Source organism: Anthonomus grandis, chromosome 10, assembly GCF_022605725.1.
Source record: "Anthonomus grandis grandis chromosome 10, icAntGran1.3, whole genome shotgun sequence".
Lineage (NCBI taxonomy): Eukaryota > Metazoa > Arthropoda > Insecta > Coleoptera > Curculionidae > Anthonomus > Anthonomus grandis.
This window is the reverse complement of record NC_065555.1, coordinates 4,886,782-5,008,677: the sequence shown is the minus strand read 5'-3', so window position 1 is coordinate 5,008,677 and position 121,896 is coordinate 4,886,782. Positions and strand designations below refer to the sequence as shown.

At 34.0% G+C, this 121,896-nt stretch overlaps 6 protein-coding genes and 1 pseudogene across 9 annotated transcripts; 4 read left to right on the top strand and 3 right to left on the bottom strand.

Annotated features, from left to right (window-relative positions):
* The first annotated feature begins 1,129 nt into the window (after positions 1-1,129).
* On the top strand, positions 1,130-12,307 carry LOC126741726 (putative leucine-rich repeat-containing protein DDB_G0290503). The gene is made up of 8 exons (XM_050448271.1): positions 1,130-1,325; positions 1,606-1,648; positions 1,713-1,773; positions 1,830-2,002; positions 2,055-5,520; positions 6,441-6,569; positions 11,854-12,003; positions 12,056-12,307. The coding sequence occupies exons 1-8, from the start codon at positions 1,311-1,313 to the stop codon at positions 12,234-12,236; spliced, it is 4,218 nt and encodes a 1,405-aa protein (XP_050304228.1). The 5' UTR covers positions 1,130-1,310; the 3' UTR covers positions 12,237-12,307.
* A 255-nt stretch (positions 12,308-12,562) lies between these two features.
* Positions 12,563-21,196, top strand: LOC126741166 (proclotting enzyme-like). Of its 3 annotated transcripts, XM_050447512.1 has the most exons (7): positions 16,826-17,001; positions 17,056-17,244; positions 19,747-19,957; positions 20,015-20,226; positions 20,279-20,490; positions 20,763-20,973; positions 21,029-21,196. In XM_050447512.1, exons 1-7 carry the CDS (start codon positions 16,929-16,931, stop codon positions 21,112-21,114), a joined length of 1,194 nt encoding a protein of 397 aa, XP_050303469.1. In that variant the 5' UTR covers positions 16,826-16,928; the 3' UTR covers positions 21,115-21,196. The 3 variants fall into 3 exon arrangements, with proteins under 3 accessions (XP_050303470.1, XP_050303469.1, XP_050303468.1); XM_050447513.1 differs by lacking the exons at positions 16,826-17,001; positions 17,056-17,244 and adding an exon at positions 12,563-12,649; XM_050447511.1 differs by having other exon boundaries at positions 16,826-17,244.
* Positions 21,197-21,236: 40 nt separating this feature from the next.
* Positions 21,237-32,927, bottom strand: LOC126741333 (uncharacterized). 2 transcript variants are annotated; one of them, XM_050447735.1, is made up of 10 exons: positions 32,762-32,927; positions 32,517-32,681; positions 32,292-32,454; positions 32,116-32,237; positions 31,824-32,062; positions 31,580-31,770; positions 21,882-22,165; positions 21,670-21,829; positions 21,498-21,613; positions 21,237-21,439 (listed from the first exon to the last, which is right to left on the bottom strand). In XM_050447735.1, the coding sequence occupies exons 1-10, from the start codon at positions 32,832-32,834 to the stop codon at positions 21,381-21,383; spliced, it is 1,572 nt and encodes a 523-aa protein (XP_050303692.1). In that variant the 5' UTR covers positions 32,835-32,927; the 3' UTR covers positions 21,237-21,380. The 2 variants fall into 2 exon arrangements, with proteins under 2 accessions (XP_050303692.1, XP_050303693.1); XM_050447736.1 differs by having other exon boundaries at positions 32,769-32,908.
* Positions 27,301-31,096, bottom strand: LOC126741334 (uncharacterized; annotated as a pseudogene).
* A 3,157-nt stretch (positions 32,928-36,084) lies between the features above and the next one.
* Positions 36,085-63,786, top strand: LOC126741081 (uncharacterized). Its single transcript, XM_050447395.1, has 21 exons — positions 36,085-36,620; positions 36,676-36,820; positions 36,878-37,062; positions 37,115-37,314; positions 41,712-41,779; positions 48,329-48,661; positions 48,723-48,956; positions 49,009-49,133; positions 49,187-49,339; positions 49,433-49,582; positions 51,947-52,317; positions 52,375-52,708; positions 57,779-57,907; positions 57,962-58,016; positions 58,068-58,244; positions 58,302-58,587; positions 59,219-59,637; positions 59,698-59,902; positions 59,957-60,272; positions 60,331-60,467; positions 63,350-63,786. Exons 1-21 carry the CDS (start codon positions 36,259-36,261, stop codon positions 63,640-63,642), a joined length of 4,677 nt encoding a protein of 1,558 aa, XP_050303352.1. The 5' UTR covers positions 36,085-36,258; the 3' UTR covers positions 63,643-63,786.
* Positions 63,787-94,515: 30,729 nt separating this feature from the next.
* Positions 94,516-96,038, top strand: LOC126741481 (uncharacterized). The gene is made up of 2 exons (XM_050447898.1): positions 94,516-94,673; positions 94,767-96,038. Exons 1-2 carry the CDS (start codon positions 94,662-94,664, stop codon positions 95,766-95,768), a joined length of 1,014 nt encoding a protein of 337 aa, XP_050303855.1. The 5' UTR covers positions 94,516-94,661; the 3' UTR covers positions 95,769-96,038.
* A 16,582-nt stretch (positions 96,039-112,620) lies between these two features.
* On the bottom strand, positions 112,621-117,481 carry LOC126741263 (venom allergen 5-like). Its single transcript, XM_050447641.1, has 6 exons — positions 117,328-117,481; positions 117,153-117,271; positions 113,158-113,236; positions 112,945-113,099; positions 112,785-112,891; positions 112,621-112,736 (listed from the first exon to the last, which is right to left on the bottom strand). Exons 1-6 carry the CDS (start codon positions 117,404-117,406, stop codon positions 112,673-112,675), a joined length of 603 nt encoding a protein of 200 aa, XP_050303598.1. The 5' UTR covers positions 117,407-117,481; the 3' UTR covers positions 112,621-112,672.
* Positions 117,482-121,896: the final 4,415 nt, after the last annotated feature.

Sequence of the window (121,896 nt, the reverse complement as noted above, 5' to 3'; positions counted from 1 at the left end):
CGTGCATATAGCTGTTTTTTAATTTGATGGTTATCAAATTTCACTAGGATTGGTCCACTGTCATTTTTATTTAATCTGAGACTTTCTTTTATATCTCCATTTTTCAAGGGCACCTCCATATTTTGCAGAATTTTCTCCACAATTTGTTGTGTACAAGGTTCTTTTTGTTTTGGAACCTCAACAATAATGATGTTGTTGAGCTTTTCTTTCTGCTCCATTTCCTCAAATTTGGTTTCTAAAATTCTCACTCGTTGTTTCAATTGCGTGTTTTCATCCCTCAAAAACTTAATTTCAGCAAGAACTTCTTAAAGAGATCCTTTTTGGTTGTCAAAACAGTCTGACATATATTGGACAGATTTTTGTATTTCCTTCATTTCCCGTTCAATACCTTTTTTAAAGGGGTTCATAAATTCCAGAAGACACTCTTTCACGACACTTTTAAGACTATTTTCATCTGTTTTTAAGTTTTTTTGTAGGTTAGCCTCACTTTTTCAGGACCCATCACAACAATTAACTATTTCCTCTTGGTCTGCTACTTTGGCTTGAAACGCACAGCTTCTGTGGTAATTAGAGCCACAATTAATGCAATCCAAAGAGGCAGATACCTTTTTTTTGCAACATTTTTCGTTCCCGGAAAAATTCGGCATGTTTACGTTGTACATAACCTCACAATACCCAATTATAATATTGAGGGTATTTTTCACAAACCAGATTGGCAGTCCTTAGAAACAAATGCTGGCCTTTTGAGTTCCATTATCCTAATTTCGCATGAAGTTAATCCAAAGCAAACATTCTTACGGATTTCCCTTTTACAGCTGTCCCAGTTTGTAGAAATTTAAGGCAATTTTTAGGTTAGGAAATTGAAAAAAAAGGTAATATTGAGAACAACAAAATGGCCGCCACGACTTGGCAACGCCGCCGACTGTTTATCACGTGTCAAAAGTTTGCAAGAAAATTTAAACCAAAATCCATTTTAAACTATTAAGGTATTAATAAATTTATTAATGTTTTTTAGTATGCACATATATTTAATTTTACACTTAAAAAACACCAGAACGTCGACTCCTCTCTTCACCCTAGGGACCACCGTCTAACGTGGCAACGGTGGTCTTCTTGTCAACGTCAAATCTGTCACCTGTCAAACGTGAACATTCCAAACAAATTTAAACTAAAACCGTTTATTCAAAAAAAAAAAGTAATCGTGAATATTCTGTTCTATAAGTCCTAAACTGTTTTTGTCGTAATTTACTGTGTGTGGTCTTTAGTGTGATTTTATGTACCTTCATGCCCAACATCTCTGATCTTTTATAATGGAGAACAAGGAGGTAATTGCATTCCTTTGCTGGGACTGATAATACTTAACTCTTCTATTGTGTGCTTGTAAATTCCTGTGGGGCCCATGTCAATGGCCAACAACCAGTGAGCCCTATCAATGTTATAATTAATAATTTTTATATGGCATATGATCTTAGAAACAACAAGTAATAGGCCTCATTAAAATAGCAAATGTGGCATAAATGAATATTCTTAAGACCCATTGATACAACATTTTTTTATTATGTCTTACTGATAAGATAACAAGTAACATTAAAATTTATATTTTAGAATACTGGGAATATTCCAAGTGAACCAGTGAACAAACTGCTGGGTAAGCCATTAAGAGTACATTCCTTAGATTATTATAGTAAATATTAAGTAGTGTTATCTTTTAGGCTTTGTTTCAAAGGTGCGAAGATCCGTTTTAAAGGAGTTTGATCCACTTGCCACAGAAAGGTATGCTACAAACTTTTAATAAAATAAAAACACTACCTACATTTATTGTATTTCAGTCCTATAGCTACCCCGAAGAAACCAGTTATTTATGAAACCATTGAGGATGATGAAGATATCTTTGAAGACGCTGAGACTTCACTGCCTAGTAATGCATTTGGGCTGACTACTAGCGCTAAAAAAGCAATACCATCGAGAAAATCATATGGTCTTCTTATTCCCGAACTAAACGGTAAGTACTCTTTACACCATTATCGGATAACATGTAACAGATTTTTGTCCAGCACCACCTGTAATGCAAACCTTCAATGACACTGGAGATTTATCGTTCATGGAGTGTGTGGAAAACACTTCTCAAGCACAGGCCATTAATGCCTCAGACGATTCGGTTGAATTTAATTATAGTGTTAGAAAATCTGTCCTGGTACCACAAGTAACAGAACACTCCTCCATACATGGCACAGAACAATTAAATTCTGATATGCATGAATTCATGTTTGTTGATACTGAATCAGATAAAACTATTAACGGCACAATGGAGGAATATGACCCGTTGGGGATGTCTGTGACAGAAATTGCTCATTCTGATCCATTATGTGTAGACAAATTAAATCAAACTTCTCATGAAATTTTGTTAAAGGAATCCTCTGATCAAGCAGAGGCATGTGGTCAGGAAGAATTAGAAGCTAAGGAATTGAATAAAGAAAACATGCTTGATCAAGGAAATTTGATTGTGAGACCATTAGTTTTCTTAAATGAAGCTGTAGAAGTGCCTAAAGAGGAAGATACTATACTACCGAATCCACAAAATGAGCTGAATTGTTCTTATGAGCAAGCAGTAGAATCTGAATCACAAATTTGCTTGGAAGCTGGGGCAAAACTACTCAATAAAACCCTTGATCAAGTCCTAATGGATCCTTTAAATAAAACCTTGAAAGAGTTGAATAAATGTGAACTCCTTGAGCAAGCAGAGGAGCCTAAAGGTTCAGTTACAGAACCTCAAACTTCCTTGAATCAAACAATAGATACATTCAATAAAACTATGGAAGAGATTCCTCAAGGGTCATCCCTTGAAGTACAGAATCAACTGTTTGAGCAACCTGAAAGCAATAAAATCAATTGTGATGTTCGAGAGGCACAGAGTTTCTTAAATCAAACTTGTGAGTTAGACAAAGCCAATAATACTGAGACAAATAAGACATTGGAGCAAGTTAAGGGATTAGAAATGGTTTCTGAGCTGAGTTCTTTAAATAAAACTGAAGAACTCACAGTGAAAGTGAATGAAACATTTGAGCAACAAACAGAAAGTTGTGAAGGTGAAGAATCAATTTCAGAAGTTCAAACTTGCTTAAATCAAACTAGTGATAATAGAACATTTGATCAAGGTAATGATTCAAAAGTGGGTTTTGAGCAGATTTCTTTAAATAGAACTAAAGAAAATTCACAGGAACTGAACGAAACCTTGGAGCAACAAACAGAAAGTTGTGAAGGTGAAGAATCAATTTCAGAGGTTCAAACTTGCTTGAATCAAACAGTTGATATTGGCAAAGCCAATGATAGTGAGCCAAATACACTTGTTAAAATGTTTGATCAAGTTGAGGGGTTAGAAGTAGGTTCTAAGCAGATTTCTTTAAATAAAACCAAAGAAATCCCACTGATATTGAATGAGACCTTTGAACAACAAACAGATAGTTCAGAAGCCATTTGTGATGCTCAAGAATCAATTCCAGAGGCTCAACAGTGCTTGAATCAAACAATCGATGTGGAAAAACCCACTAATAATGATTCAGTTAATGAAACATTCGATCAGGTTGAAGGTTCAGAAGTGAGTTTGAAGCAGATATCTTTAAAAGAAACCAAAAAACTCCCACTGAAATTGAATGAAACCTTTGAACAACAAACAGAAACTTCGGAAGTCAGTTGTGAAGCAGAAGACTTAATTCCAGAGGTTCAACCTTGCTTGAATCAAACAATCGATATCGGCAAAGCCAGTAATAGTGAGACAAATACAGTTGATAAAACGTTTGATCAAGTTAAAGAATCGGAAGTGTGTGCTGAGAATATTTCTTTAAATAAAATCAAAGAAACCCCACTGAAACTAAACGAAACCTTTGAACAACAAACTGAAAGTCCTGCAACCAATTGTGACGCTAAAGAATCAATTCCATCAGAGGTTGAAGACGATAGTAATGGGACAAATCCAGTTAATAAAACATTTAATCAAGGTTCAGAAGTGGCTTCTGACCAGATTTCTTTCAATGAAAACCCGCAGAAATCGAACGAAACCTTTGAACAACAAACAGGAAGTTCAGAAAGCACTTCTGGTACTGAAGAATCAATTTCGGAACGTCGAAACGTTGCCGATCGAGTGGAGGAACCCGAATCGGTGGCCGAGGAACGTCTTGAAAATCTGAAAATAAAGGTGCGGAAAGCGTTGCCGAACATGCAAAACCAACTGAACCACATCTTCGAGCAAGATCGGTTGGCAAGTGAGCGCCGTAGGGAAATGGCACTATTAGAAAACCAAAGGGAGTTAGATCGCATAATGCAAACAATAAAACCGGAAAACATGATGGCCGAGTTGAAAATGTGCGGACAACAAGATAAGAACTTCGGGGGGGAGCCCATGGATGTCAGCTATGGAAGTATCTTAATTAATACTCAATTTGGTCGGCCCGAAACTGATGAGCCAATGGACGTTAGTTATGGCGAAACGGGACATAATGAGTCAAAACAGATGGAAACCGGTTGTGTAAATAAGACTATTGAAATAGGGCAAATAAGGGAAGATAATCATGAAGCCTGTACAATTGAGGAACCAAGACAACCAATTTCTGATAGACACTCAGTAAACTTTGCCTTAGATTCACCAGTAACCTCTTCCTTTGTAGCACATGAGGAACAAGATAAATATAAATTTAATAATCATGAAGAGAATATGACTGAAGAACCGAGACAGTCCGATAGACGCTCAGTAAGCTTTGCCCCAGATTTACCAGTAAGTTCTTCCTCTGTAAAACATGAAGAACAAAATAGATATAGTTTTAATACTCATGAAGTCAATATCACTGGTACACGTGAAGAACCAAGACAGTCCAATAGACGCTCCGTAAACTTTGCCTCAGATTTACCAACAATCCCTTCCTTCATAGCAAATGAGGAACAAGACCAACATAATCTGAATAATCATGAAGCCAATACCTCTGATATAACCGAAGAACCAAGACAATCAATGCCTGGTGACTTAGTGAGCTCTACCTTCATAGATGATGACGAACAAGCTGAACGAGCTGTACAAGTCTTAGCTCAAAGTATGAACAAAACGATCGATGCCGAGGAATCCGCCATCGTAGAAGAAATCTGTTCTACAGACGATTCCGGCGATCTGGATGCCACGTTCGATGCCAAAAAGGACGTCAAACCTGAAAATCCGGATGCCGCTAAAGAGGTACCTTCATTAAAGCCGTTAAAAGTCGAGTGCCGTCCTAATATACGGGCCCTAAGGAATAAAACGCAAGTGATCGAGTCGTCTGTCGTATTAAAAGCGGCTCAAATCGGCCCGAAAGATGATGACGCCCAAGCGAAAGTTCTGGAAGAGCTTAAGAGTGTCAAGGAGAAACTGATCGAGGAGAAGGCGAGGTTGCAACAGGAGCTGGACGAGTTAGAGAAGGATAATAGGAAGAAGGATCAGTACATTTTGGAGCACGCTTTGCGAGAAGAGGCTTGGAAGGACTCCTTTGAAAAGTATCGGTGAGTTTTTTTTTTTTTTTATGATAAACCGTTGTTGTTAAAAATGAATACAATGTTAACATTACACATTTTGGGTATGGCCATGGCTCTTTTTGTTCCTGTAAAAAAATATGAAACCTCCAAGTTTCCTGTATGGTTCTCGGCTGAATTAGGATCTCTGCTGAGGCAAAAGAAAATAACTCACAAGAGGTATAGGCCTAGTAATGGTGTGGCTGACTATAACAATTTTTTAAATCTTGAACAAGATGTAAAACCTTATCAAATATTTGTTACAATAGCTACACTATCGCTCATATGTAAAGCAACTTTTTATAAACAATAAAATAAACATATTTACTGCCAAAATATTTAGGAATCGAGACATAAATAAGATTTAGCATTTAACAAATACCATGATCGGAATGTTTTTGTTTAACTTGTGAGACCACAAGCTTTGATGATAATTTTGTTGGTTTTTAAGCAGTCCATATATAGATCAACTAAATTTTATTTGAAATTCTGTTTTCAGTCCCGTTTGTACTCTTCAGATAATCTGTGGTGAATGTAATAATATAAAGACTTAAAATGCCAAGGGGTGTGTTTTTTTGTCCAGGTGAAGATCTAGATAAATAATAAACCCTATATAAAATCTTCTTAATGACCTCCAGTGTTTTGTTTACTTTTCACCAAACCTCTGTAGAGGTGGGTACATATACTGACTATGCCTCTATTTCAGTGCAGTTTTTCCTGTAAACCGGTATATTTTTATAACAAAATTCCTCCTGAACTCTTAAACCTGAGGTAGTAATACGAGTTTTATTAATTGGACTTAGTTCAATAGAGTAATATAGGGCTCATATGATCTTTTACTTTTGAACATCTTTTTTTTTGTAAAAAGATTGAACAGATAAAGTAATTTATTATTTGTTAATGTATTTCAGGCGGGTACTGAAAGAGTATGAAAAACACTTGCAAAAGCAAGCCCAGGACTTGGAGAACCAGAAGAGGAGTTCCGAGGAACTTGTCAGGGATTTTGTCAACACCGAGATGGCGTTTTCGGCGGCTACACAGTAAGTTTAGGAAGTAATAATAATAACTCTATTCTATATCACAATAATAAAACATGGTTTATACATGGTCTTCCTTATTAACACTGCAATTTTCTTTTTAATCTCAATTACTAGTCAACGATCAATTTTTACCTCTTTACCAAAACTTTCTTCCATTCACACAGTTTATACTAAGGTTCAAGTGTATCAAAAGGTCCATTCAATTGTTACAATACCGACAAGATTTATGTTAAGAAAAACGCGGGATTTACTTTATTCTATTTGAATCTTAAAAGAAGAAAAACGTGACTGATAACATTGCATTTTTTTAACGTTTACGAGTATATTGCGAGAGCCGTAACATTTTAAATAGGTTAAAAGAAATGAGTACACTAAATGCAAAACTCGACATTTGCAATAGAAGCAATTTTTCAGGAAGCGCAAAAATCTGTAAAAAAAATATTTTTAGTGTTATGTAGTTGGGAAAATGTTTGGTAGATGAGTCTATCTAAATTCTTTCGATTTGCGTTTACTTTTTAAATCATTACTTATTTATAAATAAGAAAAAAGGAAATAATGCTTGAAAATACACAGGTTTGCATTTATTTTTTGCAAATACCAAGTTTTGCATTGAAAGTAAAGAATAATAATACCAAAAACTATGTTTTGTGAAAAAGTTTATTGAAGAAAACAACACAAATTGTAAATAATTTTTAAGAATAAAATGTATTTCTCTAAATTCCTATTTTTTAGAAAAATGCAAATAAGTACCAAAAGTCCTTAAACAGGTTAGATCCTAAGTCCTTCATAATCTTCAATGACCACATTATTATCATTTTTATTTTCTTCATTTTGTTGGTCTTCTTTAGCTCCTCTCTGTTGGTAATTATGAACTGCGTTCTGAAGATCCTTGTAAAATTCCAATTCTGGATTGCTAGCCCAGTCCAATCCAAAATGATTCTTTAGTAAAATAAAAATAGAGGACTTTAAAGTCCTCTCCTCTTTAAAGTCTCCTTTTAAGCAATGCACTCCAGTAGGAATTTGTTCAGGCTTTAAACGAGAAAGGGTTTTTCCTCTCTTTACAACTGACTTAAACACACCCAAATCAGATTTATAGAGCACTTCTCTTAATAGGGTGCTATTACCTTCTCGTGTAAAAACGAAGCGTTTACTTTCATTAAATTTAAAGTACCATTGGGCAGGCTTTTTTATTACTTGGTACACTGCGTTTTTCCAATCAAGAATTGTCCAGTCTTGACTTAGCCTAAGAACCCTTGAATGATTTTGAATAATCTGCTCATATTCGTGGCGATTGATTATCACACTTTTTTTTTTATTTCGCGTTCGATCAACCCAAAAACCCTATCTGGGGGAATGAATGAATGGCCAACTATTGGAAATGTAAACTCGATGATTTCAATGGTTTTTGGTGCCTCATAACAGAGCCAGTATGGTAGCATCCCCATGACGGTGCTATTTTTATTTTGTCCTCCACGTCCATCGGCAAAAAGTAAAATTTTGTTTGTAGTTTCTCTAAAATCAAAATTTTTCAGCGTAGTATGTATAGCTGAGGCAATAGCGTTGGAATTTTTACAATATTCAGTTTCTAGCCAGACAAAGGATAACACTGTATTTTGAGAAAGTTTTGTTGTAGAGCTGCCACAAACCACAGTAAAATTATAAAAGTTTATTTGTTGAGAAAAGTATGCACTTTGATCTGGCAATTTAGGTAAAGCCAAATTTTTTTGGAAATCAAAAGAAAAAAGCTGTACATCTTCTCTGTCTAATTTTAAACACTTATAAAATGCTTTGCTTTTCAACTTATGGACACGTTATTCGCAAATTATCTGAGTTTTGTCATTAGTGTTCACTTTCAACTTCTCTTCAAACTGAATACAAGTGGAACACAAATCAGTCATGGGGGTACCAGAGCTTAGATTATAATTTTTTTTAACATATCTTCTAAAAAAACACAATTTTATGGCCAAATTAGGATTTTGTTCACAAAACATTTTGTATAATTTTCGAAAATTTAATTCACAGGGCAAAAACACACGAGTAGTTCGATTTCTTTGATAAAGACTTATTTTGCATTCCAAATTTTCAATGAATTGCTTAATTAAATCCTTAAGATGGTCATTTTTGTTTTTAACCCTATCACCACCACGTCGCTCTTTTGGCAACTCATTAGAAAGCAAATAATTTCTTACATTTTTTTCCAACCTGTCTCCACTAAAACGGGTTATTCCGAGAAAAGCTTTTTTACAAACTAATTTTTCCTTAGTTATTGTTGAAACAAAATATTTTATGGAAAGTCCATGATGATTTCTTAATGATTTTCTGGGTTTTGAACCCTCACAAAATTGTAGCACAAAAATGTCTTGTTTTACCTTGTCAACATTTGAATATAACGCCATGTGGCATTATATTCAAATGTTGACACAAAAACACTGGTTTTTTATTGTGAGCACATTTCGGGTATTGAGGTCAATTATGAGGCTTATGTCTGAAATTTAAAAAAAAAACTATAATAATTTGTAAAATTTAATTTTTCCTGGATACTTGTTGTTATGCAGGTTTAAACAATATTATTATAAACATTGCATTTACCTTTCAATTTGCATCTTCCTTCTTTTCCAGTTCTCCTTATTTATTTCGCGTTTTCTCCCTTTTCCTTTTTCACATGGTTGTACTGTATCCATTCCTACAGTAGTAGACACTTTTTTCGAAACTAATATTAACAAATTAAAATTTTAACGGCTTAAAACTGCGAGACGATGTTTATACTATCAAGTACAAATAAAAATAATGAAATTATAACACGTGGTATGCGGCCGTTACAAGTGTTTCTAGCGCTCTTATTCGTTGATTGAAAATACACAGTTTTGCATTTATCCTCTATAAGTAAACGCCTTTTTTATACGTAAATAGGCACTTTTGCAGCTAATATTGTAGTATATCTTTTAGATATCAGTGTAGTCTGTCAAAATGTAACATAAAATCACTTTCGCGTTTTTTGTCAAATACCGAGTTTTGCATTTAGTATTACTCAAATAAATTAGTTCCACTGGGAATTACCCATAAATTATGGTATATGTATATGCATTTATTATATTAGTTTAATTGTCAATTTATTAGTGTACTATAATAGTTTGATTATCAAGGAAAGAGAAATTTAGTACTTTATATTTTATCTTTTTGTACCTTTCAAGTTGTCTTTTTATTATTTACCAGTCGTATCTTAAAGAAGTAATCTGATAACAGTAACAGTAATTATTTATGATATCCATTCATATTGGATAAATGATTAATTATTATTGATAGGCATAGGGTTATTAATCGCTTATTTTTATTAGAACCTGCTATCGTAGCGTTTTGCCTACATAGATACACACCTACTATTTTATCTTTTTATAAAAGTATGTAGGGATCTGTTTAATTTCTTGATAATCTTGTGATATCGCGTTAATTTTATTTTTAATTAGTTTTTGTGTGGTATCGTTCCTAAGCAACACACGATAGTTAAATAAACGTTTATTTTTGGTTTGCAGCGTATATTGTATATTGTATACTATTAAAAGATGTTTTAATGGAATGAAATGGAATTACGATCAATAGAACGTTGAATATTTAGTTATAGAAAACCAGTATAAAAGCTTTAGTTTAATCGCTAAATAATTTTTGATGTGAAGTTTATAATAAAGGTATCTATTTAGGCTTAAATTGTGGCACATTATACCGGGTGTGCAGGAACTCTACCAAAAAAACTTATTTTTTTAATAAAAAAAATACACAACTGCATTTTCCTAAAATAAATTCAATTTTTTAAATCCCGTAAATTAAATGTGTATTCTTGACTATTTTTTTCATGTTTTACTTGAAAATCTTAAGGTTATGTGAAAAAAGTATAGATATAAAAACTATAGATTTTTGAATCATCTATAATTTTCTTAAAAAGCATTTTTCTCTCAGGCAATTATTTAGTGCAAAAAAAAGTTTTTCATTAACCCTACCTTTAGCCCCCCACCCACCCCACATAACTTACCAATAAGAAGTGGTTTGCAAAAATCATTGTTTTCCAAAATAATACGCATGAATAACAGCTGGATTCGTCGTTAATATACAATCTAATAACACAGTTTGTTTATTTCAGTTTGATATAATTATATATATGTATATTAATAAACATTTAATACAAAAACAGTTCTATAAGATTGGATATTATGGACGAAAAACAGTGATTTTTCACCAAAAATTCTTAATGGTCAAATGTTTGGGGTGGGTGGGGGGTTAAGGGTTGTGTTAATGAAAAACAATGCTTTTGCAGAAAATGTATATGCAATATTTAATTTAATAGCACTGTTTATTTAAATTTGATATATAAATATTCAGTATAAAAACTTAATTACTTAAAATTTCTATATATTTTAGGGGTTCCAGCTTACACACAACCGTCAAAAAACCTAGAAAAATCTAATACCTCTGAACTTGAAAATAATAAAATCTATAATAGTGCCGGTATTGGACGTTAATCCCATTAAAACATTCATAACTTGTTGTAATCCTATGCAATCAAAGGTGTCCAACAATTTTTTAGTAGTATTATCAATGGAACCTAACAAATAGGTATAATTTTATTTTCAAAGTTGGGAACCACATTAAATAATGTGTAAAATGAGCTATATATAATTGACCTAACGTTAGGGTCACAGATAATTTACGGTTTGAAAGAATTAAAGAACAAACATAAAATACTAAAGTTAATTAACAAATGTATAAAAAACTATTTAATAAAACGATTTATAAGCCAATATAATTTACAGAAAATTAAGTCTTTTTATTTCGAGTCGGCCTACTCTGAATTTACTGCATATTACTTGTTCTTCTACCAGTTGGAGTGTTTAATTCTGTTAATTTATTTTTAAGTGATAAAGGCTAAACACTCCTCTTCAGACTCTAAGTCTGCATTTTGAAAATAAATTTGAATCTATATTTAACGCTAAAAATGTTAAGTGGCCTCACATGAATCTATTCAGTATTTAAACTCGGGGCATCTATAAGATCTATACCAATAATTTGAACTCGAGTAGATAGAAATTTAGTTAAAGAGTACTATATTATTTGTATATCCAAGTTGTTCTAAAAAGTTGTCTTATTCTTTTTTGGATCAATAGAACCAGCAACAACAATTGTGCAACATAAAATCTTTGGTTAAAACATTGACTTAATATGAGCGAATTAATCGTTAGGGAATCTTCCCATAGACAATTAAGATTTTTAACTTATAGCCCCTAATATTTTACAGGAAATATGAAAAAGCCAAGACTATCGTAGGAGCTTATCAAAAAAACGAGGAAGTAATGAAGCAGAACCTGAAGAACGCCGAATTGGCTCTAGTTAAGTTGCAAATGAAGTGCGAGGCTCTGAAGAAGGAGAACAAGAAGATAACGGAAGAGTGAGTTGCTGATTAATCATTTATTTGCTGTTTTATTAATTTGACGTTTCAGGATGGAAAAGTCCTTGGAAAAAGAGAAACGGGACCTAAAAACCACGTTGACAAAACTGCAGAACGAGTACAAGAAACTGGAAATCGAGGCGCAATCTCTGGAAACCGCGTTAAGTGCCAAAACGAAAGAATGCGACGCTTTATCCGCCCTATGCGATGCAATAACTGCTGGTCAGACTTAGATTTAGAGATTCCGTTAAGTTATATATGTTTTTTTGTTTTTATTATAGAGACTGTGATTATTTTCCTTGCAGTATGAGTATTATATCTTATAATTCGATAAAGTTTCGTGTATAAAAGTAATTTCTTAGTCTATAAAATAATAAGTTTAATTTAAAGTTTTTAAATGTAGATGAAAAGAATAAATTATTTGTAAAAAAAAACGTGGTTTAAATAAGCTAAGATATTTGCTATGCAAGGCGAAATATTTCTGAAAACGCATTATACAAGTATGCTTTAGTTATTTGCTTATCTTGGTTAATATATTCACAAATAATTCGTATTCATTTGCTTGTCTAACTACTCCAGCCTATTAATATGTTACTACTGAGTTTTGTCGTCGTTTTTACTGTAAATTTTGCAGAAACACTCCTAGGTAAGCTCAACTAGCACATTTTTTTACTTAGAAGGATGTTTTGATCCTCAGGAATCTCCCTATTTTGGTGTAAAAGAATTATGGGAATATTTTAAGTGGTTCCTAAGTTATGATGCAATAAAGTTTCAAATACTGAAATTTAGCGACTTTTGAACGTTGGCTTACAAAATCGTCTCTAACTCTGAAAGTGTCTTAGACATAAAAATTCTTGTTATATGAAAATATTGCCAAATAAATTACCTTTCGAAAGTCTTAACTAGGGATGTGAGCAAATTTTGCTGAGACGGTCATATTGAAAATGACGGTGACGTCATTTATTTTTATGACACCATCGTCATTAATTTTTTGTCAATTAAAATCTTACTGTGGCAAAAATAAATGACGGTCATAAAAAATAAACGACCGTCATTAAAAAAAATAACAGTCACAAAAAATAAATTACTGTCACAAAAATATCAGCTGATTTTCAATGTTTACTGCTTAAGACAAGCTGCAACCTGCTTATTACATTGGCTTGGCTGGCTTGCTTGCTTCTTCTCGCGATCGGCGCGTCAATTCAGTTGTTCGGCGGCATTAGTACCTTTACAATAAGAGCTATTTTATATTTTCATAGTTTTTTCTTGTGCCTATTTATTTTTTGTTGTGTTTTGTTTTTTAAACATCAAGAAAATGGGTAGAACTAAAAGTATTGTATATAAATACTTTAATACTCTAAATAAGCCAGGACAGAAATTGAAATGTTACGAGTGTAAATTTTGTAAAAAACAGGTTGCACACCATGCAACTAGAATGGGCTTACATCTTGTTACATGTGAAATGTGCCCTGACAATGTTAAAGTAATGTTAAAAAGTGAACTAAAGCTGAATGAGTCAGAAAAATCAAACAAGAGGAAACTGGATGTGTCGGTGACTGAATCAGCAGAACAGCAAGCAATAGTTCATCGGCATCCAAAGTCCAGAGAATGGGTAGTCGTAGTCAATGTAGCTCAATTAGTACCCTAAGCACTCTAAGCAGTTTTATTGACAACATTAAACCCGACGATCAAGATGAAATTTAGTTGATGCTAGCAAAGGCAATTTATGCTACAGGTCTGCCCTTAAATATAACAGAAAATATATATTGGATAGACCTTTTTAAAAAAATCAGACCGTCCTTGACGTTGCCTTCACGTTTTGTTTTATCAAATTCGCTTTTAAATGCTGTATTTAATCAAGTTGAAATCGAAGTGACAGATAATTTAACAAATGCTAAAGTGAGAATGAGAGCATAATTAATTTTGTTATAACCACACCCCAACCTGTTTTTTACAAATCATTGTCTACTGAAGAAAGTAGACATACAGGTGAGTACGTGGCAGATGAAATAGAAATGGTATACAATGAGGTGGGAATTAACAAAATAAACGGCTTTTGCTCAAACAATGCCTCTAATATGAAGAAATCTTGGGATTTGCTACAAAGCAGATATCCAGACAAACCAATTTCATTTTACGGTTACGCAGCGCATACACTTAATTTATTGGTTACTGATATAATGAAATTAAAGACCACAGAAACTCTTCTGAATGCCTGTAAGTCCATAATAAAGGCAATAAAAAATAAAGCGGTTTTAACTTCTGCATTTCAAAGGAAAAGCAAAAAGGTGAATCCTGCCCCCTTAAACTTCCGGTAGCAACAAGATGGGCTTCCATAGTTACAAGTTTTGAGAGCCTACAAAAAAACAAAAGCACTCTTCAAGCAATGGTAATCACAGGAGGAATAAACATGATATTCTTGATGATATATTCTGGACGAAAATCGAACATTTTTTAACTTTATTACAACCAATAAAGAAATGGATTTTGCGTTTGGAGTCAGACAAGTGCAACATTAGTGAAGTAGCTGTTGCATTTTATGAAATTGCTATTGTTTTTGAAAACCAATTGTCTACCTCGCCCTTGTTGAAGCTGGAAAAGTACCAGAAAGTCTACTTGAAAGGCAACAGATGTGCCTTAGAGAAATACACTTTGCTGCAAACATTTTGGATCCTCGATATAAAGGTAATTTTTTTTGATACTTGAAACAAAACTCAATACCTAAAAAAATGAATAAACTTAACGTAACTTAACTTTAATATATAGTTAAGTATATTTTTATACTTATAATTAAATTATAAGTTAATATTTTTTTTTGTTTTTTAGGAAAGCAACTATCACAAAAGGAAATTGTAGGTGGGTTAACTTACATCCATTCTGTTGCCAGATTATGTTGATGATGGCAAAGTACTTGAAAATTTAGCCGCCTATAGGAGCAGCGAAGGTTTTTGGGGATTAAAATTTGTGCAGGATTGTGAAAAAAATGTTAACATTTTACTTTTGATATACTCGAAAGGTATTTGTACTGAAATGCCACTTCGACATGTGGCAGAAGCTGTACTTGGCATGCCAGCTACTTCAGCAGCTACTGAGAGAACTTTCAGTTCTTATGGATTTATACATTATAAAACTAAGAATCGTCTAACAACAAAAAGAGCTGGTATGCTAAATTATATACATCACCATCTAAAATTATTTCCTCATAAAAGCGTTAAACCGAGCAAAGATATAAGTTTCGGATTAGGATTAGTTGACAAGGAGAGACATGTCAGACATGTGTATTCTAGGATAGAACAAAATCGTTTAGGTAATAACATTATTATTTTTATTTTAAGAAATATAGAAAAAACAGTATTATTCTAGAAACTATTCCCGATGCCGATGAGGAACCGTCTGGACCGTCAAAATCACCATTACCCTCTACCTCCACCTCTAAAACCTTACTTGATAACGGAAATGAACATGTAAGCTGTACCAGTGACCAAGAAGGTAGTACCACTGACGAAAGCATTAGTCTTATTGAAGAGTTGGAAGGTATACTTTCCAAATCTCAAAATGAACTTGATATTAGCTTCAGTGATATCTATAATTATGAGACTGAAGAAGAAGAAAATTACGAATTTTAGTTAAATCCAGTTTTATTACTTTTAGTACCTACCTTTATAAGCATTTAGTTTGAATTTACATATTTATGTTATTTTTTAATAATACAACTTTGTTTTATTTATAAATATTTTTTATTATGAGAATTTAATGTTTTGTTTTACTTTGTATTATATTTTTTTGTTTGAAATGTGTGTTTTTATTGTTATAATAAGTATCTAGTCTGATATTGAAAATCAGAAAATATAAATAACCATAAATGACAAAAATGACCAATAAATTACCGTCATTTTACATCCCTAGTCTTAACCCAAAACGACGTTTTTACCCTCAAATCCATCCTCAGGAACCCCTTTACCTTAGTGTGAAAAAATCATAAAAATATACTGAATGGCTACGAAATTATGCCCAAAAATATCTTGCAATTAATAAAACTCTTAATGCCTTAAAAAAAACCAGTTTTAATGACTGTTGGACCTTGTTTGACAAAATCACCTTTAACTCAAGAAGTTATTGAGCTATAAAAGTTGTTCTCATATGAAATTAATGGGAAATAAATTTCCTTTCTTTTGCTAATGACCTTTTAAGAATATTTTAATTAAGTCGTAAATAAACGGCGCCAAAAAAGTGGGTAGAAAAGAAGCCCCCAACAAAAGTGCTTTAACTAGTCAAATGCTTGATCCAGAACGACGTTTTTATCGGCGCTGTGTCGGAATTATTTGATGACTATACCTAACTGTATGCTTGTACCGTTTCGAGAAAGGTGTGGATTTCGGATGTATATTCCGAACAGACCTGCCAAATATGGAATTAAAGTGCAGGTTTTGGCTGACGCTAAAACTCATTATCTCGTAGATGCAGAGATTTATGCCGGTTCCGAAATAAAATTTGATGGTGCAAAAAAGCCTACATTATTAAATCCAACAAGAGTGGTTCTTAGGCTTGTGGAGTGTGTTAAAGGCACCAACAGGAACATCACCGGGGACAACTGGTACAGTTCAGTGGAACTCGTCGACGAACTCAAGAAAAACAGTTTGACCTACGTGGGAACCTTACGAACCTGAATTTTTACTGAACCGAAAACGTGCAATTCATTCATCAACGTTTGGATTTACTTCTTCAACCACTTTAGTGAGAGCTATGTGCCAAAAAAAAGTAAAAGCGTTATATTACTTTCTAGCATGAATCATGACAATTCTGTCAACGAAACAACCAAAAAGCCGGAGACAATTCATTTTTATAATGAAACAAAATCTGGAGTTGACGCATTAGATGCGAAATGTGCGCTTTATTCAGTATCCAGAAGAACTAACCGTTGGCCAATGGCAATTTATTTTGCTATATCGAACATTACAGGTGTAAATTCTCGAGTATTGTACCAATTTGCATCAAAAGGTAAAGAAATAAAACGATACTCATTTATCAAAACTCTTGGGAAGCAATTAACAGATGAACATTTGCGACTCAAACTGGCCAACAAGAAGGTGCACTCAAATGTACGAATCCTCAATCCACCTTTGGGGGTTGCGAATCCAGTTTCTGAGCAGCCTCAAGTACCTCCTGAAAAAAGTAAAAGAAAAAGGTGTGCCATATGCCCCACCAACAAGGATAGGAAAACTGCTATCCAGTGTGACATATGTAAGTTGCCCATTTGCAATCAATGCTGCAAGAAATTGTGCCCTAAGTGTTCTGAAAAATAATTTTAGGTTTTTTTCGGTTGATGTACTGTAATATACCCAAGTAATTTTAAATTTTTGAATAAAAGTTTTTTTTATTCAAAACTGATGGGTCCTTAGGACCCATCAGTAGTACATATGTAATAAAAATGTGTCGGTAGTAGTTCAGGGTTAAGTCGTAAATAAACGGTGCCAAAAAAGTGGGCAAAAAAGAAGCCCCCAACAAAAGTGCTTTAACTAGCCAAATCCTTGATCCAGAACGACGTTTTTACCCTTAAATCCGTCCTCAGGAATGCCGTTATTTTGGTGTAAAAAAATCATAAAAATATCTTAAGTGGCTACGAAGCTATGACCAATAAGGTCTTGATATGCATATGATTTAAAAAGTTTTAATTTGATGACTTTTAGACGTTGCTTGACTAAATTGCTTATAACTCAAAAAATTATTGCGGTACAAGAATCTTTCTCATTTAGATTTATTGAGGAATAAATTAATTTTTTTTTTGCTAGAACCCTTTTAAGAAAATTTTATTTTAGTAGTAAACAAACGGCGCCAACAGTAGGCAGAAAAGAAGTTCCAACCAAAACTGTCTGGAACCTTAACTTAAAACGACGTTTTTACTCTTAAATCCATCCTCAAGAATCCCCTATATCTTGGAGTAAAAGAAACATTAAAATATCTTGTGTGGCTGCGAAATTATGCCTAAAAGTATGTTGCAACTTTCAGGAATACCTGATCTAATCTCTCATAAGTTCTACCCAAATTTTCTCTACAATTTTCTTTATCAACCCCATAATATTTTTACATCAAATTGATGCTTATTTATTTCCCTTTTCAATGATATAATCATCGTTGGCATATTTCCAAATTTTTTGAAAATATTGTAAAATTACTTCCAGGAATACCTCATCTAAACTCCCCGAAGTTCTACCCTAATTTTCTTTATAATTTGCTCTATCAACCCTATAATATTTATACATCAAATTAATGCTTATTTAATTTCCTGTTTAACGATATAAACATAGTTGGCATATTTTTAAAATTTCCTGCAAAATTTTTAAATTACTTCTAGGCACTCCTGATCTAAGCTTCCTTAAGTTCTACCCTAATTTTCTTTATAATTTGCCCTATCAACCCCATAATATTTTTACATCAAATTGATGCTTATTTAATTCCCTTTTCAACGATATAAACATCGTTGGCATATTTCCATATTTTTTGGAAATATTGTAAAATTACTTCCAGGAACACCTCATCTAAACTTCCCGAAGTTCTACCCTAATTTTCTTTATAATTTGCCCTATCAACCCCATAATATTTTTACATCAAATTGATGCTTATTTAATTCCCTTTTCAACGATATAAACACAGTTGGCATAATTCCAAAATTTTTGGAAATATTGTAAAATTACTTCCAGGAACACCTCATCTAAACTTCCCGAAGTTCTACCCTAATTTTCTCCACAATTTTTCCTATCAACCCTATAATATTTATACATCAAATTAATGCTTATTTAATTCCCTTTTCAACGATATAAACATCGTTGGCATATTTCCAAAATTTTTGGCAATTTTGTAAAATTACTCCCAAGAACACTTGATCTAAACATCCCTAAGTTCTGTCCAAATTTTCTTTATAATTTGCCCTATCAACCCCATCATATTTTTATATCAAATTAATGCTTATTTAATTCCCTTTTAAACGATATAACCATCGTTGGCATATTTCCAAAATTTCCGGAAATACTTTAAAATTACTCCCAGGAACACCTGATCTAACTTCCCTAAGTTCTACCCTAATTTTCTCCACAATTTTCCTTACCAACCCCATAATATTTATACATCAAATTAATGCTTATTTAATTCCCTTTTTAACGACATTAAAAACATCCTCAAAAACCTCTTCGAATTGGTGCAAACCCAAGTTTTTTTATTATAAAACTTCCCCAATTACTTACACCAAATATTTTAGGCGATCTCGATAAAGCAATGTATCGAACAAAGACAGACTTATATACGAAACAATATGGAGCGAAATCAGCGAGTGGAACAAGAAAAGATGACATCGGTGCCAACTAGTTAAAAAGAGACAACCGATCCGCGAAATCCGACCGAGGGCTCTTGTGAAAAAAACGCTAAGAACGCTCGACGCATTTCATTTGCATGGGACATATGGCGGACCGCAGTGAAATATTTAATCAATTTGTTCAGTTTTCATAAGAGTTTCTTGCATGTTTTGCTTAGTAAAAAGGACTTCGGTATATCCATCTCTTTTTAGTACACATTTCTGCCCATAAGTCTGTCTTTTTTCGATGCATTACTTTATGGGGAATATCTTTAGTATAGTCCGGGGGCATATTTATTTAAAGCATTTTCCATTTTAGTCCAGTCATTTTGAAGTGACTTCTGAAATACATTTCTTAGTAAGTGTACAATATGCTCAATTTAAATTGTCGTTTTTAGTTGACCATCAGCAATGCGGTAGACCCCTAGAGTCAAATTTAATAACGAAAAGTGACCGTATAGTATCGGGATACGACGTCGGGTACTACAAGTACCCGTGGTACGCAGCCCTGATTCAAACTAAGCAGGTTTCTTGCGGGGGAGCCCTGATCGGCCCGAAACTGGTTGTAACAGCTGCGCATTGCTATAAAGAGTATTTGGAAAAAGCCAAGTAAGTTCAGTCACTCAATAGCAATTGTGTCCCTCATGATTATTATTATTTTTATAGTAAATCCCTTATTAAACTGGAACATATTTACACGGTGAGATTGGGAATGTATAACATCTGTGCAACTGCTGAGAAAACCGCGAAAGAATTCGCAGTGGAAAAAGTGCAAATTCACGAGCTGTACCCCACCAAGATGCCATATTATGATATATGCTTGCTTACCTTGTCTAATGGTACGGAAGGGTTTGAACCGTTATGCTTACCTAATAAGGGTAAGTAAGCCATTTTGGCTGATATCATGTTGTAACAGCAATTTTTTGAAAGTTATCAACGTTCGGCCCAAAGATGGTACTGTCCCAGGCATGGGTACTTTGAAGTATCAAGGAGCGATGCCCTGTACTTTACACGAAGCCAGATTGCTCATATATCCCGATGGTACTTGTGTGGATATGATTAATAGTACTGGCAATAATGGGAGTGACGTCAAAAATGCTTTTTGTGCGGGGTATTTGTCCGGTGGAATTGATACTTGTCAGGTATTTCTCAAGTCAGTGTTGGAGTTTTGTGAATATTACAGGAATATTCGGAATTTGGGTCAGGAATATCCTTGACATGTTCAATAAGGTTATGTTCGGTCATAGATGGACAATTTGTGGATTTTTTTTAATAAAAAAAATTATCCTCCTAAAAAACATTTTTTTACTCAAAATTTTCGTTTGTTTTGAAAATCCTGAAATGGGTGTCTAATTAATTTAAACAAAGGATTTTTCAGTAAAAAAAATCATCTTTCTTAAAATCCTCTATTTAGGGAGACAGTGGCGGCCCTCTCCAAATACTGGACAACACCGGCAGATACGTTCTTTTCGGAATAGTCTCTTTTGGATTCCACTGTGCCCTACCAAAGTATTTGGGCATGTACACGGACGTTTCCCAGTACATTGACTGGATAAGGGAGAAATCTGGAGGGCTCGATCTCCCATTTATAACCCCTAATGGTTCCGACGAAGAGTATAGCGATGGTAATGCAGGAGGAATATCTTCTATATATGTAATTTAATTAAAAAATAATTTTAGGGCATAAAAAGAAACATCATCAACATGGCCACCGTCAACCTGTGAGAATAATCATTTTGAGAAATAAGAAGCGTACAAGGGGCTAAAGAAGAATTAAAATAAGGAATTTCTTTATGTGATTATAATTCTTAAAACGTCAATATTGCAATAAATTATGCTTGTGTTATGCTTAACTGTTTCATTGATCGCTATCAAAAAAAACACAAAATGGCCATAAAACAGGTTTTTATTGTCTCCTCACACAAACGAACAAAATAAAAGTGAACAATTTTAAATTTATCGCCCGATAATTGCCAAGTACACGCTTTGGAGTGTCCTCAATAAATTTAAGTACAAACAGGAAAGCTCATATCTACTCCGTCAAGGGCTCTCTCTTCATTTCTGGGAGTATTCCAATTAGGACTAACATTACTAAAAAAAAAAACGCCACTAACGAACACAGTGTTGCCATCTTATAACTCCTACTTACACAGAAACGTAACCGACAATATGACGTAAAGGAGTTTGACGTCAACGTCAATCCAGTTAATAGCCAGGGCTGCCAACAGATAACCGGGAAACGTAGTGACACCATAAGAAGTCCCTCTGAAAATCCAATAATCATTTCGCCAAAAAACTTTAATTTCGTATAATTTTATCACCTGACGGCTGTCGGGTAGGATTCCAAGTTAACTATCGCGAGCATAGACCGAATGCCAGCAATGGCGGTTATTATGAAACTATTTGCCACTATAGCATACGACGTATTATCGACGAAGCGCAGAAACATGAAACAGATGCTCGGTATCAGGAAATTGCTCGCTAAAATTTAGAACTGTCGTTTTTACCATTTATGGCTAAAAGTAAGGGTTACCGAGTTGCTGCTTTCTACCAGTCCAGTCTACAAACAGCAATTCCAAACCTTGTCCAATGACAACTTCCGGAACATAAATACTTATGAAGTTCCTGTAATACGCTTTATGATATATGTTCCTTTGGCATATGCTAGTTGTTCTATTAAAGTTCCTATCGCCCAACATGGAATATGCTGGATAGATTAGGTCTAAAGTGTTGACGTTTCTAGAGGCGAAATGGAGGGTGGGGTCTAGTTCCTGATAGGTGGAGACTTTGGCAAACACGTTGCCAACTGGATAAGTCCTGGAAATGGTTCAGAAGCGTTGAAGGTCAGAATCATTTACCAAGTTTATACGGGCAATTAAACCGCTTTAGCGGATAAACCGGTTTAGAGATAATTCAGTTTGGCTATAGTGTTTACATGAGAGGATTAAGAAAGAGATTCCACTATAAGTTTTAACAGCTGCCCAAACAGCACAAAGACGTATATAGGACGTCCACTTTCCGCAGGATTTTACGTCATATGTAGGTACTTCTAGGATATTTTACGTCATGTATTGGACATAATATGACGTATCTAGGATGTTTACACGACTCTTTTTGTTGTGTGGTAAAAAGTATTTGGTACAAAAAATTATTCATTTGTAAAAACTGAACATATATTGATTGTAAAAAAATATTAAAGAAAACATGTATATGTTTAAAAAACAAACAAAAAATTAACGGTTAAGAAAGCACATAAAACAAATATCATTTGTTCCTCGCAACTATTGTGAAATACAGTTTTCAATTTGTTTTGTGCTTCTAATCCCTGCTTGTAGTGCTGAACCTTAAAATTATATTTTAAAATAAGTAGTAGTATTCTCTTACCATGAATTAGACTAGATCGTAGTAGATCCTTCTTATTACTGAGTAAACAGTAAACACGAACTTAATAAATATACCTGGACTGGCAATTCAATGAAAAGTAAATGACCACTACTAGGAGGCCGCCATTTTGCGTAATTGTGTCCTTTCGATGTTGGTCACTCTGGCAAATTTCAGTTGTGCCAATTGTAGGGAAATAAAACAATTAAAGTTTTTGAGAGGTTATGTTTACAAAAATACAAAATAGAAAAATACATTTATTTGAGAATTTAAGATAGTTGCGTTAGATCTGTGGTTTTTCTTGTACTTCTTTAAGAATCTCTTTAAAATTTATGAAAGAAAGTAACCCTCGCCTAATATGAGACAAAGTTTCAATTAACTTGGGATGGTAAATGTACAGTGTTTCCACATTTAATCGCAAAAGTCGGCCCGAGGCAGCCCGAACATCCGTTCGATTTGGTTTTCTGTTTTTATTAACTCTTCGACCTGATCAGTAATTTTTCTCTTGGCGCAGGTTTTGGATTTCAGGCTTTCCTTTCTCAATTTTTCTTCAGCCAGTGCTTCCAATTTATTCTTGTTGGGCGTACTGAACAGAATTGTAGCCTTTTTACCTTGAGGCCTCCTTTTCTTTTCGGAAACGGAATCAGGTGTCACCGATTGAGTTTTGCTGGAAACTTGTGTTGATGTAGAAGGCTTTTCTGGTGTCAAAAAAGGAAGTGGATCGTAGTATTATTGCTTGGTTTTTAGAATTCTTTTGCGTGTCGCTTGTGCTCGGAAGAAAATAAGACAAAGGCACATCATCCGAGTCTGCTACAGAATCCAAGTCATTTTTCTCTTTCTCTGCTTCTTTATCTGTGACTTTGGAAAGAAGAAAGAAAATCATCTTCTGTAAACAGGTTCCTGTTTATTGGATGTATTCCACACACTTCAAAACCAGTAACACCTCTGTCCATAGTCGAACAACGTTCGTATACCTTGCCAAGTAGCTTAGAAATTTGAAAGTGATTAATTTGCCTTCCTGGATTGTTCGTTAACCATTGGTCACATTCATCTGCAATGTCGGTCTAATGGCTGAATTCTGTGACTACTGTGTGGTGGTATCGTTAACAAATGTATGTAATTTTTTTTGCAGTAGTTCACGGCTTCTAAACTTTCATGGGAGGAGTGATTATCCATAATCAGCAGCACAAGATGTTCTTTATCTGGCCTTACTTTAGATTTAAAATGCTTAAGCCACTGTATGAACAAAGTACTGTTTATGTATCCCGAATCGGAGCACATTGCAATGGATTCTCGTGGAGCACCATCCATAAGTCTTTTACGGGGAAAAACTATGGCGGAAGGCACAAAGCTTCCCGCAGCACTCATGCAACAAACAATAGTAACAGTTTCCCTTTGTTCAGCGGATGAAATCTTTCCCAGCATTCTTTATCCCTTAGCAGTTACAATCTTTGGTATTTTATTCGGAACAGTTGATATGCCGCTTTCATCCATATTAAATACAGCGCTAGGAGGAAACTTAAACTCGTTATAAACTTTTGTCAGATTTTCAAAAAAACACTTTTATTTGGCATTTATTGAACCCCATCATCCCTGCGAGACTCGTAGCTGTAGGAGCTCTTAACGAAAGGTTATATTTTTTAATAGAACTAAATGCCCAGTCTCTGCCTGCCATTTTTAATTTTGAGTCAAAAGAGTTTTTTATATTATTCAAAGTGGCCTATTTTTCTTAGAGCCTTGAATGTGAGACCGTAAAAACGATTATCCAAATGTTTGCAATGCTGTACAACTTGAAGCTCCATTTCTTCTGAAAAAACAGATCTAAACCTTTCTAGCTTCCGTTCCTGTAGTTCTCACAGAAGAACTATTATTAATCATTCTTCTGGCAATGTCCAACATATCCTCGGTACATATCTTACGATCGGTTTTCCTTTTATATGACCTAAAATAAAGTAGGTGAGGATAAATACCAAAAAAAATTTTGATTCTTATGGAGCATAAGTCCGCAGTGCGGATTTTTACCTCACACACGACTGCGGACTTTTGCCCCAAATGTAACCTACTTTTACGTACAGCGAGGATGGAGGGAGGCACTACTCTTTATGCTTTACAACCAAACATAACCTAAATATTGTAAATATTATAAATGCGGTTTTAAAGTAATCCGTTTTTAGTTACACCTTAAATAGTATGATGAAAAAATTACTTGAACAGCATGCCAATCTGTAACTTACCTCATAATTCGCACAATTATTCACTTAAACTAGAAATATTTTTCTCGTCGATACATGCATGTGTAAGGCTAAAACCACTTGTTGCGACATTATCAAATTGCAACGGATATATCAGTCAAATCATTTTCGGACTTTTGCCCCACTTTACGTTTAAATAAGGATGGAAAGAAAAATGTCCTATATTACGTAAGACAACAAAATCTTGTGTACAAGCATCCTAAAAACTAAAAAATTCCAAATTCACTTTAAATTTCAAACAAACATAACTTCTAAAACACTTTATCATAAAATTTACACACATTACCAAAATTAATCATAACAAAACAGATTGAAAAAAAAAGCATTTTTTTGATAAATTTCATTAAAAAATAAGTAAAGCTGTCAATAAAACAGAATTTAGAAGAAGTAAATTACATTATTTAACAGGAAACAAAACTAAAACACTAAAATGATGTCAGAGCACAGGTTAGGTATCATTAAAAAAATCGTCAAGGCTATAATATGCCCTGGATAATAAAAGTGATTTTAATTCCTTTTTGAATCTCTTAACTTCTAAAATTTGTCTGATACATAGAGGAACATGGTTGTAAATCTTTTTGCTAAGGTATATAAGTGAGTTCTTGGTGAGGGAGGATGTAGGGATTGGTAAGGGAAAATCGTTAACCTGGCGAGTCATATGACCAGTGTTAGAGGGAGGTTTAGGACATTTATGAATAAGAGTAGCTGTTTCTAAGATAAAAAGAGAAAAAAGAGTTAGGATTTTTTGAGATATAAAGAGAGGTTTACAAGAATCTCTTAACCCAGCGGAACATAGGTATCTAACTGCCTTTTTTTGAATCACAAAAATTATGTTTAATAATCCCTTGTTGCTTAAACCCCAAAAAGGCAAGCCATAACGAAGGTGGGACTCAATAAGAGAAAAGTACACTGAACGTGCAACTACCCCTCCCAGCTCATGCCCCGCCATTCTTACTGCAAAGCATCCAGAGGATAATTTTGATGCAAGATTTAGGATATGATCTTCGAAGCGAAGGCGACCATCAATGGTAATACCAAGGAACTTACAGCTTTCTTTGTTTTGCAAGGGGGAGTTTTCACTAAACATAAGGCCCTGAACGTCACACTTAAATCCCATAATAAAGGTTTTGCCCACATTAAATACAAGCCTGTTTGCAGCACACCACTCCGATAAAATCTTAAGATCCTTAAAAACCTTAAAAATCCTTAAAAATGGTGATACATTATCCACGTATTAAATAAGGAGGAAGCTATATCGCCTGTTGCAGACGATATACCCAAGCGTCATTTACGGTGCCAAAAACTAAGCAATCCGCTATACTCGCACGTCAAACGTCAACTTCATTACCGTTATTTAATATATTTTTTGTTGGCACCACTGAAAATGTTCAGAGTGACCACAATCAAAAGGACACAACCACTAGTGGTCACTTTTGAGTATCGTGGCCATATGCATTAGTATTCTAGGTATATTTATTAAGTTCGTGTCAGTAAAACTAATAACGTCTGTCTTGAACACTGTCACTTGTCTTAAAACTGTCAACTCTCTAATGTTGCCAATTACTTATTTGACAGTCAGTGGGAGCAACTGGGTTGCTTTTGCGACCGATCTTGATAATTGTGATATATTATTATGACAAATACTCTATAATTTTTAGATGTTTTGATAATCCTATACCTAATTACTGTTCGACCAGATTAACATATAAATTAACTAAATTTATAGGGTATGTTAGTCCTTTGGAAAGAGGGAATTTTGATTTGACAGTTGTTCTCTAATTTATACCGAATTCGATGACTTTTTCCACTTATTCTTGTATAACATAGGAGCTAAAACATTTTGTAAGTATTTATATCGCTTTCCCGGTGGAACATCGACCTAAGTGCAAATTATAAAGTTTTGAGAAAATGTTTTAATATTTATATTTTTTTAGATATCTATGTTAATTTTTTGTTAAATAATTTAGCAGAATTTTGTTGCAAATAATTTCGAGGTTAAGAATAATCTTAATAAATAATTCTGCATAATCCTTTTCACTTTTTTTGGAAAATCCTCATTTCTACCCCCCTCTTTTTAAAGTCTCCTTCCAATTACGTCATTGTTTCTCTAGAATCTATTTATGTAATAATACTTCTGACAAAATTTGATGAGAAGATCAAATTTAAGTCTGCAATTTTATGATCACAATTTCAAAAAATAGGTACAGACATAATGTTTTACTACTAAAGAAAACACAAAAAAGAAAGTAGAGTGGTTTATTAAACAACAAATTAAATATAAAAGTATTTTAGTACCTACTAAGAAAGGCAAAAAAAGTTTAAAACAAGGGAACAAAGAATTTATAGTTCTAAAACTTAAACTAAAAAAAATAACTTACTAAAAATATGAAAATAACGTATTAAAAAACGATTCATAATAATTGGGAATAATATTCGCCGTCAAAAGACTTTGCAAATCTATTCTTTTATTGTCAGCTATTGGCATTTTTGCGACGTAAGCTGGTTTTCTAATGATATTTTTAATATTGTTTGCCTCTAGAGAGCGCCTTGATCCGATATTTCTGCTTTTGGCTTGCTTCCAGTCCGTTTCCTTATAACTGGTTTTGTAGAAATATACATCACTATCTTTTACAAAGCGTATTATTTTTATCTCTGAAATTTTAATTTGTTCCCCGTTATCGTTTTTCTGGCAATTAAAACCTATGTCAGAATTCAATTTCTTGATATCAACAAAATCTTTAAAACCTAATTCTTTCACATTTAGAGGATTGCCTTTCTTTTTTGAAGCCCGGATTAGTGGAACAAGTTGGTGAGGAACATAAATAGGTCCGGCTTTCTTAGCTCTATTTACTGATTTCTCGATTATGCTATGAATAGTGTCTCCTTCGTTCTGAGTGTGGCCCCTTATAAGGTATTTGTGAGTGATGGAACTGATGGGAAGTGTTTGAACGGCATACAGATACATGCAAAAACATAGCTGAAATAAAATACGATATTAAAGTATTTATTAGTTATTATAAAAAAATACCGGTTCTTCTGCTGACCACAGCAGTTATCTGAGTAGAACACTATATCGGCACCAGGTCTCTTATTTGCAATTTCTTCAATAAACATAAGAACGCATGAGCCAATTTCAATAGCACCTCGTTGTCCAAGACCTTCGTGCCAGAAAAAGCATATCGTATTGTCATTACTTACGTCGGTTACCTATAAAAACCATTCTATTATTAAACAAAATCATATCAACAATTTTACTATTATTACCGTAAAATTATAGCAATTAAGCCTGGATTTATAGAAAAATACAGATGATTGTCCCATTGGAACAGGCAATACTGCTTGTAAGTCATAGACTGCAAAAATTGTGTTTGAACCTTCTTCCTTGGACTTTTTCTTATCCGCATCCTTTTCAACTCTACTTAATTTTTTTTCCTCTTGATGATTGATGTAAGCATTTTCTAGCCGCTTCTTATCTTCTCCAGAGGCATTCTGGTATCCCTCACATAAGTCGCACATATCTTTTTTTGGAAAAAAAATCCAATATTAAAATTTGTGTTAAATATTCGCGAATATAACTCGTAGTTTGCTGCTGGTCTTCCAGCTTCACTGCGCTCTTTGGTGTAATTTCTGTGCATTTCAGAAATAGTTAATTCTCCCGGAATAAATTCTCTTGTTGTATTTTGCCTCTGGTAGTGACTTTCTACTCGCGGAATTGAGTCAATATGTTTTTTAACAGACTCAATGATTTCTTCATCTGTTTTTCTGTGATTACCATGGCGGCCACGTTTATCTTCAGGGATGATACCAGAATTTGTAGCACGTGCCTGAACTACAGTTCGCAATGCGCGCTCAGTTATTCCAAACGTATTCATTAAAAACTTTTTACACACGCGATGTTTTTTTCCATTATCCCATAAATAAAACCCACAATTCGGTTTTCTAGGTCTTTCCGATACTACACGGCGATACTTTAATTCCAATGGAGCTACACAAGAGGCTAGAAAATCTCTTTGTCGTTGCAGAGTGGACAAATTCCAATAGTCCTTAAAAAACTGAATTCGATGTTCCTCCGTAAATTTTAAGGAACATTTCAACGTACATTTATCCGGGCATGGTGGTCCAATTACTTTCTCTTTTACAACTTTTCCAGTTCTTGACACATAGCTTTTACCACTCTTTTTTAATAACTTGGCCTCGTTTTTTTTCCAGTTTTCGGAATGTCTTTGTCTTTTTTCCCTTTTTTGGGAGATACTGGAGGCGACTCTACCTGACAGTTTTCTTTATTTTCTAAGTCTTCACTCGATAAGGACTCATCACTACTAGGTGGAATGTAGTTATCGCTATCCCCTTCACCCCAAAGATTTTCTTCATCTTCTGAGTCATTTATCTCATAAGATGGAAGTGTAATTTTTTTTCGTAGTATCATTTTTGTGGGACATTCTTGATTAATTATATTATATGAAATTTTCTTATCTAAAGTTGATTTTGTATCTGACTTCAATTGTACAGTGCGTGATAGAGTAATAGGAGTTTGCTGTGAACTGGAAGTTGCTGGCATGTTATCAGATTCATAAGAAGAAAATTCACCAAAGTGGTTTTCGGTTATTTGCAGGGTATCAGGTTGTTGAATATCTAAATTAGTGAAAGTAGGCTGACAAGCACTTGGCGGTAGTCTATCTATAATACTGTCAGTAGAAAATTCATCATTTTGATTTGAATTTGTTGTTCCTTCGAATTGAAAATAGTCACTAGACGGTTGCGGGTCAATCAAATTTTTTTGGAATTTTTCTAAAAGGTGAGGAGGACGATTTAAATTAAGTTTTTCCTCAGGCATATTTTTTGGCTGTTTTTCGAAATCTCCCGAAGCTTGATCTAAAAGATATTTTAATATCACGAAAAAATTGCAAGATCTATATGAGATTTTTGAAATAAAATATTAATATTTTAAGAATACTTTCGAAATATTACATTTCTAATATTTGATTAATGTAATTTAATTTTTGTTAGCTCATGAATTTAAAAAAGAAACACACCTGAGATCGAATGGTTTGTGGCCAAATGTACCATTAGTCTTGCTCGATTCATAATATTGCGGTTTTGTATAAGCTTCCTAAAATCCCAAAAGTAAATTAAAATAGAATTCTCTTGAGTTTTTTAAAGTAGTCTTAATAGAAAATTTATCTACAACTTCTAGAACCAACATTGTCATAAAAAACAGTTAGGTCACTACTAACGACAAAAATTTCGGAACAACAATGGCGTAAAATGCAATTAAATCATGCTAAAGATCAAAATTTCAGAGGAACAATGACACAACAGACATTTGTGACAATGTTTCACTAGATTTTGTTAAAAATAAACGCAACTTGAAATTAACAAAGACTTACCGTTCAAATACGTCGTTTTCGTCACTAAAGATAACCAAAATAAATTAGACACAACTACTTATTTCGCAGTTACGTCGTTTTTGAACCCGACACAATGATGCTCTCTGAATGCATAGAGTAATTAAAAGTATGTAAAGTTTTATATGTAAAGTTTAAAAGTATTTAATATTCATTTCTCTATGTCTGAATGCCGAAACGCAACTGAACACTTGTGGCGTTCTTCTTCCTAGACCAATCAGAAAAACGCGCCATTAGAACAACGACGCAAGCGGTTTCTCGCGGCACCTATTTGTACTACATTTATGACATTGTTCCACCGAGAAGTTTAGTGTTTTTTGATACTTCTTGCGCGTGTAACTAATTTAACTGAAAATTTGCACTTAGGTCGATGTTCCACCGGGAAAGCGATATGTATGTACGTCTGCGAGACGTAATTAATGTACGTACGAACTACGTATCCAAAAGTACGTACTAAATACGTTAGTTTTTATAACAATGGATGTATGGACATAAAAATTACGTAAACAGAACGTATGCTGCTGTTTGGGTGTTTACCATTGCTAGGAATTAAAAAAAAATTAATTGGTTAAGCTGACTAGTTAGTGAGTGCATTACTTGAAAAGTTGACTAGTTTAACAAGTGATTACAATAATCTAAAGGGAACTACACAAAGTCTTGGTCTCAAAAGTATTTATTAATTCTAACAGTAGGTTACACGTGTTTCGCTCATATTAAGAGCATCATCAGATTATACACATACACTCCAGTGTGTGTATAATGTGACCGCAAAGCATGTACTGTTTGTAGTCGATTTTTAAGGTCTGATGATGCTCTTAATATGAGCGAAACACGTGTAACCTACTGATAGAATTATTAAATACTTTTGAAACCGAGACTTTGTGTAGTTCCCTTTAGATTATTGAATGTAGGTCTCTTTAAGAAAATGGACGACTTCTTGCAAGTGATAACAAAATAAGTTGGCATAATTGAACTAAACATCTAACCTTAAAATCTCTGTTTTTTTAAAGCATTTGCACATTTGTGTTGGTAGCACTGTGACTTAAAGCGGTTTAAAACAGGATCATCCACTTATTTAAATCAATTTAAACTTAACCGCTAAAGCGCTTTACGGGTGTTTACACCTGCGATATCCACTAAAACACTTTAAGGTGCTTGCACAAACTTGGTAATAGATTGCTGAGTGCGTTTACCCGAAAAATATGGCAACCGCTTTTAAAACGATCAAAGCCCACGTAGTTAGGCAGTATTTCGACGAGAATATCAACTTAAGGCTTTTCCAGAACCGTTCCAGGAACTTTTGCAGCATTTTCCAGTGAATCGCGGGTTCCGGATAAGAAAGATCGTAGGCGCTTATCAGGCCTTTGAGTTCGTCTTCTTTCACCTGCGTTTATAATTCAATGTTCTTCAAAACTTTAAAGCGAGGGCGAAACTTACAGGGAAATTTTCGGCATAACTTGACTTATTAATCCCGTATAACTGTTTCAATAAGAGATAAGCCAAATAGGGTCTTTCCAGGTAAAGGAAATACCGTGGGCTCTCCTCTATCAACGAGCAAACGCACGCCAGAACGATACTTAAGCATCCGGATACCGCGAACATGATCCTCCAGGTGGTCACTCGGACAGATCTGTCTATAACGAAAAACGTCGGGGTCTCAAGCAGGATTACTGAGACTATAAAATCAAATAATCGACAACAGTTCATTTATGGCAGTGTCAAGGTTTACCAATAGTCACGACGATCCCTAGGGTCCAAAACAGGTCGTACAGCAGTATATAAAATCCCCGGTGTTTTAGGCCCAACGTTTCCATCAGTATTAACTTCATTTGCAAGGAATTCGTTTCTAGGCTATAAGGGAAATTTATCAGTTTCTCTTAGGGTTAAGTTTACGGGACTCTTCACCCTATACCAACTAACACGACCGCCAATATTATAATAATATTATTATAGGCGAATGCCGCCATAAAGGAGCCGAAAAACATGCTTAGCAAACTGTAGGATAAGTAGCGCTTCCTGCCATATCGGTCGCATAAGCTTCCACTTACCAGGGCCCCAACACCACATGCTAGAATATTTAAATAATATGACCACACTTCTAGAATGGTGTTAATAAAACCCTCATTTTACCTGTGAAATAAGTGATAAATATCGTAACGGTGTTGTCTTGAGTAATACTGGGTCCGCTGCACCCCGACAGCGCTACGGTGAACACCATAGTGGCGAACAGGAGGCCCCTGGTCAAATTGCACACGCACCCCATGCCCAGCATGAATTTGTAGTACAAACCCCATCCTAAAATGTGATTTTGAAATTGACGCACCACGACGCACGACTGTGGCGTCGCAAAATGTCGCGAAAAGCGGTTGAGTTACCGGTTACTTGCAAATAGTCCTCGAAACGTCTCTCGCCATAATTCGATTGGTCCGGATCAGTCGGTTCGGTCATTTTTAACCGTATTGGTGTAGTACAACGGATTTTCTATTAACATTTGGCTTTTTCTTGAATTATTTCACTTATATGACGTTACTAATTGACAAGTTTGTGGTTATGTTCTTAGAACTGTGGCGGACAGAGGTGTAGCAACACTACGCCCCAGACAACCGGCAACACTGGCATCAGCTGATGACCGTCAACGTCAGGAACGTCGATGAAAAGGGGGGCAAAAAAAAAACGACAACGATCTTGACGCGACTTTCGAATGTAAATATGAATGTTTGTAATTACATTACGCTAATTAGTTTTAGTTTTATGTAGTTTAGTGTTAATAAATTGTTTAAACTAAACCGTGTGCTTATTTACTCCCGCAACAGCCACAGAACTATTTTTTGAGGTTAATAATCCGCACTTGACATCTGTCAACTTGTCATATTTAGGAACGGCTAAAAGCAGCATTTAACACAGTGTTGCCGGTTCAACGTTAGGCCATTAATTTATGAAGTAGAAGTCGCGTCTGTTTTATAGGCAGTTTTTATCTTTGGGGTCTCATTAGGTTAAAAATGATCCTTAAATATCGTCTCTGTCAAGTATTATGAAGAAATTGAAAATAAAGTGACATATAGCTGCCTTGATTTCTTTATGAATGACAGCCGTAGACGTTGCCAAGCTTAGAGAGGATTCATATAGTCTCGCTCTTTCAACGGATTTTTTTAAAATGAATCACCGTATATAACGTTATTTAGTATTAAGGGTCATACATTATATAATATTACATAACAATACAGATTCGTGATCATGTTCAAAAAGTCTTTTTTTTACTTCCGTGTTTAAAGTGCTCACTTTACACACTTCCCAGGATGTGTAAAAAGTAATTTGACGTTTATTTGACATTTAATTAACAATTTGTCAACAAATGTTTTGACGTTTTTTTACCGTAAAGTCGTTTAAGTGCGTAAAGTAATTTGATGTTAATGTTGATTTTTTCTTCGGTAGTAGGTAAAATTTTATGTGTAAAATCCCCTTTTTTTTATTCATGGGAATTGTTGACAAGTTTCCCATTCATCAAAAAAAGCTCATTTTACACACTTGTTACATAAATAACTATTTTATATGGGACAATTTTTTTTAGGTTAATAATGCCCACTTGACATCTGTCAACTTGTCATATTTAGGAGCGGCTAAATGCAGCAACAAACACAATGTTGCCGGTTCAACGTTAGGCCATTAATTTATAAAGGAAAATTCGCGTCTGTTTAATGGGCAGTTTTTGTCTGTGGGATCTCATTAAGCTAAAAATAATCCAGAAATATCAGTTCTGTCAAGTATTATATAGGGTATTCCATAAATAATGGTAAATAATTTAACAGCAGATTTCGTGTAAAAAAAGAATGAGGTTAAGTTCAATTTTCCTAGTTCGAAAGTCAAAAACAACCAAGATGTCTACACTGATAAATCTAATGTAATTTTTTTGAATTTTGAATATAAATTTACAATTTATTCTTCGTTTTTAACAAAACTTGGAATGACAAATTAAAATTACCCTTTTTTTAAATTATGCCATAGAGGGCGCCACCAGCAATATTTTTACTTCGATTTAAACTCTGTAACTCTTTTAGGCTTGGCTTAATTAAATTTTTTATTTAAAGTATGCATTGTGCAAAAAAATTACATTAATAAACTATTTTAATTGCTTTATGACAGTTCGAATTGTTAATAAAATACAAAGGATAACTAAAAAGAAACAATTAATATTTATCAGTAGATGAGCGACATGTTAATAATCTGCACTTGACGTATGTCAACTTGTCATATTAAGGAACAACCAATTGCAGGCACGGACACAGTGTTGCCACTTCAACATTAGATTACTGACCTTCGGTTAATTTACAAAATATAATTTTTGAATTGGGGAAATTTGTAAAGAAAATGCATGTATTCAACAGCAAGTTTCCATATTTGGGCCCTCATTGGGTTAAATGATTAATAAATATCATTTATGTCAAGTGTCATAAGGCTTCCGTGCATTGTTGCCAACTTTAAGTTTTATAAGGTAGCCGAATAGATTCATATCTCTATAAGTCTCGCACTTTCAAAGGATAGTCATATAATTTTGTAGTTATGTTCAAAAAATCACTTTTTGCAAACAATCCGCACTTGACACATGCCAACTTGTCATATTTTTGAGCCGCTAAATGAACGAATTAACACAGTGTTGCCACATCAATTTCACACCATCGAGCTTCAGAACAGGACAAAACGCATATAATTAAACAACGTTGGCAAACGCGGAGCAATACGTCACGTGTTACTAACCAGAATAGTGAGGCGGGAAGTTTAAATTTATACACTGTCGAAAATTTCTACGGTTGACAACTAATGACTAAACACTTTCTGTCAAGAATTTGCGTTTTTGTTGAAAGTGGTGCACATAGGTGCCGCTTCTACATCATACCGAAAAAAAATTGTAATTTCTTGCCAACGTTGCCAGACTGACTGTATTTAAAAACAAAAATGAAGAATATGTCCGCGTAAAACCATTAATCCGTTTTAAGTGCTGGCAGAGAGTCTAATTAAAGCGCACTGGCGAGAGCGTCTAGAAGTGGCTCTCGCTAAAACCGACGCCGGACGTCGGTTAGTCACTGGCAAGACGGGCGTCGCGACGCCAGAGACCAACAACCGGGTCCAGCGACATGCGATTACGACGATGATGTTACACGCAGTTCCGTAACTTTCGGGTTTTCGAAATTATCATTATTATTATTATTTTCGGTATAAATAGACAGACAGACAGACGGAATAATACGGTACAGATAATACAGAAAAGTATTGTGGTTCCTGTAAGATGTTTTAAAAGGAATTTTCGTTTTTTTTTTGCATCGGTGTTTAACTTTTGGCACTGAGTTAAGGTGCGCACAGTTGAATGACGTTTATTTAGAGATCCTTAGGCGGATTGCTTTATTAAGTATAAAAAATCTGATGAAACTCGTTTGTGCAGAAGAAATATTTACTTCCATTAATTGAAATTCTGTTTTTCTTATGTAGTCCATCTTGTTGCATATGAGAAGCATAATTTCATTACGATCTTCTCAATATTGCTTCATATTTTACTCTTTCATAAAAACGTAGTTCTCTACACACCAAACTGCACCAATATTCTCCAAAGCATTTTCAAGTGAAATGTGCCTTTCAATTAAACCTCTATGCCCACCTTAACTCAGTTTATTATGCTTGCCAACCACTCCTAATCCTTGTTGAGTAGGTCCCACTCAAGTTTATACACTTTATTTCTCCACACCAGAGTCATAATATAAACTGCCCTGTAAAGGATTAAGGTCAAATAAATCAATGGGGATATAGTTTCTGCATAAGTATAAAATATCATATAAGAATGACACTCCCACTCACCCAAGTACAGTGACTCAATAAATAAAATATGACCGATACGGCTGTTCAATGTTCAAACGACTCCTCGTCCAAAAAACCACCCAAGAAAGCGAAATGGGTCAAGTTGCCCACCCCACCCCCTGATCCTTGGGAGGTACCACATCAATCCTACACGAAAACACCATACCCAACCAAAGATGAGTGCGAAACAGAACAATCCGAGTGCGGAATCAGCGATAAAGACAAGGAGATCTTCGAGTACATCGACTCCTTGCATAAAAACGCTTACTCCACCTCGGCGTTTGCCCCGGCCATCGTCACCGAAGAAGCCTTCGACCATCTGGATAAACTTTACAAACTAATGGAGCAAATGTTGGAGTTAAGAGAGCAAAACGTCAAATTACACCGAAGGTCCGAAACACCCGTTATAGCACCATCTCGTTTTCTTCAACTCAATTTCTTTCAGAATCAGAGACCTGGAGCATCTAAACAACTTGGGCCGACTAACGACGAACCCGAATAACTTAGAGAACGAATATCCGGACCTGGATAAGGAGGCCGCCTTCGCCCAGGCCATCCTGGAATCGATCCTGCAGGATCCGAAAAATAACGTAAAATAACTCCTTCTGGTGAACATCACCATTGCAACTGATCTATTGCCGTTTTAGGATCTGCCGAAATATAAAAATTTTAAAAGTTCAGTTTTGAAAAGGCACAGGAGCAGTTCGGCCACCGAGAAGCAAGTCTCTGAAGGGCTGGCTTCTATGGAGGAAAGAGACAAGGAGTATGATGGAAGTAAAAACGAGAAGCAATCCAAGGTGTCCAAGTGGACGAAAGTCAAGGCGGCTTTTAGGTAATATCTTCCTAAGGCATGCTAGAGATAGACTAAATAATGGGGCTTTCAGGTGGGAGAAAGCTTCGAATGTTGGTGACGGTAAGTCACAAGACAGCGGCATTCACGTGCCGGTGAACTATGAAATAGCGCGGTACTTGAGGGTGCCCAGCACCAGCGATGAAACGGGACATAGTCCCGTGGATTCTGGAGCGGGAATCTCCACCCCTGGAACCATAAGTTCGGCCTCGTCTAATGACGATTTGAGGTTAGGTGAGTATTATTTAATTTGTTTTGTTGATCAAGTTATTTGGGGGTCAAAGATTTTCCTTCGGTTAGAACCTCTCGAAAATTTCACATATTTTTTATGAACGGTGTCTCGAAAAAGTGAAATGATGCAATTTTCTCGACAACGCAGTATATTTCTCTAAAACGCTCAAAATCATAGATTTTTCAGGGGTTTTTCAGGAATTCAGGGTAGCTGACAAAGCAGATACAATAACCAACTTTATCTTTTCAAATAGAACACCATAGATTTCTTTCAAATTTCACACACACTAGACACATTTTATGTATCATGTCCTATACATTGGCGTCTGTCTAAATGTGACCAATTTACACATTTAACATTCGCTAAGATTGAAGATTTGAATAAAGAAATAAAGTGCTTTGAAGAATACCTTAAAAAGGTAAACTTCACACCACCACTTTCACTCCAGTAAATATATGGGTTCAACAGGACATTGTTCCTTCGCACTTTGGAAGAAAACAGAAAAATAGATGGAAGACCATAATGAAGTCTTTCCTATCAAGTGGATAAAAGAAGGGCTATGAATTGACCTGATAGATGCCCAGATCTTAATCCATTAGACTATTTTCTATTAAAAAAAATACATACAAGCTAGTTGGGCCTCAACATATTAAAAAATTAAAGCGACCTATAGGAAATATTGCCAGTAATATATTGCCAGTGACAGTTCGGGACCCTAGACAAAATGTTTATGATTTTTTTATTAAAGTTGTTTTTCTACCCTGTATCTTTTTTTTATTCAATACTGTTTAGCATCATATCAATCTAGAATTTGAAATCAAATTTAGACATAGAGAAAAATTGGCATTTTAGTGTAATAACTCATTTTTGAGCAACCATGTATAATACATTCTTGTATTAAAAAATTGGCAAAAAACAAATAAAAATCGACGCAACCGATTTATTCAAAGACATATACGAAGTTGTAGACAAAATTACAATTTTCCATTCTCTCGAGACATCCTATAAGAATCAATTACTATTAATTACTTAATAAGAAATTATGTCATAAGCGCCCGGACTAAAGAGCAACCGCGAGATGCAATGGGTTAGAGTGAGATGGCCGGGTTGATGCGGCCAAGTGACGTCACTCGTTTAGGGGAGCAGGCTTGTAGTCCGAGCGTATTGGGTCGAAAAAGTTATTGAATATTCGATTGGCGATGTTTTTATGTTTCAAGGAAATTCATCGTATTACGCGTAATTAATTTTTTAATTGACCGGGAATTCCAGAGTAAAATTATCCCGTCTTATTCCTAAACCCTAGATTACGAAAATTCTGGATTATACCGGGATATGAGCAGAACACTAAGGGAATGAGAGCACTTTGAAAATTCGCAAAAATGCCATTTTTGACGAGTTTTTTTGAGCCCAAAAATAGACACTAAAAATGCGAAATATCGGCTTGTAGAAGAGGTACGACCTTTGGATCGACTTGATTTCGACGCATGACTGAACTGGGTAAACTATTATTTTGGTTGAAATTAGGGGGTCTTAGATTCAATTGAGGTCTATTAAAGGTGTTATTTGAAAAATTGGGTCTAACAGAATTATGAAAACTTGTATTTGGAATATCTGGCCTAGAAATCGATATGGGATTTGCATTAGAATTTTGAAAGTTTGTTGATCCTATGGGTTTTTGAAATTGGGGTCTGGCGTAATTAAAAGTGTTTGGTATAAATGATGGAAAATTGCTGGGGGTTGGTGGTAATGGGGATCTTGGTTGGGGTTTTGATTGTTTGTAATGAGTGTGAAACGGTGATGGGTAGGTTTGTATGCGGAAGGTCTCGTTGGATTTAGAAAGACGAAACTAAGAGAGAATCGTTGAAATTTTTACGGTAGTAACCATAGAAGCCGAGATATCGACCTTCAAAGATTGGAAATTTACATTTTTCTACATTTCTTGGAATGCAAGGGAATAAGAGCACTTTAAAAATTTGCAAATATGCTATTTTTGACGAGTTTTTTTGAGCCCAAAAATAGACCTTAAAAATGAATAAATCTCAGCTTGTAGAAGAGGTACGACCTTGTGGAAGGTCTCGTTGGATTTAGAGAGACGAAACTAAAAGAAAACTGTTGACATTTTCACGATAGCACCCATAGAAGTTGAGATATCGACCTTCAAAGTTCAGGATTTTTCATTTTTCTGGTATCCTCGGGCATGCATTTCTTCACCAAAATTTTTTTTTTTGATATCGAACTAACTCGAGACATCCTATATGAATCAATTACTAATAATTACTTAATAAGAAATTATGTCATAAGCGCCCGGACTAAAGAGCAACCTCGAGACGCAATGCGTTAGAGTGAGAGGGTCGGGCCGATGCGGCCAAGTGACGTCACTCGTTTAAGGAAGGAGGCTTGTAGTCCGAGCGTATTTGGTCGAAAAAGTGATTGAATATTCGATTGGCGATGTTTTAATGTTTCAAGGAAATTCATCGCATTACGCGTCGTTAATTTTTTAATTGACCGGGAATTCCAGAGTAAAATTATCGATATTTTGCCCGAGTGTTTATCGAACGTTGTTTTGCGAGTAAAGCGATCGCCTGTAATAAAAGTTTTATGTTTTTAAGCAGGAGTCATTAACAATTTATAATTAGCACCATTTTTTTAAATTTTAAAATGAGTTAAATGAATAGAAAATACATTATTGGGTTGGGTTGGTCAATTAAATCACCAGGTGTCAAATCTGATGTCTACCAGGGTCATTGCGCGTCCACAATGTACGCACGTCTTCATAGCAACCCATGTCAACAACACACATAGAAAAGAGGAGGGACGTAAACTTATACAACGTTGCCACGTTTACTTTTTTTCCACTTTTTTCCTGATATTAACATTCTATTAATAAATCATTTCAAATTTGACCTATTGCAGCGTCATTATCTTCGTCATTTGACAGTTCATCATCACGTTACCATAGTTAACAAAACTAACGTTTTTTGACTTATAAGTTATGCAATCTTACATGCTTAATTTATATTTTTAAAAGCCTCGGTTACTAGGAAAAAATGGAGATTTGGTAACGCATAAATGCCCTCTCTTGACCCGTTAATTTGCATAAAATTTTGAGAACCGTTTCGAATCCCGTGAGCAACAATTGAACAAAATTCTGTTTACTTCTAAGGCGTCCTTGTCCTAAAAAAAATGAAATAAAAGAAGTTGTAGCCCCATATCTCTAGATTATAAAGAGACATATGTCGTTTCTCTATCCTAAATAGAACCAAAGTTATAAGCATTTATGTCCGACAGGTTCGGATTTTCGGCAAGAAATCAAGAGGAGTAGATTGATGCCTTATACAACCTTGTCTTTTGACTAAAAAAGTAATGGTATACGTGGTGTGCAACTAATTTAACTTTAATACTTATAGACAACCACATTCCCTTTTTATCCCGTTTAAATACATTAAATCAAGGTGATCGCGGTCATAAAAACATGGAGACGAAGTGTGTGTGTGCGTTTAATCCTAAATGCATTGACCGTTTATGTTTCTATGTTATTTTTAGAGCTGTTTTATTGCTTGCCAAACTTGATCTCTAACCTCAAATTAATCTGAAAAAAAAAGAACCTTTTGAGGTCATTTAAGAATATTTCAAACAAACTGAAAATAAACGCAAGTAAGTTATTTTAAGACGTTTGTTTATGTAAGTTAGTAACACACATATTATATGCACGTACATGCGATGAATAACACGAGGTATTGGCCTCTCAAGTGTTTAAAAAAAACACATACACACACATATTAATTTATTCATGAAGTAACAAGAGTAAGTTGTTTTTTCGGTTGAAACTAAAACCGCAATCGGAATAATTATCATCGATTAAACCTCCCGCGAAAAATTAATGTTCAAATTGTATAAAGCGGCTCCAATATAAACAAAATAATGTTCAAAAGATATTTACATGTGTGTGTGTGTGTATATAAGTTGCTGGTTAAATTTAGACCCCGTGGAAATCTAAAATCTAAAATAAATATTTCTGAGGAAAAGTGGAATATGTATATATACATGTACGTGATGAAATACATCAAGAGATCTCGGGCGTATTTGGAGCATCAGTATTCGCCTCTTTTTTTTTTTTTTTGTTTTGATGACGTGGATAAAAAATTAAACGTTCTTAAAGGCCAAACTATCGAAAAAAAAAATCAAATTGAACTTATAAATATTTTAAAATTCCAACAAATTGCCGATTATATAGTGGTAAACGCTTTTCTTATAATATTTACCTCAAGGCTTGAGTGAGTGCTCGCAGATTGATAGGTTTTAAACGCCTTAACAAATAACCAGAAATGAAATATCTATAACAAAGTTTGTTTACTTAAACCGTGGAATTCCAGTAATTAATTACAGTTTTTTTTTAAAGGTCGCCTCCAGTGCGAAGACTTCAAGAGCTCGGACGAGGAGAACCCTCACTACATTCCACATACGAAGGTAAGGTTCTAAACACTAACGCCATCTAAACAGCAGGGTTCATTTTAAGTTTGAAAAATTACAGCAATCTGTGTGCACCTGTCAATAGATGAGGCCCAAACCAGCTTATTTTTCATATTAAAGTGATTCACTAAGAGAAGGTATTTTAAGGATATGAGTTTACAGAAGTCTTATTAGTGGGTAAATTTAGTTAGAAATATGCCTATAGTACTCATATATAGTGGAAATTAATGGTTTTTATATTCTGGGGGATTTGTTGCATTATATTAACGTGGAAAATAATTTTTTTTCAAAAATTCCAAACCCTTAGGTTACGAAAATAGCGGGTTATAGCAGGATATGAGCAGAAGTAAGGGAATGAGACTAGCACTGAAAAGTCATTATTCGAACTCGTATATCTTGGCTTGTAGAAGAGGTACGACCTTGCGGAAGGTCTCGTTGGATTTAGAGAGACGAAACTAAGAGAAAGCTGTTGGAATTTTCACGATGGTACCCATAGAAGCTGAGATATCGGCCTTCAAAGTTTGGGAATTTACATTTTTCGGGGACCCTGGGCATGCATTTTTTTCTGAATTTTTTTTTGTAATTTCCAACTAATTGCACCAGAGACTTATTCCCAACCCCGAGATGATGAAAATACCAAGTTATATAGGGACATGAGCAGAACCAAGGGAATGAGAGCACTTCGAAAATGTGCAAAAATGCCATTTTTGACGAGTTTTTTGAGCCTAAAAATAGGGCCTTAAAAAAGCGAAATCTCTGCTTGTAGAAAAGGTACGACCTTGCGGAAGGTCTCGTTGGATTTAGAGAGACGAAACTAAGAGAAAACTATTGGAATTTTCACCATGGTACCCATAGAAGCTGAGATATGGACCTTCAAAGTTTGGAAATTTACATTTTTCGGGTACCTCTATGCAAGCATTTTTTTCCGATTTTTTTTTTCAATTTCGAACTCTCTGCACCAGCGTCTTATTTCCAACCCCTAGATTACGAAAACACTAGATTATACTGGACTGTAAGCAGAACTAAGGGAATGAGAGCACTTTGAAAATTCGGAAAAATGCCACTTTAACGAGTTTCTTGAGCCCAACAATAGACTCTAAAAATGCGAAATCTCGGCTTGTGGAAGAGGTACAACCTTGCGGAAAGTCTCGTTGGATTTAGAAAAACGGAACTAAGAGAAAACTGTTGGAATTTTGACGATAGTACCCATAGAAGCCGAGATATCGACCTTTAAAGTCTGGAAATTTAATTTTTTCGGGTACCTCTATGCATGCATTTTTTTCCCGATTTTTTTTTTATTTCGAATTAACTATACCAGCGGCTTATTCGCAACTCCTAGATGACGAAAACACCGGGTTATAGCGGGATATGTGCAGAACTAAGGGAATGAGGGCACTTTGAAAATTCGCAAAAATGCCATTTTTGACGAGTTTCTTGAGCCCAAAATAGACTCTAAAAATGCGAAATCTCGGCTTGTAGAAGAGGTACGACCTTGCGGAAAGTCTCGTTGAATTTAGAAAAACAAAACTAAGAGAGAATCGTTGGAATTTTTACGATACTTCTGATAGAAGCCGAGATATCGACCTTCAAAGATTGGCAATTTAAATTTTTTTGGTACACCTGGGCATGCGTTTTTTTCCCGACTTTTTCTTCAATTTCGAACTAACTGTACCAGCGTCAAAATCCCAACCCCTAGATTACGAGAACACTAGATTATACTGGAATGTGAGCAAAACTAAGGGAATGAGAGCACTTTGCAAATTCGCAAAAATGCCATTTTTGACGAGTTTTTTGAGCCAAAAAATAGACTCTAAAAATGCGAAATCTCGGCTTGTGGAAGAGGTACGACCTTGCGGAAGGTTTCGTTGGATTTAGAAAAACGAAATTAAGAAAGAATCGTTGGAATTTTCATGATAGCACTTATAGAAGCCTAGATATCGACCTTTAAAGTTTGGAAATTTACATTTTTCGGGTACCTCTATGCATGCATTTTTTCCCGATTTTTTTTTTCAATTTTGAACTAATAGTACCAGCGTCTTATTCCTAAACCCTAGATTATGAAAATACCGGGTTATATTGGGATATGAGCAGAACTAAGGAAATGAGGGCACTTCAAAAATTCACAAAAATGCTATTTTTGACGTGTTTCTTGAGCCAAAAAGTAGACTCTAAAAATGCAAAATCTCGGCTTGTAGAAGAGGTACGACCTTGCGGAAGGTCTCGTTGGACTTAGAAAAACAAAACTAAGAGAAAATCGTTGGAATTTTCACGATAGCACTTATAGAAGCCTAGATATCGACCTTTAAAGTTTGGAAATTTACATTTTTTCAGGGTCCCCTGAGCATGCATTTTTTCCCGAATTTTTTTTTCAATTTCGAACTAATGGTACCAGCGTCTTATTCCTAAACCCCAGATTATGAAAATACCGGGTTATATCTAATTAGAACTAAGGGAATGAGGGCACTTTGAAAATTCACAAAAATGCTATTTTTGTCGATTTTTATGAGCCCAAAAATAGACACTAAAAATGCAAAATCTCGGACTAACTGTACCAGTGTCTTATTCCCAACCTCTAGATTACGAAAACACCGGGCTAAACCGGGATATTAGCAGAACTAAGGGAACGAGAGCACTTCAAAAATTCACAAAAATGCTATTTTTGACGTGTTTTTTGAGCCTAAAAATAGACACCAAAAATGCAAAATCTCGGCTTGTAGAAGAGGTACGACCTTGCGGAAAGTCTCGTTGGACTTAGAAAAACGAAACTAAGAGAAAATCGTTGGAATTTTCACGATAGCACCCATAGAAGCCGAGATATCGACCTTCAAAAATTGAAAATTTTTATTTTTTGGGTACTTCTGCGTATGCATTTTTTTCCCGATTATATTTCCAATTTCCAACTAACTGTATCAGCGTCTTATTCCCAACTTAACTAACCCCAGATTATGAAAACACCGGGATATACCTACCGTAAACCGGGGTTACTATGAGCCACTTTTCAACTTCAAATGAGTGTAACTTTTGCCAGTAACGTCTAATTACCATGGTAAATATTGGAAAACCTTGAAGGCTATGTATACTTTCAATTTCTATTGGTCAAATATGATATATATATTCGCATCTATGAAAAAAAAAATAAAAACATGGTGGCCATATTCACCCCGCATTTTGGGGTGTCTATGGCCTCACGCTTAAAAACATGGATAGGCTTGTTTGAAGGCGTAAAATGGGTGACTATGGCCACAAAAAGTATAAAAAAAATGTTTTTAGTGTTTTTTATTTTACTTTAAATAAAAATAATCGTATTTTTATAGCTTTTTATTGAAAAAACAGAAACAAAATTAATAAACCTTTTGATTATTCATAAAAACAAGGTAAGAACCTACAAATACCCACTGTATGTACCTATTTAAAGAAATAACTAAAAAATAACATTCTAAAACTAAATATTTGGTAACAAATAGGAACTAAAATTATTTGAAGAAAACAAAACTTTTGTACTTCATCATTTCGGGAATCACAAAAATTGCCCTTGAAGTGGTAGAAACGGGTTCTTTAATTTTCTCCATTATTTCTATGTTGGGGTACCATAGAACGTCTTCGTTTTTCGGCCACTTCCAACCTTTTGGCCCGGACTCAATCATCGTGGAAATTTGTGCTTCATTTTTATTGGTGGAAATTATTTTTCCTGGATAATATTTTTGATCATATTTTACTATGACAAATTCCCCACGTTGATACATTTTATTGGATGAATTTTCAACCGGTAGCTGTCCCACTTCAACTGCCTCATCATCACTACTTAGATGTGCCCAATTTTCCCCTTCTGCTTCAGATAAAGAAGTGTAGCCTCCAGAAGAAACATCACTTTCTTCATTAAAATTCGTAGACCTTTTTGTGGTTTTTTTTTTGCCTCTTCGCAGATTTCACACCTTTCAACTTTTCTGCCCCTTCCCTACTGGTTCCTGGCATTTCTTCTAGCTCGGCAATATTGTTATTTTCGGAAACATCACTTATATCATCTTCCTCGTCATCCTCCAAAAGTGTTGGATCCTCAAAAGGTGTGGGATCCTCCAAAGGTGTTGGGACGTTCAGAAGGCTTTTACCAGGAATTATATTAATCTTCGTTCTCTTTGATTTGGGTTCAGCAGATCCTTTGCCAAATCTTTGTTTTTCCAATAAATCTAAAACAGAGTCGCTTATCAAAGATTGGTTCTTAAGTGCGTCCACTTCTTTTTTTGGGAGTCTATCTATAACTTGCTGTCTATTACATGGATAAATTCCGCATTTTCGAAAGCCAGATATTAAAGACTCTTTGCCAGTTTCATTTAGATTGGCCATTAACTGGTTTTAGGTGGCTTGGAAAATGGGATTTGTTAACAACGCATCCATATTTATATTTATATTCCTTCAAAATTTTTCGCCACGCTAACTTCATTGGTCGAAAATATGCCACATCTAACGGCTGAGTTAAGTGAGTTGTGTTGGGAGGAAGGCAAACAAATCTAACATTATTTTCTTCACATAATTCCAACACATGGGAATTTATGTGGGATGATAAGTTGTCACCTATAACAACTTTAGGGCCCTCTTCTTTTTTTAAAACTGGAAGTAAAAGATGTTCGAACCAGTCTTCAAACGTGCAGGAATCGAACCACCTTGATTTTGTTCGATTATATCTTGCATTTGGTGGTCCGCTTTGGACCCAAAACTCATATAGGTTCGTGGAACAATAGACCACATACGGTGGTAAAATAGTCCCAGCCGCATTTCCACAAAACATTATTGATGTGGATGTTTTCGAAGAATGAATAATTCTCTCAGGGTATTTTGTCCCTTTCTTCGCGATAACTTTCTTTTTCCCGGGGTTATCGGCCAAGTTACTTTCGTCAAAGTTAAAAATATTTTGTGGCGGAATATCTGCAAGTTCCTTTTCTAAGTGATTAAAATAATTATTAAGTGTTGCTAAAGAAACTGCAGCTCTGACATTTTTGATATTAGCGGCAAACCTAACAGTCAATTCCTTGTGTCTTTTAAGAAATAGCTCGGTCCAATCCGCACCCGGCCAATTTTCTTTAAATTTCGAATGTGTCACCCCTTTCCTATCCAAATAATTTTTCACTAACATTCTTAGCTCGAATTTATCAACAGGAAACCCAAACTCGGACAACTTAAGAATATTGGCTACTATTACCTTCTCTTCTTCTGCAGACAAAGCGGTCTGCCCCCCATGCTTTTTTTTCGCTAAACCTAATTTTAAATTTAGCTGAAGAGTACTTCTAGGGATTTTATACCTTTTTGATGCCTCTCGTTGACTTATAGTCTTGTTTGTAATTTCGGCTAACGCTTTCTGAAGAGTGTTATCAGTATAATCTCGATACGACCGGCTGCCCAATGGTCTTTTGTAAGTTCTTGGCATTTTCTAAAAACAAAAATTTGTTATTAGTCAACACCAAAGACCTTTTATGCATAGCCTATTAAATTATAACATTCACCGTTATCTTTAAAGTCTTTATAAAACGAAACACAAAAAAATTTGATCAAAAACATGAACCTAACCTCAAAATGTTGAATCAATCAATATGGTTCAATATATGCCGATAATTAAATGGATATGAAGCCCTATACATTTAATAATATCTTAATTAATGGTTAAAATTGAAAAAAAACACTTTTTTATTTTAATCGTGATCTGCGAATGTAAACAAACAACTCTTAACGGTCTTCAAGCCGGCAAACAAGTAACAAACTAAACGCAACCCGTTAAATGCAGCGCATCGGTAATAATTTACTAATATTTTCAAGGTCGCCTGGTGGCCATATTGACCCCAAAACGTCTGTAAATCTAAGGGGTGAATATGGCACCCCCCTATGACCTAAGTAATTCTTTTTTTAAGAAAAAAACATACTGAATTAAGGTCTCAAGTGTCCAACGATCCTTATTCACCCTTTTACTTGGCCCCAAAGAGAAAAGAAAGACTTCTGGAGACAAAGTTTTTAGAGGTAAAAAATTGGCAAAAAGGTCATTGAAATTTCATCATCCGCCAGAAAAAAAGTATAAACGTAACAATTTTTTTTTCATGGTTAGTATATTTTTTAAAATGTTTTCTTTTGAAATTAAGTACTTGAAAATTTTTGTAAGTAATTGTTTCAATGTTGTAACAAATCTAAACATCTTTCCCAAAATGGCCATAGTCACCTCGGCAGGCCGAAGTCACCCCAGTTTACCCTACCGGTTTTAACAAATCAACCTACACATAACCTATCTTTCCATATGGAGCATCCATCACAAAGAAGGCCTTCATTTGCAACTATAATTTTTACATAGATTTCCTTTATTACCAGCCTACTATTGTGAGTAAATCACTTATTAATTAAAAAACCTTATTTGGGAGGGCATGAATGACCTTCCGCTAGTCATTAAATCCATAAACCCACTAAAAACAATTTAAATGTGTAGCGATCCGACTCTCATTGTCTCTGAACACATAAATAATTATTAAATTGTCATAAAAACCTACAAAAACCTGAGGTCTTTTTATACAGGACTATCGTTCAAAACCGCACCAAAAGTACCAGCAAGGCCACCATCCGCGTACCCCATGGGCCAAAATGAAGGAAATGATCCACCCACGCAACAGTTTGAAAAAGAAACATCGCTTATCTGCAGCTAGTGACGATATCCAGATCGACGTGGAGTTCTGTAGCGATAACGAGGACGTTTTCGAAACCGAAGATTCTATTAACAAAAGCACCAACATTTCCCTCTCTCCATCTCCGAACGTTTTTAGTAACTCCAGTGTGAGTCCATGCGGTAGTAGTGAGGTGCCCTCGGATGTAATCGAGCGGTACCAGAGAGCACTGGCCGAGGACAGTACCGTAAGTATATCTTAAAATGTCTAAATCTAGATTCTCAAAAACACACTAAAACTTAATTAAGTCGGACTCGGAGGCGAGACCATCCAGATGGACCAGAGTCCGGGAAGCGTTCTTGTCCAGAGACCCCCAACGGAGAAGGGAGAGAAGACATTTAACCTCATTGGAAACAGAGAACAAGACGCGGTCGGAGGAAATGACCGCGGAAGAAGAAATCCGACGGAACTACAAGAAGCTACAGAAGAAACTCAGTCTGGAGTTCCAAGAGAAAATATGCGAGTGGGAGAGATTGAAACAGGTTAGCGATAGTGCGTTCTAGTTCCTTTAGACCATTTTAATAAACATTGCAGAACTCCCCGGGAATCTCGACAACACCCACCTGCACCTTCGAAGACAATCGAGATCCTTTTTATATGAAAAAACTGGAGGAGCTGCACAAGATTAATAAGAGTCATTCTCCCACGGGAAAGCACAGGTACCACATTCTCGATTTTCGGTAATAATTTAAATAACTGGTTTTCTTTTAAGGCGTATTCAGATGACGAGGGAATACGAACTGCCTCCGGACTTCAAGAAGAAGATGCAAGAGTGGGAAAAGATCAAGAAGACGAGCCACTCGGGAGGTAGAACGAGGAAAAAGTTGGGCGAGATCACCAAGTGGAAGAGTTTGGGGGGACCCAGGTAAAACATGAAAGATGGAAGTGTTTTGTGAACTAAAAGAGAAGCTGCATACGAAATACGATATTTATGATATTATTCCATACGCTTCTTTAGGTCAACAGACCATTCACCGGTCTTCGAATACCCACAAATATCCGAAGAGTTTCGGAAAAAACTGGAAGAATGGAAGCGAATCAAGGCGTCCGGAGGACCCGCCTCTTATTCCAAACTGAAAGACAAAACTCCCAGTCCGAAACTAAGCAGGTGAGCCACACTCGCTTATTCTTAATATTTAAACGTTTATTAACCCATAAAACAAAAAAAAATTAAATTTAACAAAAAAAATAAGCAACTAATTTTTGACATAGTCTACAATTTTCTACGTAGAGCAGTTTTTGCTCTACACTTTTTTTTTAAACTTTGGCGCCTAATACTGGCATACCTAAGACACCTACTAAAACCATTTTTTTTCTAAAACAACCGGAAACTATCTGGCTATAATCCACTAAAAACCGTTTTTCTTTAAATATTACCGTTTTTCCGCAACACGCTGTTATTTACGAAAAACCTCAAAAAAATAAGCCGCTACAACGAAGCAGTCGTACGGTCAACACCCCGGTAGGAGTCCTCATGGTGCAATAACTAAGTGGTCCAGCATCCAATGTAAAAGTATAGGGAAAAGGTCTGTGTCAACAAGCCTATGGTCGCGTCTCCATGGCAACGAAAACGGCGATTTTCGCCGAAAAAAGACCCTTTTTATAATCGAAATTTAACTACTAAAACCGATTGGAATCGGTCCAGAATCCATGTTAATCTGTTCCTAAGGCTTTATACTATTTTTCTATGTACAAATCATAAGGTGAAACCTTTTTTTATACTCTAAAACACCGTGTGAAAATGGTCAATTTTGACGTCTACGCGCGATTTTAATGGCGGTTTAGTAACAACATGGCGTCAACGTGGATGAATCGGCTCGGACTTGATTCCTAATTTCATTGACAAATTACTTAAAATAGCTCAGAACTTCCTGAAATTGGTATGGAATTATTCAAGAGACTCTGGAGAATCCGAATATATGCAAATCTTTTACCAAATCGGGTTCTTATAGCCGTGATAATTCGGCAAAGTTTTGAAGTTTTAGAATTTACCGTGTATTATTCAAATATTCATGCGACACAGTGGTCCATACAAGGCATTTTGCTCGACAAAAATTACAACACAGTGGGTCCTAATGATAAAAAAAAAATCTAATCGGGATTTAATGGGAATTATTATTTTATGTGGAATTTTTTTGTTACTTGCCCGATTTGAATGAAATTTGGTATTTGGGTTTGGCTTAGGGTATAATTATTAATTTTTTGAAAATTTTTGAAATATTGAGTCCTAAGGTCACGTGACAATCAAAACTTTTTTTCCTATGAGTGCAATTTTTTGAAATTTGCTACTTGGGGCTTATTTAGGAAATAATTATTGATTTTTAACAAATTTTTGCCATATTGAGATTTAAGGTCACGTGACTATCAAAACTTTTTTCCTATGAGTCCAATTTTTTGAAATTTGGTACTTGGGGCTTATTTAGGAAATAATTGGAATTTGGAGCATAATTTGAAAACGTAAATAGAATTACTTTGAAAATAGCGACTATCTGCATATTATGGCGAATACTCCATAACGTCACCAGTACGACAGTGTATTAATTGATGAGTCTGTTTCAGAATATTTACCCTAGATGCCATTAGCGCATTATAATAAAATAAGAAGGTATCATTGAATATTGGTCGTATTTATACTAGTTACTTGAGAGCGGAGCGTATTGTAACAGATCATGGTTCTCTGGACCATGATACCAAAGATAATACTACTACGAAGTATTATAATTATTAGTACCCGTAGTAGTATTATCTTTGATGATACCCAGAAATAAGTAATATTTAAATGAAATTTATTTCTGATTATATTATATAATAAGACCTTCCCTTTTCTCTCTATATTTACTGTTATTATAAAGAAAAGTTGGGCAGAGCACCATGCCGAGGCTAAGGTTTGAACTCAGAGCCTTACGAGGATACAGCAGGTTTCTTCCCCACTACGTGTTTAGGGCACTCCTTGGATAGAGATTTTTTTTCGCGCGTCTATTTGTTAGACTTGAATCTGTTAAACGTAAATTTCTGAAATATAACGCTTTTAAAATTGATGGAATTTATCCCGAACAAGGATACGATCAGCACTGTTACTCAGCTGATTTAACATGCTTTCCTTTCATCAGGAAACCATTTGTGCAGGTTTGCTTTTTCTTTTCAAATTATGTGATGGTCATATTAACTGCCCAGAATTGCTAGCAGCTCTACACTTTGTTGTGCCTTACATTGATACTGGAAGACAAAACTTTTTTTACTTACAAACATATAGCACAAATTTCGCAAAGGAAGAGCTCTTTGTTCTAACTTGGTCCATTTGAGTCTGGATGTCGATCTCTTTAATATGTCTTCTCGTCTTGTCTTAGTGATTAGGATTAGATTCCTGTAAGACAATAAATATTTGTGTATTTGAATTAGTGGTGTGCTATTTACTGTTATATATATTCTGCTATATTCTGAAAAAAAAACTACTTTTTTCTTACCGTTGCAGAAAAAACTCCTCACCGAAGCAAAGCAAAAAGAACAAAGAGCTGCACTGGTTCGAAAAAGAACTGGGAAAAATCGAGAAAGAGAAACAACGCCTGGAACGGGAACGTCAAAAGTTCATAGAACGCGAGGAGAGACTCTCCAAGTTGCGTAGGTCCCTGCTAGGCGGGCCACCATCGAAAAAAGAAATCTTGATCCACACCCCGTCCGGTTTCCACCGGTTCGAGGGAATATCCAGGAAGTTCACCCAAAAGTTGTACGAATGGGAAAAATCCCAGGGAATAGCCCCGGAGGCCTCCACGTTCGCTTTATTATCCGCTTCGAGTTACACCGCCGCTATCCCCGGAACACTTGGCAGGAAAAAGGAGTCATCAGGTAAATCCTAACACTATAATATCAATAACAAAATATTGATCAGACACACCGGCTTAGGTCATCACTCCTCCTCACTGCCGCGTTCAAAGTCGGCCGATAGCATCGCGATTTCTGCCCTAAATCTCACCTGTCCCTTACTCTCCGGTCATCCCTCCTCGCTTTCCTTGAACGACATGGACGAGTTGGAACGCGAGTGTTTGGCCGACTCGAAATCCTCCTCGATGCAGTACCTAATGTCTGGTGAGGATCAATATTTGGACGACGACGAACCTGAGGCGGTACTGGTCGAGGTGGAGGATTACGAGGAGGAAACCGCGGAACCGTTTCATGTTTCTTGTATAGAGAGGCATCAGATGCCGGTGTACCAGTGCCAAGAGTTTAAACCATTGTGGTGAGTTTTCCAATAGGATCTTTTAAGTAAATTCATTCAAACTCAACTCTCATTTCATAACTGTGGGCTGCACTCTACTGGGTTATTATCAAAGGTGAAGTATTGATTATCAAAGGTGTTCCAGAAGAATCTTTGAAAATTATTTTTATGACTTACAGGGTTTTACCAAGTGCAGAAACATGTATTGTTAAAGTTACGTTTTTTTAAATAGAATCCCCCGAATATTATTTGATTTTTGGATTCTACATCGTAAATAATGGTAGGTTTTATTAAGGTTAAACTTTTCGAAATATTTTGTGAAAATACTGAGACAATTTCAATAAAAAAATTTACATTTTATTTTGTAGAATGGCCTTTTATTCGGTTAAACAAATACACAAATTACAACTTGTCTTGTCCATCTTCATCACTTGTCCATACTTGTCCATCTTCATCATTCATGCCAACCTAACAAAACGTATTAACTGTCAACGCATATATGACGTTATATCTAAAGGCGCGAAATTCAAATTTTAAAATGAAATACTACAAGTTGTAAAAAAATTACTTTTTTATACAGGACGTTCAAAAATTACGTTTAAACTATTACAGTTTTTACAAGGGAATAAGTTGAATAATTTAAATAGAATACCCTGTATTTTATGTCACCAATAATGTGACAATGAATTTTTTTTCAAATTTAGTGAGATCTTCCTATACCTAAACCTTCTCATTTTTATATAAAAAACAGCAATAATTTAACATAATTTATGGCGGGTAATCAAGTGTAAGTTTAAATAGTTATAGCTTTTAAGGTACAGGGTCTTTCCCCATATATTGACCCCCTCTCTACAGGGGTTAAGTAAAAAGTAAAGAAAAAAATTTTATACCAAACTTTTGGGTTTTGACTTTCAATTTTTGAATCCGATGTCAATATTTTTTTTTGAAATATCTAATTTTGACAGATGGTCATTTGACAGATAATGATTTTCTTATGGAACAATTTTCAATTGTGTGTTTTGTTTAGGACTAGGACGCCTTCAAAGTCAACATTTTTTTTGGTCCTCTGGAACTCGATACAGGTCATAATGGTTCTTTCAATATTATGAAACTTTACAGATCTATTAGAGTTCACGTGAGACAGTGCGGTATAGTTTTTGGTTATTCTCAGCATACGGGAAGTATTTTTTTTTAATGTCCAAAGTTTCAGACATGTGTGATATTCTAGCCCCTCTGACGGTCAAACGGTATCTTTGCGGAAATAATGACTTAAAGAAGATATGTGCGCCTTATCGAGAACTATAATTTTTATTAAGGGCTTTTTAAAAAAAAATGTTTTTTTTTTCGGAAAAAATAAAAATAACCTTAAAAAAATTTTTTTTTGTTCGTTTTTTCTGTGTGAAATTTTTATGGTGCAAAATTTTAGAAAATTTCATTAAAAGTAATTAAACCTGCATTATTTACGAATAAAATGGCGTATAAAGTTTGACGCTATCATTTATACAGGGTGAGCACTGTTCATTTAAAAATACCCATTTTCACACTTTTTTTTCAACTTTTAATAACTTTTTAGTGGCACCACTTAGAGCCAAATAGCTTATGGACATTTTGTAGCGTCTGATAAGGAAAATGTTTTCCAATATTAACCGTACTTCTAGATAAAACCGTTTTTGAGTTATGAATTTTTTAAAATTTTTCACTTTGGAAATTAATTGTGCGTACCCTATATGTCATAGGTGAACCAAAAATAATTGAGCAAATGCGCTATTAATTTTACTATAACATACCGAGATTTTATTTTTTCGCCATTTTTACAAGTACCCTAAAAGTATTTTTTTTCCAAAAAAGTCCCAATCGCTGAAAATCACCCTGCACACTGATGACGCTACCCATGGCCGCCGCGGTCTCCATGGCAACGAAAACAGCGATTTTCGCTGAAAAAAGACCCTTTTTATAATCAAAATTTAACTACTAAAACCTATTGGAATCGGACCAGAATTGATTTTAATCTGTTCCTAAGGCTTTATACTATTTTTCCACGTACAAATCATAAGGTAGAAACCTTTTTTTATACCCAAAAACATCGTTCGAAAATGGTCGATTTTGACGTTTACGCGCGATTTTAATGGCGTCTTTTACGGCGGTTTTGACAACATGGCGTCAACGTGGATGAGTCGTCTCGGACTTGCTTCCTAATTTCATTGATAAAATGCTTAAAATAGCTCAGAATTTCCTGAAATCGGTATGAAAATATTCAAGAGACTCTGGACAATCCGAATATGTGCATACCTTTTACCAAATAGTGTTCTTTTAGCCGTGATAATTCGGCAAATTTTGACGTTTTAAGAATTTACCGTGCGATATTACAATATTCATGCGACACAGTGGTTTATACAAAGCATTTTGCTAGACAAAAATTACAATACAGTGGGTCCTAATGATAAAAAAAAATCTAATTGGGATTTATTGTATTATTATTTTTTTACTTTTTTATTATTAATTTACCCGATTTGAATGAAATTTGGTATTTGTGGAGACTTAGGGTATAATGATTAATTTTTTGCAAATATTCATCAACAACTACATTTTTTATTAAGGTTTTATTAAAAAAAAATGTTTTTTGGGAGAAAAATCCAAAAACCTTAACAAATTACACTTTTTTCAGTTTTATTTGTGTAAAATTTTTGTGCTGCGGTGTCTCAGCCTTAACGCTATAATTTTTACATGGTGACTAATGTTCATTTGAAAATATCTTTTTTTCTACTTTTAATAAATTTAGTGGCGTCATTTAGGGCCAAAAGGCTTATGAACGGTTTGTAGTTCGCAATAAGGATAATATTCTCCTATAATGTAAATTTTTGAAAATTTTTTCACTGGAAATTAATTGCGTGCCATGTATTGAGCAAATGCGTCCGTCATTTTACTACAACATACTAAAGCCTCATTTTTTCATTGTTTTTGCACGATTTTACAAGTATCCTAAAAGTTTTTACCACCTGCATATTGGCTCTTCCCCAAGCAGCCTATGGTCCAACATTTTAATATATAAAATTTACTATATTACTATAATAGAAAAATGCAACGAATACAATGAACCATTACACCTCGCATTTGTTGACTATAACAAAGCTTTTGACTCCGTAGAGTTGTGGGCTATTTTTAAGGCCATGAACAATGCAAGAATCGACTCTCGATACAAGCAGCTTCTGAAACACATATACGAAAATGCGACAATCAAGGAGTAAGACAAGGGGACACCATCTCCCCAAAGCTGTTTACACTGGCACTGGAAGACGTTTTTAAAACTTTGGACTGGAACGAGAGAGGCATCAAAATCGACGGCAAACATCTAAGCCATTTACGCTTTGCGGATGATATAGTACTCTTTAGCCAGAATATAATAGAATTACAGGAGATGTTGGCAGAACTTCAAAAAAAAAATCGAAAAGAATAGGTTTAACCATGAATGTAAATAAAACAAAAGTCATGTCACCTGACAATATTCAACTACATATAGAAGACCGAATTATTGACAACGTCGAAGAATATGTATATTTGGGACATTGTATCAAATTGGGCAAAGAAAATCAAACTGGCGAAATAAACAGACGTGTTCGTTTGACGAGTTCACGAGTTCAGTCTTCAATGCCTGCTTACTGCCCGTGATGACTTACGGAATGGAAACCATGACACTCACTGTTAAATCAGCTAATAAGCTTAGGACCACCCAAAGAGCCATAGAGCGGATGATGCTAGGAATAAGCCTGAAAGACCATATTACAAATGAGAGTATTAGACAAAGAACTAAAGTTGAAGACGTCATTACACGCATAGCCCACCTGAAATGGAGCTGGGTAGGACACCTTGAGATGGTCAAGATACATCGTTCAATGGAGACCTCGCATACATAAACGCAGCGTTGGCAGACCACAGTTACGCTGGCTCGATGATGTCGAAAAAAAAGTGGGCAACAGATGGCACAGAACAAAGAATCATGGAAGAATATAGGGAAGACCTATGTCCAGGAGTGGACTGTGAAGGGTTGCTGAAAGAAGAAAAAGAAGTAATAATGGCGTCAAAATGGTGTGGACTGGCTTCCTAATTCCATTGATAAGATACTTAAAATTGATCAAAACATCCGGGAATTGGCCTATAAATATTCAAGAGACTCTGGACAATCCGAATATATGCATATCTTTTACCAAATCGTGTTATTTTAGCCGTGACAATTGGGTAAAATTGTGACATCTTAGAATTTACCGTATTTTGATGAGAAATTTTTTTGCTAAACAAAAATGACAAGGCAGTGGGTCCTAATGATGAAAAAAATAAGCCATCAACATAGATAGAGTGTTTGTATCCAAAAAAAAATCATTTCACTGCTCTATGGAGCATCAAATGCTGACATGAACCTCTATACAGTGCTTTTCTTTAATGTCCATCTCCCTTCTCTTTATGCTTTGAACAGATCAATTCAAAATATTAAAACTTGAGGTAACGCAATTGATGAATGTGTACTATGTTTTAAAGCAAAATTGACAGATAAAAAAGTCAAGATGGCTGCTGGGCGCCATCTTGGAAAAAAAATTAAATGGAAAGGGTGTGACGAGTACTTTATAACCCTAGAATATAAATTCAATATCTTTACCTACTACAAAATGGTGGTACCTTTCATAATTACCTGAATACATTAACATTTAACTTGATATATCGAATAAATAGATTGAGTTCAACTGAGAAGATGCTGGAAATGGTTGCCTTGAACTTCTTGACACAAGAACAGTCGGTCCGAAATTTCACTAACATTGATATTTCTACAAATATTCGTTATTGTCTGTCATAAATCTAATACTGAAGCAGGTTCAGTTTCGTACACCTTTTGCTTCAAATAGCCGTCGAGGGCCTGTGGAATGGCCAGGTCGCTTACCAGATTTGACACCTCTAGACTTTTTTTCATGGGGCTATGTGACATTAAAGAAAAGCACTGTATATGTTTACAAGTGCTCACTCTCTATATTCAAAAAAAAACACAGTGTGACATGACCTGATGAATTTATTAAGCTTAAATTTGAATGAATGATTATTTTCTAGCGAAAGTGAGACCATCGTGGTGCCGAAAGTGAGGAGATCGGAATCGGCAAGGGCCCAAACCAATTATGACTTAATGGAGAATATTGTGAAGTTATTGACGGAACTTCAGGTGACCGAAGATGAAGTTCGGTAAGTTGTTCTTGTGAAGGTTCTTTTGAGGTGAGTGTTTGAGTTTATTTGTAGCTGTTTAGTGGAGAACAAAGGCATCCAGGAGGAGACCGATAAGAAGTCTTTTAAGGTACCTTTAAAAGCTTGTATTGAATAAATTTATAATATATGCCTGTTTCAGTTTCTAAACGATCTTCAGCAGCAAGCGATTAAGACCCTTACGGAGAAGCTGCTGAAGCTCCAAGAGGCGAATCTGGCGGTCACTAGTAACATCCCCAAGGAGGGTAATCCAAACCACTCCAAGGTGGAAGATATATTGGATAATGTACAAGACATATCCAGTGAAATGTTGCTAGTCGTAAGTGATGATGATTGCACCCGTTTGCTGAGTGGATATTTCTAAAATGACTTTCAGACCGACAAAATGCATAAGGCGGTCCTGCTTCGGGTTTCCCCGGATAACCTCCACCGCTACCGTGAGTCGATTTTCGAGCAAATCAAAGACGTACGCGCCAAAATTGCCGAACTGCGTCGCCATCTGAGCTACATCTGCGCAGCTTCCGATGTTACCACTCCGTGCGGGAATAAATCCAAGTTGACTGTCGGGAAAACTGTATCGAGCGATAGCAAGGGAGACAATAGCGACATCTCGGTTGGGAGAAGCGACAATAAAGAGAGTAGGAGATATGTGAAGTCGGAAGGTAAGTTAATTATTCGGTTGATGATTGTTGAGGCTTAGTACGGCCCTGGTTCTAATGTCACCTGTCAAAAAGCAGAATTTTTGTTGAAAAACAGAGTTGAATTGAATGATGAAATTCTCTCAATATGTTAAATATCCAAAGTAGCAAGACATAAAATAATAAATCCATAAGAGAAGACAGAGTTGATGATGATTGGTAAAAGATGAAACGTCGTACTAAAAATCTAAAAACATCATCATGTAGCAAAACAGAGGTGCAAAATAAAATCGATTTTTCAAAATTTCGCATTTTTTCGAATGTCTTCGGAACCATTCGGAATTTTTAATTTTTTGGGGTCGAATATGAAACACTCCGTTCATGAATGTCATTGTCATAAATGACAGTGATAATTGCCACTTGTATCATAACCTTGTTACAAATTTTTGCCTTAATACGCTCCTGATTATTATGTCACCTGTCAAAGCTTCTCTCAACTGATATTTAGGACATTAATCTGTAAACGTAGTTTGACATTGACAGTTGACAGATTACAACGTTGTCACATCAGCGTTATATATTTATTATAGAAGAATTAACTTACTATATTCAGACCGATTAGGGTTGAGAGTTTTCAGAAATTCTTTTATTCCAGGGACAGGAATACCAAGTGGCCAAGGGGCAGTAAAGAAGCGCATCCGGTACCGTCAAAAGACGACAACAAAAACCGGAACTGACACGGACGAGGAGGAAGAAGAAGAAGCAGAAGAGGGAGAGAAACAGTCAAGGCAGCACAAGAAGCTGACTCGAACAAAATCGGTGTCGGAAAGCAACGTACCCGCTAAACTCTCCGAAAACTTAACCCCAGAAAGTCATTTGTCCGATTTAAGGTTAGATTCACCACCATCCGAATCAGCCGTGACTCTTTTCGTGAAAACCACCAGGAAACTCTTCACCCCTTTAGTGGAAACATCTTTGGCCAAAAGCTGGACCGAGCCCACCATCATATCGGAAGCACCTCAACCTCTCACCTCTTTACCACCCTTACCGCCATCTCCAGTGCCACAACGAAAGGTTACCCGCATAAAACCAGCAATATTTCACTTATTTGATGCAATCAAACCTCCCTTGCAGGTCTACAACAAAGAGGTATCCCCAGGGATCAAACTGATCATGGCCAAATACAATCAGAGCGTAGAACAGTCCAGTGGTGTCAAATCGTGTGGATCCAGCGGCTCAAACTCGCCGGTGGCGTGGCGGTCTCCGGTACTGGACCGTAGGGTCAAGGTGCAAACGGAAAAGTACCAAGAGGAGCTGAAGAAGTCATCACCCCTGCTAGGTAAGTTTTCCTTGAATATACCGAATAATTTAAAAAGGGGAAAATTATATTTAGGAGAGAGACGTTCGGTGCAGAAGTCCTCGAGCGCTAGCCAGATTTCATCACAGGTCACCGCCCGTAAGACTTCTTTGAATGTCGCCCCCGATCCATCAGAGGCCCCTAAAGAGATAATCGAAGGCGCCCCCAGGCCCCATTTGACCCTCGATATTAATCTGGCTAATAAAACTGTACCTCCCGAAAGTGAGAGGAAAGATTCTCCGGAAGTGCGCATGAGAAAGATCCAGAGGGCCAAAATGGAGTTCCTGAATGCACCAGTGTCCGCTCCCAGTTATATCAGTGAGGAGTGTTTACAATTTCCCCAAAGGAATCGGTAAGGTTGATCTGCGGTTCAATTGCACTTCAATGGTTATTTTTGATGGGTTTCTCAGGTTGAGTCAGGTGAGCGTGGATAGTGAGGGCAGTAGCATCGGAACATGTCCAGGGTCTCTGATGAAATCGGCTTCTGCAGGGATGATCAACGTCGATCCGGACGTTTATAGCAGGATAAATCCTGAATATCGAGCAGGTATAAGGGTAACACAATGGGGTATCGGGGAATTTGATTTTTTTGATTTTGAGAAAACGGCTAATGGTGCTTGATGTTTGACCTTACCATTGAATTTATTGGAAAAATTTAGCTGAAAATAAGTACCATCTCCATTTTTAAGAAAGTTTTTTGATTTAAGAAGAACCGTAAATGGTACCTAAAATATGGAATTACTATTGATATGCATGCAAAAAATAAGCTGAAAATGAGTATCATCTTAATGAGTTTTTACCAACTTTTAAGAACATTCTTTGATTTTGAGAGAACCGTTAATGGTACCTAAATTTCAAAACTGCCATTGAATTCTATGGAAAAAATTAGCTGAAAACGAGTACCATCTTGATCTGGTTTAATCAATTTTTAAGTAATTTGTTTGATATTGGGAGAACCGTTAATGGTACCTAAAATCTGATTTCGCCATTGCATTTGTCAGGAAAAATGAGCTGAAAAAGAGTACCATGTCAATAACTTTATCTTGACTTTTTTGGTAATTTTTTAAATATTTTGAGAAGCATTGGTGGTACCAAAAAACTAATTTTACTACTAAATTCGTCGGGAAAAATTAGCTGAAAATAAGTACCATATCTACTGGGTTTTATTCATTTTCAAGCAAGTTTTGATTTTGGGTGAACCACTAATTGTTGATATTGAAAGTACCGTTGTTGGTACGTAAATATCGAATTTTTTGAAAAATGTTTTTTTACCTGTAAATGAGTACCATCTTGATGAGTTTTTACCAATTTTTAGGAAAGTCCTTTCCAATGAATTTCTTGGAGAAAATTAGATGAAATGAATGGTACTCATGGTACTCAATGGGGGTGTATCCATTTTAAAAAAAATTATTTGATTTCTAAGATAATTGTTAATGGTGAATAGAATTTGAAACTACCATCGAATTCTTTGGAAAAAATTGGTTGAAAATGTGTACCCTGTTTATGGGTTTGTTTAAAATTTTTAAATAATTTTTCCAATATTTGGAGAACCATTGATGGTACCAAATATTTAATTTCACTATTGAGGTTGTCGGAAAAAATGAGCTGAAAATGAGTACCATGTCCATGGGTTTATTTTGATTTTTGAGTAAATTTATGAATTTTGGCAGAACCATTGATGGTACCAAAAATCTGATTTCACCATTACATTTCTCGAGAAAAATTAGCTGAAAAAGAGTACCATGTCGACGGGTTTATTTTGATTTTTAAATAAGTTTCTCATTTTTGGAAGAACCATTGGTGGTACCAAAAATCTGATTTCACCATTGAATTTTTGGGGAAAAATTAGCTGAAAAAGAGTACCATGTCGACGGGTTTATTTTGATTTTTAAATAAGTTTCTCATTTTTTGAAGAATCATTGGTGGTACCAAAAATCTGATTTCACCAATACATTTCTCGGGAAAAATTAGCTGAAAAGTACCATGTCGGTGAGTTTATTTTGATTTTTAAGTAAGTTTCTCAATTCTGGGAGAACCATTATTGGTACCAAAAATCTGATTTTATCATTATATTTCTCGAGAAAAATTAGATGAAAACGAGTACCATGTCGATGGGTTTAATCCGATTTTTAAGTAAGTTCTTAGATTTTAGGAGAACCATTGGTGGTACCAAAAATCTGATTTCACCATTACATTTCTGGTGAAAAATTAGATGAAAACGAGTACCATGTCGACGGGTTTATTTTGATTTTTAAATAAGTTTCTCATTTTTTCAAGAACCATTGGTGGTACCAAAAATCTGATTTCACCAATGCATTTCTCGGGAAAAATTAGCTGAAAAAGAGTACCATGTCGGTGAGTTTATTTTGATTTTTAAGTAAGTTTCTCAATTCTGGGAGAGCCATTATTGGTACCAAAAATCTGATTTCATCATTATATTTCTCGAGAAAAATTAGATGAAAACGAGTACCATATCGATGGGTTTATTTTGGTTTTTAAATAAGTTTCTCATTTTTGGAAGAACCATTGGTGGTACCAAGAATTTAATTTCACCATTGAATTTCTCGGAAAAAAATGAGTTGAAAAAGAGTACCATGTCAATGGATTTATATTGTTCTTTGTGTAAATTTCTCAATTTCGTGAGAACCATTATTGGTACCAAAAATCTGATTTCACCATTACATTTCTCGGGAAAAATTAGCTGAAAAGGAGTACCATGTCGATGGGTTTAATCCGATTTTTAAGTAAGTTCTTAGATTTTAGGAGAACCATTGGTGGTACCAAAAATATGATTTCACCATTACATTTCTGGGGAAAAATTAGCTGAAAAAAAGTACCATGTCGATAGGTTTATTTTGATTTTTAAATAAGTTTCTCAATTCTGGGAGAACCATAGATGGTACCAAAAATCTGATTTCACCATTACATTTCTCGAGCAAAATTAGCTAAAAAAGAGTACCATGTCGATGGGTTTATTTTGATTTTTAAATAAGTTTCTCAATTCTGGGAAAACCATTGGTGGTACCAAAAATCTGATTTCACCATTACATTTCTCGGGAAAAATTAGCTAAAAAGGAGTACCATGTCGATAGGTTTATTTTGATTTTTAAATAAGTTTCTCAATTTTGGGAGAACCATAGATGGTACCAAAAATCTGATTCCACCATTGAATTTCTCGGGAAAAAATAGCTGAAAAAGAGTACCATGTCGATGGTCTTATTCCGATTTTTAAGTAAGTTCTTAGATTTTAGGAGAACCATTGATTGTACCAAAAATTTAATTTCACCATTGAATTCTATGGAAAAAATTAGCTGAAAACAAGTACTATCTCCATAGAGTTTTATCCATTTTCTAACAAAGCTCTCTTATTTGGAAGACTCATTAATAGTACCAAAAATACCGATTTCCCTTTTTCAAAATTAATTCCAGAAGGTTACGTTTCCTTGCCCCGTCAGTCCACCTCGAAATCGAAAAGTAGCAAATCGGCCTTTTCCACCATAGCCTCCAAGTTCCGCAAAGTCAAGATGCGCAAGTGCAAAGACAGAGACAAACAGGTGGTGGAAACTCTATGCAGACAAAGTCTGGTCGTGGACATCATTGACCAACTGGAGCAAGAGGGAGATGAAAGAGTTTGCGGCAGCGGTAACGGAGACGTGGTGCAAGAGAGAGAACCGATTTCCAAGAGTAACTCTTGGATCAAACGATCTCTATTTAAACGATGAAGCTTCTATGTTGTTATTAAATGTATTTTATGGTTATGTTAACTAACGTATTGTGCCAAAGCTAATGTTAACTTAAAACGGAATCATGACGTATAATGTTAATGTTTTTTATTTTGCAATATATATTGCATGTTTATAATAAAATGTTGAGTTTCTTTTAATCACTAATGAATTTATAATTGCTTTATTCGTATGCGGGGACCACCCAAATATTCCCCAAAAAAAATTTAAATATGATGATTAAAGGACCGTTTCTTAATTTAATTAGGCTCTTATATCGTCAAATTTTGCACAAATGACCGGACTAATGTGCCAATCGAGCTGCTTAAGAGCTAACCGTGTCGTTTTGTGGTTTTCAGAAGATTATTTGGTTTATATACTGCTGATGTGTTCAGTAGTTGGAAATTGGCCAAAAGGTTAAGATTTTGTAAGAACCGTTGGTGGTACTTCCATTGAATTCCTTGGAAAAAAATAGCTAAAAATGAGTACCATGTCGATAGGTTTATTTCGATTTTTAAGTAAATTTCTTAATTTTGGGAGAACCATAGATGGTACCAAAAATTTATTTTCACCATTGAGTTTCTCGGGAAAAATGAGCTGAAAAGGAGTATCATGTCGATGAGTTTATTTTGATTTTTAAGTAAGTTTCTTAATTCTGGGAGAACCATTGGTGGTACTAAAAATCTGATTTCACCATTACATTTCTCGGGAAAAATTAGCTGAAAAAGAGTACCATGTCGATGGGTTTATTTTGATTTTTAAATAAGGTTCTTAATTCTGGGAGAACCATTGGTGATACCAAAAATCTGATTTCACCATTACATTACTCAGAAAAAATTAGCTGAAAAAGAGTACCATGTTGATCGGTTTATTTTGATTTTTTAAATAAGTTTCTCAATTTTGGGAGAACCATAGATGGTACCAAAAATTTATTTTCACCATTGAGTTTCTCGGAAAAAATGAGCTGAAAATGAGTATCATGTCGATGAGTTTATTTTGATTTTTAAGTAAGTTTCTTAATTCTGGGAGAACCATTGGTGGTACCAAAAATCTGATTTTACCATTACATTTCTCGGGAAAAATTAGCTGAAAAAGAGTACTATGTCAATGGATTTATATTGTTTTTTGTGTAAATTTCTCAATTTCGGAAAAACCATTATTTGTACCAAAAATCTGATTTCACCGTTACATTTCTCCGGAAAAATTAGCTGAAAAAGAGTACCATGTCAATGGGTTTATTTTGATTTTTAAATAAGTTTCTCAATTTCGGGAGAACCATTATTGGTACCAAAAATCTGATTTCACCATTACATTTTTCGGAAAAAATTAGCTCAAAAAGAGTACCATGTCGATGGGCTTAATCCGATTTTTAAGTAAGTTCTTAGATTTTAGGAGAACCATTGGTGGTACCAAAAATCTGATTTCACCATTAGATTTCTGGGGAAAAATTAGCTGAAAAAAAGTACCATGTCGATAGGTTTATTTTGATTTGTAAATAAGTTTCTCAATTCTGGGAATACCATTGGTGGTACCAAAAATCTGATTTCACCATTGAATTTCTCGGAAGAAATGAATTGAAAAAGAGTACCATGTCGATGGGTTTATTTTGATTTTTAAATAAGTTTCTCAATTCTGGGAGAACCATTGGTGGTACCAAAAATCTGATTTCACCATTACATTTCTCCGGAAAAATTAGCTGAAAACGAGTACCATGTCGATGGGTTTATTTTGGTTTTTAAAAAAGTTTCTCATTTTTGGAAGAACCATTGGGGGTACCAAAAATTTAATTTCACCATTGAATTTCTCGGAAAAAAATGAGTTGAAAAAGAGTACCATGTCAATGAATTTATATTGTTTTTTGTGTAAATTTCTTAATTTCGGGAGAACCATTATTGGTACCAAAAATCTGATTTCACCATTACATTTCTCGGGAAAAATTAGCTGAAAAAGAGTACCATGTCGATGGGTTTATTTTGATTTTTAAATAAGGTTCTTAATTCTGGGAGAACCATTGGTGGTACCAAAAATCTGATTTTACCATTACATTTTTTGGAAAAAATTAGCTGAAAAAGAGTACCATGTCGATGGGTTTATTTTGATTTTTAAATAAGTTTCTCAATTTTGGGAGAACCATTGATGGTACCAAAAATTAAATTTCACCATTAAATTTCTCGGGAAAAATTAGCTAAAAAGGAGTACCATGTTGACCGGTTTATTTTGATTTTTAAATAAGTTTCTCAATTTTGGGAGAACCATAGATGGTACTAAAAATTTATTTTTACCATTGAGTTTCTAGGAAAAAATGAGCTGAAAAGGAGTACCATGTCGATGGGTTTATTTTGATTTTTAAATAAGGTTCTTAATTCTGGGAGAACCATTGGTGGTACCAAAAATTTGATTTCACCATTACATTTCTCGGGAAAAAAATAGCTGAAAAAGAGCACCATGTCGATGGGCTTATTTCGATTTTTAAGTAAGTTCTTGAATTTTAGGAGAACCATGGATGGTACCAAAAATTTATTTTCACCATTAAGTTTCTCGGGAAAAATTAGCTGAAAAAGAGTACCATGTCGATGGGTTTATTTTGATTTTTAAATAAGGTTCATAATTCTGGGAGAACCATTGGTGGTACCAAAAATCTGATTTCACCGTTGGGCTTATCAGAAAAAAAGAGCTAAAAAAGGGTACTATGTCGGTCAATTTATCTTCAATATTAAGAAAATTTTTAAATTTTGGGAAAACCATGGTACCAAAAATCTGTTATCATAGTTAAGTCTATCCAAAAAAATTATCTCAAGAAGAGTACCATGGTACCAAAAATTTAGTAGCACCGTTGATTCTGTCACAAAAAATCAGCTGAAAAAGAGTACCATGTCGATAGGTTTACTTTTATTTATAACTATGTTCTTGGATTTTGTGAGAACCATTGATGGTACCAAAGATCCGATATCACTGTTGACTTTATCATAAAAAAATCAGTTGAAAAAGAGTACCATGACAATGAGTTTATTTTAATTTTTAAGTAAATTTTCAAATTTTGAGAGAACCCTTTATGGTACCAAAAATTTAATGTGACTTTTAAATTTCTCAGAAAAAATTAGCTGAATAAGAGTACCATGTTGATGGGTTTATTTCGTTTTTTAAGTAGCTTTTTTCATTTTGAGAGAACCATTAATGGTACCAAAAATTGATTTCACCATTACATTTCTTGGGAAAAATTAGCTGGAAAAGAGTACCATGTCGATGGATTTATTTTGATTTTTAAGTAAGTTTCTCAATTTTTAGAGAACCATTGATGGTACCAAAATTTTGATTTCACCATTGTATTTCTCGGAAAAAAATAGCTGAATAAAAGTACCATGTCGATGAGTTTATTTTGAATAAAAATAAAGTTTTTGAATTTTGGGAGAACCATTGATGGTACCTAAAATTTGATTTCACTTTTGGATTTTTTGGAAAATTAGCTGAAAAAGAGTACCATGTCGATAGATTTATATTAATTTTTAAATAAATATTTAAATTTCTGGAGAACCATCGATGGTACAGAAAATCTGATTTTACCATTGAGTTCCTCGGAAAAGAATAGCTGAAAACGAGTACCATGTCGATAAGTATATTTTGATTTTGACAACTTTGGAAGAACCATTGATGGTACCAAAAATTCGATAGCATTGTTGACTTTGTCACAAAAAATCAGCTGAAAAAGAGTACCATGTCGATAGGTTTACTTTTATTTATAACTAAGTTCTTGGATTTTGTGAGAACCATTGATGGTACCAAAAATCTGATTACACTATTGAATTTCTCGGAAAAAATTTGCTGAAAAAGAGTACCATGTCGATATGTTTATTTTCGAAATTAAGTAAATTTTTAAATTTTGGGAGAACCATTGATGGTACCAAAATTTTGCTTTCACCATTGAATTTTTCGGAAAAAATGAGCTGAAAAAGAGTACCATGTCGATGGGTTTAATATGATTTTTGAGTAAGTTTCTCAATTCTAGGAGAACCATTAATGGTACCAAAAATTTGATTTCACTATTGAATTTCTGGGAAAAAATTAGTTGAACTCTTTCCATGTCGTTAGGAATATTTTAATTTTTAAGTAAATATTTAAATTTTGGGAGAACCATTGATGGTACCACAAATTTAATTTGACCATTGAATTTTTTGGAAAAAATTAGTTGAAAACGAGTGCCATGTCGATGGATTTATTTTAATTTTTGAGTAAGTTTCTCAATTTTGGGAGAACCAAGAATCGATAGGCTTATATCGATTTTTAAAAAAAAGTTTGTTGATTGTTTGAGAACCACTGGTCTTTTAAATTAAAATGTGTCCATAAATTCTATATAAAATTTTATATATTTTTTTTTAACTAGACCATAAAGAATCGCGTGCCCTTTTAACATAAAACCCGATAGAATTAACCACGATGCTCGCACCTCATAACGAATCTTGATAGAACCACATAATACACGGTAATTTATAATTCGACCTGTCGAATTTAATATGCGGCCCGTTTGATCCGTCAAGTCCCTTTGAGCTATAAGACGATTTTAAAACTTAACAAGAAAATTAGGCATGGGCACGTGATACTTTCAACTTTTAATAATTAAAAAAAAAATACACGCTTCTTCTATTAAATGTTTACCCAACAAATTACTCCCGATTTTTAATCCGATGGTAGGTATATATGTATGTACACAAATATCGTTGGCAAACAATAACTCGAACTCGCCCAAATCGGTAACAAAAGGGCCCTTTTGTATTAACGGATCGGCTGAACGTTCCGCCCTTTTGATTTTATCCCGTTTGTTGATTAACCGATTTGCGATTGTTTACATTTGTTGGTGAGTGTACCGAGGGGGACGCAGTAATCGGGACAAATAACATTAAAAATTTCACGGTTTTTTTTTCTAATTACTAATAGCACGGTCTAAATATTTCAAATTGAACTACAGGGGGTGTCTCATGACGAATAGACGCCATTGATATCTCGGAAATTAATTTGTTAAAAATTTGGCAACATGGCACAGTCGATGGGGGGCATACCATTAAAATATTTTGACAGTTGTGACGTTTTCGGTTATATAGGAAGTAGGTGTCGACTTCGTCATTTTAAATGCCAAACTGCCAATATTTCGGAAACTATCAATTTTTGGACTTGATCTCCTTATACAAAGTTAACCTTATTTTTAATTATCCATTTAAAAAAATTTATTTTTTCATTAAAATTTTTAATGCTAGTTTTTGACCCCCCCGTATCTTTTTTTTAGCCAAATATTAAAATAGTCTTTTAAAGTGGTCCTTCCTTTAAAATAAAACCAAAACTAACCAATAAATACAGGCTACTGAAAGGGAGTAATCGGTAATTATGTTAGGGCTTATAAACATAATTTTTCACATGAAATTAAAAATATGTCAAAAACGGTTACACTAAGGTTTGGGACATTATACACAAAATATACCTAAAATTGCACGTGGAAGCCAAAAATGTAAAAATATACAGGGTGTTCCATTTAAAATAACGAACTTGACACCTACTTCCGGTATAACCGGAAACGTCACAACTGTCAAAATATTTTAGTTGTATGGCCTTCATCGACTGTGCCATGTTGCCAAATTTTGCTAATAGGGAGAAGATACAGGAGGATATGAGTTCATTTTTGTAGAGCAGAATCTGATCTTCAACAAGCTTTTTTTTTTATTAAATCAATGGGAATTGAGATATTAAGCAAAATGTGCCCTTGAGAAATGTTATGCTGGATTTCCCGCGATATCTTGAAAAGTCTTGTATTTACGAAAAAATTATAAAGTATCAGTTTTATAGAAAAAATCTCGATCTACAATTTCACTCCTTAAACATTTTTTTATAAAATTAATAGAAACCGAGATATTTGGCAAAATTAGATGATGATCTACCCCCAATCAAATGTGATTGAGGGTTCAGTGAATTTTTTCAGGATATCTCGAAAACCATTTATTCTCTGGAAAAAATGCAGAATATACAGGGTGTTCCTTAAAGACGTGCTAATATTTACATATGTCCTAAACGTCTTAACTTTTGAGATACAGGGTGTTAAAGTTTTCAAAAAAAAATTGGTTTTTCAATAATAACTCAAACAATATTGTAGACATTTTTATGAAATTTTATACATGTATTCTATGCATCAAGACGCATTTTTTGATGTGCAAAAAAATATATTTTTTCTGCCAGTGGCGTCCCTACAGGTCTTCTATTGAATATTTTTAGCGAAAAAAATACTACGCCACTGCTTTTTCTTAAAATAAAAATTATTTTTAATATCATCAATCACTTTTTAGCAAATTTGATTTCTTGGTTTTTTTTGTCCGACGTATGGTTTTCGCTTAAACTGAACTTAAATGCGCATATCATGACACTAATGGAAACCAAGATATTTGTCAAAATTAGGTCGCTTAATTAAAGGTCAAGTGAGTTTTTTCGGGATATCTTGAGAATCATACTTTCTATGAAAAAAATGTAAAAAATCATTTTTGTAGAAAAAGTTCGGATCTACAAATTTACTCTCTACAAATTTTTCCCTAAAATTAATAGGAGTCAAGATATTTGGCAAAATTAGGTAGTTTGATTGAGGGCCGAGTAGCAGTAGTAGTAGTAGTAAGGGTGGAGGAGCTAGAGCTCAGCAAGTAGGTCTGAGCAGTCCCTTTTCGCCAACCCCAGAATCACCCACCCCTACGCCTCCACTCTCAAAATTAGGTCATTTAAATAATAGTCAAGTCAGTCAAATTAAAGGGATTTAATGTCAAAAGGGGTTTTTCGAACTATTTCTTAATAGTGATTTAATTAAATAGTGTTTTTTTCTTATAACTTATCCAATTATTCAAGAAAAACAACACTTTGTTACTATACTCCTCTAATTTATAAAGTGAGATAAGGATACATAAATGAGAATTTAAATTTTCCCTTTATTTCTATAAGATTTTTTGGTTTTCTTAAGCCATTGATTTTATAAAAAAACTATTAATATCATTTTTACAGAAAAAACTCCGATCTACAACTTTACTCCCTATAAAGTTTACCATAAAGCCAACGATAACCAAGATATCAACCATAAAATCCGTTCCACAACTTTTTTTATTGAGACTATATATCGAAAACAAAAAACTAGCGGATAAGGGAGGTGGTGCTCGGGGCAGACAGTAAACCCGAAAAGAGACACGAAAACGAGGGTTGGCGTTTGCCAACTGTTTCGGGCGGCCGCCCTATCCCCCGCCCCCCTTCCACCCCCGCTTCCCGAACAGCGCGTGCCCTCACTTTTGTTATTATTGTCCTCTCACACAGGTGGTTGAATGGAGAGAGGAAGCCATATGCAATCTACATTTACGGTTTCACTTAAATCTTACCTAAATATTCATTTTTTTATTGTCGTAATATATATTTATATGGACGATCGTTTGGTCCTTCGAGCCGGATATTTTGGGTTAAGTTCTTTAATTATAAAGACTTATTTTCACAAACCAGTCCAGATGTACAAGTAGATTGATTTACTTAATCTTCGATATGCATTATACTATTTTTCCGTAAGCTATTATAACCAATTATAAAAGTAAAATGGACAATTTTTCATTATAAAACTTCAGAAATAACCTTATTACATACGCTGGTAATATGGTGTTAACTCAGTGAGTCAAAGGCCTCTATGGAAGGCTGCTCCTAAAGGGCGCTTTTTAAGATAAACCCTTTAGAAGTGGGATTTTTCTGTGAATGAAATTTGAACTTTTTGCGCGGTACCTCGCGGACTTAACCGGTTGTGGGGCCTAAACTATAATGTTTTCGATAATGCGGATAAAACAGCGCTTTTCTACGTAAACGTAGCTTTCATTTTTATTAAAACTATTTTTTTCAAAAAGAAACTGCTTCCGAGATAAACGAGCTTCAACGTAAAATTTTTTTTTCCAAGAAAAATAAAAGTGAATTTTTAGAGAAATGATTTTTTTCTACTACAAATTTTTTTTTTAAATTTTTTTTGTTTACACTATTTGAAACGTTAATCCTTTAGGATTAAATACACGTATTACTCATGGCGCTAGGTAATATAAAGGGTGAGCTGTGTTAACAAATATGAACCCCTTCTTGAGCCTTTTTTTGACTGTTTTTTTTTTTGAACTCTTTATTGGCGGCACCTAGGGGATTCAAACTTTTAGCATTTTAATAGTTTTTTAAAACTTATTTTCTGACGTAATCTGCAACCTTCTAGGTAAAATAGTTTTTGCTCTACACCTTTTTTTTGTCTTTCACGCTTAATACCGATATACCTATGACACCTACGAAAACCATTTTTTTCCCGAGACAACCGGAAACTATCTGGCTATAATCCACTAAAAACCGTTTTTCTTTAAATATTACCGTTTTTCCGCCACACGCTGTTATTTACGAAAAACCCCAAAAAATAAGCCGCTACAACGAAACAGTCTTACCGTCAACACCCCGGTAGGAGTCCTCATGGTGCAATAACTAAATGGTCCAGCATCCAATGTAAAAGTATAGGGAAAAGGTCTGTGTCAACAAGCCTATGGTCGCGTCTCCATGGCAACGAAAATGGCGATTTTCGCCCAAAGAAGACCCTTTTTATAATCGAAATTTAACTACTAAAACCAATTGGAATCGGTCCAGAATTGATGCTAATCTGTTCCTAAGGCTTTATACTATTTTTCCATGTACAAATCATAAGGTAAAAACCTTTGTTTATACCCTAAAACATTGTGTGAAAATGGTCAATTTTGACGTCTACGCGCGATTTTAACAATATGGCGTCAACGTGGATGAATCGGCTCGGACTTGCGTCCTAATTTCATTGATAAAATGCTCAAAATAGCTTAGAACTTCCTGAAATTGAAACGGAATTATTCAAGAGACTCTGGAGAATCCGAATATATGCATATCTTTTACCGAATCCTCTTCTTTTAGCCAGTATAATTCGGCAAAGTTTTGAAGTTTTAGAATTTACCGTGTATTATTATAATATTCATGCGACACAGTGGTCTATACAAGGCATTTTGTTAGACAAAAATTACAACACAGTGGGTCCTAATGATAAAAAAAAATCTAATCGGAATTTAATGAGAATTATTATTTTATGTGGAATTTTTTTGTTACTTGCCCGATTTCAATGAAATTTTGTGTTTGGGTTTGGCTTAAGGAATAATTATTAATTTTTTGAAAATTTTTGAAATATTGAGTTTTAATGTCACGTGACCATCAAAACTTTTTTCCTATCGTTCCGATTTGATTGAAATTTAGTACTTAAATGCAGTCAAATATACAAAATTTCAATGCTTGCGATAAAATGTATAACAATTCAAGTCTAAAGTGAGCTTTCTGGATACAATGCTGGTCAAATCGCGCAGTTGACTATCAAAAATAAGACCAAGACCTAACATTGATTTGATTTGCACATCATTTTTAGGACCAAATATTAACAAACAACACTTGCCTGGATTTAGATAAAAAGAATGCTGTAGGGAAATAGATCTTAAATTTTCTCCACTATATCTAAGAGTGGCGTAGTAGTGAACTTTACATGTTTTTATTATTTTATAAATGGTTGACGTATATATGGCGTACAACAATCGACTTACAACCGACCCCTGAGAGAACCTCCAAGGAATATTCTGTGAACTAGATAATATTCCATTAATCCAACACTTGTTGACTTCTTGCTGTCAAATAATGTTCAAAAAACTGAATAACATCTCTTTTAAATCCTAATAAATTATAATCTATAGTATCAAACGCTTTGATGCAATCTAAAAGTGTTAAAATTTTAATGTTTCCGGAATTTTTGTTGATACCTTAGTCAAGCAAGGCAGAACACTAATTAGTCTTTATATACTTTTGCGTCACTCTACATGGGCAGGGGTGTTATTCATTCAACACCTTCCCATTGATTAGGAAAAATTGAATTTATTAAGCATTAATTAATAAGATGTGCCATATAAGAATGACAATACATATAAATAGACCTTATATCCAACTCATCAGATCCTATCGATAAATTCCAAAAAAGATTGTAATTATTCCTTAAAATGATTTTTGTAAAAATTCATGACAATTGATCCAAATCATTATTTGGTCCTTTGAGCTGGTAAAAATTTAAAGCGACATTGTTGCATCTTAAACTAGACATTAGGTCCTTCGAGCCGGATGTAATCCCTTGCAGTGTTTGTATAATTATTATTGCTGAAATATTGGGCTTGACAAACCTTTCTAGTGTCCGTCAAAATGTATGAAGGGTAATAATTCTATTTATAATCGGGCGCCCTCATGTTGACAAATGACAAAAAGTTTGGTTAAGTGGGGCAATACCCTTAGTAATGAGAACACTTGACCATATTTTATTTTGTGCAAGGGGGGGTGTAGGTAGGGTGGTACCATCAGCGGTCCGTTATTCAATTGACAGATCGATTACAATATCGACACTCGTGATCTTTTATCCGCATTGTCGATCTCTTTTGTGCTTATGTAAATGCGGACCCGAATTGCAGGTGCATTTCTGCCGTTTCAAATTGGCCCTTTTAAAATATGTGACTCGCCCTTTTGTTTCTCTTTTTTACGGCAGAGGGGTTTTTTCCGGTTATATTTTGCATACGGATAAATAATTGAAAAACTGGTAAAATTTCGGATTAATTACGTACGATTTGCGATTGGATGCGGTGTCGCGGTGGGCGGTACAAACTGTTTTTGGATATAAGCTTAATTGCATCCAGTGTACCGCCCCCCGCAACCTATTTTTCGTTTTAGACAAAAAATAATTTATATATGGGAAAATTTAGATGTTGGTTTTTGCCAAATTGGTTACACCCACCCACCCGGGCATGGGGGATCTTTAAGAAAAAATTTAATTTAGGGGCTCTTTTATAGGTTTAAATTATTATGGGTAATTATTCTTCCGAAATTGCTCTAAATTTGATTTTTTTAAAAATTCTCTGTAACATATACAGTGCTTTTCTTTGAAGTCTCCCCCCCCATTTATTTTTTGAACGGGTCAAAAAAAATTTTTGAAACTTGGCATAAGTAAATTGGTCTATAGATACTATTTTTCACTGTAAACTAGGTAGTTGTAAATTCCAAGATGGCGGCTGGGCGACATCTTGAGAAAAAATTTTAAATAGAAAGGGGGGTCGTGTGGTACCTCATTTTAAAGGTCCCAATGAGTACTTTATAACCCTGAAATATTAGACCCATATCTTAACTCGTTTTCAAAATGGCGGCCTAATAAAAAAGTATTTTTTTTATTTTAAGGTTTTACATTTTTATGATTTTTGAATAGGTAAAAATCAGTGTACGAAAATAAATACGTCACTATTTTATTTTGACATAAAAACGACAGTTCTAAATGTCAAAATAACACATAAGCGCCATCTTGAATAAATGCATTAAATAGAAATCTTGTGTTACCTCATTTAAAAGGTTTTATTGAGTACTTTTAATATTTATTACATGGACTCGGTGGACTCCGTTTTGACCTGTCTAAAAGTAACAGCCAAAAAAATACACTGTTGCGATTTTATTAACGTTTTTAATAATAATATACAAATAATTTATAATTTTTGAATTTTGGATTTAAAGATTAACTTTTTGGTTTCTAAAGACTTACTGAACCGCCCTCGTATGTCACATTTCACTCTGTAATAAATATTAAAAGTACTCAATAAAACCTTTTAAATGAGGTAACACAAGATTTCTATTTAATGCATTTATTCAAGATGGCGCATATGTGTTATTTTGACATTTAGAACTGTCGTTTTTATGTCAAAATAAAATAGTGACGCATTTATTTTCGTACACTGATTTTTACCTATTCAAAAATCAAAAAAATGTAAAACGTTAAAATAAAAAAAAATACTTTTTTATTAGGCCGCCATTTTGAAACGAGTTAAGATATGGGTCTAATATTTCAGGGTTATAAATTACTCATTGAGACCTTTCAAATGAGGTACCACATGACCCCTCTTTCTATTTAAAATTTTTTCTCAAGATGTCGCCCAGCCGCCATCTTGGAATTTACAACTACCTAGTTTACAGTGAAAAATAGTATCTATAGACCAATTTACTTATGCCAAGTTTCAAAAATTTTTTTTGACCCGTTCAAAAAATAAATGGGGGGGGGGCCTTCAAAGAAAAGCGCTGTATGTATGTCTATCAATTAAATAATAATAAAAAAATTAACTAAGGGATTGTAAAGGACGCGATAGTACCAAGTCAGAAACTAAATTTGCGAATGCCTTCATTAATTTGCCTTCACTAAGTGTTGTTTTTCTTGGATAATTGTCAAGAGAAAAACACTATTTCTAGATGATTTAAACACTAACTAAAAGAAACAAAAAATGATTTAAAAATAAAGGGAAAGGTTGAATTCTCATGAGTCAAGATGCGATTCACTAGTCCTCTCTGAAACTCGATGATTCCTCAAAAAATATTGAGTTTACGAGGAAAACGCTTAGGAACATTCTTGTAGATCAAGGTCGAGTCTATCTTTTTCCTTACTACAGATTTTTCGATTTGACCAATAGAAATCGAGATATTTAAAAAAATCTTAGTGCCTCGAAGGGCATATGATGACGTGGTGTTAACATTTTGTTCTCACAAAGATCCTCCCTTCACGGATCCCACGGGCAAGTGCAACTCAAATTATGACATAATAACAACCACTTAAAGTAAACAATTCGGCTGTTCACCGCATTTCATTCACCCTTTAATGAATATCGCGTATCGGCACGTGACCTCCGAGGGCGTCGCGGCTTATCGCCACGTGACTCAAATGTTTTCGCTGCCCTCGTTAGAAACTCGTTTGCAGTGGGCCACGTGACACGTTTCGGTTACGATTAATTTTTTTTTTATTTCCTTAAGATGGCGTCCATCCACCATTTTTAAAATGGCAACTCTGCATGCATTTACATATGTCATGCGTCATAATCTGGTTTGCCTTGACTATGGGAATCGATTGTCAGTCAAGGAGGCTTAGAAACTAATTTTTAGACAGTTGGGCGCCATTTTGTTTTTACTCAAACTTCATTAAAAAGTCCTCAATTACAAAATTGTTCAATCGTGATAAAATCACAATAAGCTACATACTAAAAAATACGCCGGTAATAATAATTTTAGTTTTTTTTTTTTTGGTTGATCGGTGGTTGCGGTCTCTCGGGAGCCCTAAAACGCGCCGTGGGAACCGGATATCGGTTAAAATTGGAAATAATGTAAAGTTTGTTTTTTATTTTGAAATTTCTTTACCTGGTTATTAAAAATTACGGTCCTTATTTACCGGCGGGTAAGTTTATAAAGAGGAAGCCCGCCCGTGATCACGTGAAAATTGCCCGCTAACAAGGGCTCGTTTACCGCAGAGGAATCTCTTATATTATATTGGCCATAACCGCAAATTGCTAGAAACAATTTTTTTTCCTTTTTTTTGTAAGTATAATAGAAAAATTATAGTAATTGGTTCTATATAATTTTCAGGTGTGTTAATGCTGCGGCAACACCGCATTTTAATCAGAGCCTGCTCGGTTTCCACTTGTGTGCTAAAATTATTCCTAACTATTTAAACAATTAATACGTTATTTATTACTCAATATTTTTCGATTTGAAAGAGGCAATAGTGCAAGTTTTGTTATGCAACCATCAATACAAATCAGCTAACTTCATGACAGATGTCACAACTGTCAACTGCCTGTCTCGTAACATAACCTCAAAAAGTCGAATACACCTAAATGAGTTGTGACCGGAACGAGTTGTATTGTACTAGAATTCAAAAGAAACACAATATAAAAAAGTCCAGAGTCGGATAAAGTAAGATATCACACAAACAGGGCTGGAAAATGGCTTGCAGCAGAGCCATCAAGACGAAATATAACTTCTCCATATTTCCATTCAAAGCGTCTCGATTTCAGGCATATAAAGATCATACTCAAGCCAGTTAAACCTATGAAATAATAATAATAAAATCAAATTCCTGCACTGGTAACCCAGTCTGTTTAACGTGAATCATAACTTAGTGAATAATTTAGTGTTTAATGAGATGTCCCTTAGTTAATTTTCAGGTTAGTTATATACCTAAGTGTAATTTTGTTTACAAAGGTCTTAGTGACAATAATGTCGCGATATAACCTCATAAATAAAACACACTATTGATATTATTCTCTTGTTGTCTTTATTTATGAATAAATTTGTCTTAAAAATGTCTTTGGAGTGTGTAAAAAGTGCCCGAGAGTTACCTTGTTGATAGTTGTGTCATAAGTTTTTTGAATTAGAGCCAATTTTTCAGTGTGTTTTCCTGCCTGCTGCAGATTCCAGGTGCTTTCTAACCCTGGAAAACTGGTACCTGTTTAGGGTTCCTTGTCCAGGGTTACGGATGAACAAGATAAAGGAAAAGCTTGAGCGATGAGGAACAATTTCTGGATGATTCGGTCTTTGTCAAAAGCTTGGTATCCTTTTTTCTAGTTTCTTGTTACGATACAGTAATAATGTAAAATTATTTAACATAAAAGCTTTTTAGAAAATAATAAACATTTATGGTAATTCTGCATAAACCTAAACCTGTTAAACGTTAAACCTACATAAACATTTAAAGGCATAATATGGCATACCGATAAATATTGCTTTAGTGTTATAACATTAAAATGTTTTTAACAAATCTAGAAAAATTAAAACTTTTAAACTACAAGTATAAAATTTAAAATTAAAAAAGAAATATTTAAGACACAAATATAAAATACGAACATACATACAAAAACATAACCATTGTTCTTATATATATAATCAGTCACTTAAAGTATATCATTAAAAAATTCTTCAACAGAGTAATAGGTCTTAGCCGCAAGCAATCTCTTTAAATGTCTTTTGAAAATCCTAGGCGAAGTTAAGTTTTTAATAATGATAGGCAGATGATTAAAGATAGAAATACTGTCGTAAAAAATTAATTTTTTTGTTAAAGCTGAAGTAGGTCGAGGAAGGTGCAAAATCATCTGATTCCTGCTTGGGTACCGAGCACTCCTGACCATGCACCTTTCTCTGTACTTATAGATTATGCAAGCAGTCTCAAGAATATACAGACATGGGGGAGTTAGTATTTTATTTTGGTGAAATAGAGGACGACAAACAACAATAACAAACAACATTTGAATAATGTAACTGCTTGCACTGCCCCAGAAAGCGATACCGTAGCGAAGGTGGGATTCAAAGAGGGAACAATAAACGGACTTGCCAATTTTTGGACCAAGTTCCTGTACACTGATCCTGACAGCATAACAACCAGATGTTAGCTTTTTGGCCAGAAGATTTATATGTGTGTCAAATTTGAGATCTTTGTCTATGAAAATTCCAAGAAATTTGCTGTCAGGGTTAATCTGAATTGGATCATCATGTATTGAAACATCTTTAAGATTACATTTAAAACATAGCAAATTAAATATTGTATAAAAATGTAAGTAAATTAGATTCACACCACCTTTTTACCATCTTAAAATCCTTCAGGATGATCTTATGGAGAGAATCGAGTCCAGAGCCTGCCACAATATTATGGAATTATCTGCAAATATAGTGAAGACACCGCGAATAACAAATAATAAAGCAAAAATAGAACTGGGCCTAAGACTGAGCCCTGACGCACTCCCCATCTAATAAAGCTATATTCTGAGTATTTTGACCCAACCAAAACCCGTTGCCGTCGACCTCGCAGGAATGAAGAAAACCATGATAGAGGAAAGCCTCTAAAACCATAGCGGTGGAGCTTCAGCAGCAGAATGTCATGACAAACACAGTCAAAAGCTTTTGACAGATCACAAAAAACAGCCGCCGAAACTCCCCCGCCATTGATATGAGAGTACAAGTCCTGAAGAAGATGGTATACAGCATCATTTGTATTGGTATTCTCGCGAAAACCGAACTGACACTTACTAAGGATGTTATTTGCATTAATAAAAGACAGCATACAAGTTTTTACCAGTTTTGACATAGTGGATAGAAGTGATATTGGCCGAAAATTAGAAGGATTCTCCATGTCTCCTTCTTTGTGGATTGGAATGACTTTGGCTGTTTTTAGACAAAAGGGAAATGTTCCTGTTTCCCATGACTGGTTAATTGCTTTTACCAGGACCGTTAAGGCTGAATCAGGAATATTGAGAAGAATGTTTGCAGATATGCCATCCTCACCTGAACTGTTTTTGTTTTTTATCGATTTTAAGACGCCTTTTAATTCTGTCAGATCAGTTGGGAAAAACAGAAAGGAGTCTGAAACGTTGACAGCTGACAAGTAAGTCATTGGATGTACTGATGGAGTCAAGCGTTGTTGAAGATTATCTGCCATACTGCAATAAAAGTTGTTAAGCGCGTTTGGGGAAACATTGGGAACGGAAGCAGGGCAATGAGAGTTTTTATTGCGTATGTCATTTATAATATTCCTTCTGCGAATTTTGGGACTTATCAGCCTGTTGGAATAATATTGTTCCTTGGAGAGTCTTATTAAGCGACCAAATATGGAGCGATATTTAGCAAAATACTCATTGAAATAAAGAGATGACGTATATTTCCTGATGGTATGGAGCGAACGGAGATTTTTTGAAGAAATAGTTAGACCCTTAGTAAACCACTCTTTTTTAGACAGTTTTTTTCAGCGTTTTATCTTTTTGATAGGAAAAGCTGCATTAAACAAGTCAACAATCCTGCAAAGCAGATATAGGGTCATCTGATTCAAGAATTGTGTGCCAGTTAGAAGAGGCGCATACATTTTTTGTAATTTGTAGTGCTAAAAACTCGGCCGAAATGTGGCAGAGATTTTGCTTGCCGTTTAGGTTGTAAAACGTTAAAAAAATTGCTTCATGGTCGGACAGTGCAGTATTTTCAACGGTACATATAGTGATCTCAGAACAATAGTTAGAGCACATGAGGAGTAGACTTTCTAGATGCATTTTGTCAATTTTTTGTAATTTTGGCAAATAAGCAAAAACTGCTACATGTCTGGCAAGAAATTTATCGAAAATATGATATACCCGAAAAATTGATCAAAAATTATGTAAATGATGTACTTATATGCAGACAATCTGGTATTGATTATATCCTAAAAAACTTTGAAAAACTGTAGGACATACTGCATTCAGTTTCTCAACCTTGGATAAATTGCATTTCGTTTGTCTATACAAAGCGGCATGAATAAGTAATATTAGTATTTTCTTCCTGGTTGTAAGTACCTGGGCTAAGAACATAATTTACTTCTTCCAGGCAGTTGATAACGGAAATATTTCAGGCAATTTGAGGTTGCGGAGCCAATCGGGTTGAAGAAACACAGACTCAACTGCCTGGACGAATACAATTATTCTTCCTCTTCTTTTTTCGATATTTTCTTCCTGGTTGTAAGTACCTGGGCTTAGAACATAATTTACTTCTTCCAGGCAGTTGATAACGGAAATATTTCAGGCAATTTGGGGTTGTGGACCCAATGGGGTTGAAGAAACACAGACTCAACTGCCTGGACGAATACAGTAATTCTTCTTCTTCTTAGGTAATTTTTTTAAATGTTAACCCAACTCTTGTATGCTCTTAAAAGATACCCGGAAACAAACGTCGCACATCCCCAAATAATGGCGAACTTTTCAAACAAATTTTGTCATAAAAAAAAAAAAGAAAAATACCTGGCGACGTATGTACAGTTCGTAGCAGAGATCAAAGTTCGAGAGCATGCAAACGTAATTAGAGTGCAACAACGAGCGGAAAACCCGCACATAGTTAAACTCCCCCAACTTTAAATTGGGAGTTCATGTAAAAATGGTCGGACACCAACACACACATCGAACTTTCCCTCTCTCTCATTCTCTCTTTGGTAATTTTTTTTAAAGTAAAAATTGGAAAAATGCATTTGGGGAAAACGGGTTCGAGAGATGATGAAAAGAAGTTTTCGCGATAAAAATGGAGTTTCGGGTAAAACTTTTGGGGGTGTTGGAATAGAAGTTCGTAATGGAAGTGGGACGTTTATTGAGTTCACACTAGGAGTGAAATAAACTGCCTGACAAAAGAAGAAGAAGGAGAACAATAATTGAATTCGTCCAGGCAGTTGAAATGACTTCTGTCTCTATAATACTAATGAGTCTATGGGCTTGTTTTCTTACATTCAATATGTCCAGATTCTTTGTTGTGTAGTTTTTTGAGGTTATGTCATATATAAACTTTCCAGAGAATCTTTCTCTTTAGACCGACTGGTGAGTCCCTGGGCTTATGTCATAACTCATTTCTTCTACGCAATTGAATATTCATGCAAAAAAGACAGTTGCAACTGCCTGGACCAATAAAACTCTTCTTTTTTCGATATTTTCTTCCTGGTTGTAAGTACCTGGGCTAAGAACATAATTTACTTCTTCCAGGCAGTTGATAACGGAAATATTTCAGGCAATTTGGGGTTGTGAAGCCAATGGGGTTGAAGAAACACAGACTCAACTGCCTGGACGAATACAATTATTCTTCCTCTTCTTTTTTCCTTATTTTCTTCCCAAGTTGTAAGTCCCTGTGACGCCTGGACGAATTAGGTAATTCTTCTTCTTCTTAGGTAATTCTTTTTAATGTTAACCCAACTTTGGTATGCTCATAAAAGATACCCAGGAAACAAACGTCGCATATCCCCAAATAAGTAGCGAGGATATGAAAAAAACGTAAGTAGGTTTATAAGATCAGTATTTTATTTTTGATATATAAAATATTTTTAAATGTCATAGAGGTCCCCGTCGTCATCATTATTGCAATCACATAGCATGTCACCTTCTTCGCTAGCATTATCACCCTCAGTTTCATCTTGGTTCACTTGATTCTCATTTTGTTCATGGTTATTAGAGAGAATAGGTTGCAACCATGTTAACTCAGAATCATTAATCCAATTTGCCCGTGATAGTTCCACCAAAAGTTTTGAGAGGCTCTGGAGTTTTTTTTGTGTTTGAAGATCATTTTGAAGCATTACAACAGGTAGCTGTAAAGTCGAAAGCTTTTTTCCGCGTTTTAATAACGTTTGAAATTGCTTGGATGGATCGTCATTTCTGTAGAACAATTCGGTCTTAAGCAAAATATTGCTGTTGTTTTGTGATCTCTTAATAATAATCCGTTTGGCCGCACTGATCCCTTCAATTTTCTTTAAAGAGGTTAACGCAGTTTTTATATCGTAAACAACCCAGTCCTTACCAAGTTGTCTAACGTCTCCCTCAAAATATCATGAGAGGAGTATATTTCATGATATTTTGTAGGTGTTTTTATTGTACTGTAGGATCGTGTAACTTTTTCTATTTGCCCGAAAATTCGAATGGCCGCGTACCGGAAAGGTAAGACTTACCTGACATTACTTTTACGCTCCTTAGACGTAAGATTTTTTTTCCTTTTTCTACTACCACGATCCGTATCACTAACTTTATGATACCCTGTCACAGAGAAATCCATTATTTAAAATTTATTCCGTAAAAAAACAAAGAACTTGAAAGTACCCAAAATAAACACTCCTAACCGCAACAAGTGTAACGACAAACAAATGGCAATAAGTCCACGGTGCAAGGACAAACTTCTGTTAGTTTGTCTACTGGTAATAGACATACACCATATAGAATGTCCAAGGTATTTTCAATATTTAATTTGCATGGGACAAAGTGCATTTGGAACGTCTTTTGTGGCATAATACTGTAGCAAAGTGTATATAGTTTGCAACGCCATCTTTGGTTGAAAATTTGAAAAAAAGGACATAATGCATATGGAAAGTCTGCTCCACACATATAGTCAATAGTACTTGAAGAGAATCGAGCAATACGTGTCGACGATTTAACATGCATTTGCAAGCCATAACACTCAAGCAGATTACTCAAGCGAGTTGTGCATGCAGAGCTCCTATGATCAAAATTTACATTAAGATCCCCCGCTACAATCATGTTTGCAGAGCCCGAAATACCGGACAGAATCTCATGTCTCAATGTCAGAGGAAGGCGACCGATAGATGCATACTATATATAAATTTCGAGATCTAAAAAAATAATGGTGAATTCAAAGACCCGTTCTAGTAATAAGTAATTAAATTTTGTTATTTGTTGAAAGGGCCTCTATTTTAAGCAGACTTCATCCATTAATATCATACAACCCCCGTGTACAGATCGAGATCTACAAAATTTAGATACAACCACGTAATGGGACACTTGAATCAACTCATCCTGCTTCAACCAATGCTCTGTTAATAAAACAATTTTAGGAAAGTTATGGCTTTCCAAAAAAAGAAAAAGTTCGTTGGTTTTATTTCTTAATGACTGAATGTTGAGAAGCATAACTGAGAAAAGATCACATGCTCCGTTTGCCACTATCGATGTGGAGGAGCTTCTTATTTGGTTTGACCTAAAAAATTCAGATGATGAGATGGATCCTCTACAGAACTGGGCTCAGGCGTCCTCTGAGACTGCAATGCCATATCATTATTCACAACAGTAATATGGTTCCGGCTCCCATTTCGATCTTCCGATATCTTATTTGTATAGTTGTGACATAGCCTGGCGATGAAATCATGTTTAAAAATTGGGTAACGTAGATGCTCCGTCGTAGTGAAATTTAAAAGCAAAAAAGTAGCATTGGAATTGCGGAAGTGGTGTTCAAGAATTCTATCTTGCTCTGTAATAAAATCATTCAACACCGGTCGATTTGGAGATTGTGGAGCAACAATTAGAAGCAAATTAGTATGCTGGGATGCCCCAATGAGTTTTGTGATGGCGGGAGTATCAATTGGAGTTCCTCCTAAGGCATTTTCTTGTCCCGCAAATAGAACCACGCATTCCTTTTTAGAGAGTTTGCTGCTATATTCCATAAATTCAGAAACCATGTCCTTGAATGGTAGCCTATTACGCTAAACTTTTAAAAGTAAAATTCGTACCCCTTATAATATTATTACCCAAAACCAATAGTTGAGGTTTGACGTTCAGATTTTGTTTTAATTGAAGATTTTCAGAGTCGTTTTTTGAAAGATTGCCGTCATTAGTACATTTACATTTCTCCTTGTTTTTAACGGCTAGCTCTAGTTCCAATTTGTCAATAGTTTGTTTTATTATTTTAATTTCATGATATGTATATAATTTCATGAGATACATGTCGTTCGTCCTTTGTAACGTATCTATCGTTACAACCATGTTTTTGCTGAGTCTGGACGTTTCCTCATCAATCTTGTTTCAGTTTATTTTGTGCGAAATTTTGATGCTTTAGTTGTTGTAGTAGATCTTCATTTTTTTTTTTAAGCACTTTAAGTTGACATTTGAGATCGTGTATGTATTTATTTTGCTTTTCCAGTTCAGCTGTTAGTTTGTCTTCTGCCTCCGATGCCACGCTTTCAAAGGTCTGGCTGTCACGTCTAAGCCGCTGAATATATACGTCCTTTCTCTTAAGTTCATCCGTTAAAGAGTTGATAGTTGTCCTTAGGTTCCTTTCTAAATCTTTCCTTTCTTCTGCTCTTTGGTGACAGATGTCAGAGCAATATATTAAGTATCCGCCCAGTGGTCTGGCGTTGTTCATTCGTTCTTTACAACTAGGGTGGAAAATACCATGACATTCTTTACAACAGAGATTTGAAAATTCTTTTTTCGTACAACACTTGAAGCCACGTTGCATATTGCCAGAAAAGTAGATGACAGAAAAAAATAGTACAATATAATAAAACATTATTCATTATAGACCAATTAGAACAAAGTTTTTAATAGATTAAACTCTCAAAATTTTTATTTAAATATAGTATACATAATCTTTGTTTTACAATTCTTGGTTAGGTGAACACCGAACACATTTTTGTAAAGTTGAAAACAGAAATAAAATGCGGTTTTTGTTAAATTAACAGTTGTATTATTTTAAATAATGAATAAATACAAGCAACATAAATAGTACAATACATAGAGCCTTAAATAAATTAAAAATTAGTGTATAAAGATAGGGATAAGAGTAACAGCATTCATAACCTCAAAAATAAAAACCGTAATTGAAATTTTCTTTTTGCCTTTTAAATGTGTCTTTGTAGAGTGTGAACAGTGCCCTGTAATTGCTTTTCTAGTTAGACAAATAAATTATTCTTCTCTTGCCCTTATGAAGGTGTTTCTATTATAACGTAAACAGTAACAGTATTTATAACCTTAAAAATTAGGAAACTTTGATTTTGTGTGATTAAATGAGTGTTAAAAGTGTCTTTGGAGAGCATAAAAAGTGCCTCAGACTTACTTTTTTGATAGCTGCTTTATTTTCAGGTAAGTTAACATAACATAACATTGTGTTTTCTACTGTAAACACTAATAAATATAAAAAAATACAGACGAAATGCGACATAACCTCACAATTAAGGCACTTTTGGGTCAGGGTGGTCATAATGCAGCGTTGCCGAAACCCTTAAATAAGTTATGATAGTAAATGTCTGTAATTTGGTTTAAGGGGCCATTTAAGAAAAAACCATCTTACATCAGTTAAAAGTCGATTAAGATCTAAACTACTACCCCCTTATAGCTTTAAATCATAAAGCGTTTTATTTGTTCAGTTAACAACCCTAAATTTTCCGATTAAGTTATTAAATAAAAAAAAAAAAAACGTTTAGATACGAATTAAAATCGTATAAAAAAAGCCCCGTTCTAATGGGGCCTCCAGCTATTATTAGGGTGGGAGGATTTAAATATTCTTCGATTGTATCTGTATATAATTTTAGGGTTAGTTTAAGGGATGCTGCTGATAAAACAAACAAAAAATACACCATAAACCTCTAATCTCTTCAAATAATATGAAAACCCGTAAAATTCGATACTTTCTTAACGGCAAAACGAGCGCATAAAAATATAGTAAAACTGTCATCGTAAATTTTTTTCGAGAAATTTACGGCTGACGTTCGGATGTTTTTCACCTGCATTTCGTCGGATGCTCCCTCGGATAAAAATCTACCCAGTTATGGTAATTCCGCCCCCGTTGACAACTATGACAATGTGTAATTAGTAACTTTTAAGGTAAACCCGCGCTATAAATTGTCGGGAGTTTGGGACGCACGTGCGACGTTGCCAAGGTACCAGAAATTGTCAATATTTATTAAATAATTCCTCGTAACTGTTTAAATTTTCATAATTGAGGCGCTTAGTTTATTATCAAATTGTCAAAATTCCTGGCAAGATTTCCATGAATTAATACGAATATTTTTAAAAGAAGCTTATTGAAAAAACGAGCATTTCTTTCCAAACAATTTCATATATAAACGTTTCTTGTAACTTAAAAACTTTCGGAGTTAGAGGCAATTTTGTCACCAAAGATCCTAGAACCACCAAGTTTGAGGGTTTTGCAATGCATAAAAGCAAAATTTTTCTTCTATTTTTGGTCATAACTTCGGAACTCCTTGGAATATCTTCATAATTTTTACATATTAGTGTAATGGGATTCTTGAGGATTAATTTAAAGGTAAAATCATTATTATAGGCCAAGGATTTGGATAGTTATAGCACTTTTTGTCAGCAAATTTTTTTTTGCTGAATTTCTTAACAAATTTTAATATTCCAGGCAAAATTTTAGTGAATTAATAGGAATATTTTTAAAAGAGTTCTACTGGAAGAATGGAAATTTATTTCCAAATAATTTCATATACAAACGTTTCTTGTAACCTAAGAACTTTCTGAGTTAGAGGCAATTTTTTAACCAAAGGTTCAAGAGCTACCAAAATTGAGGTTTTTGAAACGCAAGATTTTAGTTCTTTAACAATCATTTTTAGTCATAACTTCCGAATCACTTGGAATATTTTCATCATTTTTACACATGAGGATAATGGGGTTTTTGAGTATTAATTTGAGGGTAAAATCGTGATTATAGACTAAAAATTGGGATAGTTAGAGCACTATTGGTCGGAACACTTTTTTTGCAAATTTTTTTTTCGAATTTTCAATATTCCTAGCAAGATTTTTATGAATTAATAGCAATATTCTTAAAAGAGTTTTACTGGAAGAAAGGAAATTTCTTTCCAAATAATTTTATATACGAACGTTTCTTGTAACTTAGGAACTTTCTAAGTTAGAGTCAATTTTGTCACCAAAGGTCCAAGAGCCAACAAATTTAAGGTTTTTAAAATCCATAATTGAACAGCTAAATTTTTATTATTTATCAAGCGTTTTTGGTCATAACTTGGGAACCTCTGCGAATATTTTCATCATTTTTACACATTAGTATAATGGGGTTCTTGGGAATTAATTTGAGGGTAAAATCATATTTATAGACCAAGAATTGGGATAGTTAGAGCACTTTTGGTCGGAACACTTTTTTTCCTAAATTTTTTATCGAATTTTCAATATTTCTAGCAAGATTTTGGTGAATTATTAGGAATATTCTTAAAAGAGTTTTACTGGAAGAAAGGAAACTTCTTTCCAAATAATTTCATATACGAACGTTTCTTGTAACTTAAGAACTTTCTGAGTTAGAGGCAATTTTGTCACCAAAGGTCCAAGAGCCACCAAATTTGAGGTTTTTAAAACTCATATTGGAACAGCAACATTTTTATTTTTTATATATTTTTGGTCATAACTTGAGAACTGCTTGGAATATTTTCATTATTTTTACACATTGGTATAATGGCATTCTTGAGGATTAATTTGAGGGTAAAATCATAATTATAGACCAAGAATTTGGATAGTTAGAGCACTTTTGATCGGAACATTTTTTTTGCTAAATTTTTAATCAAATTTTCAATATTCCTGGCAAGACTTTTATGAATTAATAGGGATATTCGTAAAAGAGTTTTATTGAAAGAAAGGAAATTTCTTTCCAAATAATTTCATATATGAACGTTTCTTGTAACTTAAGAAGTTTCTGAGTTAGAGGCAATTTTATCACCAGAGGTCCAAGAGCCACCAAAATTGAGGTTTTTGAAACGCATATTGGAACAGCAAGATTTATATACTTTAGCGGATATTTTTGGTCATAACTTGGGAACCACTCGGAATATTTTCATAATTTTTTCAAATTTGTGTAATGGGATTCTTGAGCATTAATTTGAGAGTAAAATCATAATTAGAGATCAAGAATTGGGATAGTTGGAGCACTATTGGTTCGAACACTTTTTTTACTAATTTTTTTATCGAATTTTCAATATTCCTAGCAAGATTTTAGTGAATTAATAGGAATATTCTTAAAAGAGTTTTACTGGAAGAAAGGAAATTTCTTTCCAAATAATTTTATATACGAACGTTTCTTGTAACTTAGGAACTTTCTGAGTTAGAGTCAATTTTGTCACCAAAGGTCCAAGAGCCACCAAATTTAAGGTTTTTAAAATCCATAATGGAACAACTAAATTTTTATTATTTATCAAGCGTTTTTGGTCATAACTTGGGAAACTCTTCGAATATTTTCATCATTTTTACACATTAGTATAATGGGGTTCTTGGGGATTAATTTGAGGGTAAAATCATGATTATAGACCAAGAATTGGGATAGTTATAGCACTTTTTGTCAGCACATTTTTTTTTGCTAAATTCTTTAACAAATTTCAATATTCCTGGCAAGATTTTATTGAATCAATAGGAATATTCTGAAAAGAGTTTTACTGGAAGAAAGGAAATTTCTCTCTAAATAATTTCATATACGAACGTTTCTTGTAACTTAGGAACTTTCTGAGTTAGAGTCAATTTTGTCACCAAAGGTCCAAGGGCCACCAAATTTAAGGTTTTTAAAACCCATTTTGGAACAGATATATTTTTATTATTTATCAAACATTTTTGGTCATAACTTGGGAACCTCTTGGAATATTTTCATTATTTTTTCACATTAGTGTAATGAGGTTCTTGAGGATTAATTTGAGGGTAAAATAATATTTATAGACCAAGAATTGGGATAGTTAGAGCACTTTTGGTCGGAACACTTTTTTTCCTAAATTTTTTTCGAATTTTCAATATTCCTAGCAAGATTTTCATGAATTATTAGGAATGTTCTTAAAAGAGTTTTACTGGAAGAAAGGAAATTTCTTTCCAAATAATTTCATATATGAACGTTTCTTGTAACTTAAGAAGTTTCTGAGTTAGAGGCAATTTTATCACCAGAGGTCCAAGAGCCACTAAAATTGAGGTTTTTGAAACGCATATTGGAACAGCAAGATTTATATACTTTAGCGGATATTTTTGGTCATAACTTGGGAACCACTCGGAATATTTTCATCATTTTTTCACATTAGTGTAATGGGGTTCTTGAGGATTAATTTGAGGGTAAAATCATTATTATAGACCAAGAATTGGGATAGTTAGAGCACTTTTGGTCGGGACATTTTTTTGCTAAATTTTTTATCAAATTTTTAAAATTCCTGGTAAGATTTTTATGAATTAATAGGAATATTCTTAAAAGAGTTTTACTGGAAGAAAGGAAATTTCTTTCCAAATAATTTAATATATGAACGTTTCTTGTACCTTAGGAACTTTCTGAGTTAGAGTCAATTTTGTCACCAAAGGTCCAAAAGCCACCAAAATTGAGGTTTTTAAAATCCATATTGGAATAGCTAAATTTTTATTATTTATCAAGCATTTTTGGTCATAACTTGAGAACCCCTTGGAATATTTACATCATTTTTACACATGAGTATAATGGGGTTCTTGAGGATTAATTTGAGGGTAAAACCATGTTTATAGACCAAGAATTGGGATAGTTATAGCACTTTTTGTTAAATTTCTTAACAAATTTCAATATTCCAGGCAAGATGTTAATGAATCACTAAGAATATTCTTAAAAGAAGTTTACTAGAAGAAAAAAAAATTTTTCCAACTAATTCCATATAGTAACGTTGCCTGTACTTCAAAAACTTTCTAAATTAGAGGCAATTTTGTCACCAAAGGTTCAAGAGCCACCAAATTTAAGGTTTTTAAAACCCATATTGGAACAGATACATTTTTATTATTTATCAAACATTTTTGGTCATAACTTGGGAACCTCTTGGAATATTTTCATCATTTTTACACATGAGGATAACGGCATTCTTGAGGATTAATTTGAGAGTAAAATCATAATTATAGACCAAGAATTGGGATAGTTAGAGCACTTTTGGTCGGAACACTTTTTTTCCTAAATTTTTTTTCGAATTTTCAATATTCCTAGCAAGATTTTAGTGAATTATTAGGAATATTCTTAAAAGAGTTTTACTGGAAGAAAGGAAATTTCTTTCCAAATAATTTCATATACGAACGTCTCTTATAACTTAAGAAATTTCTGAGTTAGAGGCAATTTTGTCACCAAAGGTCCAAGGGCCACCAAATTTAAGGTTTTTAAAACCCATATTGGAACAGATACATTTTTATTATTTATCAAACATTTTTGGTCATAACTTGGGAGCCTCTTGGAATATTTTCATTATTTTTTCACAGTTGTGTAATGGAATTCTTGAGGATTAATTTGAGGGTAAAATCATGATTATAGACCAAGAATTAGGATAGTTATAATACTTTTTATCAGCACTTTTTTTTTTGCTAAATTTCTTATACAAATTTCAATATTCCAGGCAAGATTTTAGTGAATTAATTGGAATATTCTTAAAAGAGTTCTACTGGAAGAAAGGAAATTTCTTTCCAAATAATTTCATATACAAACGTTTCTTGTAACCTAAGAACTTTCTGAGTTAGAGGCAATTTTTTAACCAAAGGTTCAAGAGCTACCAAAATTAAGGTTTTTGAAACGCAAGATTTTAGTTCTTTAACAATCATTTTTAGTCATAACTTCCGAATCACTTGGAATATTTTCATCATTTTTACACATGAGGATAATGGCATTCTTGAGGATTAATTTGAGGGTATAATTATAGATCAAAAATTGGGATAGTTAGAGCACTTTTGGTCGGAACACTTTTTTTCCTAATTTTTTTTTCGAATTTTCAATATTTCTAGCAAGATTTTGGTGAATTATTAGGAATATTCTTAAAAGAGTTTTACTGGAAGAAAGGAAATTTCTTTCCAAATAATTTCATATATGAACGTTTCTTGTAACGTAAGAACTTTCTGAGTTAGAGTCAATTTTGTTAACAAAGGTCCAAGAGCCACCAAAATTGAGGTTTTTGAAACGCATATTGGTAACAGCAAGATTTATATACTTTAGCGGATATTTTTGGTCATAACTTGGGAACCACTTGGGATATTTTCATCATTTTTACACATTAGTATACTGGCATTCTTGAGGATTAATTTGAGGGTATAATTATAGATCAAAAATTGGGATAGTTAGAGCACTTTTGGTCGGAACACTTTTTTTGCTAAATTTTTTATCGAATTTTCAATATTTCTGTCAAGATTTGTATGAATTATTAGGAATGTTCTTAAGAGTTTTACTGGAAGAAAGGAAATTTCTTTCCAAATAATTTTATATATGAACATTTCTTGTAACTTAAGAACTTTCTTAGTTAGAGGCAATTTTGTTACCAAAGGTCCTGGAGCCACCAAAATTGAGGTTTTTGAAACACATATTGGAACAGCAAGATTTATATACTTTAGTGGATATTTTTGGTCATAACTTGGGAACCACTCGGAATATTTTCATCATTTTTTCACATTAGTGTAATGGGGTTCTTGAGGATTAATTTGAGGGTAAAATCATATTTATAGACCAAGAATTGGGATAGTTACAGCACTTTTGGTCGGAACACTTTTTTCCTCATTTTTTTTTCGAATTTTCAACATTCCTAGCAAAATTTTCATGAATTATTAGGAATATTCTTAAAAGAGTTTTACTAGAAGAAAGGAAATTTATTTCCAAATGATTTCATATACGAACATTTCTTGTAACTTAGGAACTTTCTGAGTTAGAGTCAATTTTGTCACCAAAAGTCCAAGAGCCATTGAATTTGAGGTTTTTAAAACCTATATTGGAACAGCCAAATTTTTATTATTTATCAAACGTTTTTGGTCATAACTTGGGAACCCCTTGAAATATTTTCATCATTTTTGCACATGGTTATTTTAAACGGAAAGCCCTGTATTTTATGGAACTTTTGGATTCTAGGTGACATTTCATGAATTTGAACTAGAGAACGGTAACTCCAAAGTAGGTATATGATGTGACCCCTCAAATTTCATGGAATTTCACGTAGAATCTGAAAATGGTTTTACTTTAAAATTTTAAATTCACCAAAATGTGTCTTTTCAACCTCTTGTATCTCGAAAACTATTGGACGGAACTACTCATGTGACCCCTCAAATTTCTTATAATTCCACATAGAATCCAAAAATGCAACAATATACCGAATATTTTCTTTACTCCCGCTTTTCTCTCTCTTAACAACCCACCGTTTTTCATTCAGTCAATTCATTCGGCAAAACGCACCTTTCGGACGCGAAAACAATCGACGAAAAAATTTACATATATACACACACACACCGACCTGGGTCGGATGCTGTCTCTTTTCTTCCCATGCCCGTCGGTCCTATTTTCGAAAAAAAAGATATCCATCGCTGTTACGAAATGGATTTATTTATTGCTCGACCCGTTGGGGGGGCAGGTGACGAAGGAACCCCGGTTCACCTGGAGAAAGCACCCACTATGCCAATCAGTTGCTGTCAAACATACACGAATTTCACTGAATCTCTTTATAAATAATTTGAAGGGCTTTTACTGTAATCAACCTTTGAACATTGAATACGCTAGAATAAGCATTGGCTGCTTGCAACGTCTGCCACAGGGGGCAGAGGGGATATTTTGTTGTTAAACATGCTTGGTATCCAATGTTGCCAGTGATTCTAATAATTTTAACAGAAGAAAAAGTGATATAGTAAATTATTGTAATTAGCAAAAACTGAATTGCATTCTTTATTATAAAGCAAAAGAAAGAGTGAAATTCGTTTAATAAGCAAAACAATTTTCTAGTATATTTACATTAAACACTAATAATAATTAATATTTTTAATTTGGATTCTTTAAATCGCCAAATTTACACACACAGCGGCAACGCTGTAGGTATTAGCTTATTAGCGATAAATTATTTGGCAACTACGCTTGTCGTTGACTTTTTTTAGTTTTTTCTGTGTAAAATTTTTAGAGTGCAAAATTTGGAAAAACTTCATTGGGATTAATTAAACCTGCTTTCTTTCCGAATAAAACGGCGTATTAACTTTACCGCTATCATTTATACAGGGTGAGCAGTGCTCAGTCGAAAATACGCTTTTTCACAATTTTTTTTTCCAGTCTTAATAACTTTTTAGTGGCGCCACCTAGAGCCTAATAGTTTATGGACGGTTTGTAGCCTGTAATAAGAGGAATGTTTTCCAATATCAACCGTAGTTCTAAGTAAAACCGTTTTTGAGTTAGGAATTTTTTAACATTTTTTACTTTGGAAATTAATTGTGCGCACTCTGTATATGATAGATAAACCAAAATAAATCGAGCAGATGCGGCATTTATTTTATTATAACATACTAAAATTTCAATAAAAATTTTTTCGTTATTGTTACAAGTACCCTAAAAGTAATTTTTTTTCAAAAAAGTCCCAAGCACTAAAAATCACCATGCACACTCTGGCTATTTCTCAGAGCCACCCATGGCCGCGTCTAACTATTAAAAACCAACTTTAATTTAACTATTAAAACCAACTGGTATTGGTCCAGAATTGATGTTAATCTGTTCCTCAGGCTTTATACTATTTTTCCATGTATTTTTCCGGGACAACAAGCGACTTCGGTACAGTAAACACGTAAAATGTTGTGCTCCGTAAAACACTAAAATTTTAGTGGTCAAACTAAACTTAAGTATTTTTGATTGGTGTTACTGGATATTAAATGAAGTGTTTTAAGAGAAGTGACGGATTAGTTGTTCATTGAAGGCATACCGTAGCTAAAAACATAAAAAGCTTTATAATAAACAATAATTTATCTGGTGTTACTGGACTAAGTCACTGAATTCCGCAGGAAAAAAACTGCGATTCTAACGTGGCCAGATACATACGTTGTCGAGGCTGTGCAGGAAACAGAATTGTACTATGATTTGTACAATTAGCGAATTTGGTTATTTGAGATATTACAAATAGCAGTAAGATGGAGTGCACTGTTTGCCTGGAGGTGGGCGGAAGAAGGAACCCCTTTTTTTCATGTGATATATGCAAGAAAAAATACTGTAAACAATGCAGTCATCTATCACAGGCTGAAACTTCGATTCTAGAATTAAAAGAACATCGAATATTGAGATTTTATTGTGAAAAATGTCTACAATTCGAGACGCACACTCTACTTCAAAACTCAATAGAAGACAAAATAAAAATTATTGAATCCAAAGATGAAATAATAACGTTACTTAAACAAAAACTAACGGAGTCCGAATCATCACGTATACCAATAACAACATCATCATATAGTCAAATAGCACAAACTGAAATAAAAAAATCACCAAAAATAAACATAAATCTTCCCGGAATCATTATTAAACCAAAGCAAAAACAAACTGCCGAAAAAACTGAAAAGGATATAAAGGAAGCTATAGTTCCAAAAGATCTTCGAATTGCCGTAAAAAATACTAAAAAAATAAAAGATAGTAGTATTCTTATTCAATGCTGCAATAAGGAACATGTTGACATTCTAAAAAAAGAAGCAGAATCCAAATTAAAGAACTATGAAGTACAAGTAACAAAATTAAGGCTACCGAGGTTCAAAATAATAGGATGTACCACCAATCTTAGCGAAAAGGAGATAGAGAACTCTATAAGAAAGCAAAACAATTTTATTACCGAGCAAAATAAACTTAAAATAACATATAATAAAAAAGCTAGAAATGACAAAGGTAAATCCATAGTTTTTGGTGAATGTGACCCCATTTTATTTAGTAAACTGATATATGAAAAGAAAATTTTCTTTGGTTGGCAAAGGTATCCAGTATACGAGGATTTGAGTATACAGCGATGTTTTAAGTGTCAACAATTTTACCACAAAATTGAAAATTGTCCTAATGAAGCTGTATGTGAATTTTGCTCCAACAAACATGATGTATCTGAATGTCCGAAATTACAAAAAAAATGCGTCAACTGCATTTCAGCAAACATGAAATACAAAAGTAATTACAACACAGTTCATGAAGCAAACAACCCAGAATGTCCATCTTATCAGTACCAGTTGAATCTTCTGCGAACGAAAATAGATTATCATGGGTAATCTTAATGGTATGTGAACAACCTGAAATAGTACTATTACAAAACCTAGAAGTTCTGGATAATGTATTGCATCAGGAGACTGTCGACAGTGAATCAATTACAAGTAAAATTAATCTCAATAATATTTTTTTTAATATTTTACATTTTAATATTAGATCTATACATAAGAATTTTAATGAACTAGTAGCATACTTGCAAGCTTATGAGTTAAATTTTAGCGATATAATTGTTTTGGGAGAATCTTTTGAAAGTTATGACAATCAATATAATATTGACGGCTATAGGATGTTTTATAATGGAGCAGGATATAATAGAAATGATGGTGTTGTCATTTTTGTAAAATCCGATATAACTTTTGATATTAATCACGTTTTACTTAAAAATTCAAATGTTACACTGAGTCAGATCAATCTAAAAAAAGATGCCACTACTATCAGCGTGATTTGCACTTACAGAACCCCTAATACAGATAAACGCCTTTTTTTGAATGACCTTGGAATTTATTTACAAGAATGTAAAAAAAGTGAATTTAATATTTTTTTGGGTGATATTAACATAAATATTTTAAACAAGGATGATGACTGCGTAAACTCATATCTTTCCCTTTTAAATCATTTCGGCTTTTTATCATGTGTAAACTCTCCGACAAGAATTACCCAAGAAACAAGTACATGTCTTGATCACATTTTCTTTAACAAAAAAAATAATAATACGATGCAGGTCAACTCATATTTACTACATGCTGATGTGACAGATCACTATCCCGTTATGTTAAACATATCTAAAAAAAATTTTAATTGCAATAAAAATAAACATATAATTAAAAAAATAAATAGACTAAATGAACAAATTTTCTATAATCTTTTACAAGAAGAAAACTGGAACACTGTCCTATCTGAAACGGATTCAGCCAGAGCAACAGATAGTTTTTATAAAATTTTAGTAACCTATCGCGACCAGGCCAGTTACACAAAGACGATTCACATAAAAGAATATGAAAAACGTAAACCTTGGATAACCAATGGTATAATAACCAGTATAAAGAAAAGAGACAAAATGAAAAAACTACTTTTGCAAACTTTTAATGAAAATGATAATCTGATTTACAAAAATTATAGAAATAACCTAAATAAACTAATAAATAAAACTAAACACACATATTATAAAACGGAAATTGAAAATGCTGGCAGTAATCTTAAAAGAGTTTACAAATTAATAACAGAAGCGACTAATGGTCAGTCAAAAATTAAAAAAAACATACTTCCCATTGTAAATAATAAAACTAACATCCCCTTTACGAATATCAAGAGTTTGGCCGATTATTGTAACAATTACTTTACTAACATTGGACTGGAAATGTATAACAAAATTAAAACTAGCCAGAATGAAATAGATGTAAATACAGCCTTGTTGAATTCATTTTATTTAAGTCCAGTTGATAATAATGATATAATTAAACAGATTAACAATCTTAAGAACAATAGCTCTCCAGGGATAGATAACTTTACCTCTTCTTTAATAAAAAAGACACATTTATTTTTAGTTCGCCCCCTCGCCCATATTATTAATTTAATATTCACTACGGGAAAAGTCCCTGAACAATTTAAAATATCAATTGTGTCACCTATTTTTAAATCCGGAGAAAAAAGTAATATAAATAATTATCGACCAATCAGTGTAATAAATAATTTTGCTAAAGTTTTTGAGAAGTGCCTGAAAGATAGGTTAATGACATTTTTGCAAAGTAAAAACTTAATATCGAAATATTAGAAATAAAAATAGGAATACCTCAGGGAACCGTGTTAGGACCTTTACTGTTCATTACATATATTAACTCACTAACAGAATTAAAAATTAAAGATGGTGCTGTTATATCATACGCAGATGATACGGCAATAATTTTCTCTGGAACAACATGGGAAAATGTGAAAGACAGTGCAATAATCGGAATACGTAAGATAAAAAACTGGCTAGACACTTTTAAATTATCACTTAACATATCAAAAACTCACTATATTGCATTTTCATTAACTGAAGCAAACCGTCCATCATTTAATTCTCTTGATATAGAAAACAATACACAACAGGATAATATTATTAAAGAAGTTTACTTCACTAAATATTTGGGTGTTACTATTGATAAGCATCTAAAATGGAATCACCACATTTTAAATCTAACCAAAAATATTCGAAAACTCTTACACAAATTTTACATTCTAAAACAAATCTTAAGCCGGAAATTGTTGGTTGCAGTTTATAGGGCATTGGTTGAGTCATTGATTAGATACGGTATTGTTGCATGGGGTGGACTGTACCAAACTTCTTTGAAACCCTTAAATGTGGTACAAAATTATATTTTAAAAATCATATTTGGGAAAAATAAACTATATTCAACCAATTTATTGTACTCATGTGATATTTTTGATGTCCGATCACTTTATGTTTTGGAAGTTTGTTGCTTTGTTCATAAAAATCCTGAACTGAATATTGCTGTAACACATACCTTTAATACTCGCAATAAGATGAATGAACACTTAAAAACTCCCAAAAGTAATACAAATTTAAATAAGCGTTTTATAAATTATTTTGCACCAAAAATATTTAATTTAGTTCCAAAAGATATAAGAAAAATAGCGAATAAAAAAAAATTTAAGAAATCTTGCAGACAATAAAAAAGTTAAAGAACTATTTAACAGCAGTTAAAATTATAAATTGGAATTTATATAGGTTAGGTTTAAGTAACCGAATATGTAGTTTAGGTTTTAAGTGAATATAAATTAGCATCAGATGGATTTATTGATATTTTGTAATATAAAAAATCTTGTTAACAGGCTCATTCAGGTTTTAAGTTACCTAGGTGCCTATGAGTATATTCCTACATTCCTACATTCATGTAATTTATATTATTATGTATTGATGTATGAATAAATAAATAAATAAAAAAAAAAAAAAAAAATATTTATTGCATTTAGAAGAAAAAGATTTATCAAGAAATGAAAAAAACCAAGAAAAGGAAAAAGCTAGTCCCAATTACGTATTGTCAGTTTATGATCTGCAAGCAGTTCTTCCTGTTCCTCAAGGAACTGTGTCCGTTTTTTATTACAAATCAAAATTGAACTGTTATAACTTTATCGTGTCTAAATAAAAAACAGGTTTAACGGAATGCTACTTTTGACATGAAGGGCACGGAAATAGGGGAGCTGATGAGATTGGTTCATGTGTGCTTGATTTTATTTAAAAAAAAATTGGACACTTCTAAAAGTGAAGATGGGCTTGACTTCGTTTTCTTTTCGGATAATTGTATGCAGCAGAAGAATAGATTTTTAGTTGCCATGTATATTTATGTTCTGTCCAAATACCCAAAAATACACTCAATAACTCAAAAATATCTAATAAGCGGGCATAGTCAGAGTGAATGAGATTCTGTTCAACTATTGAAAAGGTTATAAAGAAAAGTTTAAGATCTGGTCCTATCTACGTGCCTAGTCAGTATGCTAAAAAGATCTATTAAATTTGTTACATAATAATCACATTCCGAGTTGTTATTCAGTATTTTATAACTCTTTGTAATAAAAAAATATATTTTTTTAAAAGTTCTTTATTGTGTTTTTTTATATTTCACTAGTTTCATTTGAAAGTCAAAATAGTATTTTGTTCTAAAAAAGTGTCACAATATTGGGGTATATTTTTTTAAACTAAAAATTACAAAAAACTATTTCTTTTAACAAATCACTGCACCAGTAACATAAAACTAATTAAATTTTTCTTTACACTAAAATAACATTTAACTTGTGTTTTGTCATAACTGATAAATAAAGGTTTCAAGTGAATTTAATTCTTTAAAATCAATTTTCTCAAAACAATGTTTTTTGAGTTGTGACACTTTTTTAGCGGGGATGCGATATGTTGCGTTGTAGATTTTTGCTTTCTGGTTATTAGTCGGAGCTTCATACATAAGAACAAATATCTAGAAAAAAAAACAGAAAGTGGCAACATCGGATACTTGCATTGTAAACATAGAGGCTTTCTACGTTGCCAAGTTGCTTTTTTTTCAACACATTAAAAAAATATACATTGGAAAAATTGGAAAGTTGATTTGACATCATTGTCTGAGAGATGGTGAACTGAAACAACCTCGCCTATGGTTTGCAGCTAGGCTTATTCTAGACATTCAATGTTCTAAGTAATCAACTCTAAATCTGAATATTCCCGGGATGTTCCTCAGTGACCTTAATATATTTTGATTACGGTTAAGTAAACATTGACCGAAATGTTTGATGGTGTGGGAGGAAATTCTATTAAAAAAAGCTGATGTTCGATATAAAATCGACCGGACGCGGGTAATTCGAAAAAGTGTCTTCTCAGGCGCCTCATCGTCCATCTAATCCTGAAAAAAAAAACGAATCTAACCAATAAAGTATAACCCTATGATTAGCGCGTACTTAATTGGCCGTTTCGGTAAATTGTCAGAGGTTAGGGCCGTTTTAAGTAAACATTGGGCGGCTTTTTTTATTCTCCCTCTTTTTTCCTCTCATTTTAAAATTAACCCTCCCGATCCGCTCAAATTGAGAAATTATCGAGTGATTTATCGTCGCGCGGGCGGATCTTTTTATTCGTTTTTTGCGATGAGCGATGTACAGTTAATTGCATCAGAGAAGTACAATTTCGAGACTAACCAGAAGATGAACAATATCAGTAAAAAAATGAAAAATTTAAATATTTTTAGACCCGATCTCGACTAAAGCAATTAATAATATTTAGTAAAAAAACACGTCCACCATTTAAGAAAATTTATGTGCCGAAAAAAACCTTAGCTCCTTTACCTAAATACCGGAAGGGGTTGAAATCTCACCATACCATATGCGTCCCGAGGTGGTACCAGTCATCCATTTCACCATCCCTTTCATCTTTTTTACCAGAAAAAAGCGATACGCGGCAATTAACTATGTATATTGTTATAAATATGGGGGCCGGCATACACACACTCTTGAATTAATTATTTTTTATATGGTAATGGGGTTTCTACGAGAAAAAATAGGACTTTGGAGTTTCCGGTATATAAATTTTTTGGGGTTTAACTTGGCTAGACAATTCCTTGGGGCGCCCAACCCTTTCAGACCGTAACTGACTGGCACACAGAAATATTGAATATTATAAATTCTTTCGGCAATTCTTCACACCCCCCCAAACTAATCGATCATGCCTCGTTAGAAAGTCACCCTTATTATTAACCCGTTAACGCGTCCAATGGGGCGTGAAGAATTATTAAAAATTAATAACGGTGCACGCATGAGTTTTAATTTTTCATATAATTTTACGAAGAAGAAGAAGAGAAAGCAATTGAATAATGTGATTAGTGCGCACGTCCACCGGACGTTTCAAAATAGTCCATGTTCTCTGTGAGTGAAATATAAAACACAATAAAAACACAGACAAAGGGTTGTATTATTAAGTTGATCATACGTTTTTCACCCTGTGTCAGGGTATTATCAAGTCTTAAAGAAAGATAAAGAATCATAATCAAATATGTATACTTATAGAATCTACCTTAACTAAATGAGTAAAAATACTGCAAAAAACAAACAGCACATTTTAAAAACAATTCAGGCTGGTTTTGTCGTTAATATATAATCTAATAACACAGTTTGTTTATTTAAATTTGATAATTCTATATATGTATATTAATAAATATTTAATACAAAAACAGTGCTATTAGATTGGATATTATGGACAAAAAACGGTGATTTTTCAGAAGAATTTCTTACTGAGCAAATGTTTGGGGTGGGTGGGTGGGGGTACGGGTTGTCTTGATGAAAAACAATGTTTTTGCAGAAAATATACAAGGTGTCAATTTGAAAAGGTACCACCCTCTATATTTCTGCCCCTGTATAAAATTTAAAAATTTCCAAAAACACGTCAAATTTTTTTTGGAGTGGGCATTTTTTAGGTTCGTTTACAATCAAATTGCAGCATCCCTCTGGCGGGGCCAGACTTAACCTTAAAAGAGGAAAGGGAGGTCGAGTGATACCTCGTTTTAAAGGTCTTTTAATTACCCTTTCAAAGATACCACAAACTTTATCTTTTTGTTAATACTTTATATGAAATAAATTAATAAACCGCAAAGGTATCTATTTTTTTAAGTAATAACTATTGCAATGAAATAGAATATAAAAAAGTAATAAAAGATAACTTAATTTATAAAATATGCAAAATGTTGTCCATTCTTTTAGAAACAGTAATAAAGTCTGCTCTCAAACTCCTTTCTAACATCTTGAAAACCTTTTGCCTGGATTTGTTTACACGCAGCTGTGATCCTTTTTAAAACCTTCTAAATTACTAGATTGTGTTTTAAAAACAATTGATTTTAAATGCCCCCATAAAAAAAATCTAAAGGCGATAAATCGGGTGATCGTGGTGGCCATTCAATTGAGACCAATCGATCAGCCATTTAACCACTTTCTAATGGGAAGAAATTAGTGTGGTGAAGAAAATAGTGCTCCATCTTGTTGGAAGTGTATTAAATTTTCTTGCGAAATCATATTACCCGCCATCAGATTGATTTTCTAAGCTAGATGTTATTAAGGGGTCTATTGTATTTTCCCACAGTTACACCGGTTAGATTTTCTTCAATAAATAATGCTCCTATAATAGAACTTCCAAGAATTCCAGGCCAAACATTAATCTTCTCTGGATCTTGCACGTGACCTTCGTGGACTTTCATTACTCCAGTAATGACAATTTTATTTGTTAACATTTCCATGTAAAAAAAATGAATACTCTTTAGTAAAGCAATTATTCTGTAAAATACTATGGTTTTCGTTTGGGTCGTGAAATTGTTGTAACCTTAGTGCTTTTCTTACTATTTCGTGAGACATTCCTAACTGGTTATGGACTATGGAACTACGGACGGACTATGGACTATGGAACATCCTAATGGCGTTGATTGAATATTTGGGAATAATTATTTATATAACCAAATATTCAATCAACGCTAATGGTTATGGAAAAATGGTGTTACACACTGCAAAGTGATGTAGAGGACTCGTTGTGCAGCTTCATCCAAAACACGACGATTACTCCTTTTTTTGTTTGCAACCGAACCAGTTTCCATATATATATATATACAGGGTGGTCCGGTTTCGATGGCGGAAAATTAAATGGCCGACGGAGAACGAAAAAATAATAAGTTTGCTATTATAAATAATATTCGAAAAATGTTTCGTTAAAAAATTACAGGGTGTCAAAATTCTAATTAAAAAAATAATTTTTTTTAATTTTTCTTAAACCACTTTAGATATTTTAATGAAATTTGGCACGTTTAGACAGTTAATCAAGATGCATCTTTTTGTGCCAAAATTATTAATTTTATTTACCAGTGGCGTGTGTGCGGGCTGATCTTCATACAATTTTAATTAAAAAAATGATGTGCCACTGTTTTTTTTAATTTCTTTTTTTTTTATGAAATCCTTGCTTAATTTAAAATAAAAAACATCTCTTTACTTTTTGTCGCACGACACACCGTTTGCGAGTAAAAATGCTGATTTATAAAAACACATAAGAAGATAACACATTTAATTCGTTTAAAAACAATAACAAAATAAAAACAATCAATAATTAAAGAAGTTGTTCAAAATGCAGCTCACGGACCTCAAAACATTTTCTACACCGAGTTATTAAGGAGTTTATTGCAGCCAGTACCACAAAATTTTGATTTTGCATGTCATTACATGCTTCCTGAATTCTTAAGATTAATTCCTCTCTGTTAAATACGGGATTAGCGTAAACTTTATCCTTAATGTTTCCCCAAACGTAAAAATCTAGTGGATTAAGATCCGGTGACCTGGGTGGCCAGGGTATTGGTCCAATACCATTTTGATCATTAATATCATTCCTCCCTAGCCGGCCAATCCACCTTCGAGGGTAATTATTATTAAGCCAGTTTCTTACACCTATTCCAAAATGTGGGGGGGAGCTCCATCCAGTTGTATCCAACTTTCATGTCTCAAATTAATGGGTAAATCCTCAATGTAGTCCGGCAAACTATTATTTAAAAACTCCAGAAATAGTTGTGACTTTAGCCTTGGAGGTAGGAAATGCGGACCACAAACATTATCACGAATAACGCCCAACTAAACATTAACGGAAAATTCATTTTAAAACGATCTTGGCCGAATTGCATGAGGTTTCTGTTGTGCCCAAACATGAATGTTATGAAAATTTATTACTCCGCGCCTTGTAAAACAAGACTCATCCGTCCAAAGTATCTTGTGTAAAAAGTCGGGATTCTCCTCCGTTGAGTTTAAAAGCCACTGACAAAATCTTACTCTCTTTTGAGCATCACCAAGGTGTAAACCCTGAACAGGCTGTAGGTGATATGCATGCCTGTGGCCAGCGTGTAAGGTTCGCAATATTTGAGATTTAGGAATTTGTAGTTGTTGAGTGCCTTGCGAGAGCTCAGCCTTGGATTATTATCAAAAGTGCGCAGTACACGATTTTCATTATTATTTCTTTGGTTTCGGTATTCTTAATTATTACCACGTAGACCAAAGTTCCTAAAATTTTGATGTGTTCTAATGAACACGCGAGCATCTGGAATTCTTCTATTTGGATACCGTCTTCGATATTCACGAACTGCCGCTTCCGCATTTCCATCACAAAATCAATAACAAAAATGAATATCAGCGTATTCATTACTTGAAAAACGCATTTTTCACAATACTTTTAACAACACTGTTAACAATAGCAAAATTAATAAGTTAACCAACGCAATAATTTGACTTACTTAAATAATTAACTGTCATAATAAAATACAAACAAACCGTCTTTTGTTTTATGCATGCATTGCCTTCTTGCCGGCATTATTATATTCATTATTTATTTGAATTTCGGAATCCAGATTCTTGTGTCTTTTTTAGAACCCAACAGAATAATTTAGCCTTTAATTAAATTTAGTATTTTCATATTTTTTGTTTAATAAAAAAAAAATCAGCATTTATAAAAATTTATTTTTTTACTCGCAAACAGTGTGTCGTACGACAAAAAGTAAAGATAGGTTTTTTATTTTAAATTAAACAAGGATTTCAAAAAAAAAAAAAAATTAAAAAAAAAACATTGGCGCATCCTTTTTTAATTAAAATTGTATGAAGGTCGACCCGCACACACGCCACTGGTGAATAAAATTAATAATTTTTGCACAAAAAGATGCGTCTTGATTAATTGTCTAAACGTGCCAAATTTCATCAAAATATTTAAAGTGGTTTAAGAAAAATAAAAAAAATTGATTTTTTAAATTAGAATTTTGACACCCTGTAATTTTTTAACGAATCATTTTTCGAATATTATTTATAATAGCAAACTTATTATTTTTTCGTTCTCCGTCGGCCATTTAATTTTCCGCCATCGAAACTGGACCACCCTGTATATATATACAGTGCGAACGTAAAGGTTGGAATAAATTCATTTAAAATTCAGGGGTATGTTCAAAAAAAAAACGCTCGAACATGTCGATTTTTATTTTTAACTGCGGGTTTTCTTACTATAATTTTATGTATACAGGGTGGCCCAAAAATAAGTTACGGTCATCAACGTAATTTTTTTAAATGTAAACACCTATTTTTTATTTTAGATTTAGATTCTACATCAAATTCTAAGTATATTTCATGTACCATGTCCTATCCCTAAACTCGACCGTTGACGATTGAACACAATAAAAGGCTATTTTTGGAAGAGTTATTTATATAAAGCAAGAATACATAAAAATATTTTAATTAATTTATTAAGTGTTGAAAATGGCTGCCACGAACCTCTTGGCAATATCCCAGTCGATGCTGAAATTCTTGTAAAACGTTATCGATAACAGAAGGTTCTATCAATCTTATTTCTTCCGTTATTCTAATTTTTAAGTCTTCAATGTTGTTTAGCCGATTAACATAAACGTTGGACTTAAGATACCCCCACAAAAAAAATCTAAAGGAGTCAGATCCGGCGATCTGGCCGGCCATTCAATTGCACCCCTCCGACCAATCCAACGTCCAGGGAAAACGGTATCCAGGTACTGGCGCACGGGACGAGTGTAATGGGCTGGAGCTCCATCTTGCTGATACCATAAGGAATTATCTAATATATCCGGGTCTTCTGGATCGGGGTATAAAGTGGCAAGGCATGGAACCAAGTCATTTTCTAAAAACTCTAAATACCTCTCACCATTCAAGTATCCTTCAAAGAAAAAGGGCCCTATAACCCTGTTTTCAATCACCCCCGCCCAAACATTTACTTTTTAAGGGACTTGACTGTGGCACTCCATCATCCAGTGCGGATTTTCAGTAGCCCAATATCGGTAGTTTTGTCGGTTTACACTACCATGAAGACAAAACGTTGCCTCATCAGAAAATACAATTTTTTTTTGAAAATTGTGGATTAGCATGGCACAAGTCCATAAGTCTCTCACAAAATTCTAAACGCCTATCTTCATTTAGTTCATGAACCAATTGAACTTTGTAAGGGTGCCATTTATTTATACCTAAATACTTAACGACGGATGTCTGGGATATCTGATTTTCTAGCGCAATATTGCGAGTCGTTTTATGGCAATCTTCTTCAACTGCCAGCAAAACATTTAGTTGCTTCTCTTCTAATATACTTGACCGACCTTTCGTATAATTATCCCTGACATGACCCAAATCCCGATATTTCTGTTCTATTTTACTGACAGTACTTTGAGATATACGTGGCCTATCAGGATACTTGGCATGATAAATTTCACAGACTTCCATCTGAGTGCGCATCCTGTTTCCATAACCAATCATCATCAAAATCTCTATTCGCTCTCGCTCACTAAGACGTACCATTTTTTGAAATTTTAATTTTATCTTTTGATAAACTTAACACAAGCAAAACTTTGCTTAGGCATCTAAATCAAACTAAATTCACTCAAAATTATTTGATGTCAACAAATTGTAACAAGTTAACAATCAAAAACACCAACCACAAATGTAAATAACCAAACAATAACTGATAGGTTGCTTGATATAAATAACTCTTCCAAAAATAGCCTTTTATTGTGTTCAATCGTCAACGGTCGAGTTTAGGTATAGGACATAATACATGAAATGTACTTAAAATTTGATGTAGAACCTAAATCTAAAATAAAAAATAGGTGTTTACATTTAAAAAAATTACGTTGATGACCGTAACTTATTTTTGGGCCACCCTGTATACATAAAATTATAGTAAGAAAACCCGCAGTTAAAAATAAAAATCGACATGTTCGAGCGTTTTTTTTTTGAACATACCCCTGAATTTTAAATGAATTTATTCCAACCTTTACGTTCGCACTGTATATATATACAATATATATATATATATACAATTAATTTTAAGCCATTTTTATGATTTAATTAATTATTAGGATATCATTCGTCAAAACAATGCTGTCGTTCTTCATGCACAGTTTTGACTTTCCTCGTAAATAGGAATTATTTCCGTTCTTTACTATAGATTGAGTTTAAGTGCCTGGAATATATTTTTTCCTTCTTCTAGGAAGTTTGAATTGAAAAATTACTTACTAGAAACAAGCAACTATAGAAAAAACCGCTTACTCCTTAGCAAACTAAAAATTCGAGAGATTCGCATCAAAAAAAAAAAGTTACATGGCGTTTTATTGGCTCAACGACAAATTGCTTTGTTGACAGTTGGCAAAAAAATGACAGATAACTAAACCTTCAAATACCCAAAAGAATTCGTTAATCAAGCAGGAATATCAAAAAAAGGCCGAAATGACTTAAGTATCCTCTTGACTTTTGTCTACACACAGAAAAATCCCGATGGATTTTTTCACATTTTGTTGTGTAAAAAAAAATGTTTAATTTTAATACACAATTGTTAGATAATATCTCACAGTCCTGTATAAAAATTCTCAGGCATTTTGTATATGTTTTAATGTGTATAATTCATACAATTATTGCATATTAAATTAATACACCATAAGTGGATATTAATTATTAGGATAATGTGTATAAATATTCCACTTTTTTTTTTTAAATCCAATGCAGTTTGGTAAAAAATATAATAACCAAGTATATTTTTACCACAATTTTTAATTAATTTTTGATTCTGGCTTGTGTTGATTTTATTTACAATTGTGTAGAATAAAAAAGATTCTTGCTAATAGCCCTTCACAATTATTGAATTTTAAAACATGTATTGTGTAGTTATAATACACAATTGTGTAAAAAGGGGGACGCGCCCGACGCCCTTGCCTTTGCCGCTAGAACTTCGTTGTTAGCGTCAATGTTGCCAGATTCAATATTAAAGTAAAGGTATGCATCAAAATTTGCAGTCGATTTAAAGTTCAGATTAAGATTTAAGATTTTTTCGTTTCATTAAGTGTTAAAAGTGTTAAAATTGCATAAGAAAAAAATGGATATATTCGTTGAAGATAAACTTTAGGAGTGGGGTTTATTGGAGCAACTCCAGGAGCATATTATTATGTACCTGTAAATAAAACCCTTAGCTTAAAACTGTATGTTGTTAATATGTAGGTATGTACCTACATAAGAATTTTCGTTAAGTTCCTAATTACGTTGCTATTAGGTATTTCTATTTTCTTTTAAGTTTTTTCGTTTTATTGTGTCATTTATTTTTATTAAGTGATTTTGAAATAAATTGATGAAGGGCGATTTAAAACGAAATAACAATCATTTTGATTTCCATGGGATATGAAAATCCGGTATATGTAAACATGCCAAAGCCTTAGTTATTGTAAACGAACCACCCCATAGTCAACACATTTTAAAGTCTACATTAAAAATTTTCATGTATCATAATGTCATACTTGTTAACAATTTTTTTAATATAAGGTGTTGAAAATGGCACTTTTTATGACTTTAAAATGGATCTAAAGCTAATTCTGTTATGAAGAATAAAACAGATTTCAATTTTCCATTTCGTGTTTTTAATTTAAACTTTTTAAATGATTTCTAAGGTTTTTTTTCTATTTTTAACAGAATTAACTCTAAAGCCTCCGTAAGTTCTGAAAAGTGCAATTTTCAACACCATGTGTTAAAAAAAATTGATAGCAGTAAATGATTGTTGTTTTGTTAACAATTACCCGCCTGATATACTGTAGATGTTAAGTAACTACATACATATATATGTACAGGGTAATTTTTTATATTTTATAAAGCCCATATACAGGGGTTAATATTAGTGATAGAGAAAAACTTTTTGTACAAAAGTTGCATACTTTTTTCCGTATTATCTTTTAGAGTTGTAAAAAAAACAAAAGCGCATAGCAAAGTTGATAAAACAATATGTAAGTTGATTTTTTTTAAATGAAATACTATATATATATATTCTGCCAAATCGAAAGACCTTTTTTTCCTTGATTTTAAAAATGTATAGGTTATTTAAGCTTAAAATTTTTATAAATTAAAATCGTGATCGCCGATCATGGAGTGCCGAGACGTTCCGCATACTTCAACGTGACATATTAATTGTTATTATATCGATTTAATTCAAATTAAAGTTCTTACCTTGGAAAATCGCGACTAATTTAAATAATTTAACTTAATTTTAATTGAGTTCACTTTAACTAATTTAATTAAAGTTTCTTTTAAAGTTCTCTAAAAACAAAAAACTACTTTAAATTTTTCCTTATTTCCTTATGAGTTGGGTTGGTCTAAATTAAAACGACACATATGTCACGTTGACGTATGCAGAACGTCTCGGCACTCCATGATCAACTTGGCGAACACGATTTTAATTTATAAAAAATTTAAACTTGAATAATTTAAAAACAGTCCTTCCAAATATAAACAACCCACATATTTTTGAAATCAGGGAAAAAAGGTCTTTAGATCTAGCAGAAAATATATAGGGCGTTTTATTTAATAAAATCAACTTATTGCTATTGTTTTATTAACTTTGCAATGCGCTTTTGTTTTTTTTTTACAAATCTAAAAGATAATACGGAAAAAAAGTATGCAACTTTTGTATAAAAAGTTTTTCTCTATCACTTATATTACCCCTGTTTATGGGCACGCAAATATAAAAAAGGACCCTGTACATAAATGTATGTATTTATTAGCCTTATTTAAAATCCTGTTTTTACAACTAAGAATTTCCATTTTAAGTTCCTATTTGCGTTCCTAATGTGTATTTGTAATAATACTACTAAAGTTTTTTGTTTTGTTGTGCAGGTTATGTGTACTTTTTTAAAAGGTATTTAAATAAAAAAATGTTTTTTTTTAAAACAATTGAATTTTTTTACCCTATCTATGCAACTAAAATTTTTATAAAACATAAATGTTAGAGTGCTTGGGAAAAACAGTCAATATGGAAAAAGTCATAATTTGCTTAAAATTAAATAAGTAAATTAAGTAACACGATGGGAAAAAGTGGGGCCTAACGTTTGATAAAAAGAAAATAATTCAAATTAGGAAAATACATATTCAATCTGTATTTTTCTAATATGACTACTTTTCTGAGCAAACGTTGGGCCTCACTTATTTCCCATTTTTTACAAGACTTATTTTATTTTAATCAAATTATAACCTATCCTGTTTTTCCCAGGTGCTCTAAAATTTATTATTACACAGATTTATGACGAAATTCTATAAAAATGTATTTTAAATTTTTAAACAATTTGTTTATTTTTTTATACAAATATATTGATTATTTTAAAATTTTTATGAATATAAATACAAAATATTGTAATAAAATACTCCAGTTCTTATGTTAATTTGATATACAAACCTAAAATAAGTAACCTACATTATATTTAAATTTATAAAACAATATATAGTATTATTATACACAATTTGTAATAAATTTTTATAGTTGAAATGAAAGAAAATAAAATATATTCTAAAAACAACCTACACTAACGTGTGTATTTAAATTGCACAAATTGTGTTTTTTTCCTGTACATACCATGTTAAAAAAACACTAAGAGTTTGCTTATTTACTGAACAATTATATTAAATAAATATAAAATATTGTCGAATTTAAGTACACAAATAGTGTGCTATATATACAATAAAATAAATCAAATTGATACACAATTTGTTGATTATAGAACCACAGTTGTTTAAACACAATAGCATAGAGAAATTCTATACAAATTGATTCTGTACCATTTTCAGAATCAAATTGTATGTAAAATCTATACAATTGTTGAATTTTTATTCACCTATTTTTAAGAGTGTAATTATCTGGTGCAAAACGAATGAGTGGGTATAGTACCGTAATGTCTATACGTGTCCGTCACTCACTCAAAGGCACACGATAACCCAAATCTAGAGAAAACAGTTTGATTGGACCCTTAACTATCTCCCACACAGTTTTCGATTTAATTCAACCGGGCGATTATCGTAAATTAACTTAATTACCGGGTCCACGTTCCAAATTCGGTCGGTAAAACACCGACATACGACAAACAAAATAAAAGACGTAAGAAAACGCGGGTTTTTTCTTGTATAATTATCGCAAAAAAATACATTGGTGCAAGAATTTTTTTTTTTTTGATATGTATGAGAATTTGATTCAAGTTGTTTTTCAATTCTTGAAGGCAGTTTTTCTTGTTGAAAGTCCAAATATATTCCAGTATCTAGTTCCAATATAGTTCAGTTAAAGCCGTTTTCAAACCCAACATACAATTGTCCCTTTGAACCGAAATATTGGCCGACAGACAGACAGTTCTTAATGCGGAAACAAAAATAATAACCGGACAATCATTACTGACCCAACAAGAGATCTTACGGAGGCCGCTTTTTCTATTTGCAATTATTTTGGGACATAATTATATCTGTCGGTTTGTTTAACGTTAATTTGTTAATTGGTGTCGTCTTAAGGGCGGCTTCTTTTTTTTATTTTCACCATAATCTAATGGGGTGGTCGTTCAGCTGAACCATGGCATTTTTATAAAACCGGATGTAATGTAATTAAGCCAGTAAACACTATATCCAAATAGTAGTAGATTAATAAAAGGGGGGATAAAATATAAATTTTAAATCAAATTGATCAAAAACATGGTTTTCTTGTGACGTTAATTATATGCTTTCAAAGCCACTTAGGCCCGAATACATTTGCCCGATCAGCAAGAGAAATCGCATCTACACCCCCTAAATCAAAATATAAAAAAAAATGATATTTTTTAATTATTACCTTGGCTAAAAAGAAGCCAAGGAATTTCGCTAAAACAGAAACACGTTCAACCCCCTTTAAAGGATGGGACGGCCTTGTCCACCCTTAAGAAGGGTTTTTTTTTTAACTAAATGGGATTCAGGAGTTTTTTTTTTAATTATAGAGTAAAACTATAAGGAAATTAATAATTGAGTGATCAGCACCGACCAGTTTAGTAATCAATTTTGTCTCTCTTCGTTTTTGTTAACAATTAATGCCTCGGATGTAATGCTCAAACTCGGTAGCAAAAATGCCATTGTCCCAACAATAATTAAACTTTTTCATCATAAAAAAGCGGCTCTTACTGGTTTTTGCATAGAACCCGCCCCCACGCGGGGTCGCATAAAAGCACCCCCCGGTACATCCAAATAAAAGAAAGTCGATTCTCGATCTCATTTGCTCGCACCCGGGGTGATACTTTTATTTTATTTTTTATATTAAAAGGTACCTACCGCACAGGATACAAGCGAATTTGGGGTGACGAGGGTTGATTAATATTTCGGATTTCAATTGTTCGAAACTGAAATTATACGGTTTTTGGGAAAGTGTAGAAAATCGCTAACTAAAAGAGGCAATTTGTCAATGAAATTGGCCCAGAGTGAGATCGAATAACGTATTTTTCATGCATTTCCCCAAACTTTTTTCGATCAACATTAAATAAAATCAACACATACATACTGCAATAATCCTCTATTACCATAACCAGTTCAATCACATCAAAATTTAACATAAATCCTCACATCCAGAATCCCCAGTTTCATATGGGGGCTGTCCAGGCCAGTTACCCCTAAAACAACCTCATTATTACACACCAAGGACATGTTAAAAAACTTACGAGGGTCCGTAATTGCAAACGTAATACAAATTAGTGTCCTCCTCACCCTCCTCGATCGGGTACTGGGTGTATCCGCATCCGACCAAGTAAGTATCCGCCCAAGCAACCTATGAAAAAACCGTAAGGACAATTGTTGATCAGAAAAGTCCTCACTACTCACTTGTGTATAATGGCCGGTTTCGTCGTCAGTGCTGTCTGGATAGTGATACAAAAGATGTTCGCTCCACCACAACAAGATGGCGTCGGTCCAATTGGCCCCTTGGACATAACCGAATTCGGTTACTTCGGCGATGTTTTGACCCACCTGGAATCGGGCTGGAAATGTCAAAAAGTTGGAAGAGTCAAGGTTTATCGGGAATTTTCACGGTCTTACCATCTTCTACTGTATCGTGGTGATAATCGCATGTGTTTGCGTTGTCTTGAGCTTTTCCTGCTAAATAGCTATCCCAGGACTGGAAAATTAAATTGCGTTTAAATTATTTATCTCTGTCTATGTTAATGACGTATAATTCAGATTTAGATAATATGTGTGAGGCAAGGAGAGGCATATCTGAAAATGTTTAACCCTGGAACAGCACAGTTATTTTATCTTACGTACACTGCACAGTGGGGTCTCGGAAACCCCACTTGTTTTTTACGTTTAAATAACTATTATTCAATGTTTTTTTTTATGTATGGATTACAGAACAAAAAACATTGTTTTATTATCAATAAATGTTTATTAAAAGAAAATTCATAGAAGTACAAAAATAAAAAATATATGTAGGCAAGTGACTTCTCTTGCATTTTTTACAAATATGAAGCTATAACAGAAATATCAACAAAATGTAACTAGTCTCTCAAAAAACCTAAATTTTGTAACGAGAAAAGTATTTTGTTTTCTTAGCCAGGCACTTCAATTTTTGTTCTGACACTCACAACATAGTTCAGCCCTATGCTCCAAACAGTATGGTTTGTGGCACATTGCACAGGCAAAATTTGTTTTTCAATCTTTACCACGTGGACAAAAGCAGCATCTGACTTTTTTAGGCAAATTAACATCGAAACGTTCCCTTTAAGGTTCATCTACTCCTAATATTTCGCTTGTAAGTGTTCCTTTATGTGCGGTTCGATTAGTGCCATTGAATGTTTTTCTATTGTTTTTTCTTTCTTCTTTCCATTGAGGATTTGCAAGTGAAAATAGTACCATAGCATTTATTCCGCTAGCATCCAATATATTAAAAAACATTCTAAGAGGCCAGCGTCTGGTTTTCCGAGAAGTGGTGTAAGAGTGACACATCTGATCAAAGGTGTCTGTACCACCTTTGGTTTCATTATAGGAATGTATAAGGTTTGGTTTTTCAGTCACAGTACTAAGTGACGAATCAGGATGCAAAGTTGACAAAAGCAGTACCGTTTTATTTTCCTTTGGTGTGTATGAAACTAAGGTTTTGTTTCCGTCAAAAGCAAATAAGGATGTGCCTACATCTTTTTTCTGTATAAACTTCAGAGGTATTTCTCTTTTATTTTTTCGCAAAGTTCCAAGAATTGTTAGCTGATACTGTTCCAACATTTGTTCACTTAGAGGTATTGACGTGAACCAATTATCAATCGTAATGTTACGGTGAGTACTGGCTCATTATTCTCAACATTAACTTTTCCAACGTATGGGATAGCATTGAGCACATAAAATGTTTTTGAATCCTTAATCATCATCGTCACTTTCATTCCGTATTTATCTGGCTTGCTTGCCATGTATATGCGAAATGGACATTTTCCTCGAAAACTCACAAGCTGTTCATCAATAGTGCAATTCTCATAGAGAGTATATTATGATTTGCAGTTATTTATAAATTAATGAAATCTTTGCTGGGGCATGGTTGCCTGAAATAGTCCATTGCCGTACTTTATTGAGCAAAGTTCATCTAAATTACAATCTGAGACACGTAACGCACCAGCAAGCCTAATGAATGCCTTCAATTCTGTCGTATTAGTTTTTTTTTTGTAACTCTGAGGCAAGCCGCTCTGAACGAATTTCCTGATTGGTATGCAGTATAATTATGTCCAAAATCTCCTCGGTGAACAGTAAATTCCATGATTCGACAGGGCTGTGAACATTTCTTGCCTTTTTCAAATGTAAAACAACGTTGTCTCGTCTTGGACGTCCTTGGCGTGCTGGCGCCTGTGTGGTCCAACGATGCCCATTTGTTCCAAGTATACTGGTGACATTTTTTTATGACGTACTAGGGCCTCCTTGATCTTCCTCTTCATCTTCACTTTGTTCATCATCGGTGTCAGACTGTTGTTCAAGAACATCGTTTTCTTCTTCATCTGATAAGTCTCCAAAAATATCTTCAATGATCTCGGGTTGTTCTTCAATTGTCCACAGATTTTCAGCTTCAAACTCTAACTCTTTTTCCATTAACTTACTATCCATATTAGGAAATGACAAAAAAAATTCCTTAAACTTTAACAGTCGTTAACTGCACACTGGGGTCTGACGTGCCCACAGATCCACTAATATCGTAATTGCAAAGTAATGGATTAACGTATTCGGCGTAGCGACTGGCTCTTAACGCGGTCGGCTCTCTACTAAATTTACGTGAAACGGTTGGTCAAAAAACGCACGCCTGCGCGAGTTACATTGAACAACGTGAGCGCCTGGGTCTTTTAGACCCCGTTGTGCAGTTCTAGGGTTAAGCCTTTTTTTTGTTAATGTTACTTTCAGGAACCTTAGAAGTCTCTGAAAATAAAATTAATGATCCCTAACCAAAGCCAATAATATTTCTTCCTTTGGGCAAAAGTATTTTAAATAAACGCGGGATAAAACCCGAAATCTTTCAGATTTTATTACATTTGTTTCATTGTCTCCCAATTAATAAAATAATTTAATTTACTAAACAAACATAACATACATAAACATTTATTTATAAAATAACCTGTTTTATATTTCCAATTAATAAAAACAATAATTTATTAAACAAGCATACATGTGGCAACGGTGGCAACGTCGCGGAATTTTGTCCCCCAATACGTAGAAAAAAACCAATGAGTGGAACAGAGAAAGAAGATGCCGGCGCCTATTAGTTAGAAAGAGACGTGAAAAAACGTATGCGCGAAATGGAGCCGAGGGGTCTTATGAAAAAACGCTAAGAACGCTCGAGGCATTTTAATTGCATTGGGTATATGGCGGAACGTAGTGAAATATTTAATTATTTTATTTAGTTTTCATAAGAGTCCCATTGAGTGTCTTAATTTAGTGATTTTAGTGTGTTTTATTTATAAGTAGTAAACATAAAACATATTTTTAAATATACGCGGGAAAATTGAACAATTTAGGGGTATTTTAATAAATTTTGCACCCTTAAAAGTACATAAGTATACCCATCTCCCTTTAATACACCATTTTGCCCCTAAGCCTGTCTTTGTTTAATGCATTGTTCCATGGAATATGTAGTTTTATAATAGGTACTATTTTTTTTTAAATATTTATGTAAAGATTTTTATTATAAAACCTTCATAAGAACAGTTAATATTCACAACATATATTTTAATTAATCTTTATAAAGCAATGTATCTATGGATAGTAATATGGAGCGAAACCAATGAGTGGAACAGAGAAGGAATATACCGGCGCCAACTAGTTGAAAAGAGACGGAAAACACCGACTAGGGAAATATAGCCAAAGGCTCTTATGAGGAAACGCTAAGAACGCTCGACCTGTTTCATTTGCATTGAAGATATGGCAGAACGCAAAGAAATATTTAATTAGTGTTCATAATAGTTCCTTTGAATCTCTTGTATTATTTATTTATTTGTATCGATAAGCAGTAAACATAAAACGTGTTTTTAAATAAACGCGGGAAAACTTGGAAAACAAATTGGGAAAATTTCAGTTTTTTTTTAAATAAATTTTTTCCTTTTAAAAGTACATTTCTCTTTAATACACCATTTTGCCTATAAGTCTGTCCTTGTTCGACACTTTATTTTATGGTGGTATGTAGTTTTATAATCGCATTTTTTGTTATACAACCTCAATAATTATTTAATATTCACAATCGATACCAATTATAAACCAAATATAACAATGGCAAACATATGGAGCAAAACCAATAAGTGGAACAGAGAAAGAAGATACCGACGCCTACTAGTTAAAAAGAGACGCAACAAACCGATCCGCGAAATCCAGGGATCTGAAGGCTCTTATGAAAAAACGACGAGAACGCTCGACGCATTATTATTATTGTGTGTAAAGTAAATATTAAAAAAAAAAATGTGTAAAACTGTATTAGGCATCTAAGGTCGTACATTCCCATGTGATGCCTTAATCTTCATTATACCATTTTTTTTAAATAAAATATGTTTTTTTTTAAACGTCTAATTACTTACTATTCTCTTGAGGTTGATTGCTTTGGGTTGACCCTCAACCTCCCCGTGGGCCAGTTTAAGCCGTAAATCGTTATGAATTTTGACGATCAGCTCTTGCTCCTCCTCACTTACGCCATATTCTACAGTTCAATATTATAATTAAAGAAATATATATTTCAGTATAGGTGGCGCTTACCGTACACCCCGTTGTCACATCCATTGCATGCAACAAGCAATTGATAGAAAAACAGGAAAGATGCAATAAGGTATTTCATCTTGGCGCCCTGTATAACCTTTAAGGAGACCTTATATAGCAAAGGTTATATATGTGTTTCTGAGGTAGATGCGACTTTTAATAGATTTAACGGATAAAATGGCCCCTTATATACAAAATTTTCAAAAAAAAATTATCATTTACGTATTCGTTTTTTGGGTGGCAATCATAAAAACGCCAATTAGGACTCTGATAAGGAGCATAAACAACCAAAATAATTATTTTAAAGGTAATTATGGGGAATTAATTACCACCTTAAACTCGAGAACGTATGATTTATTTCAATTTTTTTAATATTTAACTATTTCTTCTAATAAATTCGATTCTCCTCAAGACAGAGCCGACGTTGCATATTAAGACTAGTGCCAACATCGGGGATAAATGGAGCGTGCCAAATCGGTCTGTCTACAACGTAATGAGCCGGATATGGCACCAAGTAAACCCACTTCCTTTGAGCCTTAAGACTAGTGCCGAAAGGTGCCAATTTGCGGCCCTTTTCTACACGCCAAAGGTGTTATTAGACAAATAACTAGGTGTGCAAAAACAAATAGACTCTCAAGAGGAAAATCAATTGGTTCTGGTTTGTTTAAAAACGATCAGTGGCCACTTTAACGTGATTTTGCAAAAAGAAGTTTACTCATCAGGTATACTTTAGTATAAACTAGACAGTGCAATTTCACCTATTCGTAGAAGAAAGAACAATGGCAAGCAAAATATGGTTAATTATGCTGTCATCGATATAATAAAATCGGTTTAATTCCCTAAAAATTTCTTTTAGTGGAAACGCCCCTTATACATCTGATATTTGACACTTTTAGTCGTTCACAACCCTTCGAGAGAAACAAGAAACAAAGATACGTCCCAGCGGGAGGGTTTTTTGGTGCATTTTCAGGTAAAGCCAGAACCGTTTATATTATTATATGCGGTAGCTCGTGTTAAAATATTACCTAATCTCCTTTAAACCGACCTTTTTGTTTTTAAAGATACCATCTACAGAAAAGTGTTAAAATTTGAGCATCGGTAAGTGGCGAAACCGAATTATCCTTCCGTGGGTTTTTGCGAGATTTATATGGAACGGAAAGTCGTAAAGTTCGACCGGTTGACTTAAATTGCTTTTTTTTCGCAGTTTTTTTTCGGGATTTATTGGGGGTGTAATGTTGTTAAATCGGTCTACCAAATTATGAGAAAATTGGTGGCAGTATATCTTTTTTTTTCAGTGTGTCGCCATCGGATGTAGACAGACAATTACCGTCGCTAAAGATCAAGATGTCTCATTTCAGTCTGAGAAATAGAAGAGGATAGTAATAAAGTGATGCTTTGTTATGTCAGGAAAAACAGTAGTTTCTGACGATTCAGACAGTATTAGGGAATAAAAAGTTTGCTAATGACTAAAAATCTAGATATTGCATTATACATTTCAAAAAGTACAAATTTGGTGTTCCTTAGGCATTGGTGGACAAAAACGCCTCTAACTCAAAGAGTTTTTGAGGTACAAAAATTGTTCTGGTATAAACCTGATGGGCATAAAACGTACTTTTTTAAACTAAAACCTTCTTGAGAACATTCCAATTATTATATGAACATATTCTAAAGAAAAGTGAAAATTTGCTAAGAAGATTAACAAAAAAAAAATCCTAACGAAACCTGCCCTAACTTTCGAAATTGTTAACCTAGAATCACGTTTTTACCCTCAGATCCATCCTCAAGAATCCTCTTACTTTGGTGTCAAAAATCGTAAAAATATTTTAAGTGGTTACCAAGTTATGTTCAAAAATGTCGGCTAATGTCCAAAAATCTTGATATTGTAGTATACGTTTAAAAAATTCGATATTTATTGTTTGTTAAACCTTTAATTCACAGAGTTTTTAAGGTACAAAAATTGTTCTGGTATGGGACTGATAGGCATAAAACGCACTTTCTTTAACTGAAACCCTTTTAGGGATATTTCGCGAAAAATGAAAAAATTTAGCGAAAAATGAAAAAACCCAAACTTTGAGGGCCAATATCTTGGCTTCTATGAGAGCTAACGGGAAAATTCCAACGATTTTGCCTTAGTTTCGTCATTCTGAATCCAACGAGACCATCCGCAAGGTCGTAGCTTCTACGATAGCCGAGATATGGCATTTTTGATGCCCATTTTTGGCCTCAAAAGCGAGGTCAAAAAGTGACAATATCCGAATTTTTCAAAGTGCTCTCATTCCCTTATTTCTGATCGAATCCTGTTATAACCCGGTATTTTCGTGATCTACTCGATGAGAACAATCCGCTGGTATAGTTAGTTCGAATTCGAAAAAAAAAAAATTTGAAAAAAAAACCAAACGGGGGGGTATACCCGAAAAATGAAAAAACCCAAACTTTGAAGGCCGATATCTCGGCTTCTATGGGAGCTATCGGGAAAATTCCAACGGTTTTATCTTAGTTTCATCGTTCTAAATCCAACGAGACCATTCGCAAGGTCGTAGCTTTTATGATAGCCGAGATATGGCATTTTTGATGCCCATTTTTGGCCTCAAAAACGAGGTCAAAAAGTGACAATTACCGAATTTTTCAAAGTGCTCTCATTCCCTTATTTCTGATCGAATCCTGTTATAACCCAGTACTTTCGTGATCTACTTGATGAGAACAATCTGCTGGTATAGTTAGTTCGAATTCGAAAAAAAAATAATTTTCTGAAAAAAGTCCAAACGGGGGGGTATACCCGAAAAATTAAAAAACCCAAACTTTGAAGGCCGATATCTCGGCTTCTATAAGATCTATCGGGAAAATTCCAACGGTTTTGTCTTAGTTTCGTCATTTTGAATCCAACGAGACCATCCGCAAGGTCGTAGCCTTTACGATAACTGAGATATGGCATTTTTGATGCCCATTTTTGGCCTCAAAAACGAGGTCAAAAAGTGACAATATCCGAATTTTTCAAAGTGCTCTTATTCCCTTATTTCTGATCGAATCCTGTTATAACCCAGTACTTTCGTGATCTACTTGATGAGAACAATCTGCTGGTATAGTTAGTTCGAATTCGAAAAAAAAATAATTTTCTGAAAAAAATCCAAACGGGGGGTATACCCGAAAAATGAAAAAACCCAAACTTTGAAGGCCGATATCTCGGCTTCTATGGGAGCTATCGGGAAAATTCCAACGGTTTTATCTTAGTTTCATCGTTTTAAATCCAACGAGACCATTCGCAAGGTCGTAGCTTTTACGATAGCCGAGATATGGCATTTTTGATGCCCATTTTTGGCCTCAAAAACGAGGTCAAAAAGTGACAATTACCGAATTTTTCAAAGTGCTCTCATTCCCTTATTTCTGATCGAATCCTGTTATAACCCAGTACTTTCGTGATCTACTTGATGAGAACAATCTGCTGGTATAGTTAGTTCGAATTCGAAAAAAAAAAAATTTTCTGAAAAAAGTCCAAACGGGGGGGTATACCCGAAAAATTAAAAAACCCAAACTTTGAAGGCCGATATCTCGGCTTCTATAAGATCTATCGGGAAAATTCCAACGGTTTTGTCTTAGTTTCGTCATTTTGAATCCAACGAGACCATCCGCAAGGTCGTAGCCTTTACGATAACTGAGATATGGCATTTTTGATGCCCATTTTTGGCCTCAAAAACGAGGTCAAAAAGTGACAATATCCGAATTTTTCAAAGTGCTCTTATTCCCTTATTTCTGATCGAATCCTGTTATAACCCAGTACTTTCGTGATCTACTTGATGAGAACAATCTGCTGGTATAGTTAGTTCGAATTCGAAAAAAAAATAATTTTCTGAAAAAAATCCAAACGGGGGGGTATACCAGAAAAATGAAAAAACCTAAACTTTGAAGGCCGATATCTCGGCTTCTATAAGATCTATCGGGAAAATTCCAACGGTTTTGTCTTAGTTTCATCGTTCTAAATCCAACGAGACCATTCGCAAGGTCGTAGATTTTACGATAGCTGAGATATGGCATTTTTGATGCCCATTTTTGGCCTCAAAAACGAGGTCAAAAAGTGACAATTACCGAATTTTTCAAAGTGCTCTCATTCCCTTATTTCTGATCGAATCCTGTTATAACCCGGTACTTTCGTGATCTACTTGATGAGAACAATCCGCTGGTATAGTTAGTTCGAATTCGAAAAAAAATAAGTTTCTGAAAAAAGTCCAAACGGGGGGGGGTATACCCGAAAAATGAAAAAACCCAAACTTTGAAGGCCGATATCTCGGCTTCTATGAGATCTATGGGGAAAATTCCAACGGTTTTGTCTTAGTTTCGTCATTCTGAATCCAACGAGACCATTCGCAAGGTCGTAGCTTTTACGATAGCCGAGATATGGCATTTTTGATGCCCATTTTTGGCCTCAAAAACGAGGTCAAAAAGTGACAATTTCCAAATTTTCAAAGTGCTCTCATTCCCTTAATTCTGATCGAATCCTGTTATAACCCGGTACTTTCGTGATCTACTTGATGAGAACAATCCGCTGGTATAGTTAGTTCGAATTTGAAAAAAAAA

What these genes read in the sequence shown, in the direction of transcription:
- LOC126741726 (XM_050448271.1), top strand. An exon ending in GCGTTTTCGGCGGCTACACA is followed by an intron (nt 6,570 to 11,853) that starts GTAAGTTTAGGA and finishes AATATTTTACAG; the next exon opens with GAAATATGAAAAAGCCAAGA. An exon ending in AACAAGAAGATAACGGAAGA is followed by an intron (nt 12,004 to 12,055) that starts GTGAGTTGCTGA and finishes TTGACGTTTCAG; the next exon opens with GATGGAAAAGTCCTTGGAAA.
- LOC126741166 (XM_050447511.1), top strand. Translation starts at nt 16,929, where the DNA reads ATGGCAATTTATTTTGCTATATCGAACATTACAGGTGTAAATTCTCGA. An exon ending in GTTATGCTTACCTAATAAGG is followed by an intron (nt 20,227 to 20,278) that starts GTAAGTAAGCCA and finishes ATTTTTTGAAAG; the next exon opens with TTATCAACGTTCGGCCCAAA. An exon ending in GTGGAATTGATACTTGTCAG is followed by an intron (nt 20,491 to 20,762) that starts GTATTTCTCAAG and finishes TCCTCTATTTAG; the next exon opens with GGAGACAGTGGCGGCCCTCT.
- LOC126741333 (XM_050447735.1), bottom strand. Translation starts at nt 32,834, where the DNA reads ATGACCGAACCGACTGATCCGGACCAATCGAATTATGGCGAGAGACGT. An exon ending in GTCGTGTTAGTTGGTATAGG is followed by an intron (nt 32,238 to 32,291) that starts GTGAAGAGTCCC and finishes TTTCCCTTATAG; the next exon opens with CCTAGAAACGAATTCCTTGC. An exon ending in TCCTACCCGACAGCCGTCAG is followed by an intron (nt 21,614 to 21,669) that starts GTGATAAAATTA and finishes TTGGATTTTCAG; the next exon opens with AGGGACTTCTTATGGTGTCA.
- LOC126741081 (XM_050447395.1), top strand. Translation starts at nt 36,259, where the DNA reads ATGACCGATACGGCTGTTCAATGTTCAAACGACTCCTCGTCCAAAAAA. An exon ending in AACGTCAAATTACACCGAAG is followed by an intron (nt 36,621 to 36,675) that starts GTCCGAAACACC and finishes AATTTCTTTCAG; the next exon opens with AATCAGAGACCTGGAGCATC. An exon ending in AAGAGTTTGGGGGGACCCAG is followed by an intron (nt 49,340 to 49,432) that starts GTAAAACATGAA and finishes ACGCTTCTTTAG; the next exon opens with GTCAACAGACCATTCACCGG.
- LOC126741263 (XM_050447641.1), bottom strand. Translation starts at nt 117,406, where the DNA reads ATGAAATACCTTATTGCATCTTTCCTGTTTTTCTATCAATTGCTTGTT. An exon ending in CAATCAACCTCAAGAGAATA is followed by an intron (nt 113,237 to 117,152) that starts GTAAGTAATTAG and finishes TTAATTTTCCAG; the next exon opens with TCCTGGGATAGCTATTTAGC. An exon ending in AAACCGGCCATTATACACAA is followed by an intron (nt 112,892 to 112,944) that starts GTGAGTAGTGAG and finishes GTTTTTTCATAG; the next exon opens with GTTGCTTGGGCGGATACTTA.